The sequence below is a fragment of the Ochotona princeps genome, chromosome 27 (genome assembly GCF_030435755.1).
Source record: "Ochotona princeps isolate mOchPri1 chromosome 27, mOchPri1.hap1, whole genome shotgun sequence".
In the NCBI taxonomy this organism is placed as follows: domain Eukaryota; kingdom Metazoa; phylum Chordata; class Mammalia; order Lagomorpha; family Ochotonidae; genus Ochotona; species Ochotona princeps.
In genome coordinates, this window is record NC_080858.1 from 27,158,232 (window position 1) to 27,269,038 (window position 110,807).

Consider the following 110,807-nt stretch of genomic DNA (forward strand, 5'->3'; position numbering starts at 1 on the left):
CTCCCCGCATCCAGGCCCCCTCTCTCCCGCATCCAGCAGCAGTCTACCCGCCTTCCTTGCCAGGTCACCCCCTGCACTCGTGGGTCGAGACAACTGTTTCCATCAGCTGTGCACATGGAACACAGTCAAGTCTGAATCTACCTGCTATTATGCATGATACTGTAATTCAATGTCTTGTGCTCCCTTGAGACAGAACTGACTGCAGGGAAGGCTGGTACCCAGACTAAACACATCCCTGCCCCTGCCCGGCTCTCAGCGTGATCATGAAAGAAGAGGAAAACAATAAGTATCAACTTTGTTTCTCAATATAAACTACACCAACTTCAAGGGGCTTTTAAAAGCCATTTCATTCATCTCCAAAGTCAAAGTCCTGCGTGTTTAACCAGATTGTAGCAATTTTCTTTACGTATTTTTTTTTTTTGAGAATTCATTTTATTTTTATTGGAAAGTCAGATACACAGAGAGAAGATCTCCCATCCTGATTTACTCCCCAAGTGGCCACAATGCCTAGAGCTGAGCTGAACCAAAGTCAGGAGCCAGAAGCCACTTTCGGGTCTCCAATGTGGGGTAGGGTCCCAAGGATTTGGGCCATCCTCTACTGCTTTCCCAGGCCAAAGCAGGTAGCTGGATGGGAACCGACACCCTTATGGGATCCTGGCATCTGTAAGGTGAGTGCTTTAGCCACTAGGCTACCGCACTGGGCCCTTCCTTACATTATTAACTGAAGATTAATTAATGTTCTTCAGAGATATTTTAAGGTCCGGGAACATAGCAGAAGCCAGGAGGTGGTAAACCTGGACTGCAGGTGGACATTTAATAACTCCCCTAGAAGCTCTTATAAAACCACCGTGAACGGACAGGAGCACTGTGGGAAAGTGGCTTTAGTCGTGTCCTGCCAAAGCTTTGGTTGGTCCTCTCAAAACGCTTTCCAAATAAGCAGATGCTACTGGTCTTCAACTTTCAACAAAGTCAACAAGCAACAAAGCTTGAGCGTGACTCCTCCCACCTGAATGGTTGCCATGAGCTCGGGTCCACGTTCCTTGGGCCCCTTCAGCCACGAGCCCGATACAGGCTGGGGGAGCGCTGTGGATGGCCACTACAGTGGTCAAGTTCACAGAGGCCCAGGCCAGCTCTCAGAACAGCAGGATGTGCCAGGAGGAGGGGACGCCACCAAGTGGGGGGGGTGGGACACATGCATATGCCCTTACCAGGTCACTCAAGAATGATGCTTAAAGCCCAATTCTCAAAGCCTGCTTTTAATTACCACAAGGGTTCACCCACACACTATGAACAGAGAAGGAAAAAAATCCTCTTGGATTCAGCCTGGTTAAGCATCTATTGCACAGTTCTTTAGAAATAGGTTTTTGGCTTACTGCAATTACTTTAAGTTGATGAACCAAAGCAGCACACTTGCTTTGGTTCGTTTAGAAAATACAGCCTTTTAAGATACCCACGCCCTTAGAGATGCTCTCTTTAGAAAAGCGCCTTGCTTCCCAGGGCTCATGGACTCCCTACACGGTCAAGTAGACCCCAAGTGGACTCTTCGTCTTGCAGGAATGTCCTGTCACTTATTTTAAGTCAACATTCTCACATGTTGCTATAAAGGAAAAGCTGTATAACTTTCATGAAACCCAGTTATCACACAGCTTTGCTCTTCAGCTTAATTCCTATTTTATTGTTTTGCCAACAAGACTGACAATTTTTTAAACTTTACAGCTAGTGAAGAAGTAAGTTTGCATTAAATATGGACTTAATTTGTCTTTGGGGTTTAATTTTTAAAAAATTAATAGGAAAGTGCAGTATCAAGTACAGTCAATGTACCAAAAAATTGAAACAGAAAATAAAAATTCATTAAAATAATTTCTATTTGTTTGCTTAGTAGTGTATTTTTTGCATTCACTGAACATTCCCTTGCCTTTCCCATAATTAAAATGTTAATTATTGGAATCTTATTTTTATGGACCTGAGTTTTCAAGGACTGAGTTAGGAGTTTGTCTTCTGACGCCACAGCACTGTGAGCGACGCTAAGCTAGCCCTTCCCGCCAACGGGACTCCTCCGTGTCTCACCGGATCTTCAAGCTGGGTATCTTGCTTACGTATTACAAATCAAAAACCTTACTGCCTGAATGTTCGGTCAACACAGCACCCTTTAAGAGGTACAGGCAGAGCATCACTCCCTTGCAGCAGCCTGTGGCTTAGGGCGGGCACTGAGGGCATGCTCAGTGATGCGGGAACCCACCTAACAGACGGTTCGTGAGTCGCTGTCCACGCTTTCTTACAGCTCTGACAAGTCCTTACACACCATAAGTATTAGAAACTGTGCAAAATGTGCAGCTTGGGTACGTCTCAGTGATCACACAGATGAGTAAGGACCCACACACGTAGTATGTTAGACCAGTAACTTTTTTTTTTTTTAAAGGTTTACTTTATTTTTATTGCAAAGTCAGATATACTGAGAGGAGGAGAGATAGAGAGGAAGTGGAGCTGCCGGGATTAGAACCAGCGGCCATATGGGATCAAGGCGAGGACCTTAGCCACTAGGCCACGCTGCCGAGCCCAGACCAGTAACAGTTTTAAAAAGGATGAGATAAGCAACCTAAACAAATGACGCCATTGTCAAAAGCACATTTGGAATGGCTTCTCCAAGAATTATTATAATTGCTTAAAGCTTAGTTTCAGTTATTAATCTTGCAAAGAAGTCCTTTAATGGAAAATGATCACCTTCTAAAAATAAACCACACTGGGTTGATCCTAACTTTAATATCTAGGAACAAGACACTTTCAAAAAGATCCACCAAACCCTATCCTTTTGGGCCAAACTATTTAGAAGTTTCTCCATTTCAGAGAACACTACCTTCATCTGCAGTGCAATGTAGACCACTCCCTCACAGCTCACATCCCACCTGGACGGAAAGGCTTCATGCTCAAACAGCACAGCAGGGGATGCAGGCCTGCCAGACCCTGTTCTTTGCTAACAAAAAACAGGTCACCTTCTCCTCCATGTGTAACATCACCTTTCTTAACATCATCTTTCAAGAACTATCAATTCAGTTTCCACAGCTTGTTCACCCAAGCAAATCAGAGGAACGGAAAATCCAACCATTTCTCCGGAAGTTGATGTATCAGTTCCTCAATTAAGATATTTTCAGCTGTTGTTAAGGCACACACCTGCCACGTTTACTTGAGTGAGGGGATTTTTAAATTTACTGCTACTTCTCGACTACAAAGTTTTCAAACTGAGAAAACGCATATCCACGTAGAAGGCTCTAGTGGCAGTGTGCAGCCTTCCGGCTACTCCGGAACCACGTGGCACGTTTTCCCACAGGGAAGGCTTGCCCTAACTTCTCACAGACCAGCAAACTGTACACATTGAATTTTGACCATTTTCATCGTTACTGCTAATTTTGTGGAAACAGTCTCCATTAGTGCTTGAAAACTTTCCATCACACCATTAGTACAGTGAAGCTGTGAGCAGTGGGCTGATCCTCCTGCTCTTTGCTGCCCACTAAAGGAAAAGCTGCACGTTCCCAAGAAAAACTCCGACCTAGGGCTACTTCAGCATAATCCCACAGAGCCTGTTCACCGTCACCCCAGCATCAGCTACCTGCATCATGTATATTTGTTTCCTGTTTCCCTTAGGCCATTCAATAGCCCACATGCAAATGCTGTTACCAGCTCACTTTTGTCTCACATTTTTCTAACCAAGGCGCAGCTGAACCCTGCAGTGATGCGGAAAACACCAATGATGTTACTGCTTGTGCTATGACAATCGCATAGCCAAAGTATTACGAAATTTCATCCTTCAGACATATGTGATGATACAGTCCACAGAAAAATATTTAAGTTCAATTTCACATCTTCTATTTTTTAAAGAGGCTTTAAAATGTTGGTTTCAATTCCAACCTTTTGCTTTGACACTTGCAGAGCAAAGCACTCCAATACATCCAAGTAGTCCCCTCCTTGCTCTGTCCACACAGTGTCCACAGATGTAGACCTGACCTTGCACATGAACCCACCCACACAACACGGACCTCCACGGATGAAGAGCACACACACGCACAGACCTGATCCTGCACACGAACTAAGACACACAACATGGAACTCCATGCACGGTGGGTACACACACACACACACACGCACAGACCTGATCCTGCACACGAACTAAGACACACAACATGGAACTCCATGCACGGTGGGTACACACACACACACACACGCACAGACCTGATCCTGCACACGAACTAAGACACACAGCATGGAACTCCATGCACGGTGGGTACACACACACACACACACACACGCACAGACCTGATCCTGCACACGAACTAAGACACACAACATGGAACTCCATGCACGGTGGGTACACACACACACACACACACACGCACAGACCTGATCCTGCACACGAACTAAGACACACAACATGGAACTCCATGCACGGTGGGTACACACACACACACACACACACGCACAGACCTGATCCTGCACACGAACTAAGACACACAGCATGGAACTCCATGCACGGTGGGTACACACACACACACACACACACACACGCACAGACCTGATCCTGCACACGAACTAAGACACACAGCATGGAACTCCATGCACGGTGGGTACACACACACACACACACACACGCACAGACCTGATCCTGCACACGAACTAAGACACACAGCATGGAACTCCATGCACGGTGGGTACACACACACACACACACACACACGCACAGACCTGATCCTGCACACGAACTAAGACACACAACATGGAACTCCATGCACGGTGGGTACACACACACACACACAGACCTGACCCTGCACATGAACCCAGACACACAGCATGGCACTCCATGCATGGCGGGCATATACATACAGCTCTGACCCCACGCATGAACCCAGACACACACCATACAGTCCACACACACTGTGCATGCATGTTGGGTATACGCACACTTGGTCAGGAATGCTGGGTCCCGACACATGGACACACACACACACACACACACACTTCTGTCTACGCATCTTCGCCTTTCCCTCCGCACACACTGGCAGACAGCAGGTGCGTGCCTCAGCTCACCCGAGACGCCGCCGAGCACCGCCTGTCCAGCGCCGCCGCGACCCCTCCTCCGCCCACCCTCTGGCCGCGCGGCCCCAGCCCGTTCCTCGAAGCCCCGAACCGTCCCGTCCGAGCTGCGCCAAGGCCGGCGCGGAGAAGCCGGCGGATGCGGCGACGAGCCTCGCACCACTCGGGGCGGCGCCGCCTCCGCTCCTTCCAGAAGGGCGAGCGCGAGGAGCTCTGGAAGAGCCAGACGCCGTCGACTCGACCCGCCCGGCCTGCCGAGGAGCTCCGCGGGGACGGCCCTCTGGCCACCCACAAGATGGGCCGAGGCGGCGGCGGCGGCGGCGGCCGAGGCGGGCTCCGCGCGGGCCGCCATTTTGTGAGGCCGGCGCCGGGCGCGTGTAATGGTCGCAGGGACAGACCCCGCCTCCCTCCCCCAGGGAATCCCCGGCGCCGACGGTTACGTAAGGGGCCGTGCGCAAGTGCGGCGCCCAGGGAACCCGCACCTCTGCGGCCCAGCTCGCCACCGCCCCTGGGCGGCCGCCCGGGCCCGCCGGCCCGCGCGCGCTCCGTGGGCCTCCGTGGGCCGCGCGTGGCCGGAGCCTCCCCGCCTCGGCCGGGCCCCGGCAGCCGCCGGCCTCACCGGGGAGCACGAGTCCGGGCCCGCATGACGTAATCCCCACGCCGCCCGGGGCCCCGTGTGCGCGGGGCCGGCCCGCGGGTCCGTCCGCGCAGGTCCCGCGGGCCCCGAGGCCGAGGCCGAGGCGGGCGCGGCCCCGGGCTCGCGGCCGCCCAGCAGGCCGCCGCCTCCGCCCCTGCGCCCGGGACGGCCGGTAGCGGCCGTTTCTCCGCGCCGCCCCCCTTCCGCCGGCTTTGTGTGCGCGCGAAGCGTGCGGCACATTGCAGATGAACCCTAAGCCCGGCGAGCCGAGCCTATTGTTCCCCGCGAGCAGCCGCCGGCCGAGCGAGGCGGGCGCAGCGCCGCGGCCGGCCCTCGGGGGGCGCTGTGCGCGCCGAGCCGCGGCCCAGGGAGGCCGGCGCGAGCGGGCGGCGGGCGGCGCGCAGCGGCTCGGCCGGCCGCCGGTGCCAGAGCCCGGCCGCCGGTGCCTGAGCCCGGGGACGCCCCGGCCGCGCGGCCCAGGCGGCGCGTGAATGTGTGCGGGGGGCCCCGCGCGGCGGCGGCCGGAACGCACGCGGTGCCCCCGCTCTCCACGAACCACCACACAGCCCTCCCCTCCCCGCCCCGGCCCCGCCTGCCCCGCCGCCGCCGCCGCCGCCGCCGCCTCGGTGGCCGCCCCGACTCGCGGGCCTCGGGCCGCCCGGCCGTCCCCCCGCGCCCCCGGCCGCCCCTCGCCGCCCGCCGCCGCCCGCCCGCGCCCCGGCAGCAGCACCATGTTGGATCGCGCCCGCGGGCCGAGCCGGCGGCGCTGAGGCGGCCGAGAGCCGGGCCGCGGGGAGCCAGGCGGCCGAGGGCCGAGCGCCGGGGGCCGGGGGCCGCGCTCGCCCGCGCCCCGCGCCGCCCCGCCGCCCGCGGCCCCTCGGCGCGGCTCGCAGCGCCTCAAACTTTTTTAGCAAGCCCCCTCCCTCCCGCGGCGCGCTCCCCCGGCCGCCCGCGCCCTCCCTCCTCCTCCTCCTCCCCCTCCCGCCCGCCCTCCTGCGCCGCCGCCGCCGCCGGCCCATGACCGAGCCCCGCCGCCGCCGCCGAGGAATGGGCTCCGGGCCGCGGTAGGAGCGCGGGCAGCGGGGCCGCTTCGCCACAGCCATCGGGCTTCTGAGGGCCGCCCGGGGGGACGCCATGGCCGGCGCGACGGGGAAGGCGCCTCCGGACGAGCGGAGAAAGGGGCTGGCTTTCCTGGACGAGCTGCGGCAGTTCCACCACAGCCGGGGGTGAGCGCAGGACGGCCCGGGCGGCGGGCGGGCGGTGCGGGCGGTGCGGGCGGCTGACAAGTGCGGGCTCCCGTCCCCGCAGGTCGCCGTTTCGGAAGATCCCCGCGGTGGGCGGCAGGGAGCTGGACCTGCACAGCCTCTACACCAGAGTCACTACTTTAGGCGGCTTCGCGAAGGTGAGCGCAAGTTTTAATTCGTATTTCCCTCCCGCCGGCCGCCTCCGAAAAGTCTCCTCTGACCCCGGGTGGGCGCGGGGCGCCGGGGGGCGGCCGGGGGCAGGGCGCAGCGGGCGCGGCGGCGGCGGCGGCTGTTTTCGGCCTGCTGGCCCGCGCGGCCCGCGGCGGCCCGCGTCCGCTGCCCGGCGCCCGGTGTGCCCGGCGGGGCGGCGCGGGGCCGGGCGGCGCGGGCGGGGGGCGGGCGGCGCGGGGCGCGGGGCGCGGGCCCCTCCCTCGGCCGCCCGCACCGCCCGCCGCGCCCGCCGCCCGGCCCCGCGCAGCCCCGCGCCGCCCGGGCGGAGACGGACTCGGAGCAGTTGGTGCGACTCGCAGGGAGCGCGGGCGGGTTTGGCCTCGAGAATCGGCCGCGAGGGGGGCCCGGCGTCCAGGGCCCGGCGCGGCCCGCCGCCCGCGGCTCGCTCGGCTAACAAAAGAAAGCAGGACCTGTCTGCGAATAGCCATCTTGGGCTGGGAGGCGGGCGGCGGAGTAGGCCGCAGAGCGGGCCTAGGAGGCGGCGGGCCGCGGGAGCACGCCGCCCGCCCCCGGCCCGGCCCCGCGCGCCCCGGCCCCTTCCAACTTTTCTGTTTTCGTGGAAAGGGACCGCGGAGAGCTTTAAAAGGGGGCGACAGAGGGACTCGCGATTGGTTATTGTCCGGGCTTCAAAAACAAAACAAACCCACCGCCTCCCTCCCTCTCCCCCCCCCCCGCCCCGATCCCCAGTCCCCGCCACGAAACCGGCGTCGCGGGGGCTCCCGGAGCTCGCGGGGCGCTGCGGGCCGGCACCCCACCCCCGGCCCCCGGCGCCCCGCACCCCCACCGCCCCCACCTGCGGCAGGCACCGCCTGACGACCGCGCTGTGCCCCTAACAGGTTTCTGAGAAGAACCAGTGGGGAGAGATTGTGGAAGAGTTCAACTTTCCCAGAAGTTGCTCGAACGCTGCCTTTGCTTTAAAACAGTATTACTTGCGGTGAGTAGGAGCGCCTGTGCGCGGGGCTTGGAGGCCGTGTGGGCACCGCGTGCCGCCCGCGGCGGAGAAGCCCTGGCCTGCTGCTGGCCCTGCGTGGAGGGACCCTCACCTGTGCGCCCTGCGCTCTGACGTGGTGGCTGACCAGCCTGGGCGCCTCCGAGGGGGCCCAGGGGGATGCCCGGCAGAGGAGCTGGCTTAGGGAATGCAACTTTGTAACCTTTGCGAGCATTTCGAATGCTTGAAAACTTCCCTTCACCTTCTTAAACTCTGATTTTCAAAGTTGGGAAAAAAAGCAAAAGAAAACTGTTTGAAACTGTGTCGCCGGGTAGTTTCTCAGTGCAATTCTGTCTCCGAGGCAAAGTACGTTAGTCCCTTGGAGGGTCGGGATGTCCTGAGTTACCTTTGGTTGACTTTGCTCAACAATCTTTGGCTTTAGGAAAATGGGAATACTATGAAGCCGGATACTAGGATCTGCATTTCATCTGCCTCCCTTGGTCCTCTTCCCCCTCCTCCTCTGGGACTGCCTGCTTGGCACATTGCGTGTGAAGCAGTCACGTTAAGGTGTTCCTGATTTTGCCATTTTTCATCCTATTTACCTACCTCTAGAGGGACCCTAGGTGCTGGTCGTGCGACCTGGAATGCTCCTCACGTTGGGTGCTGGTGGTGGTGCTGTGGGAGGGCCGGCCGGCCGGCCGGCGCACAAGAGTGCCTGCGGAATCCCGCTGGCCTGGACGGCTGCTTCTGCGCCCTCCTTGGCCGCCCTGGGTTGCTCAGCCTCCTGAGGCAGAGGGCCAGGGCCTGCACAGTGTGCCTCGGCTGGCCTGGCTGGAAGAGTTGACAGAACCTTGTGGAAGCTGGAGCACATGAAGTGTGGTTGGTTGGTGTCTGTGCGCCTGCAGTGGCCTGTGTGTCAGGATACACTTAGAAAGCCCAAGTCAGTGCAGTGGTTTAGTGATGGGGTGAAAAACGGAGAGTTGGGGTGTTTACGCTGGTACTCATGTTCCCATTTCCAATTAAAATGATTGAGAGACATACATTCACGTTCTGAATCATTTGGGATTTGGATAAGTTTAAAATACATATTTTTTTAGTTATGGTAATATCTGTTAGATCTGTTGGTTGGTTGGTTGAAATTTAATACCCACAGAGTATCATGTGTGTATATGAATGGTTCATGAGGTACATATTTTTGTAAGAATTTACATGTAAGCAGACTAACATAGTCGTAGCAGTACCGATTCAATTTTTTTCTAGAAGTTAACCAGAAATAATGTTTTTCCGTTTGTCATTTGTATGCGTGGATCATACCAGCCATTAATCACAGGTACTATTTTTAACTGGTTGCATTGTTGTTTGTGTTTAGATTGTTCTCGGATCGATTTGGGCTTTATGCCCTTCTTAGAAGCTGCTTTTTCCTCCATGTGCCACTCTCTAGGTTTGTAGTTAGGCTACTGGGAAAAAAAGTTGAACCATTTGTTTTGGAAAACAAAACCATGTGAAGGTTTGGCATGGCTTGTAAAGAAATGGAAAAGAAATCTGCTGGCCAGGAGAGGGGTACTCCCCACCTAGACAGCCTTCTTGTCGGGGAGTCCTGCCCAGGTGGAGGAAGGGCGCTGTGCTCCAAAGCCCTCAGTGGCACACAGGATGCCACGCTCTTATGTCGGTTCTCTTACTTAACCAGAAGTGTGCCTTCTCTTAGAAAGAGGTAGTGATCAGAAGGCTTGATAAGTTACCGCTTGGCAACAACACGTTGAGCAAGGCTTGTTGGGAGCAGGTGGGGCTGTGTGCTGTGTAAGTCACAGGTGGACTAGCCCCTTCATCTGAACTGCGTTTGCATTTGACCTGTGGTGAGGCTGTCATTATATGTGTTGCTCTTCCTTTACTCGGCGAGTTGAATGTTTGCTTACGTTCCTGGTTAATCTTACCATTAATACGGTTAGCCTAGTATCTATGGTATAGCAAAGTAGTATGCTCCTTATTTTTTAACAATTTTTTAATTTGAAAAGCAGGGTGAGAGAGATTTTCTTTTTATCCACTGACTCACCCTCCAAAAGCCAGTATTGGGCCAGGCCAAAATCAAGAGCCTGAAATGCACACAGGCCTGACTGCTGGCACCACTTCTCCTGGTTGCCCAGGTGCGTCAGTGGGGCGCTGGGTCAGAAGTAGAACGAGCTATGCCCACGTAGGCTGCTAGTGGGTGTCCAGTGGGAGTCTCACGTGCTGGACTACAATGCTGGCCCATTTGCTGGTCTTTCTGTACATTCGTGTCAAGACTTGGTCTGTTGAAAGTTAACTTGACCTTATCCTGCAGACTATTTGTTTTAAGTTGTTAGACTGATCTACAAAATTTGTTTCAAAGTCTGAAATTGCAGTTGATTATTTTCTTTGACACTGATATTTAATTTTGAGAAATGCAGGTACTCACTGGGGATGTATGGAAGTGCTCCGTGTAAGAGCCTGGCGCCCCGACACCTGCGCCGCTCACTCTGTGTTCTTTAACTCCTTTCTCGGCACTCGCAACTCACTGGTTTCCAGAGATGTTTGTCCTTAGAATGTTCCTGTTAGCACTGTGGGGGAGGCTATAACTTCTCACATTTCATGGATGCAGAAATTAAAATGACCTAAGGGGGAATCATTAATTAGATTAAAAAATTGTTCATGATAAGTGTTGGGTAATATTTAACCAGTTGATTGTGAGTTGAGCTTATTTGTGATTTTTAAGAAATTAAAATATGATTAGAAATTACATATGGCTGTATTTATGCCCTAGGATATCTGTGTTTTCTGTGTTCTGCATTTACTTGGTGTTTTTTATTTTTTTCTGATTTGGCAATAGGTTAGGGGGACAGTTTGCTACTTTTTTTTACTTTATTGACATGAAGAATTTGAACTTTTAGAATGAAGATATAGGTAGATATTTCAGCTACTTAATGGAAAATGTTATTTTCCTTTGCTAACACCCATAGGACAACTGTATTCAAAGTTTATTGGATATTTCTTTTTTAAAACATGATGTTTTTGCAAGGGGGTGAAATGTCTCAGGCCCTTAAGATATGATGTGCGAAGATATGTGTTAGTGATTTTCTAGCACCGAAACTGGTAAAGGCTTAGTTTGTGTGTGTGTGCGTGTGTGAGCATGTGTGTGCATGTGTGTGCGTGTGTGCACGTGCGTGTGCGTGTGCGTGTGTGTGTGTGCGCACCTACCTATAGCATAGCCAGAAACCTGAAGGTTGAGCTGCGCTCATGGAGTGACTTTTCAGTTGCATGGTGGATTTACCTTGTTGTGCTCGCGGGTAAAGGCTTCCTTCACCCAGCACCAGCGCTGGGTGAGCAGCAGCACGAAGCCAGCTCCTGTGCTGTGTGGTCGGTGTCTGCCGTGGGAGTCAGCTGGTGCAAGACAGGGCTACCTGAGGTTGAATGAAAAGATTCTTCAGAACTGTGATTACTAAGTAAGTAGCACAATGAATGAATATGTTATTCAAACAGAACCAAATAGGAAAATAAATGTAAAATGAACAGGAGGGAAGAAGAAGTGTGTATGAATAGATCATTCAGATTATGTGTGTTTTGATTTTCATTTTATAAACGGTATCCCTTGGTTGAACAAAACCTGGTTTTGCTCTTTTCTGATACTGTTACATTTCCAGTGGGTAGTGGGAAGGACGTTAGCAGGTGATACTGAGAGCCTGGCCAGCTGCGGGTCTCCGAGCCTCGGTTTCTGCAGCTTCACCTTCTGAGTAGAAGGAAACCCGATGCTTTCTAGGAGCTTACTGGGCTCCTGAGGCCACAGAGAATTTACAGCTACCGAAATGGTTATATGCTTTTTTTGTAAAAAAAAAAAAAAAAAAAAAAAAAATTAAATTTTCTGCCTTAGTTGTCAGCTCATTTATCTGAATAGAAACACCCTTCAATAAATTCTGTTGAATTTTAAGAAATTAAAACATGATTAGAAGTTAAATATGGCTGAATTTATGCCCTAGGATATCTGTGTCCCATGTATTGTACATTTCCTCAGTGTCTGTTTCTTTTGATTCAGTAAGTTCTGAATCGGCGTGTTGTGGTAGTTGTGTGTGGAGTCCACTCCTGTGTTGGTGAGAAAGCGTGACTCTACTGTGGAGCTTTGTGTTCTGCTGAGGGAGAGGAGAGGCTGGGACAGGAAGGAGAAGCGTTTAAACTCCTAGGAATGTGTTAGAGTGCGTCAGGCGACGAGCAGGCCCTTGGTGCGCGTTTGTAGGTACAGTACTTAAGGATGGCTTTTATTATTATCATTATTGTTATTGTTGTTATTTTGAAGACTACTTAGGGAACACTTTCTGGACAGACAGCAGTTTGATGGTGACAGGACTTTGTTGGACCTCGGAGCTGGAGGCTGAGCCAACTGGGGGGGACAGTGTTCTCTCTGTCTCTGTTGCCTGGCTCTGTCCCTGTCCTGGTCATCCCACTCTGGGACTCGGAGTCAGTTAGATTAGAAATTCCCAGGTTGAAATTTCCAGCTTTTATGAAACGAGGGTTTTCTTGAAATGTTGATATGTTTCCTTGGAAAAGTCCAAATGAATTTGAGCAGTAAAGCCAAACTTGATCACTGTATTACAAGACTTGTTAGAGACTTTGTTAATGCGCTCTGTGGATCTGTAGATCATTTAGGAAGAAGTGATTTTGAAACCTCTCTTTGCACCCAGTAGTTCAGGTTTTCCCACCGAGTATACAATGTGAATGAGTCCATGTTCGAGAAGCACCTCCTGAATCTTGGGGGGACACGTTGGGAGATGGAGCTAGAAGTAAGGGTTAAACAAGAAAAAATTTAAATTCAAAAATAATGAAGAAAAAGAGAAGGGGGTAATTATGTACATATTTGTATAGCAACATATTAGATTTACATAATTTTTGTTGAGCTATTATTTGCATATCTTTGTTAACAACTACAAAATTATGTGGGTAATGCTTTTTAAACAGTTGTTTCAGCAGGGTGACATGAGGATTATGTGGTGTTGTCTGACAGCAGGTGGAGAAGGGCTGCCGTGTACCTGGTGGCCCAAGGAAGGAGGGCCTGAGACAGGCAAGAGCCTTCTCTGGCCAGCGTGGATCGAACAGCACCCTTTTCTCTTATTCCAGCTGTAATGTGGCAAGAGGCAAATGACAGAAAACATATGACCATGACAGAGATGAGTGAGTCTCAGGCAGCGGGTCATTTGTTCATATGATATTGTTTATCACAAAATAATTTACAGTTAATTTAGTTTGATGTTTAGTCTTTACACTTAATATTCTTACATGAAACGACAGCCTCACTCTGCTGTCCACTATGTTGAGTAGTTGTTTCTGGGGAAAAAAATTTCCAGTATTTGTACTTAAAAAACTTCGGTCTTAAAATTTATCTTAATCTCTCAGAAGAGTTTGGCAGAGTCATTTATTAGATTATGTTGTAAAATAGTAATTGCTATTATTGAAATATCATAGTTGTAAAAATTTGTGTTTATTTCACAAGATGAGAAGGCATATCATGAACTTTGGGCCTTTCGGTGGGGGGTGCCGTTTAGAGTGTAGATATTGGTGTAAGGAACACACTTTACTGGTGTTAAAATGGCATTAGAATGAAAAATTCTCTTCAGATAGCTTTATGATTGCACATTGTAAGCACAGATTTTATTTTTTTTAAAATATTTTATTTATTTATTTATTTATTTATTTTAAAGATTTATTCATTTTATTACAGCCAGATATATACAGAGGAGAGACAGAGAGGAAGATCTTCCATCTGATGATTCACTCCCCAAGTGAGCGCAACGGCCGGTGCTGTGCCGATCCGAAGCCAGGAACCTGGAATCTCCTCCAGGTCTCCCACGCGGGTGCAGGGTCCCAAGGCTTTGGGCCGTCCTCGACTGCTTTCCCAGGCCACAAGCAGGGAGCTGGATGGGAAGTGGAGCTGCCGGGATTAGAACTGGTGCCCATTTGGGATCCCGGCGCGTTCAGGGTGAGGACTTTAGCCGCTAGGCCACGCCGCCGGGCCCACAGATTTTATAAAAAGCAAAAGTTTTGGCTTTTTAACGTTTGACATTGTGAGTTCAGTGACTCAGAGCCAAAGAAATAGGCAGCTGCGTTTCTTCCCGATGCCCAGAGACGCCCACGTGGTGATCAGATGAGGTTGCTTGCCCTGCAGGGCTTTACTGCCTCTGGTAGAAGTACAGGTGTTGAGGCCCCCACGGTGCAGACTGGTGCAGGGCACATCCCCACTGCTTGTGGGTCACTCGGAGGGAGCTGGGAAGCAGCTCCGCTCTGCCGGGTCCCACTGGCTCGGGTGGCGTCTGCAGGACCTCTCAAGTCCCATCAGGCCCCTCTTCGCTTGCCCATCATGGCACTGCTTTGTCAAGTAACGGGATCATTTGCCATTTAGAATGTCCAGAATTCTGGTTCAGTTGGGCTCTTTCTTCTTGTGTTAATTAACTTGTTTTTCTATGCTTTGCGGTTTATTTCCTGAAAACTGATAGATCTAAAGGTTGATAATGTTCAGATTTGGTGTCTTAGGCATATTTTAGTGGGTGCTGAGCTTTTCATCGGGTCATGATACACGCGGTGTTGAGTCGTCTCCTCTCGGTGCTGCCTGGGTCCGTCGCTGGTTTTAGTTCCTCACAGTCTGAAGAATGCTGCAGGTGGGGAGTCCAGAGCAGCTGGAGAGCAGTTGATGTGGGAATGGGAGAAGGAGGGTGCTGACTGAAGTTAGCCTAACAGGAGTGAGTTGGCGAGGATGCCATGGGACTAGGAGTGTGCTGCGGGCTCCAGTGCAGTGTGTCATCCGGGCACGCCCTGGACTTTGTCTCTGGACACCACTCCAGAGAACAAAACAGGGGGTAAATGAATTACCAAATTCTCAACCCTCCTACGTGTGTGTTTGTACAATGTATATTTGAAAATTTTAATTTAAATTTTCTCTCATTTTATTCCTAATTGCTTAATTGGGGAGTTTAAAAAAATCTTTTACGCACATGCACACACACACACACACACAGGCTTTACAATATTCTTACCTAATGAGATGGTATTAAATTTTTTTTGAATACTTGTTCTCTCTTTTAAGTTTTATTTCTTTGAAAGGGCAGAGTTGAGGAGAGGGAGACAGGTTTTTACATCCACTGGTCCATTTTCCAGTTGGCTGTAATGACCGGAGTTGAGCTTCTTCCGACACTCGCATGTGGGTGCGTGGGTGGCAGTGTCAGAAGCACGTGGGCCTTCCTCCACCGCTGTTCCTGGTGCACTGGCAGAGAGCTGGGTCTGAAGGGAGGCGCCCAGAAGGGGGTCCGGCATTGCAGGAGCTGCCAGGCCTGGAGTACTTGTTCTCTTCGTGAAGATTGTGTTGGTGTATTTCAGCATTGCTTAGGATAATTGCCTTGGCTGAATTGTGCCTCAAAACTTAACAGTAATAATGTTATTTAGTTTGTTTAATGCCTATTAAACAGAATTATTAGTTTTATTTAATGTATACTAGGTTTCATTTTTCATAGCATTTAGCTCTTTTCCTGATATGAGGGATATGAGGTATCCCTTTTAAAGAAATGGCTCCAGGTTCATGTCCTGGCTGCCCTGCTTCCCATCCAGCTCCCTGCTTGTTTGCTGGGAAAGCAGCAGAAGCGGCCCAAAGCCCTGGGGCCCTGTACCCGCATGGGAGACCCAGAAGAAGTTCCTGGCTCCTGGCTTCGGATTGGCTCAGCTCTGGCCATTGCAGCCACTTGGGGAGTGAACCAGTGAATGGAAAGTCTTTCTGTCATTCCTTCTCTAAAATTGTCTTTCCAATAAAAATAAATAAATCTTGTCTTGTTTGTTTGTTTTTTAATGTGGTGTTAGATGGCAGCTGTGTCTCCCATGCAGGCATTGGGTGGATGGTGCACACGTTCTAGGCTGCACTTCCTCTCAGGACCTGCCCAGTCCTGCTTGACCTGACAAGGAACGCCAGATCACATTGCTAGGTATCTTTAAGCTCTAATCGATTCCAGGTGAGTTTAGCTTGTTTCTAACAGCAGTTTTTCCCCCACTACTGTATGATAGGGCTGAACTATAAGATCATTTTTTTATGACATAATGTGGTAGGTTATGATAATCTGTTGTCCGGATATGTGTACATCTCAGTGTTAAATAAGGCAAGTGTTTTGGAGGCTGACCTAGTGGCTTAGCAGGTTAATCATCTGCCCACAGCATCCCATGGGTGCCAGTTCATGTCCCGGCTGCTCCACTTCTGATCTCGCTCCCTGCTTGTGACCTGGGAAATCGGCAAAGGATGGCCTTAAGCCTTAGGATTCTGCACACATGTTGTGAGGCCAGGAAGAGGCTCCTGGCTCCCGGTTTTGGATTAGCTCAGCTCTGGCTATTGTGGCCATTTGGGGACTGAACCAGCAGATGGAAGAGCCCTTTCTCCCTCTCCATCTTTGTCTCTCCTTCCATCTGTAAATCTGCTTTCCAAATAAAAATAATTTTTTTTTAAAAAGGGCAGTGTTTAATTCTTGTCCTTTTTCCCAAGTACTGTGCCTGATAAATTCTTACAGTGTATAATGGTTAGCTATATACACAAAATATTATTTTTAAAAGATTTTATTTTTATTTTTATTGCAAACTCAGATAGACAGGAGGAGAGAAACAGAGGAAGATTTTCCGTCCGATGATTCACTCCCCAAGTGAGCACAACAGCTGGAGCTGAGCCAATCCGGAGCAGGGAACCAGGAGCCTCTTCCAGGTCTCCCACGCGGGTGCAGGGTCCCAAGGCTTTGGGCCGTCCTCGACTGCTTTCCCAGGCCACAGACAGGTAGCTGGATGGGAAGTGGAGCTGCTGGGATTAGAATCGGCGCCCATTTGGGATCCCGGTGTGGTGCATTCAAGGCAAGGACTTTGACTGCTAGGCAATCATGCTGGGCCCTATTATCTAATTATAACAAAGCTGTCTCATGCTGAAATGTTTTGGGGTGAAATTGTATTTTATTTCTCTGCTATCATAGTATTTGTCTATAAATTTGTAGAATATTTATGTAAACTTACACAGAGAAGGAATATTTTTCTTCAACATGGAGCAGTAGCTAAGCCCCTGTTCAGAAAATGCCTGATTTGTAATTGCAGATTGGGCTGAAGTTAAAATAGTCAGTGTTGGTACCCAGGCTGGCAATGCGTTGTGTGATGGTTTGTGGATAGCTTGGGCTTCACTCTGGAGCAGTGCTTCTGAGTCAATAGTCTGTGCTGGCATGCGTCTCCCTGGGTGGTGACTCAGTCAGACTTGTGGGTCTGGCACAGTAGCCTAGTGGCTGAAGTCCTCACCTGTACGCACCACGATCCCATATGGGCACCAGTTCTAATCCTGGCAGCCCCGCTTCCCATCCAGCTCCCTGCTTGTGGCCTGGGAAAGCACTCGAGGACGGCCCAAAGCCTTGGGACCCTGCACCCACATAGGAGACCTGGAGGAGGCTCCTGGCTTCGGATTGGCTCAGCTCTGGCCATTGCTGCCACTTGGGGTGTGAACCAGCTGATGGAAGACCTTTCTTTCTGTCTCCTCCCTGTATATCTGCTTTTCCAATAAAAATAAATATTCAAAAAGAATCAGACTTGAAGTTTTGATTGTTTTCCTAGCTAGCTCCACATTGGTACATAGTGCTCAACCTAGGTGTAGGAGAATAATGTGCCTTTGGGGAGGACCCAGTTGGGAGCAGAGTGATGGTGAGTTTTCTTTCCTTATTGTATTTTCTGCTAAACTGCGTTAGCTGCCTCTCTGTCTCTCTCTATAGGAACTTTTGTTTACACTTCATCTAGATCTGCCAATGGTTATTTCTTTATATATTATGGGGTGGGTCTGCCCACCTGTTATTACACTGTTTAGTCATTTAATGGAGCAAGCCCTTTCCTCTGTTTGTATGGCCAGCTTATGAACAAAAATACTGTCTGATGTAACAGTGCAGTTATGAATTCAGAAAGCGTAGATACAGTTGAATTATTTGGTGTACAGACTTTAAGTCAGATTTTACCAGTTATCCCAAAGTTACACTATGACTCCCTCCGTGGGCTTGCGTGGCATTTAGAATCGTGCCTTTTGTGTGTTACTGTTTTTGAGCAGTGAAGGCCAGATGTATATATTTTCAGGATTGGGTGTAGAGTCAGCAGTTTGACAGGAGGCGTGTGGTGTTGCTTTGTCCCCGCTACCGCTGTGCTGGCCGTGGTTGTCCCCACCCTGACAGCCTCGTGCTGGCAGGTGAGGGCTGAGCTTGGAGATCGTGTCACTCTGGTCATTGTGGAAATTTTGTCCAGCAGCTTTTCACGTTTTTACCTTGAATCAGTTATTCTGAACTGTACACTCATGCACACAGACGTATATATGTGTGAATATATATATATGTATTTATTTATATATATAGATGATATTTTATTGGCGGTCTACAGAGGGAGAGAAATATTTTTGTTTTATTTATTTCTTAGAGCTTTATGAATTAAAATGTGTTTTACACGTTTTGCTTAAATTTGGCCAGGGGATTCCTTCCAGACTCTCTTTTCTTTATTTATTTTTGGGGTATGTTTGCTTTATTTTGTACATTTGTGTTTAGATTATTTCTTTTCATTTGTTTGAAAGGCACCAAGAAAATATGTATATAGAGAGATCTTATGTCCCACGTTTTTCTCTTCAATTGGCTGTGTCAGCTGAGGCCAGAGGTCAGGAACTCTGTGGGGTCCCCCGAGGGTGGCAGGGACCCAAGTACTCAGCCTTCACCTGCTTCTTGACAGGGTGCCCCTCAGGCGGAAGCTGAGTCGGCGCTGTGCTGTGGGGGTGGGTGTCTCCAGCTGTCGCACGACACCGCTGCTTCATTGCTTTCCGACAGTGTGAGAGCTGCCAGGTCCAGCTATGGAGTCAGCTGATTCATCGAAGGGGTGCTGGCCTCTTGGGGAGGAGTGGCATATAGAACCAAGGTCTGGATGATAGGTGTGCGCATTGCTTATTGTGAATTTTCTTCTAGGTTCTTTCAAAAGAGAAGAGACCTAGGATATGTATTTATTTTTTGTGTAGATGTATGTACTTTGAAAGTCATGACGTAGTGTGTAATTACAGTCCACACAGGTTTCATCTTGCCTTCTTCCATTTGGTATCTGTTCAGCTCAGTGATGACCCTGGCTCCCTATAGTACTGTACTGACTCATCATTCTGGTTGGCAGTGCCTGGGAAGCGCTTCCCCAGTTACACCCACACGGCCACCACCAACAGGCCTGTTGGATGAAACTGCAGGGCGTTTAGACTGACAGTACCTGTTGAAGTAACAGGCTCCCAAGCAGGGACTGTAGGGTATTGCAATAAAGTCAGATTTACTTTTTTTCTTTTGTGTCCACTTTTGAGTTTACCCCATCCTTGTTCATTTAATATTATTTATGAATGTAAAACTAACAAGCAACATTGGAAAAAAAAGTATACTTAGAATCCCTGTCTGCTTCCTACCCCTTCCCTTTATAAAAATTAAAAAAAATTTTTTTTGAAAGACAAGGCAAAGAGAAGGGAGGAGAGAGAGTCTTCTGTGTGCTGGTTCACTCCCCAGCTGACCACATCGGCTGGGGCTGGGCCAGGCCGGAACTCGAACCTGTAATTTCTCTGGGTCTCCAACGTGGGTACAGAGATCCAAGAACTTGTGCTTTTTTTTTTTTTTTTTTTAAAGATTTACTTATTTATTAATTAGAAAGTCAGATATACAGAGAGGAGGAGAGACAGAGAGGAAGATCTTCATCCCCTGATTCACTCTCCAAGGGCAGAGCTAAACTGATCTGAAGCCAGGAGCCAGGAACCTCTTCCAGGTCTCCCACGCGGGTGCAGGGTCCCAAGGCTTTGGGCCATCCTCGACTGCTTTCCCAGGTCACAAGCAGGAGCTGGATGGGAAGTGGAGCTGCTGTGATTAGAACCGGCGCCCATATGGGATCCTGGCGTGTTCAAGGCGAGGACTTTAGCCGCTAGGCCACCATGCCCAGTCCAGACTTAGTGCCTTTTTCTTATGTTTGCTTAGGTACATTCACAAGGAACGGAGTCATAAAGTAGAGCAGCTGATACTTGAACTATTGACTACATGGCTTGCTGGCTTGGCAGGCAGCAACTTACCGCTGTATGCCACAAGACTGAGCCCTGCTCATCTATTCACTGCACTCTGTCCTGATCTCTATTGTTTAACCAATTTCCCTTGTTCCTAGTTATACTGCCTCTTTTTCTCTCTTTGTGGGTGTGTATGTGTGTACCTGTTCCCCAGACAGCCTTGTCATGTGTTGTCAAGCTCTTGTACGTTGTACCACTCTGAGGGGCTGAAAGATGGTGTCTAACTATATTGTAGTTACTGAGGTTTTATAAAGTGTGGTTTGATTTCAGTAGCGCTGTTCTGTCTCTGTTTGTGGGTATTTTTTGTGCTGTTTTTCTGTTTGAACTTTATCAGTTTTTTCTAGGTCCAGGAAAAGTTTGTTGGTCTTTTTTGGGGATTGCACTAAATCTGTAAGTTGGAGAACTTAAGTTAAGAATATTATCATTTTGTAGCTTTTATAAATGTACTCTTTTAAAAAAGATTTATTTATTTATTTGTTTGTTTATTTGTTTATTTATTGAAAAGATTTCCACAGAGGAGAAAGAGAAAGATCTTTTGTCTGGCATTTTACTCCCCAAGTGGCTACCATGGCCAGAGCTGAACTGATCTGAAGCCAGGAGCCAGGAGCATCTTCTGGGTCTCCCACACGGGTGCAGGGTCTCAAGGCTTTGGAATGTTCTCCAGTGCTTTCCCAGGCCACAGGCTGGGAGCTGGATGGGAAGTAGGGCAGCTGGGACATGAACCAGTGCCCACATAGGATCCTGGCACACGTAAGGTGAGGATTTTAGACACTAGGCCATTGCACTGGGCCCGTAAATTTACTTCTTTGCATCTTCAGGTTGCTTAGTTTTTAACCTGCTTGCTAACTGAGTTGTTTTAATGTTTCTCTTAATTTTGACCTTTTTTTGAATTCCCTGTATACGAGCATTTCAGCTGCAGATGAGGAGGAAGGATTGCTGAACTTCTTTTCTGATTTCTACACCTGCAGTTGCTTTCTGTTCTCGAATTGCCTTGACCGGTAGATTGTGCAACGTGCAGTGTAGGACGTGGAGGCGCGGTCTTCTTCCCTTTGTACTATCCTCAGTGTAATGGTTCTAGCATTTTCTCACTAAATAAGACAATGTCTGCTGTATATTTTTTTTTTAAGATTTATTTTATTTTCATTACAAAGTCAGATATACTGAGAGGAGGAGAGATAGAGAGGAAGTGGAGCTGCCGGGATTAGAACCAGCGGCCATATGGGATCAAGGCGAGGACCTTAGCCACTAGGCCACGCTGCCGAGCCCTGCTGTATATTTTTGATGAAGACTTAGCTGCCAACTTTATAAATATCGGGTGACACAGAAGCAAGTTCCTCTGTGTAATGAACAAACAATGCTGGTAGAAGTCAGACATGGTGGGAGCTTTTTTATGTCTGTAGAACTCGATTCAATTTTTTAAAGATTTATTCGTTTGGAAAGGCAGATTTACACATAAAGGATCTTGGCACTTGCAAGGTGAGGATTGAGCCGTCGAGCCATTTGCCACATCTCTCCTTGAGGGACTTTAATCATGAATATTAAATTTTAGAGTTGTCCTTTCTAGCTGTGTTGGAATGTTTCTCATGGTCTACAGCCTCAGGAAGTTGGTAACAGGTGAGAGCTTCAGTGCGGCTTGGTGACTTTGGGGGAAGCTGCTTTTCCTGGTGTGTGTGGCCAGTAAGAAGCTATTAGTGTTACTAAGTCATGGTGTGGAGCATCAATAAAGCAAAATATTTGTTCTCAAAAAAAAAAAAAGCTATTAGTGTCTAATTTTTGCTGGCCATTGTATCTGTATCACTTTTTATATAATAATATGGCAGTAATTTAAATCTTTGCCTGATTTTTATATTCTGAAGTGACTTTTTTAAACGATTATTGAAAGGCAGAGTTACAGAGAGAAGGGGAGAGAGAGCGTTAGATCCTTCGGATCACTCCCCTAATGACCGCCGGATGGGTCTCAGATCAGGAGCTAGGATCTTCGTGCAGGTCTCCCACGAGCTTGCGGTGGCCCAAGCAGGTGGGCTGTGCTCCACTGCTCTCCCAGGTCATTTGCTGGGCGCTGGATCAGAAGCAGAGCTGCCAGACTCCAGACGGGGCCCATGTGGGGTGCTGGCGCTGCAGACAGGCTGAGCTCACTCTGGCGTAGGCACGGGGCCAGTGTGGCTTTGAAGAGTCTACCATAAGAGGTCAGGCCTCTGCCTGTGGGACTGGCAGCCAGTGTAAGTGCCATTTCAAGTCCCTGCTGTTCCACTTCTGGTCCAGCTACCTGCTGACAAGCCTGGTAAAGCAGCAAAGGATGGCCCAGGTGCTTGGGTCCCTGCACACATGGGGGGACCTGGAAGAAGTTCCTGGCTCCTGACTTCTGACCAGCCCAGCTCCAGCTATTGGCAGCCCTTTTAGGAATGAACCAGCAGATGGAAGATCTCTTTGTCTCTTGTTTTCTGTCTGTTGTAACACTGCCTTTCAAATAAAAGGTAAATCTTTAAAGAAGATAGTTTTCTTGGGGCTGACAAGAGTTGTGGCCTGGTGGGTCATTCCACTATCGAGTAGCTTCCAGTATATATTTCAGTGTCTATTTCTGATTTTCAGAGTAAACAAGTAACAAACATTTTATTTAAAAAAAGCCTTTCTTATATGTTATCTATTTTTTGAGACGAAAAGCAAATTTCTAGTTAGAACAGAGTCAAAAATACTGTATGTTTGGGTGAGTCTGTTGAAATTAATCATCATGGAAGTAAATGTATGGGCCCAACACAATGGCTCAGTTGACTAATCTCCACCTCCAAATGCCAGGATCCCATATGGGCGCCAGTTCTAATCCCGGCAGTTCCATTTCCCATCCAGCTCCCTGCTTGTGGCCTGGGAAAGCAGTCGAGGATGGCCCAAATCCTTGGGACCCTGCACCCATGTGGGAGACCTGGAAGAAGAAGCTCCTGGCTCCTGTGTTTTCGATCAGCTCAGCTCTGACTTTTGTGGCCATTTGGGGAGTAAGCAGTGGTTGGCAGATCTCTCTGTCCTTCTTTCTGTAAATCTGCCTTTCCAATAAAATAAATAAATCTTTTTAAAAAGTAAAGGAGCCGTGAGCGGGTCTGGCTTGGCTCACAGGGTAGGTTCTTGATGCCCGTTAGCGGGTCTGGCTCTGGTCCCCTCCAGCCCAGCCAGCGTGAATCGGCGCATGGAAGAGCTTGTTTGCGCTCACTCGCTCTCTCCTTATAATTTTTTTTTTGTACAGTGACAAATTGTTGAAGATGACCAGACCAGAGATTATCTTTGCTCTGTAAAACGCGGCCTTTGCTTTGATGTTGAGCTCTTTCTGTTGACTTAAGGCCTTGGTTAGGGCTGGGGATTATACCTTGGCCAGCAGAGAGCCCAGTCCGCCTGCGGCTTAGCAGCCACCCTCCAGACCGTCTTCCGTAAGCTTGTCTCCTGTGCACATGACTGTGTGTGCAACACAGGATGCGTTACCAGCGAGCCTGTGCAAAACATTAACAATCAGCGGGAAAAATTGCATTTTAACTATTTAAATGTTTTGCAAAAAACCCTAAATTATATTTGATGAAGCTGACCCTCCCCCCCTTTTTAAATAATAACTCAGTATGGTAATTTAGGTTTTCAGTCTTGAACATTAATTTTTAGGTGGAGACCTCTACTGGAAATAGGAAGTAAAAGATGTATTCTGCTATGTATTGTAAAATCTCTGGATAAACTGCTAGGAAGGCATTTATTTAAAAATAGTTGATGTAGTAGGGTATCCTGGAGTCTTTCTGTGAGTGTCCTTCTTGGATTATCTCTTTTTCTTGGGTTTCTGATCCATGTTAGTGTTTTGTTTAAGTGTGGGATATTACGTTTATGTTCAGTTTTTAGCTGATGTTTATTGAGTTTGCCATGTGCCAGGCATTGCACTGAGTGGTTTACAGTAACTCAGCTCTGCTTCACCCCATGCTATATGGGCAGGAGGATGCAGGGTCTTAAGGGCACGGCCCAGGGTCACTCTGCAAGTGACTGGCTGACTGCTGTGCTCCAAGTGATCGTGAATGTAACTTCCTGTAGATGTTAATGAAGAAAAGAGCTTGAAGGAAATTAGGAAAAAGGACAACAGTTGAAATAGTGGATTATGACTTTTTATCTCTTAAAAATCCTTCCATGTGGGTTTATGTTTTTGTATATCAGATTAAGCCACCACTTTCCCATACTGGAATGCTGGATCAAATACTGGCTTCCCCCTCTTCCGGTTCAGCTTTCTGCCCACACACCTGGGAATGCAACAAAAGATGGCCCAAGTGTTTGGGCTGCTGCCACATGCGGGAGGTGCCAAGGTGGAGTTCCTGGCCACTATCTTCAGCTGATGGAACACCTGGTCCTTCTGTTCCAGCTCTCCCTTCCTCTCCCTTTCTTCTTTCTTCCCTCCCTCAGTTCAGATAAATTGCCAAAAAAGAAAGGAAAAATTGCTTAATGTGTCTGCAGTGTCTGCAGTAAAATTTGTATGTTGTAAAAATTTGTATTTGTATAGTATAGTTTATCTTTAGGGCTAAAAGTGTGCATGGATTTCAGCACTTCTTGCAGTAAATAAATTTGTTTTTTGTTTCTATTTTCCATTAACTTTTGAGCACCTATATTTTTACAACTCTGTAAGATATGTTTTGCACTATTTTACTGATCATGGAATAAAAGTCCATAAGTACCATGGTAACATAGGATCCGAATTCTGGTGAATTGCACTTTCTCCATTTGACTATTGAAAAAAGTCTTGGAGCCAAGAACTTTTTCTTCTTTAAGACTTTCATGGTGCTGGTGCAATGACCTGATTGGCTAATCCTCCACCTGGAACTACCAGCATCCTATATGGAGGCCAGTTCGTGTCCCTGCGACTCCACTTCCCATCCAGCTCCCTGCTTGTTCCCTAGGAAAGCAGTCGATGGTGACCTAAAGCCTTGGGACCCTGCACCCATGTGGGAGACCTGGAAGAATCTCCTGGCTCTTGGCTTTAGATCAGCTCAGCTCCACCCACTGTGGCCATTTGGGGAGTGAACCATCAGATGGAAGATCCACTGGGCAGCAAGTATGTTGTGGTTAAAGTGAATTAGGATCTCCTGCTACTTGGCAGATTTTTAGTCCTTTGAGTTTAGCCAGCTTCTTAGTAAAAGGAGGGTAATTTGGGACATTCTGAAAGATTGGGAAAAACTTTTTTTTTCTTGTTAAAATTTGTTTATTTTTTTATTGGGAAGTCAGCCTTACAGAGAAAAGGAGAAACAGAAATATCCGCTGATTCACTTCCCAGATGGCTGCAGTGGCCAGAGCTGAGCTGATCTGAAGCCAGGAGTTTCTTCCAGGTCTCCCATGCGGGGGCAGGGTCCCAGGGTTTTGGGCCGTCCTCGACGGCTTTCCCATCCAGCAGAGAGCTGGATGGGAAGCGGAACAGCTGGGACACAAACTGGCGGCCATAAGGGATTCCAGTGTATGCAAGGTGAGGACTTTGGCCACTAAAGCTACTGCACCGGGCCCAGGAAGACATGGTTAAATGCAGAAGTAGCATCTTCATTCTACTGATCTTGCCCTAACTTTAACCTTTTATGGCTTAATGAAGCAACTTAGTTCTAGTTTTAGAATGTAAATTGCCACTGTGACAAATACATTTTGTGCAGTGGTTAATTTTTTTTTCAGTAAAATTGAAAATGTCTATGAATTGTGGTATGAATATGGATTTGTGTATAGGGTAAGACTTGATGTAGGTTAATATTAACATTGATCCTAGCTTGTGAAGATCTGAAGTTTGCAAACTTTTTGAAAAAGAATGGGTGCTTGACTTGATGTGATAATTTGGTGCAAGCATTTTGGGAGTTAGACATGTGCATATTATCATTTTCACAGCAAGCGTCCGTTGAACATGTGTGTGTTGTACACTGTGTTTAGTTTGTGTAACCCTGGAAGGCAGGTGCCATCATTACCATAACAGGAAAGATGATGGAGGTTGAGCTCCGATTGGCTGGGCTGGAGCTTGATCCATTCCCTCTGCCTCCATTTGCAGAATGCAGACCTCCATCCATTCAGTGAGTAGTGACTGATCCTGTCTCACAGGTGTGTATGTGCATTGAACATCCATCAGTGACAGAAACAGAATCCTTCCTTTTAGCTAGGGAAAGGAGACTAATGGCAACAGCTAGGGCAAACAATATATTAGGTAATAGTGCCAAAAGGAAAATAAAGTGGATAAAGGGATATGGGTTTTCTGATGGGAAGAATGCTACATTGTTATATCGCTTGGACAGGAAGTCTTTACCAAAAAGGTGACCTTTGAGGGAAGACTCTGGCGTGACAAAGGAGCAAACCTAGTGGCTAGCAGAGCAGACTCCATCCTGGGTTTTGTTTGTGTGGGCATAGGGCGCTGTGGGAGCCACTGGGGCCAGTGTAACAGGGAGCGAGAGAAACGAGGCATGGCCAGGCTCCGAGTCTCCAGCTCCTTGCTCTGTAGATAAGTAGGCTTTTCAGGGCAGAAGTAGAGACATGCTAAAGGAGCAGTAGAGAAGTCTAGGTGAAAAACGATGGTAGTTTGTGCAAGGTTCATCTTTCCTGAGGCAGTAAAAGTGATCATAGTTAGGATATACTTACAAAGTTACAAATCTGAAACCTTTATACTCCGGATACCTTTTTTGTTTGTTTTTATTTTTGATGATGTTTATGTAGTTGATCAGGGTGGGAAGGATGGAGGGTTAGGGGAAAGTGGATGAGAATATTGTTTCCAAATTGCCTTTTGCTTCCTTCTGTGTCTGAGGGGAGGGGAGAAAGACAAGGGGAGAAGCTGCACCTTGTCTCGCAGCCTCCTCAGTACCCAGGATTGGGGGAACAGCCACCCAGCATCATCCCAGGGTCCTTGATGGGGAGCATGCTCCGAGGGTTCTGCCCAGGTGGTTTCGATAGTTCTGAAATGCTGTCAGTCTCGCCAATGCCAGGATGAGGAAGTCCTTCCAAGGTCCATTGGCTGACACCGTCCACTTAGAGTTGCCATTCGCCCAGATATTTTCTGTCAGTGCTTGACTGGGGTAGTTGTCAAATTTGTTCTGCCCTTCTTCCTCTGCTGTGGTGCTGATGTCCTCTGCAGGCCCCAGCGGACTGCCATGTCCTCCATGTGCACCAGGGCCTGCCGTCCACTGCTCCATCTGATTCACTGAGGAGGCCAGTTCTGACACTTGCGTTTTACGGTCAGTCCACTGATCCTACAATTCTCCCCATAGTTGGAGTTCTAAATCCAATGGTTCAGTTGGGGGACCCCCAAATAAAAGCCTCATCTGAAGTGACCCTAGACCTGACTTCTGCATGCTTGCCAGTACAGGGTCCTGCTCCATCCGTCACCCTCATCAACCTACACTCACGTTAGTAGTTGTAATTTCTGGATCAGTTCTGTTTCCATCCCTTTCTGTTATGTAAACCAATTGGAAACTGTGACCCAGCCCTACCCTGCCCACTGCACACTTGGCCTTCACGCGCAGCAGCGGGAGCTGCAGCCTAGTTGGAGCGATCCCCAATGTACTCCTCTAGACCCGCCTCCAGCCCTGGTTCCTATGTCTGTCAGTACGTACAGCAGACTGATCCAGTCTATCCCACATCCCATTCAGCTTTCGTACACTTCAGTGGACTTTGAAACCTAGCTCAACCCAGCCAACCCACTATGCGGCCCACACTCATGCCAGCGAGTACCACCACCTGTGAGCCAGACCTGCCCCCAACCCTCATTCTCATGCTCGCCAATGGGAGTTGCAACCCATCTGAGAGGTGCCCACCGTTCCCCTACTGGGCCCACTCCCAGATGTTGCATTCTCCAGGTGGTTCTCCTGTCAAATCTTGACAGGATTTGCTGCCAGTCCCTGCAGTTACCAGCCGCTGAGGCAAAGCCCAGCCAGCCTGCACTTACAGTCATAAAAACTGGTCCTGTAATAAGGCCTAATGGGTGCCCTGAGGTGGACCATGGGGGTTGTAGCTTATTTACAGAGAATTGGAACACAGAACCCTTAACTCCCAAATCTCATCTGATTCATCTGAGTAGATCCCTGTTCAGAAAGCCATGTCAGAGGAACAAGCAGAAGACTTGCAGTGGGCATACAATCGTCTACAAAAAGTGAAATCAGATCTAGCACAATTTAGGTCTTTGGTTTTAAAATTTTGGTGATAATCGGTGTTGAAGTAAATGGGCATGTGGTGTGCCGGGTTAAGCAGACACCTGCAGTGCTGGCATGTTGTGCAGGTACTAGTTGCTGTTCCAGCTCACCTACTTCTGTTGAACTCCCTGCTATGGCCTGGGAAAAACAGTGAACGCTGGCCTGATGTTTAGGCCCCTCTTTCCGTGTGAGAAGTCCAGAAGAAGGTTCTGCGTGCTGACTTTGGCCTGGCCCAGCTCAGGTTGTTGTGGCCATTTTGGGGAGTGAACCAGCAAGTGGAAGATCTTCTCTTTCCCTTTGTCTGTCTCCTTTTGTGACTTTAACTTTCAAATTTTTAGAAGAAATAATAGGTGCAGTCACTTACATAGAGGAAAACATTTTCAGATAAAAGCATGTTTATACATTACAAATTTCTGTATAGAAACAGATAACATGTGAATAAATTTCAGTAAGTATGACAACTTATACTGAATCCTAACTAAAATAATTGCATTGAGGAAGCAGTTTAAAATTATATTTGGGAAGCTTCACAATTTAACAAATACCTTTTCAAGGTTGTATTATTTGGTAGAATTCTAATTTTATTTTTGATGATTGCTATTTTCTGATAAATACTTTCAAATAAGCTTCTCTTTCTGATCTTGGCTACATTTCTCATAGATATAGGTAGATAATATATAATGTATCTATATATAATATATAATATAAATATATGTATCCAAAACAACACACACACAAAAGGCAGAATGACTGAGTGCCCCTTGAATCTATCTGCTGCCCCTCGAATGGCTGGGACAGCTGGGACCAGACCAGGCAGAGCCAAAAGCTTAGCCCTCCATCTGGGTCTTCATGTGGATGGCTGAAGCCCTCACACTTGGCTCTCTGCTGCTTTCCTAGGCGTGTTAGCACCGGGTGGACTGGAAATGGAGCAGCTGGGACTCCACCTGGTGGTCCAGCATGGGATTTAGGTGCTGTTTGCTGTGCCTTGAACGTGAACTTAAACTTACTGAGCCACAACACTTTTTAGTCCCCATTTCATATTTTAAGTTTTTTTTTTTTTTACCATGAAAGAATGTTGTATTTTTAAAAGATTTATTTATTTTTATGGGAAAGTCAGATATACAGAGAGGAGGAGAGACAGAGAGGAAGATCTTCTGTCCGATGATTCACTGCCCAAGTGAGCCGCAACGGCCGGTGCTGCGCCAATCCAAGGCCAGGAGCCAGGAGCTCCTCTGGGTCTCCCACGCGGGTGCAGGGTCCCAAAGCTTTGGGCCGTCCTTAACTGCTTTCCCAGGCCACTAGCAGGGAGCTGGATGGGAAGCAGGGTCACAGGGTTTAGAACCGGTGACTGTGGGATCCTAGTGCGTGCAAGGCGAGGACTTTAACCACTACGCTGTCGTGCAGGGCTCCATTTCACATGTTTTGACTGAATTTCTTGGTCACTTATTTCTATGTCTAAGATTTCCAGATTATGTAATTATAATTTTTATAGTTCTTTAATTATTGATTTTAATTGTATTGCTAAATTCTGTCTACACAGACAGTTGTACTGTTAATTTCTGTAACTGCTAAAGCTCAGAAGTACCGTCTGTTTGTGCTCTGTTGTCATGTATACAAGTTTCCAAAGCAGTGTTTTGAAATACATATATATTTTAACTTCATTTTCCAGTGAATGCTTAAAACGTAGAAATGGTTGACATTGCTTTTGCAAAAAACCGTTCAGTTGCTGCTGATGAACATTACTTTGTACGTGTACACACTCCTTTACTCTTTGCCAGTATAGAAAGGCCTAATTTGTCTCTTGCTGCCCGCTTTTGAAGTTTAATTCTTTTGGATTACAGTAGCTTTCCTTGTGTTTTCATGTTTTGTAGTATCTTTCTTGTGCTTTTCAGTTTTACTGACTCTGGGTTTTACATTTAATTTTTTAAAAATATTTATTTTTATTGAAAAGTCAGATATACAGAGAGGAGGAGAGATAGAGAGAAAGATCTTCTGGCCACTGATTCACTCCCCAAGTGACCACAACGGCTGGAGCTGAGCCGAACAGGAGCCAGGAGCTTCTTCCAGGTCTCCCACACGGGTGCAGGGTCCCAAGCCTTTGGGCCGTCCTCGACTGCTTTCCCAGGCCACAAGCAGGGAGCTGGATGGGAAGTGGAGCTGCCGGGATTAGAACCGGTGCCCACATGGGATCCCGGCATGTGTAAGGTGAGAATTTCAGCCATAAGGCTACCACGCGGGGCCCACCTGGATTCATTTTTAAATGTTTCTAAATTATGCCTAAATCTGTTCTTTTGGTTATCCAAACCATTTTAAAATTATTTTAATGATTTTAAATGTATATATTTTGTAGTCTGGTTGTTTTTAACTGCATATTCCTGTGTCATTGATTATAGTGTTTACCCATATCCCTATGTTATTTATTCTGAGTGTAAATTTTTGGTTTTTTGCATTAGTGTTGCTTCTTTAGTTCGGTTATGTGCATGTGTGTTTACCTTCATATTTTTCTCAAGTCTGGACTTTTTTCCATTTGTAGTGTGACATGGACACGTTGGGAACACAGTTGTACCCGGCCTGTTCCCCGTCTCTTTCCTGTAGGCACTGCCCACATCAGAGGGACAGCTCCCTGCCCTCTGCTAGTCCTTCTGGCTGTCACTGCCCATTCTTTGCTGTAGTAACACAGGCAGTAATAACCTGCATACACAGTAGAATCCTTCACCCAGTTAGTTGAGTGTCTGTCTCTGCTCTGTGGCTTTCCTGTGCCGCTTCCTGCCTGCACAGCCCCTGCTGTTGTCGGGGTTCGCCAGCGGAGCGAGCGCTCAATTCCGTAATGCAGCCTTGTTTCTGCGACCTGACTGCCCGTCTGGGAAGTAGGATTTAAAGGAAAGATTTGTCCACCAGCAGATGGTGCTGGTCTTTTAATCTTTGCTGGAACCTGTATCCCTGTCTGTCACAAACAGGCTGTAGCTTATGATTAAATGTTTTGAAAGAGAAACTTACAGATTGTTAATATTAGGGATACTAAGACCTCGAGCGTTTGTTCCTTTAACATAGTTCATGTTTACTTCCTTTTGGTTCTTGGGATTCTATTTGAGATGATTATGTAGAGCTGTTTTGGTTATGGTTCATGTTTATAGTTAATTGCAAATAGAATGCATTGCTGAGATTTTGTTTGTTGTGTATTTTACAGTCAGAGGTGAAACACAGAAAATAAAATCATTCTGGCTTCCTAAAGTGGTTTGTGCTAATTTTGAATTTCGGATTAGTATACTTAAGGGCTGACATTGAGTTGAGGTAATAACCTTTAGGCCCAGCCTTTACATGAAGCCAGCTTTGTGCCCTCTTGTTTCCAGATTGTAGTTACGCTTGCTGATGGAACACAGAACAGCAACACTGACACACGAAAGGACATCGATTAGAAAGTCGTTGGCTGCGTGTGGATCTGGCTGTCTTGTTTGGCATTATCCAAGCAGCTAAACTATTTCTTTGCTCTTCAGCTTATTTGTATTTTATTTGAAATGCAGAGAGAGGGAAACAGACAAACATCATCCCTCTGCTAGTTCACTCTGCAAATGCCTGTAGCAGTTGGGTTGGCCCAGGCTGGAGGCTTGGCTGGCAGGGACCCACACCCTGTCTCTGACCCTTAGGTGCCCCCTCGTGGCTGTGGGAGGGGACGAAGAGCTGTGGTTGGAACCAGGTACTTCCATGTAGAAGGCGGACCTGCCGGCTGCCGTCTGGACTGCTGTGCTCAGCACCTGCCTCCCCCAGTTTTCTGTTAAGTATCATTCACCTGCACATAGAAACGTTGGCTTGTTTTAATACTGCTTTTTGACAGATATGAGCTAGGTGTTAAGTACCTTTAGAAATAAGGTGTAGAACAGTTTCAACACCGCCAACGTCCCGTTTCCTGGTAAGCAACCAAAGTCTGCATCTGTGTCTTCTTTATCCCTGTGTACTTTGCCCTTTCCAGAAGGTCATTTAAATGGTCGTATTGTATGTAGCCTTTTGGTCCACTGGATCAGAGATTGGTACATATTTCCTGTACCTGAGTCCATCCCTTTATATTGCTTAGTAGTATCGCATTGTGTGGATATACAAGGGCACCGTAAAAAAAAATTTCGTGGAAAATAAAAGACAAGATAATTTATATGCAAAAATATTTTGAATTTCCCTTTGTTCTTTTCCCTGACCCCAGATACAGGGTAAAATCATATTGATGTGGAAACAATGGTATTACCCACTTTCACCCTGTAGCCCTTGACCCTTTGTTCCCTAATCAACTAAGATTATTAAAAAATAATTTAAAAAAATCAAATTTCAAAAATATTGATAAATAAAAGTAACTAATATTTAAAAAAAAAAAACAAAAAATATTTTGAAATAAATGCATGTAAGGATCCACAAAAAGTTCATGGAAATTTGCGTATGAAAAAAACTATCCAAGGATTTCAATTGCTTTTTTGACACCAAAAAGCTTATCTTGTAATCCCATTTTTCATGAATTTTTAAGTAGTATGTTCCTTTGCAGGTGGTCCGTTTCTACTTTAGCAGCGTTTGGGTTGTTGTTTCTTGTTCTTGGTAGTTTTTCTGTGTGAACAGACGTTTTCATTTATGAGTGAAACTGCTGGGTCATACCCTGAGTGTTTATTTAACTGTGTAAGAAACTGCTAAGCTGTTTTTGAAAATGCCTAAATCATTTTGTATTTCCATCAGCAATGCTTGAGTTTCAGTTGTTTCTCTGTCTTGTTAGCATTTACGGATTTTTGAACTTGAACCATTTTAAAAGATGAGTAGTAATGGCTCTTCCTTCTAATTTGCATTTCCTCAGATGACTAGTGTGGCTGAGTATTTTTTTTTCACCCTTATCTTTGGTGACATTGGTTCAGATCTTTCTGCTAACTTCCTTATTGTACTCACCTCTCCCTGGGATGGTGCTGGGTGCTCGCCTCTCCCTGGGGTGGTGCTGAGCGCTCACCCTGTGCTTAGCTGCAGCTGGGCTGCTTTTTGGTGAAAGGTCTGTGCACATTTTTCATGTACCTTTTAGGTTGGCTTGTTTTTCCTCTGTTCAGTTTTGGGTGTATATTTTGAATATTTTCAGATAGATGATTCATAATTATTTCCAGTTAATGCAGAACTTGTAATTTTTGTTCTAAAGTTGAATTTCACTTTAGTTGAATTTCACTTTTGTTGTACAATGTAGAGTTGCAGATATTTCCCCTTTATCTTCTAGGCATTTTGTAACTTTGACATTCTTGTGCAGGGTGTGAGCCATCATCAGTTGATTTTTGTGTGTGAGGTTAGTTGTGGATTGTCTAGTGGATTGTCTAATACCATCAGTCTGTTCTAAGTTACACCTGAGTGACAGTCACACATTTTGAAAAGCTAAATTTTTTGTTTTAATTTAAGATCTATGTAGTTTTTGATTTTTCCCTTGGAGTTCTCTGACTCTCGGGTTATCTAGCAGTGTGTTACTCACTTTCCAAATATTTGGAAATTTTTCCAGATAGCCTTAAATTGTTGATTGCTTGATTGGCATCCTTTGTGGAAAGAGAACATGCTTTTTAAATTTTTTCTATTTTATTTTAAACATTGTTTACATAGTTGAGAGGGATGCGTACCCATGTAGGTCTCTGAATAAGGTGGGGAGGATGGAGGGGTGGAAGAAGGTGTCTAGGAGAAATGTTTAAACTTTTTTTGTTTGTTTGCAGAGGTTTAAGGGGAGGGAGCTACTCCTTGCTGTCAGCCTAGAAGAGCACCCAGAGATGGGGCAGGAGTGTTCCAGGGCTGTTGCTTGCATGGTTGTGATAGTTTTAAGACGTTGGACTCGTTGCACCAGGATTGAGAAACTATTTCCAGGGTCTGTTGGGTGACCAGGTCCAGCCTAGTGCACCCCTAGGCCTGGAAACGTGCTGCAAAGTGTGGCCAGCAGGACCAAGTTGTTCTGTTTTCCATCCTCTGATGAGGCAGTTGATGTGCCCTGCTAGCCTAGATGACCTGGCTGTCATGTCCCCTTTTTGCAGCTAGGCATGTAGTCCACTGTACGGGCATCGATCACTAAGGAGGCCCAGCCCTGGCCCTCATGCTCACCAGGTGGAGCTGCAGCCCAGCAAGGGAGTGCCGACAGTCCCCTGCCAGACGCATTCCCAGCCCCAGATCTTGGCACCTGACATGACTTGCATCCAACACTTGCCAGGTGGTGCTGCAGCCTAGCCTGGCCGGCTCTCATGCATTGCCAGCGGGTATGACAACCTAGCCCAGCCAGGCCTGCCTCCATTCTTCCCCGCCCACCAGTCCTAGCTCTCATACTGTACTCACCAGTGGAAGCAGCAGCCCAGCAAGGGAGGCCCCAACGTTCATCTACTAGGCCTGCTGCCAGCCATGGGTCTTGTGTGTGCCAGCAGGTGTGGCCCAGTCTGAGATGGCCTGCCCCCAGTCTCAGCATTTACCAGCAGGTCCTACAGCCCGGTTCGTCCTACTCCCTCCTGGCCCATCTCCAACCCTCATGTGAATGGTGGGTATTGTGGATCAACCTGGCCTGCACCTTGTCAGGGCTCTCACTCATGTCACTGTGTGTTGTGGACTGCCCAGCCCAGCCTGGCCTTGTCTGTGCCAGGCCCTGGCTCTCAGTCATCAGCAGGAGCTGTAGCCAGCAAGACTGCTCCCCAAGTTCCCTACCAGACCTCATATGTGCTGCAAGGTGCTGCGGCCTAGCCCGATATGGCCTGCCCCTAGTCCTGGCAGTCACCAGCAGGTACTGTGGCCTAGCCTAACTGGCCTGCACGCGTTCCAGCCTTCACTGATGGGTGCTACAGCCTATCCTAGCCTGACTCACCCCCAGATCTGGCTCTTACGTAAACCGGCAGGTGCCGTGGTGTAACCCAATCTTTCACACTCATTCTGGCTTTCCCAAGTGCCAGTGGGTGCTGGGGCCCACATGATCTGGCCTGCCTTCAGACCGTACCCGTATCCTTGCTGGCGGGTACTACAATCTTGTTCAGTCTAGTCCCCCCCGGCACCATGTCTCACATTCATGAGCGGGAGCTGCAGCTTAGCATTGGAGTTCCCTGAGTACCCTTGCCACGTGTGCTTCCAGTCCCAGATACCACACGTGCTATTTGGTGCTGTGGCCCTGCTTGGCTTGACGTGCCATCCTCAGTGCTGGACCTTGTAGGTGCTGCCGCCTCGCTCATCTTGGCCCCCCCTCCCATCCCTGGCTCCCACTCGTGTCAGGTTAGTTCTGTGGTCCATCCTGGCTCAGCCCATCACCACCCCCAGCTCTCTGTGTAAGCCAGCAGATGCTGCAGTCTCACAGAGGTGAACCCAGAAGTCCCCTATAGAATCTGCCCCAGGTCTTGTTCTCTGACATTCTGGTGGGTGCTGCGTCCCAGCCTGACGTAGCCCACCCTCTGCTTCGACACTCACGGGTAGGTACTTTGGCCTAACCCCGCCCAGCCTGCCCCCCCCCCCGCCCCCGCCTCAGCTTTTGTGTGCACCACCAGGCAGCAGGCAATGCTATTTAGCTCAGCCCAGGTCTCTCACGTTGTGGATGCCTTGGCCTAATCCAGGCATACCCTCTCAATTCTGTAATTAAAGATGGCTTTGGTATGTCTCTGGTGTATGGCTCTCAACACCCTCTAATATAAAATGCTGTGTCTCTGTTCCCTCACCCACCTGCGAGTGCAGTGGCCTGGTCTGTGGAAGACCCCATAAATCATTCCATCCCTGTTGAACATGCCCTCAGCTGCTCCTACTCCAGTGTGTCCCCACTTGGGAGGCAGGTGTTGCAGCCCTGGATTCCCTGCCTTCCCAGCAGCGGTTATGCTTACTCTGCTGGGGCTGGCACTGATTTGGCATTAACCAGGCCCAGAGTCCCTGCCTGCTCGTGGCTGCTGTTCTACCACAGTGTGACTTGCCTAGGTCTAAGGTGGCCTGGGCAGTTGCCCTCAGCTGAGGGAGAACATGCTTTGAATGCCTTGAATTTGTTTTTGTTTCTTGAGTTTGTTTATGGCCTGGTATGGTCCATCCTGGTCAGTGTCCAGTGCTCACTGTGTGTGTTGCCACTGGGCATATGGGAGCCTAAGCAGCTCCATACCAGGAGGGTATGTGAGGCTGAGAGAGGTAGACCAGTAATATTGTATTTTTTTTTTTTTTTTGTAAAAAGTGTAGCTAATCATGTTAGACAAAAGAACCAGCATCAGAAATTATATTGGCAGACCTTTACTTGGAATTGATAATTATTTGCCATTTTCCAAGAAAGTAAATTTTATGCATTCTCTGATTTTTGATGAACTAGTTGTCTGTTACAGAAACCCAGCAATTTGGGATTAGAAACCAGAATACAGAGGAGTTAATAGAACCAAATGGAGTTTCTTTGGAAAATTTAGTAAAATGGAAGATTTACCAGCAAGTCTATCCTAGTAACAAAGGTAGGAAGCACAAATATATAGGATTTGGGATCAGAAGATGATGTAACTAGAAATTTGGATAAGGTTTAAAAGTTGAGACGTCTACAAAGTAAAACTTACAATTTTATCTAAATTGAAATGGACTTTTTAAGGTGCTAACATTTAATTCGGGGAAAGAGCTAACCTTTTTTGTTTATTAGGGGTTAAGTAGCTTGTGTGAGGTCACATCTACTAACAAGTGTCAGCAAAGTCGGTAGGCCAAGCTGTGGTCTCTGCTGACTCTGTGATACAGAAGTGGAAAGCCTGGAAATGAAAAAAAAAATGCTAAGTAGGTTAAAGGTGATTGATACTCTGAAAAGAAATGTTCTACAGCTTACAAAAACATAGAAACGAGTATGATTTATCTGGTAACAAAGATTATGCCAAGATTTAAATCTAGGTTAGACTCAGTTGTGAATATAAGTACAAAATTAGCAAATCTATTCTACAGTGCAGCAGAGTATGTATTTTAATATGTCAGGGGCTTTCTTGAAAAGTAGGAGACAACAAGTCTTCTGTGATTCATTTCAGCCCATGGTGAAAAGAAATGGATCAGTCATTCCCAGTTTATAAGAGAGTAGTATGCTAGAGGTTGAAGAAACGTTTCCTAATGTATTTTATTGTAAGACGAGATTGAGCAATGTGGCACAGTGAATTAAGCTCCTGCCTACAACTTGTTCATCCCTTTGTGGAATGTTTTTCATCCCTGTTCCTCTCCTGATCCAGCTTCCTGCTAATGGGCCGGTGAGGGAGGTCATGGCCCAGACACATGGGTTGCTGCCGCCCTGTGCGGGAGATCCTGGCTCCTGGTTTTGGCTTGGCCTAGCACCTTCTGTTACACACAGTTGGGTTTGAAGATACTCCCTCTCTTTGTCAATGTCTGTATTTTTCTGTGTAAGCACGTGTGACTCCACCTTTCGAGTCAATAACATAAATTTAAATCCAAAAAAAGCAAATATTTTGCTCTGTGGTGAATTTCTAGAGTCCTTCCCACTACTGACTGAAGAAATGAAATGAGGTTTTTTTTTTTTATTGTTAAAGATTTATTCATTTTATTACAGCCAGACATACACAGAGGAGGAGAGACAGAGAGAGAGGAAGATCTTCCCTCCAATGATTCACTCCCCAAGTGAGCCGCAACGGGCCAGTGCGTGCCGATCCGAAACCGGGAACCAGGAACCTCTTCCAGGTCTCCCACACGGGTGCAGGGTCCCAAATCTTTGGGCCGTCCTGCTTTCCCAGGCCACAAGCAGGGAGCTGGATGGGAAGTGGAGCTGCCGGGATTAGAACCGGCGGCCATATGGGATCCTGGGGCTTTCAAGGCGAGGACTTTAGCCGCTAGGCCACCATGCCGCCGGGCCCGAAATGAGGTTTTGAAACATGTTCTAGAAATTTCATACATTGATTGGAGAGCAGGACTGTCAGCACATGCAGTTGCTCTGTTCTTCAGATTTCCAGAAGAACGTGGCCTTACTGGGCCCTGTCCAAAACCAGCACTTGAGAATATTACCCAGGTCTCACAAGAATAGGAAGAATTGAATGGCTTGAAGCAGCACTGCTGACTTCCCAGGGTTTGTGTTGCCAGGAAACTGGAGAAAGGACTGGAAACCAGTTACTCACACGCCCTGATGTAGGGTGTGGGGCCTTAACCACTGGGCCGGTCTTTTTTTTTTTTAATTCAATTTAAAAATTTCTAAATCTAATTTTCGATGTTTATTACAGAGGTGAGGAGATTACAAATGTATATGGACTGCTGGTGGGATAGGAGGGCGAGAAACATTCCTTCCTCCTATGTGCGTGACAGGGGCTGGGGGAAGATGTCAAATACATCACGTTTCCTTGGTGGTCGTGATTGTTCCGAGTTGTTGGTCCCACCCTACCCGAGGTGAGAGATTGCCTCCAAGCCTGGTGGCCTCAGGTGGTGTCAGCTTGCTTTGCTTCCCACTCTTTGCTGAGCTGCTTGAGCTCTTCTCTTGAGTTAGAGGAGCCGCTGTCCTTCCTGTGCGTCCGGCTGTGTTCCTTAGCCCTGCGTGGCAGTCAGCAGAGGAGGTGGCCAGGGTGGCAGCATACGCTGCAAGGCTGGACTTGATGACCCGTGATGTTCCTTGAGGGCAGGTGTTGCTTGTGGCAAGCCTGGTTGGGGAGACCCCCCAGAACCCCTGCCAGGCCTGCCCTCCTTTGCATCAAACTCCTTGTAAATGTCCCTGCAAAGCAGCTGGTGCTGCCGGTTCCTGCATTCAGCCATGTATGTTCCTTGCTCATGGAGTCTGAGCTCGCCTCAGCTGTGGCAGTCATCTGGGGAGTAAAACAGCAAGTGGGAGAAACACCCCTCCCCCATGACCCACCATCTCTCTTGGTCTGTGTGTCATTCTGCCTTTACAATAATTAGATCTTCAAATTTGTCTTTAAGAAACAAAGAGTGCCTTCCATGTAGTTGGCATAACATGAATGGCTTTTTAAATTAATCAAGGAAATTTAATTCTGAAAGAAATCACAAGAAATGCACGCTAAGATGTGAGTGTGTATATACATATTTATAGTATTTTAGTGTATATGATCAAAATACTGTCAGTGACTTGGTTGTCTATTAAAAGGTAACTTAAAATACTGTATTAAAGAATGATGAGCTGTAATTTATGTATAGTATCAACATGTAAGGAACTTGTGTCTGGGTGGGTGTGAATATTGAATATGAGAGTAGAAGAGCTAGAACTTTTTTTTCCCTCTACATTGTTTATTTATTTGAAAGGTGGAATAAGAGGAGGAGGAAGATCTTCTGTCTGCTGGTTTACTCTGCAAATGGTCCTGAAGGTCAAGGCTGGGCCAAGCTGAAACAAGAAGCTTGGCACATTACCAGAAAGCTGGACTGGCAGTGGAACAGTTGGTACTTGAACCCTAAGCCTTTAGGGGATGGTGGTGTCACTGGCAGCGAATTAACCCGCCGTGCCATAGCCCTCACCTAAGGGGAGTGGGTTTTTCTAATACAAGACTAATGATAGCTTTGCCTTGAGTTTCATTGCCATTGCTTTGTTAGATAATCAGCATTTTCTGTTTGTCTGCTTTTAAGATTTTTCTTTTTCTGATTTCCTGAAATTTTACTGTAATACATGTAATGTATATTTCTTAGTCTGCTGGATTTGTGTGTTCTGTATTATGTAGGTCTGTAATCACTTCTGGAATATTCATCACTATCTCCTTAAATCTCTTACTATGTTCTACTGATCGGGACTTAGCAAACGTGTAGTAAACATAGCTCAGAAACCATTAATATTCCTTCCTTAGCATCAGGCCCAATTTTCTGCCTCCATGCTTTATGCCTTTGCTGCATTTGGTGTCTGATGGATTTACTGTGTTTGGTCATTTATTTCCATATGTGTTCACCAGTCTTTGCTTGATGTCCTCCTGATCATCATCATTGTTTTGTCTTACTGTTCAGCAAGCCGGGGAACCTACATTGAGACTTTGTTCAGGAAGAACATGTGTTGGCTTTGGAGAACTTTGGGGTTATGTTGACCTGAGATTCTTGAGCTGTCTTCTGGGGTTCCTACAACAGTGAAACTCCTGGGGAAAGCTTACTTCCACATTAAAGATCACAGTATTTCTACCTTGAAGCAGTTCCTAGACGATTAAAATATATTACATGTTTTAATTTAGCCCAGCAAACAAACAAACAAAAAAAAGATGGAAACTTTAGAATTATGGATAAAACAAAATGGTTAGTGTTTCCACTTACTGTAAGTTGGCATTTGGAATTAAATAGGAAAATTGTCTAAAAGATAACTCAGTTTTCAAATTTTGAGGACGAAAGGAGGAGGGCTCTAGCAATTAGTGATTTGTGTGCAGCAATACTCAGCTTGGACTTCTTTTAAAAAGTTAGATTGTTATTTTTAACTAGATAAATGTATTACCTTTTTTTAAAAAGACTTATTTATTTTTATTACAAAGTCAGATATACAGAGAGGAGAGACAGAGAGGAAGATGTTCTGTCCGATGATTCACTCCCTACGCGGGTGCAGGGTCCCAAATCATTGGGCCGTCCTCAACTGCTTGCCCAGGCCACAAGCAGGGAGCCGGATGGGAAGTGGAGCTGCCAGGATTAGAACCGGCACCCATATGGGATCCCGGGGTGTTCAAGGCAAGGACTTTGGCCACTAGACCACGCCGCCGGGCCCGATAAATGTATTACCTTAAATAAATACAGTATTAAATAATATGTGAAATCACAAATCATTTTTACCCACTACTTGTGAAATTAAGAAGCCACTTGTATGGCTATGTGTTTCCCTTTGACGATCATTTTAATATATTAAAATGAATAAAAGCGATTTATTTAGGCAGTGGTGAGAGGACATGTGTTTAGTGGTCACAGTTGATCAGATATGCTTTTCTTATTGGTTTCTTCAATAGTGATTTCGGACAAAGCAGCGTATTGTAGGGTGGGATTTGATCCTGCCCCCTAGGTTAGAAGGGGTTTCTCGCTTCCTATTACTGCAGAGCACTAGAAGCAGTGATGATGGGCCCAGTCACTGGGTTCCTGGTCTGGCCCAACCTGGCTGAACTTTAGGGGAATACAAGTTTGGGGAGATTTCTCTCTCTCTCTCTTAAACAATAAATAACTTCAAGGAGTGTACTCATTCTACAAAGTGGATGGACCTGAACAGCATGCTGAAAGGAAAGGTACTGGGATCCAGTGCTGCCAGACAAGCCCTCAGCCATGGCTTGTGTGTGTGCTGGCGTGTGGTGGTCAGCCATGTTCCATGCTAACAAGCCCAACCCGGGACTTTCATGTGGCTGGTGCATCGTCTGACCCAGAAATATCTTCAGGCCTCTCCCCTCCAGACCACCAGGTCTCAGTCCTCTCCCTTACCTGCAGGTACAGTGGCCCTGTCGTTGGGTGTCCCTCAGGATTCATTCCTCACCTACATGGTGGCCTCATCCATGGATGTCCCTAGGCAATAATTGAATACCCCTCAAACCCCACAGTTTGCCTCCAGGTGGCAGCAGGCGAAGCCTGGCACTGGTTGGCCCTCTGGCCGCCCACAGCCCAAGGACTCTCCCTCTGTCTAGCAGCGTGGATGGGGAGCTAGGATCCCCAGCAGGAAGCCTCGGCTGGCACGTGACTGGGGGACCCAGTCACCCCTGCTGCGGTTCCGGCTTACCTAGGCTGCGCCCCTGGTTTAGGAACTTTGAGTGCTTTAGTTACTGCAGAGCTTGTTGCCCTGTGGATTCTTGGGCCTTCATTTCCTTTATTGAGTAAAGATGTTCATGAGTTAAATGTGTATTGTAGAGATTTTCCTCTTTATTGTAGACGTTCAGTGTGACGTTGAATGTTTCTCCGTGGTGGAAGCTCTGTCGGCATTGGCGAGGTTTAGTCCTTTGAGTGCTGTGGCAAGGTTGCTGGCTCTGGCTCAAGTGTTCCTGTTGCCAAAAGGCTTTCTTTTCATTGTGAAGAGTGAAAAAAAAAAAGCCCCAGTCTTTCCTAACCTGTGCTTGCAATGATACCATGCTCCACAGAAAATACTGAATTAGAGCAACAGCTTTATTTCACCACTTACCAGGATTTTAGTTCCTAGACTTGTTAATATGGAGACTGTGCTGCTTTTCATTGGTGAATGTCCACTGACCTTTGGTTCTCTGTGTAGACCTAGCAGGACCCACAAGAACAGAGATCCCATGAAATCAGTCTGTCAGTGCCTAGAGCATTCTAGCAAACCTGTGGCTTTGACAGAGGTAGCTGCAGTTGAAGCACGTATAAGTAGCTTTGGAAACCATTGTTTATGTAGTAGAACACATTATCAGGAATCAACTTAGAGTGTCTCCAAGACAGAGCTCCCAAATCGTCAGCCAGGAATGCTGCAGCGGACCTTAGCTGGGGGGAGTGCGGGCTTGCTGCAGGGTGTGCCAGGAGCTGTCACAGACCCTTTCAACAAGGGTCTCGGGCCAGGAGGGGTCCTGCCGCCCCTCATGAGAGCTGGGGACGGGCCTGCAACCCTGAGATGACTCGGGAGTGTACAAGCACTGCTGTAGGGCTTTTTAGACAGCATGGCAGCAGGGGACTCCCAGACTGGGTTTCTCAGGTCAACCTCTTTGCAGGAAGCTGCATATGTTTTTCAGGGAGCCCAGCACTTCAGTAAAAGCAAATCCTAGAATATTTAAATGGAAGTAGTCAACTTGCAGAGGAGTTTGTTTCTACTGCTTACACCTAGACCAGCAGCAGTTTCTAAAGCTGTTTATTTGTGTTTGTTTCCGTTGTAGACTTTCTTAAAGCCACAGTGGTTTTTTTAGGAATGCTCAAGTCGTTGAAATCAACATTGACTTTACAGTGCCTTGTTTGTGAATCTTTCTTGTGTATACTAAAAGGGACGACCGAAATGACCAGTTGTTTCTGAAATCCTCTGCTGCTGTTGGTTATCCCTGTATCTTGGTTTACAGGGGTCATGAAGTGGGATGTGTGCTGTCAGTTTATTACAGATCAGAAAAGAGGGAGAAACAGCTAAAGCTGTACAGGGCTTCCTCCCGCTGCCCCGGAAAGGTTCATTCTAAGGGGCGCTTAGGGTCACCATGGAGTTTGTGGTTATTCAGGTGCTGCTTATGTTCATTGGAGAATGTGTTAGTACTGCTGTGCTTTTTTTTTTTTAAAGATTTTATTATTATTGGAAAGCCGGATATACAGAGAGGAGGAGAGACAGACAGGAAGATCTTCCATCCGATGTTTCACTCCCCAAGTGAGCCGCAGCGGGCTGGTACGCGCCGATCCGAAACCGGGAACCAGGAACCTCTTCCGGGTCTCCCACGCGGGTGCAGTGTCCCAAAGCTTTGGGCCATCCTCGACTGCTTTCCCAGGCCACAAGCAGGGAGCTGGATGGGAAGTGGAGCTGCCGGGATTAGAACCAGCGCCCATATGGGATCCCGGGGCTTTCAAGGCGAGGACTTTAGCCGCTAGGCCACGCCGCCGGGCCCACTGCTGTGCTTTTGTATTTAAGATTTATCTATTTTTATTGCAAAGTCAGATTTACAGAGAGAAGGAGAGACAGAAACATCTTCCATCCACTGGCTCACTCGCCAAGTGGCTGCAACAGCTAGAGCTGAGCTGATCCGAAGCCAGGAGCCAGGAGCTTCTTCTTGGTCTCCCATGTGGGTGCAGGGTCTCTAGGATTTGGGCCGTTCTCGACTGCTTTCCCAGGCCACAAGCAGGGAGCTGGATGGGAAGTTCAGAAGCTAGGACAGGAACCAGCACCCATACAGGATATCAGCTTATGCAAGGGAAGGACTTTAGCCGCTAGGCTATGGTGCCGGGTCCTGGCATATCATTTTCTACACAAATTATTGGAAAATGTAAGAAGACATCTTGCATAAACAGCATAAAATGGAACTCTTTTCTCTGTATTTTCTGAAATAGTTATATTCTGAAGGAAAGCATGCATACACAGGTGTTCTTGTCTGAAGTAGGAGCTCTGAGGATGCAGGCACCAGAAGGTACAGCAGCAGTAGCCTGGGATTCCTTGCTGGAACCCTCGCCTTTGGTGCTGGTGCAGCACCAGGGAGAGCTCCCGGTGCGCTTCCTTCCCAGTCTAGCCAGAACCTTGGGTTGCAGTGCCTGAGAAAGCAAATGCAACTGTGAAGCAGAAAGGCGGTTTGTATGTGAGTTGGTAGACCTGAGGTGTTCCCACAGCGCTGTGTCTCCTGAGCTGTTGTTGCTTGATCTGAAATGGAATTCCATGATATTCCACCTCCTTAGCTGTTACGTGTGTCTTGAATAACCCCACAGGGTAATGTTTAGCCCTCTACTCTTAACACTCTCCAGCAAGTGCCATTTTTCTCCCATTTTAACTTACTAACTATCCTGTAGTTTTATTCTTTAAAATTTGATTGATTTTATTGGACACGCAGATTTACACAGAGGAGAGATAGAAAGAACTTGCGCCAGCAGATCTACTCCCTAAATGGCCACAACACCAGAACTGACCTGATCTGGAGCCAGGAGCCAGGAGCTTCTTCTGGTCTCCCACACGGGTGCGGGGTTCCCAAGGCTTTGGGCTGTCCTACTTCTGTGCTTTTCCAGGCCACAAGTGGAGCAGTTGGGATAGGAACCAGCACCCAAATGGTATGCTAGTCCTTGAACGTAGAGGATTAGCCAGCTGAGCCACATTGCCAGACCAATTCTGGTTAATTTTAAGGAAAGAACTTCCAGGATACCTAAAGATCCGGAAGTTAACCCACTAACTCTGACTTCATGGCTTTTATTAACCTGTATTTGGTTCGGTCATGGGGTTGGGGCAAAAGCAGCTGCCTGTAGTGTGGCGGCTGTGGGGGGTGCCCCAGCCAGGCCAGACCCAATGCTGGAGTCTCAGGCCAAATTCACTGCCAAAAGGCAGTGACCGAGTCCTAGGCTTTGGACTCTGCCTGCTGGCAAGATCTGGGGTTTTTAGGATATGAAATTGTTGCCTAGGGACATCCATGGATAAGGCCAGTGTGAGTGTAGGTGAGGGATGAATTCTGGGTGATTGCAAACAACGGGGTCATGGAAGTTTCTGGCAAGTGTGGGGACTAAGACCTGGTGGTTTGGAGGGGAGAGTCCATAGATCTATTTGGGCCAAACTGATTCACCAGCCCAAATGGGACTCCTGAGATGGGGTGTTAGCGTAGAGCATCACTTACTACCACACACAAGTCCACACAAAATCTATGAATGGGGACCTGTCTGGCAGGACTAGGTACCAGTACCTGACTGGTGGAACAGTGGAGGGGGTCACACTTGGCAGGGTCAAGACACTAACCAGCATGCAAGAACCAGGTCCGGGGGTAGATTCTGTGGGGGGAAGTGTGGCCCGAACCCTGTAGAAATAACAAGTCCCACTGATTAGCTCACGAGCTAGGGTGGTGATAGGCTGAGCTAGGTGTGACCATGGAACCTGCTATCACTTATGGGTAAAGGAACCGACAAGAGTCTGGGCAGGTCAAGGCAGCAGCACCCGGATGAGCATCCTAAAGTAGGATGTGGGGTGGGCCGAGCTGCAACTGGAAGGGGGCGGACTGGGCAGGACTGAGTAAACCTCAACTCACTAGGAAGAACAGAAATCAGATGGAGCACAGGTCATGCCTAACTAGGCTCTTGCACCGACTGGTCTGCATGAGCCAGGGATACTAGGCCACAGCATCGAAGGCAAAGACTGAGATTGGTGAGGGGCTAAGCCAACTGGGTCAGATCAACCAGTGGCACATGTGTAATCTAGGGCTGGGAATAGGCTCAGTTGGGGAACTGTGAGAGTACACCCTTGCTGGGTTGGGGTTCCCACAAGAGAGTGTGGGGGCCAGAGTAGGGGCTGCGTTCTGGTCTGGATATGACTGCAATCTCCCTTGGCACAAGTGTGAACTGGGGCTGGGTGCACCTTATCAGACTAGACACCAGCACCATCTGGTGCTCTGGAGAACCTGGGTAAATGTAAGACAGACTAGGCTGGGTCTCTGTCCCTACTGAGCCATGTGTGAGCAGTGTCTGGGTATGGACGAGCCTTGGCTGGGCTGAAACATCCTACAGTCAGAACCGGAATGGATTGAAGGCCAGCAAGGAGGGCTGACCCATGGTCCCAATGCCAAGATCTGGCATTGGGAGAGGTTCTGATGGAGGAGCTTGGGAAACTCCTCTGTCGGGACACAGTCCCTGCAGGTGAACGCAAGGACCACGATAGGGAGTAACCCGGACCAGGCCAGAGAAAGATACCCACTGGCATACATTTGGCATAGGTTGGGGTGAACCCTAGGCTGAACCAGTTGACATCACCTGCTAGCGAATCTGAGCACCAGAATAGAGTGTGAGTTGAGCCAGGTTCGGTCACGATACAAACCAGTGCACATTATGGAATGCCAAGGTGAGGTAAGCCATACCAGATGTGGCTGCAGCGCCCAAACAGCACATGAGAGAACCAGGGAGGGAGGGGGCAAAGCCGCAGGGGGAATGTGGGTTCCCCTGCTGGGCAACCACTCCCACTGGAGAGCGTGAGCTGGGATGGGGGCAGACCAGACCAGGCAGACTACAACACCTGTGGGCCTCATGTGAGCTAGGTCAGGGTAAGGGCCAGATTGGGCTGACTGTTCCGACTGGTGCAAGCATAAATCAGAGTGGGTGAGGGTTGATTGGGCTTTGCTGCAACATCAGCTGGCAGAGGCTGGCACTGGGGGCCAAGTCTGTCAAGTTAAACTCCAGAACCACCTGGAGAGTGCATAATCCGGGAGTGGGAGTGGCCTAGTAGGGAAATAGTGGGCTCCTCTCTTTTGGGTTGCCACTCCCACTGGAGAGCACGGAAGCCAGGACAGGGGCAGGGGTGCCTAGACAGAAAGGCACCTACCAGTATGTGTGTGGGCTGGAGAGTAGGGCTGGTTGGGTTGAACTAGATTTCAGTGCCCATTGACATGTATGAGAGCTAAATGAGATGTGGGACAGACTGTACAAGCCTGTGGTACGTAGTGGCAAGCATGGGAACCAGGGTAGGAGACCAGCCTGGTGGGGGTTATGGGGAGTCGCCCCAACTAGGCTGCAGCTTCCACTGGTTTGCGTGAGGGCCAAGTATGAAGTAGGCAGGATTGGGCTGGACTACAACACCCATCGGTGCAAGTGGAAGACACAGCTGGAAACAGAACTGACCTATCAATTGCAATTGCATGTGCATAAGCTGATTGGGGTGACAGACTGTGCCAGACCCTGGACTGGCAAGCACACACAAGAATCAGGCCTGGGATCACCTTAGACGAAGTTTCTTTGGAGATCCCACCAACTGAACTGTTGATCTCAGAACCCCAACCATGAAGAGACTGTCAGCCAGTGGATTCTGAATAGATTTCATCGTGCTTGGAACGGTGAGACTGGCAGCATTTCAGACCTGTTGAACTATCAAAACTGCTTGAGCAGGACCCTCGGGGCGTGCCTCACATTGGAGACCTGGGATGGGTGGGAGGCTGGGTGGGGTTTCTCCCTTTGTTTCTCCCCTGAGCCCAGATAGAGGGGGAAAAAGTGATGATATTAGTGTGGAAACAATGGTCTTACCCACTTTCCTGTAGCCCTTGACCCTTTGTACTCTAATCAACTATGTAAGATTGTAAAAACATTTTTTTAAAAACCTGTATTTTATTATCCCCTAAAATTCGAAGTTGCACACAAGGGGGTCCATGCAGGTATGAATCGGCTGTATGCCCATGTTACAGCTGCCTGTTATGTAGGCGTTTAGTCTCTTGACATTTTCCGTGTGAGGTCTGATTGTACTTCTCTTGGCTTGGGGAGTTTCCCTGGATGGTAGTTAGCTGAGTCCTGGGTGTCAGCAAACGGTACTGTCCTCAGCTGGGGCTGCTGTGTCTGTTTACAGCCCATCTTCTCATACTGGGACTTCAAGCAAGCAGCACCAGCCTCTTGAGCCCTCAGTTATACTGACATAAAAAAAAATAAATGAAAATGAGGAGCGAGTTGATTTTGGTGCAAGAAACTTTTGTCACAAGAACCTTTTTATGAATAGTATATGAGAAAGATGTGCTCTGAAAAAATAGTACATGCATTTGAGGTTTTTCTGGGTACCAAAATGAATATATTTTAAAATTTCGTTCTGTATCTCTTCCTCCTCATGAGAAATCTTGCCCCACGTGGATGTTTTCCTAGTTTGTTTACTAAGTATTCTAAACATGTAAAACAATGCCTGCTTAATAATCATTTGTTGGATGCTACGTTAATGATGGCAGCAGACATCAGCTTCTTAAAGACATTCTCCAGCCCGGCGTGGTGGCCCAATGGCTAAAGTCCTCGCCTTGAATCCGCCAGGATCCCATATGGGCGCCGGTTCTAATCCCGGCAGCTCCACTTCCCATCCAGCTCCCTGCTTGTGGCCTGGGAAAGCAGTCGAGGATGGCCAAAAGCCTTGGGACCCTGCACCCATGTGGGAGACCCAGAAGAGCCCCAGCTCCTGGCTTCGGATCAGTTTAGCTCTGGCCGTTGCAGTTACTTGGGGAGTGAATCATTAGGTGGAAAGCCTTCCTCTCTGTCTCTCCTTCTCTCTGTAAATCTGACTTTGCAATAAAAATAAATAAATATTAAAAAAAAAAACCTCCAAGGAGTGACAGACTTTTCTGCTGTTTCACTGCCTAGATAGCTGTATCACCCAGGGCTGGGCCAGACAAAGCCAGGAGCTCTGTCCAGCTCTCTTGCAAGGCTGGCAGGGACTCAGGTACTTAGCTGTCCCCCACTGGCTTCCAGTGTGCACTGGAGCAGCAGCTGGAGCTCAGGCAGAGCATTGGCACTGTGCGGGTTGATCTGAAGCCCAGTATAGCACAGTCCCCATTACTAGCCATTCAGTTCCTAGGACTTTGTTTTAACTTCGGGTTAATCAATCTAGTCACAGCACACAGTGACCCGGGCTTTACTCCTGCGTGTATTTGGACACGGGAGAGCCATGTGTGAATGGGCCTGGCTCATGTGCCTGCCTCATTGTTGTACTTAGGAACTCGGAGCCTCTGCTGGAGCCTCTGTCCCCACGCAGAGTTTTTGGCTGCAGTTAATTTAATGCTTTCCCATTTTGCCTGTCAACTTTTCTCGCTAAATTTGGTGCAATGGAATATGTAAATGTTGTGCGTTTTTACATTTATAGGTTTCATGGAACAGTAAAGGAAAATAGCTTAATAATTGCAAAAGCAGTTGTTGAGAGAAGATACCATTGAGTGTTGACAGCAAATAGCAAAACCATAACAGAATGGGATTAAGATATTGCAGATACCTCAGTGGGGAGGTAACCAGTGAACAGAAATGTGAACTATGCCAAGCCCCAGAAGACATAAAAAAGAACGAACAGATACAATTTCTAGTCAAACTTGGTTTTCATGCTGAAGATAAAATTACAGATAGTTCATGAATCAGTAAATAAGACAACATTTAAAGGATTTGGCAAAATTAAGTGGAATAAAAACAAAAACAAATAAACCTGTATTTCAAATAATAAGCCAATGATTAAAAGAAAAGATATATAAGACACTTAGCGTAGAATTGAGCACATTTACACTTTTGTGCAGTGACGTCAGCTGGGTTTCCTGCTGCTAAAGACACCTGTACCTTGTCAGCGCTCCTGCCCTGAGCCCCAGACACTCGGTGCTTCCATAGAAGCTTCTGAGATGCCTGGGAGGTGCCAGGTGGTGTGGCCCCAGAGCGTGGACTCCTGCCCCCCTGTGCAGGATTTCTGAATGGAATTTGTTTCATGGCTGTGGGTGGTTTAGTAACAGCTGTTGTGTGCACTTGGGGGTGAACCAGTAGCAGGAAGACACACCCATCTGTACCTTTCTGTCTTTCTAACTCTGATGGATGCATTTTGAAATGGCGAGATACTGCCGAGCACCAGTTCCTGCTACGCTGCCCTGCCTGCACGTGTTCCGTCTTGGGCTGTAGTCGGCCTTCTTGCCCTGTTTGTCTCCTGGACCCCTTTCCCTCTGCTATCACGTTTTCACTTTCCTAGTCTAAGCAGCTGTTTTTATTGTATCTTTAAGTAAGCTTAATGCGTTTTTTTCCTAAACAAAATAAACAAAAAATTTTATTGTAAGACTGCATCTTCTCTGATCCAGCTTCTTTTCAGTGACTCACCAGAAGGTAGTTCTTCATGAATCTCACTTTGGAAACAAAACCTTGGAAATTTCATAAACTCAGGGGGAAATGAGCTGTTTAGGCCCCTCTCTACAGTGCATTTGCTTTAATTGTTATTTCTTCAGCTGTTCAGTAGTGGTTTCTTACTATTTTCTAACAGTGTTTGCTTTGTTGCTGTATCTTCTGGATTTATTGGGAGAAAAAGTTAAAAAGTTGTACATTTCTTCAATGTCACGAGCATTTGAATTATGATATTCTTACATATGTGTTGTATGCTATGTGCTGTTTATTTTGAGCACGTAGCATTGTGTTTTCAATTCACCCTGCAATAACTGTGACACCTTTTGAGTGCTCTGGGAGGGAAAAAATTCTGTTTATTGTCTTTCATAATTTTCTCTCTCAACTGTAATGAAAAGTATACACATTTTATACCTGTTGTGCCTAATTGTGAACAACAAATTAATATATACTTATTTTAAAGTGTATCTTAAGCATATTTAGTTGTGAGATTCTAAATGTTCTGTGTTTTAATAATCGGGTTACTTCATGAAGGTGACTTTTGGTCTAATACTACAGTAAGGTCAATCAATTTTTTAAAAATTTATTTAGCATTTTTAAAATAATGATTACACGGTTGATCAGGTTGGGAAAGATTGAGGTTTAGGGAAAATTGGGTGAATTCATTGGGTCAGTCAGTTCTTAGACTACTGTAAAATACATTTACCAGTGCTCTGTACAAGTGATGCTGATCTTCATCTTCCTCTATTTGCATAAGTTAGATCAGTTTTGCTAGCTGAATTTCCATTATATTCTGTTTTTTTAATATTTTATTTTTATTTTAAAGATTGATTTGTTGGGGCTTACACAGTGGCTCAGCTGGCTGATTATCCAAGTGCTGGGTTCCCGTATGGGTGCCAGTCCATGTCCCAGCTACTGCTCTTCTGATCCAACTCTCTGCTTCTGGCCTGGGTTGTGGTTGTCTTGATCAGGTGTAGGTTATACCTCCCAGGTTTAGTATGGGTTCACGGAGTTGTACAACCATTTCTAATCTATTAGAGCATGTTTAATCACCACATAAAGAAACTATATTCTCTGAGTCACTTCCATCCTCAGTTCTAGGCAGCCCCTAATCTTCTCTGACTCGGGGTTTTTGTCAATATTGTGCACATAATATAAAAACCGGGGGGCACACACAGGGGTGGATGCTTTGTGTGCAAGTTTAAATTCTTTTTGGAATGCCTGAATTCAGGTCTGTTCCAGCACCTGCTGGGATGCATTGCAGGCCTGCTTACTTATCTGTTGAGGTCCATTGTGGGTTTATTCTAGAAAGGAAGTGTGTCATCCTTTCGCTTCGTTGCTTGCTTGAGGTTGTAGGAGGTGGGTGCAGTGGGTGTGGCTGCATGCGTTGGTTGTGCAGGACGCTTTGTCCACACCTCTGGGTCCTGGAGTGTGCTGCTGGCAGCGAAAGGGAAGTGTTGACCACCTTGCTAGCCATCTTCCTTCTGGGACAAGGACCCTGCTAATAGAGAGGACTGAAGAAGAATGGGAAAAATACAGCTTTTTAAATTTTTCCAGACTCAAGGACTTTAATTATTAGGATTTGTCAAGCAGGAATGGGAAAATGAGAAATGACAATTTTCTGTGCTGTTAGCTTTTATGTTTATAAAATTACAGCTTTCATTCATTTCACCTTGAAAATTAGGCTTTAAGTACTGAAAATAAAGTAATACTAAGATATTTGCCATCTCAGTTGTCTAAAAAGCAAAGTGTGGGATATTTGCAGAACTTTTAACAGAACTGCTAGTGGATTTTGAACCTTCTTGAGTCAGGTATGGTAGAGAAGATAGGTAGAATGGTCAATAGAAAAATAATTGTGGTAAATTTAAGTTGGTGTGTTAATATTCGCTTACCTGCATATTTATATGGTACAACAAAAGCATATTAGGAAATGGTGTTAACATATTTGACATGGTTGATCAGTGTTTCCCTATCTTAAAATCTTGACTTTCATTGTAAGCAATGGATGATTAGAGATTGTGAATCTGAAACTTAATTCTGACAAAGACTAACATAACTCATACCTTATTATTGGAAACATTTCAGAATCTGTCGAAATTTATTGGACACTACTTTAAGCATACTGGGACTGGTGTTATGACCCGTTGAATTGTGTAGTTACCTGTTATGCTGGCATCCCATATGGGCACTGGGTCAAGTCTCACCTACTCCACTTCAGATCTAGCTGGCTAAGATGGCCCAGGTTTTTTGGACCCCTGCGATGATTTGAGACACTGGAAGCAGTTCTTGGCTGCTGGCTCTGGGCTGCCACAGTCCTGGTGGTTGCAGCCATCTGGGAAGGAAACCAGACGCTAGATCTTTCCGTCCCTCCCTCTCTCTGGCACTCTGATTTTCAAATAAATAGACAAATTTTTCAGCTATTGACAAATGTAAATTATTTTAAAGATTTTTATTGGAAAGGCAGATTGAAAGAGAGGAGAGACAAATAGAAAGATCTTTCATCTGCTGGTTCACTCCCCACTGGATCTGAGCTGAACCGAAGCCAGGAGCCCAGAGCTTCTTCTAGGTCTGCAGTAAGGGTGCAGAGTTCCAAGCTTTGGCCCGTCCTCTGTCAGTAACATCAGATACTACATGTAATTGTTCAGAAAGGAAGTACAGTATGTACTAACTACTCAGACCTCTGTATTATTGAATTAAAATATTAACAAAGTTTATGAAGTACTACTGCATGAACATGTCATCACCTCTGACTTCAATGAGGAGTTGGGAAATGTTCTCATGTTCACTTGGTTTTTACAGTTACCATGTAAAACTTGGAAAAACAGTCAGTGTCTTGCTTTTATTTACTTGTAATTACTGTTTGGTATTCTGTAATTCTACATTTTTGTTTTATTACTGGTGTGGTCTTTGGAATACGTTAAATAAACACTTTTAGAACCATTGCATTGAGTTCATCTGCATCGTTATTTATAAACTGAGGTCATGATTTCCATTGGCTAATAGCAACAGTTTATAGTGTCCTTTTTGTTTTTTGTTTCGTTTTAGCTATATGATATCTAGTAAAGAAAAATAGTAAATGTTTTTTAGAAAAATAAGACAAATCTATTTTAAAATCTGTGCTATTTTTCTGTTTCAGTTATCTAGAAAAATATGAGAAAGTTCATCATTTTGGGGAGGATGATGATGAGGTACCACCAGGCAATCCAAAGCCACAACTTCCTATTGGTGCAATTCCATCTTCCTACAATTACCAGCAACACAGCGTGTCAGGTAACTATCATTGTAAGTTCTCAGCATAGGTCCGCAGCTTTGAATTAGGAAAATCAACAACATCCAATGCATTTCCCGTCTTTGGCACTGAGAGCACTCAGAGTTAACACCCAGCTGAAATCAGGGCCCTTGCTCTCACAGGCATGAGATTTTGACACTGACTGCTTTCACTGAAGATCATTATTTCTACATAATGATTCAAATGGGGAGAGAAAGGTCAATTTAGAATTAAAGAAGCCAGTAATTTTCATACACAACCTCCTGTATTTTCTGGAATTCCTGGAATTCCTCTTGCTTTAGACCTCAGAAATTTTCCAGATTATGATCTTATTTTCCTACTGTGGTACTAAGAAGTTTACTTTCCAGTGTAGTCATTTTTGTAAAGTTATAGAAGACGGCATAGCTGAAAAAGTATTGGACACAGATAGTTTTGGAATCCTGTTGAGAATCTGATCAATGTTAAGTAGGGCAAGCAAGGTCCTGGTTTTTAGTGGCTGTGTGGCTTGGAAGTGTAATGGCTAGGAAATGCCCATCTTTGTTTCATTAAGCAGCAACATTTGACCTGAAAGGGGAGATACTTCTTTTTAAACATGATATTCTTATCAAAGTTAGAATTGCTCTAAATTCTCATTCATTACTGGTGTCAGTCAAAAAAAGATTATATACATTTAAGCTATCTCATTTGCCCTAGTATTACTGATTTTCACAATTTATTTTAACATCATTTTTAAAGCTTTTTTTCTGTTGAATTTGATTTGATGCTTCTTCCTTCGTCAGCCTGGAAAGGCAGCGTCTGCTCTTAGGATGTGTACTGCGTTGTCCAGGGCTTTTGCTAGTGCTGTGCTATCACTGGGTGTGGGGGAGCAGTGAGATTAGCACCTGCAGAGGCTACTCCTAAAGGAAAGTGTATTTTGGCTTGCCTTCCAAAATCAGGCAGGTCTGGCGTCTGACGAAGACAGTGTACTGTAAAATACGTGCACAGGAGGAGTGCTCTGGCCAGCCATGGGCACAGCCTACCTCTGCAGCCCATTTCCATGTAGTCGCTTTCCGGAGTGCCCACTCTCAGGCACCAGTGTGAGCTGAGCTGACACACCTGTAGCACATGCGCCATTTTGGGGCAACTAAGCTAACATCCCCAAGTGCAGCAGACAGTCAGCTAAGGCCAGCAGCAAGTCGGTGTGGAGAAGAGCCTGCCTCGCCACATTCCTCAGCAGAGCCGGTGCCCACCGTGGCACTCAGGAGTGTTCCCATGGGCCTTCATCCGCTCAGTGATGGCAGCGTGCTGGTGGCCTTTCAGGCTGTCGGCAGCTTTTCCCGCCACGTGGCTCGGGGCTTGGTGCTTGCTGCTAGAGTTTCCTCAAACCTGAAACGCTTCTGTGTTAGCTCTTTAAGATGGATTTTTTTCTGGAATTTTTAGAAATGTTTATACTGTTTCCTATTCAAAACTGGTTCACTTTAAGAAAGAAGATGGGAAATATTTTTAGTATTTCGGAAGCTTTTGCTCATCAGTAGAGCTGCGCAAATTAAAGAAGTGGTAGCTCTGTTTAGCTTGGTGTTACAACAATTGCTTTCTGATATGCTGTTGGTGTTTCTGCTTGTTTGAAGGGGAATCTGAACAGTTATGTAATATAGCATGTTTCACGAAAGCAAAATCTGGACAACATTTGAATTCAGAGGTGTTCTGTGTTTTTCTAGTAAGAACCATGACAGCGTCATGGTGGTATTCGAAGAATTTGTGTCATTACCAATGTATGAAGCAGTCAGGGGTAGAAGTTCCTGTGCCAGGAAGGAGAGTGCAGTACGCCTCGCAGCCTCTTGGCTTTCAGTGTGTGTGCTCAGTAATCACCAAATTTAGAACCTTGAAAAATATTGTGTCTACACTTTTGATCACACAGACTTTCTGCTACTCCTCAGAGGCTTGTATAAATATATTGAGATAACAAGTATTTTCCTAGAGATAATTATCTTGTTGATATTAAGAAAAGCGCTCCCCATAAGATGGTAGCATAACATTGTAATGGGAGCAGCTCCAGGTTGTCGCGACGGAGCGACCCCCTGTCGTTGGTAGGACGCAGGCTTCCATCTTCCTGGGCACTTGGTCTAAAAAACTGGCAAAAATGTAGTGAGCACTTGTGGGTTGAACTTTACTTTTATTGAATAGAATACTAGCATTGATACATACTTGTTTTGTGATTCCATATGATATTTTCTTTGTGTACTTTTGCCATAAATGCCAAACCCTTCATGGCTGTTTTGCGGTTTCTTATTTTTTTGTTTGTTTGTTTGTATTTCCATAAACACCAAATCCTTTGGTTTCCTTCCCTTTTTTTTTTAAGATTTATTCTATTTTTATTGGAAAGGCGGATATACAGAGAGGAGAGACAGAGAGAGAGGAAGATCTTCCGTCCAATGGTTCACTCCCCTAGCAGCTGCAACGGCTGGAGCTGTGCCAATCTGAAGCCAGGAGCCTCTTCCAGGTCTCCCACGCAGGTGCAGGGTCCCAAAGCTTTGGGCTCTCCTTGACTGCTTTCCCAGGCCACAGACAGGGAACTGGATGGGAAGCGGGGCTGCCGGGATTAGAACCGGCGCCCATATGGGATCCCAGCACATGCAAGGCGAGGACCTTAACCACTACACCATCCCACCAGGCCCCCTTCTTCTTCTTCTTCTTCTTCTTTTTTTTTTAACTTATTTATTTTTATTGGAAAGTCAGATATACAGAGAGGAGGAGAGATGGAGAGGAAGGTCGTCTGTCCAATGATTCACTCCCCAAGTGGCCACAACGGCTAGAGCTGAGCCAGTCCGAAGCCAGGAGCCAGGAGTTTCCTTCTGGTCTCCCACGCGGGCACAGGGCCCAAAGCAGGGCTCATGGGATTAGAGCTGGTGCCCATATGGGATCCTGGGCGTGCAAGGCGAGGACTTTAACCACTACACTATCGCACCAGGCCCTGGTTTCCTTCCTTCTGTGATTCTCTCTTGATGCTAATCTGTGTGGTACAATTTCTGCGGAAATACTAGATGGACTATTAAGGATGTTTTTGCTCAGTAAGTTTTTAAAAATGTGCAATATCTATAGAAAAATAAACACAAAATAAGTAAATGGCAATGCATTACATTGAATCAAGTTATAGGATTTTAGTGATAATTTAAGCCGGCCCATTCCTTTTCTCAGGAGACCCAAGGACCTTTCCGTTACCACTTTGGGTGCTTTGGAAAAAATTTGTTCAGGAAGATTTTTTTTTAAATATTATCAGTATATTGGGCTAAAGATGTTCTGTGTCTTAACACATTTGACTAACAGTCACTGTCATTTTTTTAAAGATTTATTTGCTTTTACTGGAAAGTCATATTCACAGAGAGAATGATAGAAAGATCTTCCATCTGCTGGTTCACTCACCAAGTAGCTGCAACGGCTGGAGCTGAGCTGATCCAAGGCCAGGAGCCAGGAGCTTCTTCCTGGTCTCCCACCTGGGTAGAGGGTCCCAAGGCTTTGGGCTATTCTCGACTGCTTTCCCAGGCCACAAGCAGGGAGCTGGATGGGAAGTGGAGTAGCAGGACATGAACCAGCACCTGTATGAGATCCTGGCTCATATAAGGCGAGGACTTTCTCTGCTATTGACTCTCTTGTGAACATAAAGGATGTGTTATCCAGTCCCCACTTCAGTCACAGTGTTCCCTCTCCCCTGAAAATACGGAGACGTCATTATATCACATCAAGGTTGTCAACAAGGATTCCTTTTTTTTTTTTTTTTAATGAATGTTTCTTTTTTTTTTTTTAAATACATTTATTTATTCTTATTACAAAGTCAGATATACAGAGAGGAGAGACAGAGAGGAATATCTTCGGTCCGATGATTCACTCCCCAAGTGAGCGCAACGGCCAGCCTGCGCCGATCCGAAGCTCGGCACCTGAAACCTCTTCCAGGTCTCCCACGTGGATGCAAGGTCCCAAAGCTTTGGGCCATCCTCGACTGCTTTCCCAGGCCACAAGCAGGGAGCAGGATGGGAAATGGAGCTGCTGGGATTAGAACCGGCGTCCATATGGGATCCCGAGGCGTTCAAGGCGAGGACTTTAGCCGCTAGGCCACGCCGCCGGGCCCTGTTTTATTATTTTTTAATGACGTTTATTTTGGGAGTTTCGAAAAACAGTCTTGCAATTTAGTTAGTTTAAAAAACTGTTGCCAAATTTTTAAAAAATTTTGCTTCTTTGTTATTATTATTATTATAGACCCTAGGATTTCCCTTACCCCCTCTTCAATCCCTTCTCTCCTCACTGAATTCCCATATATTACTACTATAGTATAGTTCTTCATACATAGTCATGTGTCCATCATTGTGCGCATCAACAATGGCAGAGAGTCTAGCATCCTATTGTCAAGATATAGTTGACAGTTTTATTGGGAGTCCATCTTTGGAAGGAGAGATGCATACTGCATCCTTACATCTGGATATGATAGTCTCCATTACACAGTTACTGTACATCCCCTTAAATGAAAAGCCAAAATACAAAATCAACAACAGGAAAAAAGAAGCTAAAAACACCCTGAAGTGAAATAACATGCTACTGAATGACTAATGTGTTGCTGAAGAAATGAAAAAGAAAATCAAGAACCTTCTTGAAGAAAATGATGCTATTGTATGATCTGAGTCATTGAATTATTTAATGAGAAAAAAAGTGTTTGAAGAGATGAAACTTAAAAAAAATCAAAATCCATGAGATATAAATTCTGCTGATCATTGTTGGTGAGATATGTCTCCTGTAGGCAACAAGAAGATGGGTTATGTGTTTTTCATCATGTCTACTAATCTATGACATTTAATTGATGAGTTTAAGCAATTTACATTCAGGGTTAATATGAATGGGTGCTAATATGGCCCTGTCATTTTGGCAATGGGTTGTTCATTGATTTAGTCTTCTGTTGTTATTTTACTGGCACGTTGTTCAGATTTGCCTTTGGTTTTGTTGAGTGCTATTCCTCTTCTCTGTCAAGAGAACATCTTTAAGTATCATTTGTAGGGCAGGTTTGGAAGAAGCATATTTTCTTTACTGTGGAAGAATTTTATTTCATTTTCAAAGACAAAGGAAAGTTTTGCTGGGTACGTTATCCTGGGCCAACAACATTTTGCTTTTAGGATCTGGAATATGTCGCACAATTCTCTTTGGCCTGTAGAATTTCTTGTAAGAGATCTGCTGTGAGTTTAATTGGCTTTCCTTTATATGTCAATTTATTTTTTTCACGTGTACATTTAAGGATCTTTTCCTTATGTCCTATAGAAGAGAGCTTGATTATCATGTGTCATGGTGAAGATCACTTTTGGTCAACCCTGTTGGGCGTTCTGTGCCCCTCCTGGGTGTTGTTTCCCAATTCTTTCTGTAGATTAGGGAAAATTTCCCTTATTATTTCACTGAATACATTTTGAATTCCAGTTTCTCTTTCTGCATCTTCTGGGACTCTCGTAGCTCATATATTTGGCCTTTTTATTGTGTCGTTCAGTTCTTGGATACTTCTTTTAGCCTGGTCCAGCTCTGCTTCCAGCTTGTTTGTTTCCTCCTGGTGACAGGAAATATCTTCCAATTCTGAGATCTTTCTTCTGCTTCCTTCATTCCATTTTGGAGACTCTCTACTGTACTTTTAATTTGCTGCACTGTATTCTTCACTTCTGATATGTCAGCTTTCATTTGATTCATTTCCTGTGTGACATTCCTTAAATTGCTTGAATTCCTGTATTAAGTTGTTGATAAGAAGCTTTATAACTAGTGTTTTGAATTCTCTATCCCCCGTTTTTTCGATGTCTTCCTCAGTTAACTCTAAGTTTGGCAAAGGGCTTTTCTCCTTTGCAGAGGAGTCTTCAGTAATATTCATTGTTTCTCTGTCTCTTCTTTTGCTCTTGGTCATTGTACTTCTGGTTATCAGATTCTTCTCCTTGGGGCAGGTTTCTAAGCTCTGTCACCCACAGGTCTATAGTTCAATTTTACTTATTGCGGTTGGTACATGGCTCTTTGTTTGCAGTCACGTGTGCCACTCCCTCTAGCGAGTTCCAGGTCTGGGCTCATACATTAAATTTCCACCATGGTCTCCATAGCCCCAGCTCCTGGCTCACTAGTCTCTACCTCCTGTGACACCATGCTGAGGCTGCACCATTGTCTGTGCAACCTTTCCCCCACTTGTGGTTGGAGCAGCTCAGGATTAGGGAGACACCAGGTGTGCTATATAGCTAGGTTGTTGTTGGTGATAATATTGCAGGAACTTGTTGGCCATTAGATCTAAGGGCCACATGGACCTATTTTGACCCATATGATGCCAAGGTCATATTATTTTCCTGTGGGACTAGTGCAATGCACTGAGCTCAGTGAGTTCTTGCCGAGCTCAGTGCATGTGCAGCTCACTGTTGACCCTGCAGTATTAAAACCTTTGCCACACTGTACAAAATGGCACCTGATATGCCACTACTGGAGTTCTTGATCTGCTGTCAGGTCTGAGGGCTGCCTGGACCTATCTTGGGTGGAACCTGTAGGATACCACATCGTTGCAGTTCACTGAGCTAGAAATGAGTTCACTCCCAGCTCAGAGCATGTGCAGTACTGTCCCTAGCCTTTGCCTCCCTATACAAATGGTGCCCAACACAGCTCTAGGGGTCAGACTGGGCTGTGGAATCCACCCTGTTCCCACACCACGCATCTGGGATCTGCCGCTCTTTCTCTGATCCTGGTCAAATCAAACAGACCAGCAGGACAGACAGTTCTTTGTCTGGGTTCAACTCCTGAGCTCCCAGTGAACATTCCTTCCCACCTTTTTGCTGGTCAAGTTCCAGCTGCCGGTGAAGCTGGGTTAGCAGTTACTGCATCCAACACCGCACCGTTGTGTCTGTTGTTTTCCTGTGTCTGTCAGTCTCCAGGTACCCCTCTGCTGTTGTTCTGTCCTCTCCTATTTTCTGGAATGTGCCCTCTCTGCTTCACCCTGGCTGTTGTTTCTCCATCTGCTTAAACGTGTCCTTACCCTCTTCTGCCATGTTGATTCCCCTAACAGGGATTCTTTCTGTAAACTTTGCGTCAAAAATTTTCCAGATAATATTTCCAGTTCATTTCTGATTATGAAGTGATAACTGTTGATTCATATATCCTTGGTGATGGATAGAAAGGAACTTAAAATCTTGGAAGCATTGTGTCATATGCTTGCTTAGGAATCTTTACAAAGCCTGATGTAACTCAGGGCCTTTCATAATCAGATCTTTTTCACAGAATCATTGAGGTGTATTGAATGAATGAGTGTGAGAGTGTGTGTGTGTGTGTGAGTGTGTGTGTGAGTGTGTGAGTGAGTGTGAGTGTGTGAGTGTGTGAGTGTGTGTGTAATGGAATTTCTGAGATAATGCGGGAAGTGCCTCGTCTTAGTACAGATAGGCATTCTGTGCCGGTGCCACATTGTCACCCGGATCTCTGTGCTGCTCACCCTGGCGTCTTGTCTGAACAGCCGTCCAGGGAGCAGCGAGATCGGCCTTTTGTGTGTAGGTTACGATTCATGGGACATTTCATTTATCAGGATTGTTTAAAATAAACAATATATTCTTACAGTTCACCATAAAGAAGGTATTATAGTCATATATAGCTGTGAACAAGGTATCATGGTCATATTTATCTGTATTCTAGCACTTTTCCAGCACTACTTTATTGTAGGCATTACTGGGAGAGTTTAGGGGAAAAGGAAGAAGTGTATTACCTCCCCATGTTGTCACAGTAGGGTTACACTTGCATTCCATTTCAAGATTTAGCTTTTTAAAACCCAGATTTTTATTTTTAATATTCTGATGTTTAATTCAAATGTGCTGTAATATTTGTTTTTTTGGCTCTTCACCTTCGTGTAGCTTTGGCTTTATTTATTATTTGTTATTTGCCTCAGGACATAGTTGTAAAAGCTTAAACTGCCCTGTGAAAATTAACATTTTAAAAAATTTTGCTTTTTCTTACATGTGTTGTGGTTTTATATAGTGCCTGTTTTATAAGTCCAGGTTTCTCTACCTTCAAAGTCCTGGCTTAAATTTCATGTAGAAAATCTTAGTTATTTTGGTTTTAAAACAATTTCTTAGGACATGAAACTACAAACTTTCAAAATAACCATTTATAAATCAGACATCATTAAACTTAAGATTTCTTTTTGGGCCTGGTGCTATAGCCTAGTGGCTAAGTCTTCACCTTACATCCATTGGCATCCGAAGTGGGCGCCAGTTCATATCCCGGCAGCCCTACTTCCATCTAGCTCTCTGCTTGTGGCCTGGGAAAGCAGTTGAGGATAGCCCAGATCCCTGAGACCCTGCACCCACATGGGAGACCAGGAAGAAGCTCCTTGCTCCTGGCTTTGGATTGGGTCAGCTTTGGCCATCATGGCCATTTGGGTAGTGAACCCTAGGATGCAAGATCTTTTTGTCTCCTTCTGTCTGTATATCTGACTTTCCAATAAAAAGAGCTTTTTTTTTTAAAACGTTGCTTTTCAGAATACTTAAAAAATGTAACCACAACTGCATTCCAGAAGAAAATATTTACCAAGCAAATTAGATACATCAGTTGTATCGAGAATATTCAAGGTTATTAAAAACTAGCAAGGACAAGGAGCAGCAGGCACTGTGTCTGTATTGCTGAAAGTTATACAGGTTATTAATGGCTGCTTTCAAAAAAGTTTTACTTTTTCCTAAAAAGTTCAAGCATATACTTGCACGTGATAGAGCAATCCCACTTTTAGATATTTAGCCAAAAGAAACACATGACGGTCTCAGCAGAGTCTTGGCAGTTGGCGTCTAGCAGTTGTGCTGATGCAAACCCACGAAGGAGGAGAGAGTACATCAGCCTGGGTGTGTATCTACAAAGCATCTTCCTAAATGAGAGAAACTAGACACAGAAACCAAGAGATTATGAAAAAATAGAACTTAGAGAATGGTTATTTCTTTCTGTGAAAACTTTTGAAATCTTTCTTTGTTGTAATTGGTATCCAGAGTCAGTAAGAGTTCTTCATGCCCAGGTTCATTCCGCAGACGGCCACAGTGGCCAAGGCTGTGCGGCACCTGTAGGTGCTGGGGGCCCGTGGATTTCCGCCATCTGCTGCTACTTTTTCCAGGTCATGAGCAGCAAACCAGAGCTGAGCAGCTACATCACTTGTTAATTTTTGATGCAGACTGGTGGGATATGTTCTGTATGTATGCCCACTTATTCTGGCCCAGATTCCGAAATCTCTTCCTGTCCCATCTAATGGCTCCCTCTCATCAACTCGGTGTCAGTGGAATGTCCACATGGACCTCAGTACCTAACCCCTGCCAGAAAGTCCCAAGACTGGATCCCAGTCCCTGTCCAAGCCAGGCCAGCTGCAGTGGCGGGGCCAGCGAGAGCCCTGCCCTCCCTCCAGTGCTCTTGGCCCCAGGCCCTGTCCCAGCTGTGGCTGTGGCCATGGGAACAGGTTTTCATAACATGCGTTTTCCGTAAAATTCTTGTAGTTCCCTCAACGTACCCATAAGATTCCATTTATTTTTAATTTTTTAAAAGAATTTGTTTTTATTGGAAAGGCAGATCAGATTTATAGAGAGAAGGAGAAATAGAGGTCTTTCACCTGCTGGTTTACTCCCCCAGTGGCCGCAGTGGCTGTGGCTGAGCCGATCCAGTGCCCAGAGCCTAGAGCTTTTTCCAGGTCTCCCCTGTGGGTGCAGGGTCCCAAGGCTTTGGGCCGTCCTTTGCTGCCTTCCCAGGACCTAAGCAGAGCACTGGATGGGAAGTGGAGAAGCAGGGATGCCAAATGATGCCCATATGGGATCCCTGCTTTTACAGGGTAAGAAGTTAGTCATTGAGCTGTGCCCCATTTATTTGTAAATTTTAAGAAGATTTCTTATTGTTTGATTTGATTATTTGAAAGCAGAGCTACATAAAGATAACTTCCGGCTGCTGCTTCACTCCCCACAATTCCAAATGACCGCAAGAAGTAGGTCTGGCGAGGCTGGGGCCAGGAGCTCCATCTGGATCTCCTCCACTCATGCAGAGGCCCAGAGACCTGGCTCGTCCTCCACTGATGTCCATGTGCGTTGGCTGTTACTGGCATTGCAGGAGGCTGCATATCCTACTATACCGCAATGGCGGGGCCACTGTTTGTGCAGTCGGAATAAAGTGACAGGAACCAGAAGTAGAGTTGGTGGTGCAGAGGAGTCCGGGTTAACTGCAAGAGGCAGAAGCAGCTTTCTGGAGTGATGAACATCGCGACTGATTGTCATGTCAAGGGCTTCATACTAAAATTTGTCAGAACTCACAGAATTCCAGAACCAAGAAGCATGGTTTTTATGATGTTCCTCTTATCTTAGTGCATCAGAAATTTACTCATGAAATATGTAAGCAAAATGCATAATAATTAAGTTAAAATAATGATACAGTGTTATTTTGACGCTGATGTTCAAACAAACAGGTAAGTGCACTTTCATATTTTTCAAAGAGTATAGTTTTATCAATCAGTGAGTAAACCTAAGAAGTTTAGATTTAGAAGTCCAGAAATGAACTCTATTAAGCTGAGAACTTATTTCTTGTTTATATTAACTAGTTGGTTTTGAAGCATCGGGAGTTACTAGCCGTGAGGGCATGCTGTGTTTGATACATGCTTATGGCCCTTTGGTTTTGTTTTTCTTAGATTATTTGCGGCAAAGTTATGGGTTATCTATGGACTTTAATTCACCAAAGGATTATAACAAGTTGGTGCTCTCACTGCTCTCTGGCCTCCCGAATGAAGTGGATTTCGCTATCAATGTGTGCACTCTCCTGTCAAATGAGAGCAAGCACGCCATGCAGCTGGAGAAAGACCCTAAGATCATCACTCTGTTGCTTGCTAACGCAGGGGTGTTTGATGACAGTAAGTTTGAAGTTGAAGCTATATGGTTATTCCAGTCATGGTAGAGTTGTATACTTTGCTTTTTTAGGGTTTTTAATGAGAAAGTTGTTGGCTTTTTTTTACAGTTCATTGTAATGCCATTCTTTGTTTGGTTTTATTCAATGTGTTGTTTAAAAACATACATGTTGGCGGTTTATAAATATTGTATTCATTTGAGAGAGAGAGTACGTGTCTCACCGTGCGCTCCTGACTGGCGACCCCCTCCCTGCAGGACCCTGTGGAGTATGGCTGGGCTTATGGAGCCATTGCTACTGCCCTCTGGTGTTCAGCAGTAGGAAGTTAGGGTCAGAAGCCAGAGCTAACCATGATGCTCTCCTTGGAGGATGTGGGCACACCAGCTGGCCTCCTAACTGCTAGTTCAAATGTTTATTGTTTGTTTGTCTGCTTTCAGGTTTATTTGTTTATTTGAGAGAGTTACAGAGAGAGGCAGAGAGGGAATGGAGAGAAACAGAAAAAGAAGTCTTAAATCCCCTGGTTCACTCTGCAAGTGGTCACAATAGGCAGAGCCGAGCTAGGCCAAAGCCAGAGCAGTCAGGGCCGCCTGCCTGGTGGCTGGGTGTGGAGCACTTGCTTTTCTCAGGCCCTTAGCAGGGAGCCGGATTGCAGGTTGGAGGCTTTGGGAGCCCAGGGACTCCAGCCCCACAGGTGCTTGCTTTACCTGCTGTGCCGCAGCACTGCCCTGCCCCACTCTTTTTTGGCAGCATTTGATCTTTAAGTACTAGAATGGCAAAAATCTAGTATTTTTGCCTCCTTTGTGTTTTTTAAGTAAAACCCCCTTTTTGCTTGTTTCATCTTGGAACAATAGATGCATTTCTTGACTTGAGCAATTCAGTTGTTAAAGAATTCTGATAAAGAAAAGCTCTTGGAGCCATTGGTCTCTGAAGTCTGCTACCCCTGCTGATGTCTGGCTGCAGTGTCGCTGAAAGACCTGGGCTCAGGGCATCTGTGAAGTTACCCTTAGAATAGCCCGAATAAGGTTATCAAATATTTTATATTCATTTTTACTTTACACTTTGCTGTCTTTACCTTTCTATATATCAAATTTACCTTCTCTGAAGCTCCCTCTGATTAAGCTGAAATTACTCTTCAGAGTAATTGCTTGCTTTTCTAATTATAGAGGGCTAGAGGTTTAGAAAATATGTTTTGAAACCTTTTTCTCCCTTTGTAAAATCTGGTAGCTGGATGTAGTTGATATGCACTTATTGTTTGCTTTCCAACATTCCTCATTCAAGTTGCAGTGTGACCATTTTCCTTCCCTGGAGTACATCCTCTTAAAACCAAAGTTGCTGATAAATATTGAATTTAATTCTTACAACAGAACATAGGCTGTGAGAGAATTTGTTTTTAGAGTTTATATCTTTTTGATTTTTTAATCTTTATATAGCAAACTTTTTGCTGTTAAATTCACTTTCTCTGCAACTTTAATTACCCAGCTTGCTTTTCAAATTTGGTGTGTTTTCGTGATAGGGTTCTTTGAAACGTACCATGAATGTACTTTGTATAAAAACTATCTTCATATCAGTTTAAACAAAGATAAAAATAAGTTTCTTTCCCTGCCTGAAACTATTCTTGGTACTAGGAAGATTTTTAAAAAAAAAAAATCACTGTTTGGGGGGCCCGGCATGATAGCCTACTGGCTGGATCCTCACCTTGCACCCGCCTGGATCCCGTGTGGCACTGGTTCATGTCCTGGCTACTCCACTTCCCGTCCAGCTCCCTGTTTGTGGCCTGGAAGGGCAGCGGAAGAGAGACTAAAGGCCTTGGGACCCTGCACCCATGTGGGAGACCTGGAAGAAGCTCCTGACTTCGGATTGGCTCAGTTCCAGCCATTGTGGCCACTTGTGGTATTGGCTAGCTGAATGAAGATGTTTCTCTCTGTTTCTCCTTCTTTCTGTATATCTGCCTTTCCAGTACATAAATTGATTTTTTTTTAATCGCTCTGTTTCAGTTTATAACTGAGGATTTAGGTTAGTTGGGTTTCTATCTCACTTTTAGATTCCGTATTCCTTATATTTTATTTTGCTCTTTGAAATATAGCTTTCCACCTGTGTTTTTTTCCAAATAAGATGGAGTTGGAATTGTTCCCCAGTTTTTAAAAAGTCTTAAAGGAAAGATGTTGGAAAGATGATTTATTCTGCAATCCCAGCAGTTTTACTGAAATCTTGGCCTGCGCACAGCCGAGTCTTGTGCTGTAAATAACCAGTTCGGGTCCCCTAGGGCGTCACATTTTCAAACACAGTTTAGCTTTAAGCACTGCATAGGTAGTTTTTGTTTTCTTTTTAAGGAATAAGTAATTATGCTGTACACTAATCCATATCACTAAAATTAAGTGCTACTGGCAGAATGTAGTTCTGTTTTCCAGCAGACTTAAACGAAGTTTAGATGTCTCAGAGTACGTATGGACTCATGGCGACCCGACTAAAACGCAGGGTTTACATCATGAATGTCTCTCAGCGGGGGGTGAGGTGTGGGCTTTTGAGAGGTTTTCATTTATTTGTGGGCATGGTTTTTTTTTTTTTTTTTTTTTTTTTTTTTTTTTGTATCTTAGGAGGTTTATTCCAACGGAGCAGGAACAGCAAGAAAGAGAGGGAGAGAGGAGAGGGGGATAAGAGATAAGAGCAGGATAAGAGCGGGCATGGGGTTTTAACTAGAAAGAAGTTGTAGTTGTCACTTCCTTTGCAAAATATGGAGCGTTTGCATGTTTGTTGTGCTTGAAATATAATACAGATTTCCGTGTGACAAAATAATAAACTGTTTTGCCCAGGGAAATTTGTTTGTTTTTTAAATGTAAAATATTTTTCAGGACAAACAAAACTTTGACTATTTAGTAGTGCATGGGTTTCGTTTTTCTGGCTGAACCTGCCATTTACATGTAGGCTTTGTATTTTATGAGGTGCCCTTTCTGGTCAGTGTAAATGGTTTTGGTATCAAGTTTTCACATGTTTTCTTCCTATCATTTCCTCCCAACCCCATATCAGCACTGAAATGGTCAGTAAATGTATAAAATGCTTCTGTTCCTTGGCCTTGAACATTTTCTTCCAATAAAAATTTTCATTCTAATTTAAGTACTTTGGAAACTGTTTTACTCAGTGTCAAGAAAATATTAGGTCCATATTTAAAGGTGGCTAGTATCACATCCCTTTCAGCTGGGCTGTGGTTGGCTCTGGCCTAAAGGCATGCAGGGGACAAGAATGCCAACCATGCGTCCCTCTCTGGTGGGGATGGCGGGCCACCTGTGGGGCGGGAGAGACCGGCACCAAGGAAACCCTCTGGAACAGACCGCTAGGCTTCAGAAGGTATCCATGTTGTCTTGTCAGCAACCTTGTCAAGAGAACGCTTTTAAACTTGGGAATTTCCCTCAAGGTCACATTAGGCATTAGACATGTGAGTTGCACAATTATCTGCAAACTTTGTGTATAACAGCAGTTTGAATTTTAATATTCTGTAGTTATTATTTTAGCAATTTTTGTTTCCTAATGCTCCATGTGACTATTGTACTTGTGGTTTGTGGAGGCATGCATTTTGTTTAAGTGCTATAATTTTAAGAAGAGTACTTCAAAAGTGATTACCATGTCTTTGTCATTTACTGTAAAACAATCTCCAGTACACAAGCTGTATTAAAATGTTGGTTTTACTGTTACATATTAGTAAGTTATTTGAAAGAATGAATTAAGTGTTACTGAACACACTTTGTATTCTTCTAGCTTTAGGATCCTTTTCCACTGTGTTTGGAGAAGAATGGAAAGAGAAGACGGATAGAGATTTTGTGAAGGTAACTCACATAAGATGTGGAGCTGCTGAAGTTGTATGTAGCTGAGCCACCAGTCCCTTCCTGCCCATGGTGCCTACACATGCAGTTAGCGTTAGCGTAATATGTAAAGTACCTATTTACAAGTTGTCAGGAATTTGAGTAAAATGTCTTCTAGAAGGTCTGATGAACTCTGTTCTAATTTCTGACTTTGATAAATCTATATTAGTAGCAGTAAATAATGAGATGCTCTGTTACTAACTCAAGGTCTTGATAGTGGACTTCAGGAGGATTCTGTTTGTTTAAAAACATTGTCAACTGTGCAGCGAAGAAAGGAGTGTGAGTTCGCATCCGTTCTCAGCCCACACAGAGCCTCTGGCTGTGAGAGACCAGTGTGTGTGATCAGAGGACAGCTATTTGTGGATATGTTTTTGAAATATGTGAAGAAGCTTCAAAATAACACAAAGAGGGTATTTCATACCTTCCTCTTGGCCAATTTTTTTAGCTTTTAAATAACTGCAGGGAACGTTACTATTGCAGGATGTGGTCTGTTATTAGTCGTAGAACATAAATACCAAGCCTCGTTCTGTGAAAATGATGATACCGGAGTGACACTGAAGTTCTGTTTAACAGTAGTTACCAAAACACCTCTTCCGGGTCCTCCACGCGGGTGCAGGGTCCCAAAACTTTGGGCCGTCCTTGACTGCTTTCCCAAAACACCACATGTTAGATACGTTACAAATTTGTATTAAAAGAGACTAGTTTCAAGAAATTGTATATATCAACTAATAGTAAATTTTTTCCGGTGGCCTTTTGCTTACAGATACATGAAATTAGGATTTATGCCATATTAGTTTAATATAGATTAAATTGTAAACTTTTGAAAATATAAAGTTGCCTTCAGTGAATTGTACTGTAGTCAAGAAGCTAAAATGATGTCTTAAACGTTACTGGTCTATAGGTTTAACTGCTAATGATAAAATTCTGGTAATAAAAGGATTTCAGCTGCTATAAAATTGTCTTAAGGAGTGAAACAGGAAATTTTAGTACCTTTACTATAAATTAGAATGATTTGTTCAATTCTTTTCTGTTTCCTCCTTTTTAAAACTTTATTTAAATTTAATTTTGTAATGTTCTTCACACAGGTGACGGGATGGGGATTTCGGACCCTGTGGGCCACCTGCAGGGTGGGAGAGGGCTGGGAGAGTGTGGGCCTTGGAGGGGAAGCCTGTTCTGGGGAGTGTTCCTGGAGTGGTAGGTGGGTGACACCCACAGAGCATGGGCCATGGCCCTAAGCTGGCCGTGTGCTGGACGCCGCTCCGAGCTTCCCCAGTGAATCTTACTGCTTACTGCTGGCTGCAGGTTCTCCCGTGCACGGCTCTAAGTCACATGCTGTTACAAGGATCAGATGTTTGAATGCTTAGAAAACCCTTGTATACTTGGTTCCTGATACTCTTTCACTGAGAAATTTTTCTTTACTGAAAAAGAAATGAGATTATAGTTTGACATTCAACATCATTGGCTTCTATAAAAATAATTTTATATGATATACTATGTAATTTTGGTCACATTCTATCATGTAAAGTTTTATTTCTATCCCCTAAAAGAATTAAGAGTTAATATGAACTAGATATTAAACACATTGCTTTGTTGTCCTCACCATTTTTCTTTGTACAGAAGAAACTGCTTATTGTACTACACTTGATCTTAGCCAAAAGGCCGAGAAGCGATTGAAACTGCTTATTGTAAAGTAGTTGAACCATGTAGAAATCTAAAATGTCTCATTCAGGGATGTCTACATTTATTTTATTTTGTTAAACTGTTTAAATGACTAGGTAGACTGTTCAGAAAGAGAAAGAAAAAGAATTTCATCATTTTATAAAACTAACGCATATCGATTTTACAAAAGCCAAGAATTAGAAGCACTAGCAGTCGCATTCTTGCGTAAGTAAGGAGTGAATGTCCTGGTGTGCTTCGCTCTGTGCTGTGTGTGTGTGAGTTAATGGGAACGCATGTGTTCCAGCTGCTGTGCAACCTGCCCCTTACACCTCCTGTGATTGTGAGCTTTGCTTCTCAGATTTCATATTATAGGTATCCTATTATTAATGTAAACACACATAATCAGAAATTTGATCTCTTTCTATTTATCATTTTTATAAACCATGCTGAGATAAGTAGAATCAAGGCTACAGGAATAAAATTTGTTTCTCCTTAGGATAAATTTCAAGATGTTAATTTTTAGAGTTCAAGTATATTAAATTTTTAAGATAAGTTTGCCGTCTTAACTAAGTTTTCCAATGTTGTTTTTCATGTTATGTGTATTGAAAATTTCACTCAAAAATGGCTAGGTCTAATGCTGTGTAAAGCATAGCAGCAATTTTTATGATATTTACCTGATGAGTATTAGCTGTCTTATAGAGCTGGGCTGGAGTTCTAGTTCCACTCCCTCCTCTGGTGGGCACCCTGGGAGGCAGGTGGCAGTCAGCTCATCAGCCACCTTCCACCCACATGCCAGTTCCCGCTGAGTTCAGGTTAGCTTTAGGGATATAAACTGCAAGAGGAGAATATTCTTCCCCTCTCTCTTCTTGCATAAATAAAAGTAGAAATTTAAAAATAATTTGCTTAATAGCCTTAAGTCATTTAAATTTCTTTCTTTCTTTCTTTTCTTTCTTTTCTTTCTTTCTTTCTTTTCTTTTCTTTCTTTTCTTTCTTTCCTTTCTTTTTTTCTTTCCTTTCTTTCTTGCTTGCTTGCTTTTTCTTTCTTTCTTTCTTTTCTTTCTGTCTGTCTTGTCTTTTCTTCCTTCCTTCCTTCCTTCCTTCCTTCCTTCCTTCCTTCCTTCCTTCCTTTCTTCCTTTCCTTTCCTTTCCTTTCCTTTCCTTCCTTTCCTTCCTTTCCTTTCTTTCCTTTCTTTCCTTTCTTTCCTTTCTTTCCTTTCTTTCCTTTCTTTCCTTTCTTTCCTTTCTTGACCTTTCATCCATGGCTGATGTCTCTTGTTATGCACATTAATGCTTCGATAACAAATCATTTATTGAGTATTTTCTGTGTGCTGATATACCAGACACTGAGCAAACAAGATCCCCACTTTGAGTGAATTTCTGTTCTTGGGTAACAAGACAGAAAATAAAACATCTTGAGAACTGAGATGATGCATTGGCAGTGGGACGTGTGCCGCCTGTGCTTCCATTGGTTCGAACACACAGGCCTTCCACCACATCGGATGGTCTGGTTTTGCTAGATCTGTGTAATAAGAGGGGACCTTTCTTGCAAAGCAAGGGCTTTTGGGCACAGAAAGTAGCAAATGGAAATGCTCTGAGGTAAACACAGATTTGTGGTGTAGAATGTGTGCTTGTGTGGCAGAATTGTGGAAAGTAGGAAGAGAGAAGTGAGGTGCAGTGGGCAGAAAATTCTGATCGGTGCAAAGAGATATGCTCATGTTATTGTATGTATAAACTGTAAGCTTCAAATTATTAACTGCTGTGACTCACTTAAGTAAATTCTATATTAAATATTAATACATATTTAAGCAAGTAGACGTAGTGTAGAGTTGAATGATTAATTGTAAAGTCAGCGTATCTGGTTACCCAGGTGTGGAAGAGCTTTCCCGCTTCAGTACCCCATCCTTACCGACTCACCCCTTCCTGGGTGTAAACTGTGTGTTGGTAGTGCTTGAACTTCATTCATTCCTACTGCCGTGGACTGTTTCAGGCACTGCAAAAAACATGGGATTTTGTTCTTTCTACTTTAGTTACAGAAAACAGTAGAGATTGTGTTATTCATAGCTTGAAAACCAGCAGCTTTAGTATTAAGCATTTTATGTTTCTATTTTGATATATATATGCACATTTTTCAGTTATATAAAAGATCTACAACTGTAAGTGCTAAGTTGTAGTGTGAATGTGTATGTACACATTTGTGCTGTATTCAGCTTTTGAAAGATTTTTTATTTTTCACAAAGAATTGCAGAGAGAGAAGGAGAGACGAGAGATAGGATCTGTCCACTGATGGACTTCGGGTGGCAGGAGCAGCTGGAGCCAGGAGCCATCTGGGTTTCCACTTGGGTGCTTTTCGCAGGCTGTGGAGCAGCTGGGACTCAGGTGAACACCCATGTGGGATGCTAGGATCACGAGTGGCAGTTTGACCCACTCGGCCACTGTATCAGCCCCATGCATTTAGGTTCAGGAAGTGCCAGAAAACAAATGTTCAGGTGGTGGCATGCTTCTCTCTGTGCAGCAGTCTCACAGTCCCCCACTGTGTGGTATGCATGTGCCTAAGAACATACTGCAGCAGTGAGGGCATTAGCTGAAAACGTACAAAAATACAAAATTAGAATATTCATAGTAACAAAAGTAAAATGCACGAAGATGAGTCGATTGCACACAGTGCTGTTAGCACCTGGGAGAAAGTAGGACCCAAGGTGCAGATATTCAAGGGAGCAAAGATGTCAAATCACACTGTCACCAGATGGGGCGGGGATGAACCTAGTGGATCTGTAGCTGTTAACTTGAAGCACCTGTTTTGCTGGTCATCACAGCCCAATACCTGGAACGGGTCCCAACACCCTGTTCCACAATTAGGCTACACGGAAGCAAGAGTTGGGAAACTCATCCCTACTTCTGAGAGATGCCCTCCTCCATAGAATGCAGGGACTTGAATGGTGTGTTCATCTGGTCATCCTTCCTGCAGGGGAAGACACTTCCCCATGCAGACTATTGTCCCAGCTGCTAATGGTGCGCGTGAGCCGCTTAGGAACCCATAGGGCCACCCACACAGCCTGTTTTTGGTAGAGCCTGGTTGCAATTCTTCTGCCTCACTCCTTCCTGCTGACAAGAAGGGGAAAGGGCTGATGCTGTGAAACCAATTTGTTCTTTTTAGATCTCTGCTTTTTATTTTAATTTTTTAAAAGAGATTTATTTATTTGTTTTGAAGATTTATTTATTTTTATTACAAACTCAGATATACAAAGAGGAGAAGAGATAGAGAGGAAGATCTTCCGTCCAATGATTCACTCCCCAAGTGAGCGCAACGGCTGGTGCTGCGCCAATCCAGGGCCAGGAGCCGGGACCCTGCTCCCAATCTCCCACATGGGTGCAGGGTCCCAAAGCTTTGGGCCGTCCTCGACTGCTTTCCCAGGCCACTAGCAGGGAGCGGGATGGGAAGTGGAGCTGCCGTGATTAGAACCGGCTCCCATATGGGATCCTGGCGCATTCAAGGCGAGGACTTTAGCCGCTAGGCCACGGCGCCGGGCCCAAGAGATTCATTTTTTTAAGAGAGAGAAATATTCTGTCCTTTGGTTTGCCTGCCCAGATGATTTTCCACTGATGACCAGGGCTGAGCCAGGCCAAAGCCAGGTGCCAGAAACTTAACCTGTGTCTCCCGCATGGATCCTTGGTTTGTGAGCTTTCTTCTCGAATGACAGTATACTATAAACTTTTGTTCATTAAACTGCTGTAGGTATAACCCAGAAATTTTGTCATACAGAATTTTCTTCAGGGTATTTTCCAGTTTTCCTTCTGATTCTCCACCTGATTTATGAGTTACATAGAAAGATGCCATGGGTAGGGCCTGGCTCAGTAGCCTCACAACTGAAGTTCTTGCCCTGCATCTGCTGGGATCCCGTATGGGTGCTGGTTTTAGTGATTAAAACCATTTTCAGTTTATGAAATTAATGTTATGTTTGAGTTTATGCCTTCAGCTTTTATTCTTCCTGAATTTTATTTTGGCTTTTTTTTTTTAGATTTATTTTATTTTTATTTTTAAAGTCCTTTAACATTTAATAATTGCTCTTTAAGTTTTATTTCTGTGCAGTTTTTATTTCAGTAACTAGTTTGGTTGAAACCGATTTTGCTCTAGATTGTGGTTTCTAATTATTTTTTATTAAAGTAATTATTTGCTAGATGTTAGTGTTTTCAGAATTGTTGGATTTTGTTCTAACACAAATCCATGCACAGTTTCCGATAGGTGTTGATCAAAGCTCCCCTCTCCGCCTCCCTGCTGCAGCCCGCACTCGGCACACGTGTGCTTCCTTTCATAGGCCTCGTAGAATTCTGTGGCTCCCAGGTGAAGAGCCCTTACTATTTCTGTGTCTTGCCCTCTAGAAAACCAATTATTTATGTCAGATAATTAAATTCATTAGTGTAACAATATTTATGTAAAACAAAAGTAAAAATTATCCTTTTATATGTCTCTGTTCTTAAAGTAACAAGATCATTGTTTTAGTTCATCAGGATCCAATGTGATAATTTCTCATTTCAGTTTTGGAAAGATATTGTTGATGATAACGAAGTACGTGACCTCATTTCGGACAGAAACAAGTCTCATGGTGAGTCACTGCAAGCAAAATTCTTAGATAATTTGGAAGTACCAATAAAATCGTAAAAATACCAATTCACGTACCATTGGGCTTTTCCTTGCAGAAGGCCCACCGGGGGACTGGATTTGGGAGTCCTTGTTCCACCCGCCCCGGAAGCTGGGCATTAACGACATCGAAGGCCAGCGGGTCCTCCAGATCGCAGTGATCCTGCGCAATCTTTCCTTTGAGGAGGGCAACGTGAAGCTCTTGGCAGCTAACCGTACCTGTCTGCGTTTCCTGTTACTCTCAGCACACAGTCATTTTATTTCTTTAAGGCAGTTAGGCCTTGACACATTAGGAAATATTGCAGCTGAGGTAAGCATGTCCGAGTACCTTAAAAATCATCTTTAGATTTGATGATTTCACTTACTTAAAAAATGTTAGAAAATGGCATTTTGCGGTTAATGTATTTACAAAACGTTGTGTAAAAGAATCACACTTTTGTAGAAGAAATATTTACAGTGGTGGCTGTTCTCACAATAAATGCATGTTGTAAAGTTGCAAGACCTTGTCCATTATGGTTAAGGTTGAACTATGCAACTCTGGAGAAGCATGCCTCAATTGTAGTGTTCTTTTTTTACAGCTTTTATTGGACCCTGTTGATTTCAAAACTACTCATCTAATGTTTCATACTGTTACAAAATGCCTGATGTCAAGGGATAGGTTTCTGAAGATGAGGGGTGAGTGCTCCTTGAAGTTTCCCCTTGTCTAAAGTGATCAGCTTCTCCTTTGCTGACAGATCCATCTGTGTGTTTTCAGGCATGGAAATTCTGGGAAATCTTTGCAAAGCAGAGGACAACGGCGTTCTAATCTGTGAATATGTTGATCAAGATTCCTATCGCGAGATCATTTGTCATCTCACTCTGCCAGATGTGCTGCTTGTAATCTCAACACTTGAGGTGCTATACATGCTCACCGAAATGGGAGATGTTGCTTGCACAAAAATCGCAAAAGTAGAAAAGAGTATAGGTAAGACTAGACCAAAAGTAATTTCCTTGTGTTTTTGAGGAAAAGCACTAAAAGTGGACTGTACTATTACCCTAGTTGAGTTTTCTCTTAGTTTGCTCAAACACACTTGCTTGTGTTCTGCCTTGTGCCCGTTTCAGATGAGCGACTCTGGCTGCCTGCCATCCTGTTCATGTGCATAATATTTGATGTTGAGATACTATGAAATTTCACTGCTGTGACACCAGCTTTCTTCTCAGGGCGTTACTGACTACTGCTAAGTAATAAAGCCAAGTTAAATTTGATTTTCTGGAAGTTGCTGGTTGTAGTTCTGCCCTGAAATCATTGAACTTCTACAGGGTTACCACTTTTAAATATCATTAAGCACAGGAGATTAATACTTTTTTCTTGGAGTTTAAATATGACATCTTTCCTGGGAAAAAGTTACTAATATCAGAGTTAATAAAGATTTAGCTTTTAAACTGCTAATGTTGAAAAATTAAGATTTTTTTTTTGCTGTTGTTCATGGTTTCTAAATCTGGCTATCAGTCATAATCACTTGGAAGCTTTTTTTTTTTTTTTTTAAGATTTATTTCGTTTTTATTTGAAAGGCAGATTTATGCAGAAAGAAGGAGAGGCAGAGAGTTCTTCCACCCACTGGTTCACTCCCCAATGGCTTGAGCTGAGCTGGTCCCAAGCCAGGAGTGAGAGTTTCTTACAGGTCTTCCACGTGGCCGCAGGGTCCCTAGGAATTGAGCCAAGCTTTGTTGCTTCCCCAAACTGTAAGCAGTGAGCTGGAGCAGAAGTAAAGCTGCAAGGACACAGACCAGCACCCAAATGGGATGTTGGCACTCCAGGCAGAACCGTAGCGTGCTACACTGGCCATGTAGAGGCTTTGGTTTTTTTTGTTTGTTCATCTGTTTTAATTTATTTTTGTTGAAAGGAAGATTTACAGAAAGAAACATTCCATCCACTGGTTTATATTCCAGGTGGCCGCAGGCCGGAGTCAAGCCAATCCAAAACCAGGAGCCAGGAGTTTCCTCCAGGTCTCCCACGCAGATGCAGGATCGCAAGGCCTTTGGCCATCCTCCACTGTTTCCCAGGCCACAAGGAGGCAGCTGGATGGGAAGTAGAGTCGTCAGGACAGGAACTGGTGCCCATTTGGGATCCCAGTGTATGCCAGGCGAGGACTTCTAAGCTACTGTGCTGGGCCCTACTGATACCTAGCTCTCCTCTGAGCTTTGAAGTCAGTCTTCAGAGTTTAAGTCACAAAATCCTTTTTAAAGATCTGCAGGTAGTTCAGATTTATAATGATTCATGGATTGTTATTTGAGAAGCAATATTCTGTACAACACGTGTTCAGCAGAGAGCAAGAGAGAAAGTGTGTGTGTGTGTGTGTTTTAAGATTTATTTATTTTTGTTGGAAAGGAAGACTTTCAGAGAGGAGAGAGACAGAAAATTCTTCTTTCTGCTGGTTCACTCCCCAAGTAGCTGCAACTGCTGGAACTGAGCCGATCAAGAGCCAGAGATTCCTTCAGATCTCCCAGACAAGTGCAGGTTTACAAGGCTTAGGGCCGTTCTCTGCTGCTTTCCCAGACCACAGGCAGGAATCTTGATGGAAATGGAGAGTGGGGACACAAAAGCAGCACCCGTGTGGGATCCCAGTATGTGCAAGGCGAGGATTTAGCCGCTGAGCCATCGCTCCAGGCCCGTTGGCATTTTTTCTTATACTATTGACTAATGACTATTAATGTTTAAATTTATTTCAGACATGTTAGTGTGTCTGGTTTCTATGGATATTCAGATGTTTGGCCCTGATGCTTTAGCTGCAGTAAAACTCGTAGAACATCCAAGTTCCAGCCATCAAGTTTTGTCTGAAATCAGGCCACAGGCTGCGGAGCACATCCCAACCTCAGCGCCCATCGCTTCTGCCTCCGGTTAGTATTCTGCATTCGCTCTTTGAGTTTGGTTATGGGTGTGGATTAACTGAAATAGTATTTGAGGAAATTGATGGTTTGCAGTAGAATTGGTGAGGAGAGTTCTGAATATGTGCTAGTTTCCTAGACACTTGACAGTCCAGGAACAGGAAGGCAAAATGAGCACAAAGGAAAGGAGTGGGAGGATTAGTTACTCACAATTATAACAAGAAAAGTGCCCCCTGAGGTTTTTATTTGTGACTTTTCTCTCAGAAAATTGACATCTGACTTATGCCAGCTTAGAATTCTTAGCGCGACTAGCAGAGTGCATGTGGATGACATTCTTGGCACCCTCCAATCTCGGACCCAACACCGGAACATCAGGGGTTCAGAGCAGGGACGTGTGCACACAGCCTAGTGTGTGTACCTGCCCCCGTGGGTCCTGTCGGGGCTCCCATGGCCAGAGGTCATTGAACTAAAGTGTCCTATTACAGTACAGACCTTGTGTTGCCCAGACTTTACCTCAGCCCTTTGGCTTCTGTCTCTTAACTCAGAAGTCAGCATTTCTATGTTTAGCACGTGCAGCCTTGTTATGGGGTGTGTTCTCTGCCTTCACTTGGCCCCTCTGCAGCAATCCATCTTGCACTTCCTGGCCCTTGCACTTCTCTCCCACCTCTTGTGGACTCCAGCGTTCTCTTATGGAAAGCTGCTTTTTTCCTCCCCTCTCACTTTGTGGTTCATATAGAGGCTGTGTGGAATGAGTTTCAACTTCCTGCCCTTCACTGGGAGAGCTGCTGTCTGAATTCCTTCCTCTTTCCCTCAACAGAGACGCCTTCTATATCAGTGTTTCCCATCTCCTTGATGGCGTATCATTACACCTCTCTGGATTACTTCAACTAGAACTGAATGTATTCACGTCTTTCTATTCTTCTTACTTACCCCGAAACTCCAACAATCTCATCATTACTCTTTGTCACATCCATCTGCTCACAAAACTTTGCTTCATCTTTCCAAACCCGTGGCTTCTTCAGTTGACACTGCTTGTGATTCAGTTGCAATTCCCTTCGTCTTCACATTCAGTCATGTTCCCCAAATCAGGGACTCTCACCAAGGGTGTGTACTGCAACATGTGTTGATTTCCATGTCGTCCTCAAAGAGTGGGTGGAATAATAGTGTATGTGTATGTAACTTACTTACAGACCTGGATACATGATAATAGGCAAAGCTAGATAAATTTAATTGACAGCCTACTCAGTCAGCTTTCACCTGCAGATAAAAGTGAATGGATATTGGTGAATATTTAGTCAGAATAATAGCTGTTTCTCCACCTTTGCAAAGATATGAAACAGATCGTATGAAACAGATGCCAGCCAAGTAGGTAGTGGGCTTTTTTCCTCAAAAAAGTTCCCAGAGGGCGGTGGAGGAACTGTTAACAGAGTTAGAACATGCAGTAAGTTGTCGGTGAATCTGCTGATTTGAAGAGTATCAGAGGCTGCTTGGGAAGAAGGCTGCTGCTCTTGCCTTGCAATGGCCTTTCACCTGAACAGTACTTCTAATCTCAAACACAGTGAGATTATCTGCCAGTCTAAGATTTGGTTTCATTTAGAGCATTGAGACTTGTGGCTTCTTCATCTGTGTGATGTCTCCTGACAAGCCAGCAAATAGGCTGCTTCGGGCATTGGAACGGCCATGGAGTGAGGAGTTAGGGTAGTGTCACTGGTGACCCTGCTGGTTCCGTGCTGCCCTCTAGGGAGTGGTTGCCAGTAGCCTCTGTTTCCTTGTCCCCTCACTGTCCCCTCATTCCTGTGGCACAGGGAAGTGTTAACACTGTTGTAGGTGGATCGCTAACCCTCCTCTTGATAGTTGAAATAATTGGAAAGGAGATCTTCCCTTGATGTGCAGTAGTTCGCTTCTTAAAATAATTGTGCTTTTTGTATGCAGTGAAGTCTTGGTACAGTCATTCATTTTATTTTTTTTTTTTAAAGAAAGAGGTCTTTTTTTTTTTTTTTAGATTTATTTTATTTTTAATTACAAAGTCAGATATACTGAGAGGAGGAGAGATAGAGAGGAAGTGGAGCTGCTGGGATTAGAACCAGCGGCCATATGGGATCAAGGCGAGGACCTTAGCCACTAGGCCACGTTGCCGAGCCCTAATCGTTCATTTTAAACACAAATTCTGCATCTCTCTTCTCTCTTGAGTTTATATCCCAGGATCCTCACACATTTTTACTGTAACATAAATAATTTGTGAGAGAGTCTTTTATTCATCATTATATCAATATTTTCCAAGTGTGAAGTAGATAATGTTTTAATTTTTTCAATTAATTCCTTAGTCTATACATTAAGTCTTTAAAAATTTTGTTTTTTGCTAAAGTTTTGATCATAAATTCCATTTTTTTAAAAAAACACTCTGGTGGAAGTTTTTAATAATTTTTAAGCAAAAAGTAAAAATTTGAAATGCATTTATTAATGGAATAGATGAAATTTCTCCCAACCCAGATTGTTTGGAAGCTGTTGGTCAGATTGTCTCTGACTGTACCTCATCACTAGAATGAAACTGAGATTAACATCAATTTTACCTGTTCTCTCTACGTATTTATGTAATTTGCAAAATATTGCTCATGCCAACAAATAGATAATTGTTTGCAGTTATTTAGAATTATCCAGAAAATGTTGAACTCATTTCTCTTTTTGGAAGACTTGCTTGTTGGAAAGGCAGGGACTGAGACAGGGAAAGCCCGAGACCCAGGGACTAGGTCCTGATCTCCCACAGAGCTGCCCGGAGCCCAGGTGCGTGGGTCATCTTCCAGCACCTTCCCAGGCCCTGCCAGAGGAGGGCCCGGGCTCGAGCTGCTGCTCCTCACCCCACACGGCCTTCCCTCCAGCTGACTGCTCTTGTTGGCTGGAATCTGGAGCTCATCTTTAGGAGTGTTTGTTGCTGGGTCTTGAGAGACTTGTTTTGTTTTTGGTCCTGGGAAACATGTATGTGAAGGATAGGAACAAGACATTATTATAACTTATCTTGCAGGGAAAATAATGTTGGTATTAAATGAATCATCATTTTATTGTTTAAACAATTCTGACTTGTACAAAAAAAGGTGCAGCATCTGACACAGTGCTTGGGTTAGCCTGTGTTTCCTATGTATTACTTCTTTTTCAACCTTGTGTATTTTCCTGTATTTACGCATCTTCCCCAGCAATAGGCATTTGTGAGTATTACTAGGCCTGCGTGAGGGGCTGTCAGCCACGTAGCTAATTTGCCTTTCCACTTCAGCTTCCAGAGCAGCTGCAACGCAGCATGTCGCTCCACCCCCGGGCATAGTGGAAATAGACAGCGACAAGTTTGCTTGCCAGTGGTAAGTACTGCATTTCTGTGGCGGCTTTGTCCCAGGGAGGTCATGCGGAGAGTTTTGTTATTCTGTATCTCTTTGTAGTTGGAATAGAACATCTTCTATACCTAAAATGGCTAATGTAAAATCCATCACCTATAGTTTAGAGTGATTTTAAAAATATTCATCATAATTAAGATAGCATGTGAGAATATCATTAAATTAAAGCATTTAATTTCTTCCTATAATAAAATTATTTTTTCTCTGTTTAAAAAAGTTTCAGATAACAAAATATTTTTTTTCCAAAATGAATGTTTTGTTAAAATTGAATTATACTGACTTTTAAGAAAATAAAGCCCAGGGTTTTTTTTGTTTATAGTTGACTTTTTCCTTTTTTGTGAGTAGTAAAAGGAAATTAACCAGGTAATGGAATGTTGTGTCTGTATTGCACTAAGTAACTTGACAGTTGTGTTCTGGTGGGAAGATGCAGTGCTTGCGTTGTAGCCGCTTTCTGAAGAACAAGTGCAGAATCGGTTTGATTTGGTTTGCTTCAGCAGTGTTAGTTAGGTCGGCCTTACATTCCTGTTCCTTTTTCCCCTCACTTCTTTTAGAAGAAATTAATAGGCTGAAGTGGAGCGTCACTTTGCAGTGATGGGTTGCCCTGTACCACCCCTTTCCTGGTCCCTCTCTCCCATCCTCTGAGGTCGCTGCCCACCCACCCCTTTCCTGGTCCCTCTCTCCCATCCTCTGAGGTCGCTGCCCACCCACCCCTTTCCCCTGTCACTGTTGCTGTGTACTTTCCAGCTTTCTTTATCCGTAGACTTTTCTACCTTAATTAGGTTTATGGTTGTAAGTATTCAACTAATTGTTTTCCTTTGCATCATATACATTGTTTTCTTACATGTAACGTGTAATATTTTGAAAATGTGTATATTCTGCATTGAAACTACGTTTGAAATCTCAGCAAAAGCACTCTGAAAATTGGAAAGCATATATGTCAAACCAGTGTAAGGTGTGTGTGTCACATAGGCTTGGTCTCACAGATCCCATTTGCACATTTCTGCCAGTTACTGAAGAGGGGGGAGAGCATCATTTTGTAATAATTTCATCACAATTACTTGATTCAGTTAATAAGAAACAGTTGTATGGCCTGTTACATACATATAGTGAGTTCTGGAAAAACTTACTCAAGAGTAATTCGGTCCTCATTCCTATCCTCAAAATGAAAGCTCCTTCAGGAAAGACAGGGGTGGGCATTTGTCTTCAGTGGTCAGTGACGTGTATGGCTGGCTCTATGGCCTTCTGTCCAGCTCCTGCTAGTGCTGGTCCTGGGGGCAGTGCTTGGGTTCCTGGCTTCTGTGTGCTCCGGTCCAGCTGCTGCAGACATCTGGAGAATGAACCTGTGGACGGAAGAGAATTCTTTCTGCTTTTCTGCTTTCTCCCACTTCTTTTTCTTCAACCCCCCCCCCAACAAAATTAAAATAATTGAATCAATAATTTTCTTGTTTTATTTTACATATATATATAGAGAGAGGAGACCACAGTGCTTTAAGAAAAGAAGGAAAGACTTAAGTTTGACATTGTAAAGCTGTAACAAATAGAAATGTTTTGAAATAGAGGAATGGTCATGTGTGCAGCATGGGAAGTGTGATTCTTTCAGGGGAGTAGTTTGAAGCTAGGGTGAAAGTTTCTAAAGGGCTTTGATCTAAGAGCTGAGGAAAGCTTAACCTTAGCTCGGTTTTTCACTGATATTCTTAGGACCAGTGCAGGTAGCTCATATTTAGAAGCTGCTTTTCCATTATGATGATTGTAAGATTTAAAACACAAATATTCACTAAATGAAATGACTTTTTATGCAGTACTTATGAACAATAGACCAAGCCTACTATGCTGGGAGGTGAATATAGTTTTTATGTTTGTTATTAGTGAGATCTTTAGTATGAAAAGAGGTATGGTTAAATAGTTAAATCTCTTGATGGAATCTGTTTGAAAGTTAGCATATAGTTTGCTAACAAATAAGGCAGTGAAATCTAGTTACTGTAAGAATTACTGATTGCTAACTCATTGTCTTCAGGTGGTTTTACTGTGTTTAAGTGTGCGCTTTCCCGTAGTATATCATGTAATGGCTTTATTCTTCTCCTTTTAGGCTAAATGCTCATTTCGAAGTAAATCTAGATTGTTCTGTTTCTCGGGCAGAAATGTATTCTGAGTACCTCTCAACTTGCAGTAAATTAGCTCGTGGCGGAATCTTAACATCAACTGGATTTTATAAATGTCTTAGGTAGGACGCATAGTTTTTAAATATTTCTGTTACATCATGTATTACATCTCTTGCTTTCTAGAGAAATACAAAATATTTATCTAGCATTAGCATTTTTGCTGCTTGAAATTTCATATGGCTGGTTGCATTCCGTGGCGATTTAAACAGAAGATGCTTTTTGAAATCACATCAGATATTTGCAATGGAATGTTAGGAAGCTTATTAAAGAAAGAAATTTAAGTTTGCTTATTTTCCTTTCTACTTTCCTACATGAACAATATAAATTTGAACTGTTTTGATCTTGAATGATAACCCATAATCAGTTCTCCGTAGAACTTTTGGTTTTCCTCTGCAGGAGCTGTTGATTTCAGAGTTCATGAAATAAATGTATTTTTTAATTAGAGATGAGGCAGGACTGTTTAAACCCCAAAACACTGTTACCAGGTAATGGTTTATAAAACCAGAGGATTAGTGTTGTGTTGTATTACCTTGCTTCCTGCTTCTGCACCATCTGCCTGGCAGAAGTCAGAGGGCTCTAGCTGGTGAGCTTGTTGCCCGCCCTGACTGTGCACGTCTGTGCCTTGCAGAACGGTCTTCCCGAATCACAGCGTGAAGAGAGTCGAGGACCCCAGCAGCAGCGGACAGGCCCACATTCACGTGGTGGGCGTCCGCCGGAGGGCCATCCCACTCCCCATTCAGATGTACTACCAGCAGCAGCCCGTGTCTACTCCTGTGGTCCGTGTTGATTCTCTCCCTGATGGGTCCACAGCTCCTACACCTGCAGGTATGGACATTTAACCTCTACACTTGTCCTTATTCTACTCGATTTATTCTGTCATAGGATTTAAAGTTCTTGCATATTAATTTTGTAAAACTCTTTCTCTTACACTAAGTAAAATAAGTCCTTAATTGCAGACTTTCATTCCATTTCATTTGAAATTTTGGCTTTTCTCCCCTTATTTTTAGGAATCCCTCATGGATCACAAACTGTAGGAAACCATTACCAGAGGACTCCTGTTACCAATCAGTCTTCAAATTTGACTGCAACACCAATGTCTTTTCCTGTACAAGGTGTTCATACTGTGGCACAGACTGTTTCAAGAATTCCACCAAATTCTTCAGTTCACACCCACCAGCAGCAAAATACTCCAGTGACTGTCCTTCAGAATAAAGTTCCAGTTCCTTGTGAAGTTGTTAAGGCTGCCGTGATCCAGAACTCCGTGCCCCAGACAGCAGTTCCTACACACCTTGCCCAGAGTTCGGTGGTACAGAATCACAGTGCAGGGCCCCCGCCTGTTCCAGTTGTGAATTCCCAGACGTTGCTTCACCACCCATCTGTAATCCCACAGCCGTCTCCATTGCACACCGTGGCACCAGGACAGATAGCTTCAGGCACCCCCGTTACGGTCATCCAGCAAGCGCTCCCACAGAGTCACATATTTGGCAGAGTACAGAATATACCAGCATGTGCTTCTGCAGTTTCACAGGGTCAGCAGTTGCTCACCACCTCACCCCAACCTGTGCAAACTTCATCCCAGCAGACATCAGTTGGTAGTCAGCCACAAGACACTGTTATCATAGCACCCCCACAGTATGTAACAACTTCCGCATCCAATATTGTCTCAGCAACTTCAGTGCAGAATTTTCAGGTAGCTACGGGACAAATGGTTACTATTGCTGGTGTCCCAAGTCCACAGCCCTCGAGGGTAGGGTTTCAGAACATTGCACCAAAACCTCTCCCTTCTCAGCAAGTTTCATCAACAGTGGTACAGCAGCCTATTCAACAACCACAGCAACCAGCCCAACAAAGTGTGGTGATTGTAAGCCAGCCAGCTCAACAAGGTCAAACGTATGCACCGGCCATTCACCAGATTGTTCTGGCTAATCCCGCAGCTCTTCCGGCTGGTCAGACAGTTCAGCTTACCGGACAACCGAACGTAACTCCATCTTCTTCACCATCACCTGTCCCAGCTACTAATACCCAAGTCCCTACTGCCCCGTCATCCTCCGCCCCTCAGCCACAGGGACCACCCCCTACTGTCAGTCAAATGCTGTCTGTAAAAAGGCAGCAGCAGCAGCAACACTCGCCTGCAGCACAGCAGGTCCAAGTTCAGCAGCCACAGCAAGTACAGGTGCAGGTTCAGCCTCAGCAAGCAAATGCTGGAGTTGGGCAGCCTGCTTCTGGGGAGTCGAGTCTGATAAAACAGCTGCTGCTTCCAAAGCGGGGCCCTTCGACTCCAGGTGGTAAGCTTATTCTCCCGGCCCCACAGATTCCTCCCCCCAACAATGCAAGAGCTCCCAGCCCTCAGGTGGTCTACCAGGTGGCCAACAACCAAGCAGCAGGCTTTGGAGTGCAGGGGCAGACTCCAGCTCAGCAACTGTTGGTTGGGCAGCAGAATGTGCAGCTGGTCCAAAGTGCAATGCCACCCACAGGGGGAGTGCAAACTGTGCCCATCTCGAACTTACAAATATTGCCAGGCCCACTGATCTCCAACAGCCCAGCGACCATTTTCCAAGGGACATCTGGCAACCAGGTAACCATTACAGTTGTGCCAAATACAAGTTTTGCTACTGCAACTGTGAGTCAGGGAAACGCATCTCAGCTCATGGCTCCAGCAGGACTTGCCGTGAGTGGTCCGCAGGCAGGAGTCGGGCTTCAGATGCAGACGCTCCCAGCCGCACAGGCAGCGCCTGCGGGACAACCCTCATGTGCTCCTGCTGCTCCCCCATTCAGAGGCGACAAGATCATTTGCCAGAAGGAGGAGGAAGCCAAGGAAGCAACAGGTTTACATGTTCATGAACGTAAAATTGAAATCATGGAAAACCCATCCTGCCGGCGAGGAAGCACCCACACCAGCAATGGGGATACACAGGAGAGTGAAATGCCAGTGGGAAGTCTGTTGAACGGGAAGAAGTACAGTGACTCAAGTCTACCTCCTTCAAACTCAGGGAAAACTCAGGGTGAGACTCATCAGGGCTCCCTGGTAAGCAATGGGCCATTGATCGATTTAGGTGAGAATGGAGCCTCTGGAAAACAGAACTCAGAGCAGATGGACATACAGGATGTCAAAAGTGATTTGAAAAAACCCATGGTTAATGGAATCTGTGATTTTGATAAAGGGGATGGTTCTCATTTAAGCAAAAACATTCCAAATCACAAAACTTCCAATCATGTAGGGAATGGTGAGATTTCTCCAGTGGAACCACAAGGGGCTTCAGATGGCACTCAGCGTGACAGCGCCAAAGGTGACCAGCTGGAAAGGATTTCCAATGGACCTGTGTTAACTTTGGGGGGGTCGCCATCTGCGAGCAGTTTGCAGGAGTCTTTGAATGTGGCAACACAGCAATCTGGTAGTACTGATTTGCCCAATGGACCTCTAGCTTCAAGTTTGAATTCAGATGTGCCTCAGCAACGCCCAAGTGTAGTTGTCTCACCGCATTCTACAACCTCTGTTATACAGGGGCATCAGATCGTAACAGTTCCCCACTCAGGACCGCGAGTGTCCCATTCTGCCCTGTCAGCTGACATTCGCTCTGCAAATGGCACAGCAGAGTGCAAAACTGCCAAGCGGCCAGCAGAAGACAGTGACAGGGAGACAGTCGCAGGAATTCCAAGTAAGGTCGGAGTTCGAATTGTTACAATCAGCGACCCCAACAACGCTGGCTGCAGTGCCACGATGGTTGCTGTGCCGGCAGGAGCAGATCCAAGCACTGTAGCTAAGGCAGCGATAGAAAGTGCTGCTCAGCAGAAGCAGCAGCATCCCCCGACACATGTACAGAATGTGGTCCCACAGGTAAGTCGTTCCATCCTCGTGTCGGGCTTCCCCCGTAGTTCTTGGGAACTGGGAGGCACGACTGTTATCTCTGCCTGCATCAGCCTTCATTGTCATCACAAACTATTTCCAACTGTTAACTGTATATAGCATGTTGGATCTTTCCCGTTTTGTTGTAGATCCAAATTAGAAATTTTAAATAGCAAACATCTACCATATTTTGGAGAATTTAGAACATCTGTCTTGGTCTCCTTTTTGAGCTTCCTGCAGGGCGCCCGAATGCACCCCCGGCAGTGTGCCGGGTGCATGTCTCTGTGTCTGAGCTGGACACAGAGGTGTTTTTTTGTCCCTTTTAATAGTACCCTTGTGAAAAAGATGAATTCATCGGAACTTCACAGACATGTTCTTGTTGTATTTATGTATTGAATTCATTTCCTTCCTTCTCAAAAAGTTATTACTTGTCGATTCAGTTTGTTTCCAGGTGTTGGGATATTCTTCTGTAATTGTTCAGCTCTTGCTCTGGCGTTGTTTCTGCTACTCCCTCTTTAATGCCTGCAACCTGTGTAAATACGTGACCTTTTAGAACCGAAGCTGCTGGAGAAGGTTCAGTTAGCGCGTGAGGATTTTAAGCCTGTTATCTGCTTTCCCAACGAAACTTGCTCCTCCCGAGGTCCATGGTCACATTTTCCTGCTCTGTCCTCCTCGGTTGCTACCGATTCAGACCCTGCCTGCTAGCACCCTTGGGGGGTGTGGGGAGTGGGGCAGTTGCAGCTTCAGCAGGGGCAGCACGGACGTGGAGAACAGGGGCAGGAAGAGAAGTCTCTTGCCCTGCTGCCCGTATTTCGTCCTGTGCCTGGGTGTGGTTGGACTTGGAGGCCCCATGGGATTTTAATTTATGTGTTGCGTTTCCTGTATCTTTCTCAGAGTAACTGAGTAAGTTCCGTGCGTTCTTTAGTGGATGCTGCATATGTAGTAATAATTAGTAAGTGAGCTATCGGTAGAAGATACTAAATCATTTTTACTCAAATTTCCCCAAGTTGGGTTTTCTACTTAAATACAATTTATTTTTCCATAGTTAAATGGTGTGTATCTATTAAACAGTTGAAACCTTGTTTTTTGTATTTTGCTTATATTTAATGGTTTCTTAGTTCACCTTAATTCTGTACGTGACAGTTCTTCCTCTTAGAGTCCCTCAGTACACTAATAGACCACCAGCTTGCTGTGATCCTGACAGGCCAAGCCACATCAGGGGGAAACTCGACCAGTGTGCCAACGTGGATATAATCAAGAATGAAACCTCAGTAGCAAAGTGTACGTGGCAGTGTTGGCTTCAACCTGTGGGCCTGAGCTGGGGCTTCACACTGAAGAGCTGTCTCATTTAATTCTCACCGCAGCTCTCTTCTGGTTAGGTTTGGTATCACCATTTTTAGAAATGGAGTCTCAAGGAGCTAACTCACCTGAGACTGCCGGCTGATTTGAGGGCTGAGATCAGAACTCATGCCTTTAACCCATTAAGTTCTCCACTGTTCTAAGTGAGCTCTCTAAAGTTTTGGAGGCATATTTTTAAATCTAACATTGATTATTTCAGTTGATGCATTATGGAATACTAGTACTATTAAATAATAGGCTTTTAAATGCAATCCTATAAAATAGCTTTAGTACTTTTTCTGCATGAATCATAGTTTCATGGTGTGTAATTTTGCACTACTGAGTGGTTTTCAGATTGGATTTTGGATTAAGGATGCTCGGCTGGTCGTTTAACTTGAAGCTGAAGCTGCTTTAGGAATTATCTTGGGCAGAACTCGTTTCTTAAGAGTTGAAGTGACAGGCTCACGCTCAAAAAAAAATCTTTGCTTTCCAGTTATTTCTATCACTGTCTTAATTCTGACCTCTAGATGTGTGCCTCCTTGCGATCACACTCAGAGTCGGTCCGGCATGGTCACCCCACAGACGCTCCCCTCCTGCTGGCCTCTGGCACGTTTTCCCACTGGGTCTTTGGCTTCAGTACTCGGTGTCCTGTTGACCTCAGGAAATGCCGTTCTGTAAATGGCCTGTTCAAACATGTAGCCGAATTGAACAGATTTTTCCATTATTTCGAGTGAAATAGATTATTACCTTAAAGCTCTTCTAGAAGTGATTGGAATGTTGTTCTTATTCAGAGGTTTTGAGGTTGAAAGTATACAAATGAAGGACTGAGAAGCCAGCCTGAACTGTCAGCAAGTTACTGTCCCAGATGTTTAGCTCTAACATGCTCTTGAAAAAGATGATAAAGGGAGACAAAATTATAATTCTCCTATTTTAACAAAAAGAACCCTTATTTTTAGCAAAAATAAATAACAGATTATTTTGTATCCTTTATGTAATTTTACATTTCTGATCACCCACTGAGGTTGCTGTGTCTTCTACACTTTTTAAAAAAATATTGTTGTCTGTTCCTCAGTGGATTGTAGCAGGGATACAGAAGACTCATCAAGAACTGTTCATTCCAGAAAACATGCCTGCTACATTTCCACGTTACGGTTAATGACGTGGCAATTCACGGTAAAGCTGTTAGCGGAAAGTAGGCTTTTTTTCCCTGAAAGAAATGATATTACATTCGCATATGGCAGGCTTAGTTTTTAGGATCATTCAGTTGGTGCTTTAGCAAGTACACAGTGTAAAGATCAGGCCATTTGGCCGTGTGTCCATCTCTGCGTTTCAGATCTCACCATCAGTGATCATCAACATTCTGTTTTTGTTTCCTGTCACTGTCAGTTTTACCTTATAGTACTTTATTAAAACAACTCCAAAATATTCTTTTGTTTGTATGCATCGGTATATATCCTTGGACTCTTAAGGAATTTTTGACAGATATATAAGATCACAGTATGAGACTACACCTGAAAGTTTTATTTTTATATATACATAATTATTTAATATATAATATCTAATTATAAATATTTGATTATATATAATTTGTGTGTGTGTGTGTATATATATACATATACACGCATTTGTTTATTGGAAAGACTTAGAGGGAAAGCAGGGGTGGGGGGTAGAGGGAGAGGGAGACATTCCATCTGCTCGTTGATTCCACAATTGGCCCCAACAGCTGCAGTCAGCCCGGTCCAGATTCAGGAGCCACGAGGTTTTTCTCAGTCTCCCCGGGGGTACAGAGGCCCAAGGATTCAGGCCATCCGCCACTGCTGCCCGTAGTGGGAGCCAGGACTGGACCAGTGCCCGTGTCGGATGCCGTCACTGCCAGAGGGGGCTCCACAGCTGCCCGTGTGTCACCCCCAGAAGTGTTTTCTCAGTATCACCTGATGGCCACTTTTGTTGTCCTCTGTCTCTAAAAACATTCTTGGACAGCTTCTTTGAATTAGAGTCCAAATGTTTTCTAGGTTTTGGAGTTGGTGAATGTGTCTTTTTTCCTCTGTTTTAATTTAGCTGCTGGTAGAAATTTTGGTTGTCCTTAGGTCCTACTTAGATTCCCTGTTGTTTTCTTTGCATAAGTTTGCAAGCACTTATAAATAAAACTAAGGTTACTTTACAAATATATGACAGTAATGAATGAAACACTTCTATGGTACTAGTGTTGGTGATCAGAAGATTGTTTTTTTTTTTTCAAGATTTATTTATTTTTATTACAAAGTCAGATATACAGAGAGGAGGAGAGACAGAGAGGAAGATCTTCGGTCCGATGATTCACTCCCCAAGTGAGCACAACAGCTGGTGCTGTCCCGATCCGAAGCCAGGAGCCTGGAACCTCTTCCAGGTCTCCCACGCAGGTGCAGGGTCCCAAGGCTTTAGGTCATTCTCCACTGCTTTCCCAGGCCACAAGCAGGGAGCTGGATGGGAAGTGGAGCTGCTGGGATTAGAACCGGCGCCCATATGGGATCCCGGGGCTTTCAAGGCGAGGACTTTAGCCGCTAGGCCACCACACCTGTCCCGGAAATCAGAAGATTATTTAAGTTTGGCACAATTAATTTGTAATTCTGGGATTTTCTGTTAGTTCTTACACTTTATAATTTGTGTTTGGCCAGAATCAGTCCTCCTGGTTACTACCAGTTCCTAGAAAATCCTAGATGTATAATAATAATAAATTTTCCTGTAAAGGAGTAATTTGACCAATGTGTTGATAGTTACAGTTATTCTCACTTTATTTTCCTTTCTTTTCTGTTTGACTTTCCTGTTTTCCCGTCTTAGATTTTAGAAACCCTCTCCTGATACCCACCCGGGGTGAGTCAGTACCTGGCCCACGTTGTAAACTCGCTGTCTCTCCTTCAACATCGATTTTCTGTACTAGACACCGCTCCCATAATAATAGCAACAATGGAAGTTTACTGAAAATTGTGTAGTTTCTCTGGTCTAGATTTTATGACTTAAACTTTGCAGATGAGAATGCTGAGGTAGGTTGCCAAAGTTTGTGGGGAAGTTGGTCCTGGTGTGTGAAGCTGCAAGACTCCCTGCCTGCCTGGGTGGAGCCTAGTACACACACAACTTCAAGTTCATGTTCATGTCCCACAGTGGGTTTTCACTCGAGATTTCAGAAATGAGTTCTTGTGGCTTCCCAATTCTGATACGAACTCTGTGTTTTAACATTTTATTGTCTTTTCATTTGTGCAAAAAGCCTTGCATGTTACAGCAGCCTTTCTGTCTTTGTTCTGTCATTGCAGAATGTCAGTGTGGAGTTTTAAGTAATTCACCCACTTACTGTTACTGCATAAAGAGAAAAGTATATTTCATATCTTCCCAAACTCTGAAAACAGTATCTTAAAAAGAATGTGTTTTTTAAAAAATACATTTTTTGACTTTGTAGTATTTCAAGAAATTGTCTTACTGTAATATTAGCTACATTATTAATTTTCCAGGAGGAAGAGATATAGAATAATAATTTAGCATATATTTCAAAGACTTTATGCCTGCAAATAAAATCCTTTCGGTAGTATTGTCTGTCAACAGCTATCGTGGAGCAACCTCAAAGACTAGAGCTGTACATTTAAACAGCTTACTGCAAATTAGTTGATATTTGCAATGTTTTTTTGGTTTTTTTTTAAAGATTTATTTATTTGATTACAAAGTCAGATATACAGAGAGGAGGAGAGACAGAGAGGAAGATCTTCCGTCCGATGATTCACTCCCCAAGTGAGCCACAACGGGCCAGTACGCGCCGATCCGAAGCCGGGAACCAGGAACCTCTTCCAGGTCTCCCACGCGGGTGCAGGGTCCCAATGCATTGGGCCGTCCTCGACTGCTTTCCCAGGCCACAAGCAGGGAGCTGGATGGGGAAGCGGACCTGCCGGGATTAGAACCGGCGCCCACATGGGATCCCGGGGCTTTCAAGGTGAGGACTTTAGCCGCTAGGCCACGCCGCCGGGCCCGATATTTGCAATGTTTTACTTACACGGTTGCATAATTAAATATAGCCTGCTGCTTTTTTGTTTTTCATATTCCTTATAAAATCTAAAATTAAGTTTTACAAAGCAGTAGTCATTTAGAGTTGACCTTTATTGGCAAGAACACTCACAGGCAACTTAAATGGATATGTTTCTCATTTAAGTCTGTTCGTACCCATAATTTTAATTTTAATAATAACTAGTAACAGCTGCCCCCCAGCTGTGGGGTTAGCCAAGCCGTGATCGTAACTGCCTGCGGAGCTTGCACTTGTGTTCTGAACACGCGCACATTTCTTGTCTTTCTCTACACAATGTGTAGGTGCCGTTTAGGTAGGTAGTGCATGTCACCTAAAGGTGGTCAGGTGTACAGATGTGCAGCATGTACTGCTGCCCCATTTTCTAGTAAGACTCAGACTGCGGTTTCTATAGAGCAGTGGGAAGAAGGGTCCTGGGACTACTGTGGGGTCCGTGGGTGCTGAGGGCCGCTGTGCATGGAGCGTGGTAACCACAGCGGTTTCATACTAAATACAAGGGTTGAAATTCTTACATGTTTTGTAAAAAAAAGTGTGTCTCGTATTTTTAAAGATAATCGTTAAAGCTGCAAAGTGTAAGTTTTAATGTTAGAAATGTTTGTGGATGTAATCAAACCTGTAAGACTGTGTTGTGAAAATGAATGTTTTCCAATGTTGTGCCACAAACGCTGTGTTTCTGCTTCTCCCCAGAGCACTCCCATGCCTCCTTCAGCAGCTGTTCCCGCTCAGGGCCAGCCTGGCAGTTGTCAGCCGCCTCCATCCGGCGCATCCGGGCAGCGCGGAGACGCCGTAGGAAAGCCTGGACAGAGCTTCATGTGTCTGTGGCAGTCTTGTAAAAAGTAAATGACTCTTTTATTTCATATACAAAAGTTTGCTTTGTTTTGGAATGCTCTTTTAAGTTTGTCATCTATAATTTTGTCAAATTTCCTTTTCAAGCTGCTAGCTTTTAGCAAAAACATTTTAAGAAAAAAAAATTTTTTTTAAATCCAGTAGTATTAAGCTACGACATTTATGTACATGGTGGGAAGAACGTGTTTATGTAATGGTTATTTGGGTCTGGGCTCTATACTGCTTTCTCTTTCCTTCATTCCTTTCCCCTTCCTGCCTTGTTGGAGAGATAGAGGCGGTGTTCCGCCATTGCCTGGTTCTTTCTGCAGGTCTCAGCACAGCTGGACTGGCTAGAATCGAAGCTGCGAGCAGACCTGGGGTCAGCCCAACACCCAGATGGGTGACTCAGGACCAAATGCCCACCCCAAAAACTGGACTTTTTCACCAAAGCTTTCTTACTCCTGAAGGAAAATGTCATTTTAAAAAATGTATTTTATCTGAAAGGCAAAATTAGATGAGAGATCTTCCATCAATTGGTTCGCTCCCCAGAGGCCATAGCGGGTAACTGGAGCAGGGCTAGGCAGAATCTAGGAGCCAGGAACGTCTCCTGAATCTCCTCTGTAGGAGCAGAGCCCAAGCACTTGGGTCATTTTCCACTGGTTTCCCAGGCCCGGTAGAATGAGTTGGGTTGGAAATGAAACAGCCAGGACACAAGACAGCACCCACAGAGGATAGGTGGTGGCTTTTGGCACTCAGTATACCCCACTGCCAGCCCTGAAGGAAAACTTTAGACAAATGTTGGGGACAGTAAAGATTAAAGTTCCTTTGTCAGTCAAAACATTTGTTTTGCCTTCAGAATAATTTTTTTTTCCTTTAGAGCTCCAGGATAAGAAACTTGTTTTAATAGAATACCCTTCATTTCTTAGATATCAAAGATTCCATTTCAGTCTTCTTAATTAATGACTGTGGTTTTAGATTCTATTTTACTCTCTCTGTCTTAGAGATGCTGCCCTCACTGGGAGCTGCGTCTGCAGGCTGTTCATGTGGCCTGTGGGTTAGGAAGGGCAGTCAGTGCATAAAGTTTTTGTTGGACAGTGTTTATGGAAAAACTGGGTGTCAGTGTGGTGTGAGAATCGGGAGTCATTCCGGTACATCCTGACGGTGAGTGAATGCACTGAATAAACCATGTCGAGTTCCATCATGTTAGTAACCCCTCATCTCTCAGCACAGTTTCGCCTCAGATGCCCACAGCTAAACCTCAGTTTAAATTGATGGATCTCTGCTAACATTGTAAGTGTTCAAAAGGAGATTGAAGGAGTGAAGCAAAATACTAAGATGTGATGACAGTGTAGACTTAACACATCAGTGAAGTGTCTTTGCAGGGAGAGCACCACATAGGACCTCCAAGTAGATTCAGGATTCCCTCTTTCCTCCTTTGCTTTTCCGTTTTCTTTTCCTTACCTTCCCTCCCTCCCTCTCTCTCTTTTCTTTATTCCTTTTATATACATTTCAAAGCAGAGAGAATCCATGCCGTCATTCACTGCCCAGCTGCCCGTCGCGACCAGGCCTGGGCAGGGCTGAAACCAAGGTCAGGAGCTCAATCTATGTGCCTGGCAGGCAGCACCCACTGTCACGTGTATGTGTGCTGACAGGAGCTGGAGTCGGGCCTCGGGTTCAGAGAATCCTGTATGGGAAGCAGGCATGTTACCCAAGTCAGCTGGAAGCCTGTTCTCCTATTGCATGTTTTCAAAGACGACACTTGAAATGGTACAAAAACTTTGCTTTAATTTCTTCACATGATCCTGTAGTGATGGTACTTAGGAAGTTCTGTTTGGTGATGGGAAGAGTGTTAGCAGATGACAAAAATAAAGGGCACCAGTGATTTTAGTCGGGTGGTTTTGCTCCTCAGTGCTGCATTGGGAAGCTGGAAAAGGGGAACCTGCACCTCGTAATGCTACCTGCTGATCTGCTTGAAGTAAGAAAGGAAAAAAAAAAAACGATTGAAGGGGAAATTGAGTGAGAAAATAGAAAATGCCCAATTATTTAGCGAATGTGTAGGAAACTGGCATTCTAAATTTCATTTGCTGTCATTGAAGATTGCTGGGGACTGAGATAAGTGTCATATGTAGTTATCAAAATATATGTTACACATTACACTTTATGTTGCTTTGCCAGATTTTGAGAAGTTGGAGCCTCCTATGTTTAAGAAAGTAGCTAGATCCAAGAAAAAGCATTAGTTTTCTTGTTGCTTGAAGTTAGAGGAGCACGTGCCTCCATGTGCACTGGGAGTGGAAATGGGAGAATGGTGACAGTTGTAACGCAGAAAGCTGTCCTGAGTCAGGTGGCAGATGAGGCCTGAGTGCCTTCTGTGTGGTGGGGGGGTGCCGGAGAACCCACATGGAGACGGAAGCTCAATTGTGCATCAAATTGGTCTTGGAGCCATTTCTTGGGGGGCACACTCAGGAGCAAAACTGGATGACATGGGCTTGGGGTGGTGGGCTGGACGGCAGGGGACGCCCAGAAGGCACAGTGCCATGCTGTGGGAAGAATCGGGGCTCCTGCTCCTCTCATGCTACTGTGTCCCCTGCTGAGGACACCAAGAACACTGTTTAGGGCTCTGGTTTACTGAATGGCTTTATGCAGACATTTCCCTCAAATTAACTCGCTTCACCCAGGAGATTTGATTCTCTGATGAAGACTGCTTTCTGCCTGGAGCTGACGCCTGTTTCTGTGCATAGCACACGGACACCACTCATGCCGTATGTGGGTGTGCGGTGACGCTGCCCGTCAGGTCGTGGCAGTCACAGGCCGGTCCTCTGGCTCTCCCCTGGTGTTTGCACGGGGCTTGCTGCGCATGCGCGTTCTACCCATCCAGGCTGAGCACAGTATGAAGACTCTGTGTTTACTCATACTTTAATTCTCTATTATTTAGAACGTTCTCAAAAACCCAGACTTTAGGAAACTCAGGGATTTGAGTCCCTTCACATGTGCTCATGTGGTCACTTGAGCCAGCTTCATCCGTGTAACAGAAGTTTACTTTACCAGCCCTTGTAACCCAGGTGGCTAAGCGGGCACAGACATAGGCTGTAAGTAGTCAGCTCTGACATGCAGGCATCCTGCTCGAAGGCTTGCTGGTGGGGAAAGAACCACTGCCACGTGTCATCTTTCCCTTCCTCCGTCTCAAATGGATTAATGGAAAAAATGTTTTTCATGTATGTACTTTTGACTTTAGCTTCAGAATAGCTTTTGGTATATATTCAGGCATATGAAATGCAATATAATCTGTAATGTTTTCCGACAGTGTCTTGCAATTCAGTATTTAACTACATTTTGATTTTTAAAATTTGAAATGCTGATCACTTCCCAGGGGAGTATGAATTGGAAATGTTTTTTTGCTGCACGTCGGAGCCCCGTTCATGGGGACAGACGTGTTTGTGTGGTGCACCGACAGCCCCGTCCGCGAGGACAGACATGTTTGTGTGGCAGCACCGACAGCCCCATCCGCAGGGTGCCCTCGCTGCCCTGCAGCACCTTCCTGAGCTCAGTTCTTCCTGCTGTCACCTGCTGCTGGCCCACCCAGATGGTGCACTGTCCAGCCCTGGCAGTAGGTAGCATGGACACTAGAGATATGAGAAATGTGGGTTCTCAAACATGAACCGGACATGCAAGTATGAACTTGAATAAGTCAAGTTGGTCACAAGGTGTAGAGTTTAAAGTGTTGGCTTAGAAATGCTGGAGTTGTACGTGTGCTATGAAGTCTACTAAATGCTCAGGCAGTTTACTACAAGAGTATGCTCTGTAGTTTTGGGTTTTTTTTAATGGTATATCATTTGCTTCCAAGAGATTCTTAGAGAGCCTTTATTGAACGTAGGAAATTAAGAGGATAGGATACTAAATTTAAGTTACCAGAAGGAATGGAATACAGGTGAATGACTCGGAACTTTACAAAGTTTAAAAACATACTCTAAATGAATTGGAGAACAGCTCCCCCTATTTTGTTGCTTCTGGACTACAATTCATGTTGTCAAAGGTAGGTTGTCTGAAACAGTCCACTGGCGCTCCTGCAGTGTGTCTGGATCCCGTGTGTCCTGGCTGCTGCCCGCCGTCCAGCTGCCTGCTGGTGCTCCGAGAGACTACCCTGAAGCTCCTGGCTTTGGGCTCGAGCCTTGTACAGTCCCAGCCCTGCAGCCCCCAGGGAGTGAACTAGCACATGGGAAATCTCCCCCGCTCTGCCTTTCAAATTAAAAAAGCATTTTTGTAAAGATACCTCCGGTTCTGTTTTGCAGGTGGTTTCAGACGCCCTCCCAGGTGTTCTACCACGCAGCTACTGAGCACGGGGGGAAAGACGTGTACCCAGGCCAGTGTCTATGGGAAGGCTGTGAGCCCTTCCAGCGGCAAAGGTTTTCTTTCATCACCCACTTACAGGTACCCCTCGCTCATACTGTGTGGTCGGTAACTGGTGTGGTGGCATTGAAGACCTTAAAGTATATTCTTTTACTTTTCTCAAATAGGATAAGCACTGTTCAAAGGATGCCCTGCTTGCAGGATTAAAACAGGATGAACCAGGACAAATGGGAAGTCAAAAATCTTCTACCAAGTAAGGAGAATGTTTCCTTCTGTTGAACAAATACTGGGAAGCCCGGCAAAACAGAGCCCCAGGGAGAGGCGGTTCAGCTTCTCGTCCAGCTGCCCAGCCCCAGTCATGCCGTGCCCTTCTTCACACACGCAGGGGGACCTGCAGGGTTCCCCGTGGCTCTGATGTCCCCAAATGTCCTGGCAGACGGCATGGGAGAAAAGCTTTGTGGCTGTCTTCATGGCCCCTCCAGTCTGTTTGGTAGAGAGCACTCAGGAGCTATGGAGAAAGGATAGAATGAAGTTATTAAGTAACAGCAAAAAACAGCTGCACCACAGGGGAGCAGTTCTGGCCGGCTGATGTCTCCTGCAGAATTAAGGACTCGGCTCCACAGGGGTCTGGCTGGACTAACCAGCCCCATTCTTCCAAAGCTGGACCTGAATGAGTCCACTGCTGTGGTTTACAACCCATGTGCGGAAAAAGACCTAAGACTTCTCTTCCTCGTACTGAGCATGAGCAGCAGTGCTGGGCAGTGGGACGCTTTGCTCGCTGTGCCCAGAACTGCAGGCTACCCCCAGTAGGTGGTCTGCAGGGTCAGGTTAACCATCCTGCTCTGCACCCCCAGGCAGCCAGCTGGAGGGGGCACAAGCTCTGCCCCACGAGCCCAGAAGGCCATTGTGAACCACCCCAGCGCCGCCCTCATGGCTCTGAGGAGGGGGTCCCGGAACCTCGTCTTTCGTGACTTCACAGTAAGCATGCCTTAACCTCCTCGGATCAGGTGGGAGCCGCCTGCGACTTAGATCTTTATTCTTTTCTTCTTTATGTCTTCCTTTCTCTTTAAGGATGAAAAAGAGGGACCAATAACTAAACACATCCGACTAACAGCTGCCTTAATCCTAAAAAATATCGGTAAACACTCAGAGTGTGGTCGCAGGTGAGTACTCTGCCTCCGTAACCATGGAGTTTATGTTCTCTGACTCTGACCGTAGCCACGTATGTCCTGTTAACTGCTGTCCCCATCACTTCGGTGAATGCGTCCAAAAGCTCATACCAAGGCAAAAGCATTGCCATCTCTCTTCTTAAAAGAGAGAGAGATTTACGTATGTTTATTGAGAAGGCAGATTTACAGAGAGGAGGAGAGTCAAAGAATTTGTCCCCAAATGGCTGCAACGGCCACAGCTGAGCTGACCTAAAACCAGAATCCAAGAGCCTCTTCTGGATGCCATGTGGGCACAGGGTCCCAAGAACTTGAGCCCACCTGATTTCCCTGCTGATTGGATGGGAGCTGGATGGAAGGCAGAGTAGCTGGGATTCGAACTGGCACCCATGTGGGATGCTGGCACTGCAAAGTGGAGAATTAGCTTGTTGAGCTATCACACTGGCCCCATTGTGATCTCTTAAAAGCTACAAATACACAGCAATTGAAATAATCAAAAGGTGATGTTTTACCTCTTTATTTTCATGGCTGATTTTGCTAAAAATTGTTTACTTGAAAGGCAGACATAGATCTTCCATCCACTAGTACATCTGCCAAATGGCCGCGCCAGCCAGTGCTGGGCCAGGCCAGTCAGGAACCCAGTAGTGCGGGCTGCCTTGCACTGCTTTCCCTGGTGCTGCCGAAGGGAGCTGGATGGGAAATGTAGCTTCTGGCACTCACATCAGTACTAGTATAAGACCAGTGCACTGGCCCCTTGCTTGACTGAATGAATTCTTACTGGCCGTAGAGCTTAGGTGGGAAGCACCAGTGCAGGGATGTGCTTCCCGGGAGGAAGGCTAAGTCCTGCACAGTGATAGGAAGCGCGGTTTGACAGCTGGGCTTGAATGAGCACATCAGAGTAGATCTGCCCGAGACTCCAAAATGTCCTTGAGCAGGACAAAACTGAGGATTCTGGAAGTGTCCTTGGGAAAGTTGGGGTCCCAGCTCTCCCCTCATCGGGCTACCTGGCTCCCTCCTCCCTGCAGAGTTGGCCTTGCCGTGGCTTGCGTTGCCCACGGCCACCGGTGCCCTGTGTCCTGTGAGACAGTCAGCCATCCCATACATCCAGCTGGAACCTCCTGACTGCCACGCCTACTCAGACCTAGCTTTAGATATTTTTTTTTGCCATAACCTCTAAACTATATTTTCTAAACATAAAAATAGTGGTTTTGATCATAAAAGAAAGTGAATTTGAGTCTGTCAACTTTGAAATTTATACGATGAAAGTAGAATTTGTAATCAAGATAACCATTTTAAGTTACCATTTTATTCAGTATTCTTTACAAGTCAATGAGGAAAATTCTTTTTTTCAGGAGATGTTATTTGTTTAGGAGTAGTGACCACACAGAGGCTGGTGGCTTCCTGGCTGCTTGCCACTTGGCTGACTTGGTCTTTCCGACTCTCCCAATTTTGCTGACCCACCTGTGAGCTTGGTGCTGGTGTCCGCAGGCCACAGCTCTGCCTGCAGCTCCCCACTCTCCCTGTGCCGCGCTGTCTGTTGGTTCTATTGGGTACACTGTCCCATCCCCCAACAGACTCCAGTGCAGGTGCCTGGACACTGCACGAGATACTCCGGCTACTGTCTTCCTCTCCCCCGCCTCTAGCTGGGGTCCAGCGGGTGTCACTGCCCGATGGTGAGCTCTGTGAAGGTGTGGCCTAAGCGTTCTCATCGTTAGTCTCTGGTGTAGAAGTGTTGATGGCTGTGTTCACCAAGTGTGACTGACAGGTGCAGGGAGCACCATGCAATAACCCCTTCACTTGTGCGGTTACGACTAGGTTTTTCCATGGAATAATTGCTAATTTGGTCATGACTATCTCGACATTCATAGTGCACATTTATAGAAGTCTCCGTGTAGGTTTACTAGGCTGCTGAACCAAATGAGTTCGTCATCCTATCTTCTCTCGGTTTTTCTTCAAATCATGCAGTACCTTCTGGCATGTTTGCTGCCTGGGACCTTGAATTAGAGGAACTGTAAGAACAAACAAGTCATTCAGTTCCTTGTGTCCGTTTGCCAGGGCTGGCCGCCATCTCTGGTCTACTGGTGGGGTGTGTGTGTGCACGTGTACGCCTGAGACAACACCCGCAGGTTCGGGAGAACGCAGGGGAAGGCGCCTTCCTTCTCACGCTGCAGTGTCCCAAGCACAGTGAGAAGTCATCCATTGGTCTGAAACAGTTCAGCAGTCTGGATCTTGTACAGTGTCGAAGTGCAGGCGCTCTGCCTTCTGCCTGAGTTCTGCAAAGTGGGACCCTTTCACCTCTCTGTGCAGACAGCTAGGTCAGCATTCAAGAAAACCAAGCAATGCTGCCCCACACACCAGGGCCCGAGGCAGGGGGCAGGCAGGAGTGAGTTACTGGCAGGCTGGCCCCCACACAGCAGCACGCAGAGCAGTCCTAGGCAGCAGGAGCCACTGGGGGCCTGCCGGGAGGGAGCTGCTGCTGGCTGTGTAGGTTTTATTCGTTTGAAAGGCAGAGTTGAGAGGTCTTCCACAGTTACTCATTCCCCGCATGTTCACAGAAACGAGGGCTGGGCCAGGCTGAGGCCCGGAGCCAGAAGCTTCTCCTGGCCGCCTCCACAGGTGCAGGGCCTTAAGGACTTGAGCCATCCTTCACCACTTTCCCCCTGAATTCTCTGGTCGTGTGCAGGCCCTGCTGTGGGGTCCGGGGAGCCGGGCCCCGCTGGCCTGGCTGGCTTCCCGGAGGCAGTGGTGTTGGCAGGGGCAGCGCTTAGCTCTCCCTCACGTGATGCTGGGTGGGGAAGAAATGGAGACAGACTTGTGCGTTTTCCTGGAAGTTTGCACCCAAAATTGGATTTTCTAATGCCACATATCAATTATCCTGCTGTTAAGAGGTTAATCTCATAAGTAAGGGAGGTTAGAGACAGTTTATCAGAAGATATTCAGAAAGAGTAGATGGAGCAGCTGTGCACACATGCTGTGCTGAGACAGGGCACCTGCAGTCCTCCTGTGCCCACCCCACCAGGCAGGCGGACTTGGTACTGCCAGTGGCATAGTATGAACATCCTGTTCCCATGGGCATACAGATGGGCTCCAGTTCTGTGTCAGAATGCTGGGTTTTGGCCCTATGTGGCTCATTTCACCCAGGCTGGTGACGTGCGGCTGTGTAGCTCTCATATATCTGCCCATGTGTGTACCTGTCATGACATAGCATTGACTCACAGCTCTCTCCTTGGCACCATCTGCTCAGCTCAACATATAGGACCAGGTACAACTGGACGTCCAGTTGGTCAAGAATGGAGGACGGGTGCGGTGTTTGACGCAATGGTTCACTTCCAGATGCCAGGAGCTGGGGCTCCCACGGTGGCAGCTGTCCTTTCCTGCGCTTTGCCAGCATGTCACACTGTGCTTTGGGTCTTTGTTCCACAAACTACTTTCTGCAGCGTTTCCCATTTATAATTTAGTCCTCGTCTCCTCTTCAGGCTGGTTATTCTAACACAGGCATAAAAGGTCCTAGGTCCTCTCACGGATTAGTTTTTTCAGAAACGGCATCCTAGCTCCACCTTCGCCCTAAGCTTGGTCAGGCTGTATGTTTACTGTTAGAAACGTCACACAGGAACCAGCCCAGCCTGAACCCGCTTCCGGCCACTCTTCCAGCTGTTCTCCATCCTGGGGTGCCAATGAGGACCGAGTGGGGCTAGGCCACTTTCCCTTACTTACAGGAGGGGAGTGTGGAGCAGAGACAGCAAGGCGCCCCAGCCTGCTTCGGAGTGATGCTCACGTTGCCTGGCTGGTGTTGGTCTTGAACTCGCAGAGTCCTGGAGGTGAAGTCCTCACTGTGACCTCGGGACTGACGACCCTGTGTTTTTTCCAGATTGCTAAAGAGACATGAAAACAACCTATCCGTGCTTGCTATAAGCAACATGGAAGCTTCCTCCACCCTTGCCAAATGCCTTTACGAACTCAACTTCACAGTGCAGAGCAAAGAGCAAGAACAAGACTCAGAAATGCTGCAGTGAAACCCCGCTGGGCCAGCGGGGACTCCGAGTCAGACACATTTCACACACTGGTAAGAAAGCACCACGTCTTAATGGAACAGAGAGCATGGAATGGATTATTCTCACTCCTGCCATGAGCTGAGAGGAAGTCCGTATTCTGATCTCTGAGTGAATCCCTTTGTTCTGTTTTTAAAAGTCCAAAAGGAGCAAAGAGCTGCAGTGGGGATTGTCAGGCAGCTCGTCTGCGGGACGCCCGGCACACCTGACGTCCTGAGGGAGCGGTGTGATCAGAACTCAGTACCATCCACATTGGAGCATACATGGAATCTTGTAAAACCTTTCACGAGCAGATGAAATAGAAGCATTAAATATTTTTATCTATATCCAAAAAGGAGCACATTTTTATATTTACAAAACCATTTAAGCTGGTTTGAATAATTAAAAAGTTTCAGCACAGTTCACCCCCAGTCTCAGAGGGGGCACCAGTATCTAGCTATGGATTGTGTGTTTTGTTTAGAAATCAGTAGCTTGGTTTTCTTACTTGAGCCAATATATTTTCACTTATTTATTATCATAAAAATTTACCAGTCGGAATAGATTCTGTAAATACTTGTGAATAGAAGAACTCCTTCCGTGGTGCCGCTGCAGCCACTGGAGCGTTGCCCGTGGTCCCTGTGCTGTGGCCTGTGCGCCGGCGGCTGCGCGCCAGAGCCTGTAAATACCCGCAAGGTACTCATGCTGTAAAGTCAGGCAGTTTGTGGGACTGTGATTTGGTTTTGTTTTTCCTGTTTTGTATTATACACCTTGTAGAACTCATTTTGCTGGCTGAAAGAGTATGGAATAATATATCTCATGTCATTTTTGTAGAAGAAGCTCTTTGGAGGTATTTTTTGGTTTTTCCCTAACATGTATCCATGGTAAGCGTCTGTCTTGTGCAAGCTCTGGGCTTGCGCAAAACTTTTTGTATTTGTAAATTGGTTTGAATACATGGGATTTTATACAGGCGCTCTGCTGTGCCGTCAGTGCGGTCTGTGCAGACCACTCTCTCCGCTCCTTTTCTATCTTCCTAGAGTGCGGGGGTTTAATTGTCTGGTTCTCCATTCTTGATACTGTACCACATTCCTGCTCCAGCCCTGCCCTTCCCTCAGCTCTCTCCCAGCGTGAAATGTACCATTCTAACTGCCTGTTGGATGAGCGTCCACACCCGTGGGCGGCCTCCCACCACCGTCCCTGCTGTGTCCTTAGGGTGCGCACTACGACACCTAGGCCTGACAGTTTCTGTTCTAGAATGGCTTTATTTACTTTGGTGACTGTTCATAGTTTTTAAATAAAAGACTGAACATTTTCTTGAGTCCTTCATTTCTGAGTATGCTTAAGATATCTTCAGAATAATACCAAGAATCCTAAACTGAAGGCAAGGCCCTACGGTCACCTACCTGTCGTCTGAGTGGTAGGGAACAGATGAGCGCCATCTCCCACCTGGCCTTCGCATGGAATCTGTGGGAGGCACACCTGCAAGTTTCTTAAGGATGCAGAGCAAACCCACGTGAGAGCAGGACTCATGCAGGTGGGCTCAGGCTGCGTTTCTCAGTTGTCACTGATGGTTGTAACTGTCGGATCCTGTGCATTGGCCTGAAATCAAATCTACAAACTGAATATGGAGGCAGAGTTTTTGAAAACATTAATTTTTTTTCTTCAAAATTTGGATAGAAGTAATACCAGTAGAAGACCTGGAGGGGGTTCCTGGCACTGCACTAGGCCAGTCCTCAAGTGGCGGCTTGGAGAATCTCACCCACCGTCAGCAAGGAGGCCCCAGGACTGTCGGACACCCACAGCTCACGTGATCGGCGTGCTGTAGCCCGGCCCAGCCCAGCACCAAGGTCTGTGGGGCCGAGGGCTCTGTTCACTACCCCTTAACTCTGGAATTTGTCTATAGTTAATTTGTATCCCATCAGTGTTTGTTTGCAAAATAAGAAACTGCGGTGGCAGTTAGCAGAGGAGAGGCAAGGCTCCAGGGGTAGAAAAAGCAATTTTCCAAATCCCCTTTCTCCACCTCAGACTGCACGCTGTAGCTCTGTGATGTGACGTGTCAATCACTGCGGTCCCTGGCAGCAAGCAGAGAACTCTCAGTGTGCCGGCCTCCTTCCTGGCCGTCTGCTCTCACGGCGCTGGAAACCCTGAGAGAACGCGGACCACTGGGCCGGCCGGTGTGCCCCCGTGCCCACGTGCGTGAAAAGGTGCTCCTCGTACCAGGACCCTGCTCATTTCCAGTGTTGTTACTTTTGTCTACAGTTCTGTAAATACAGGCTTTACTGTTACCTTGGAAAAAAAAATCTATGTAAATAATATACTCTACAACATAGAGGCTGTACAATTCTGTGTTATATATGTGCCTAGTGCTCTGTCGGCACTCAATAAATTTTAACTAACAAAATTGATAATCATATAGCAAAGGCATATTTTTCTTCCAGGCTTGAGACAGGATGTGACTATATGCTAATGAGACCCGGTATCCTAAGCCACACATGAAAACCCGTCTCATTACTCTATAGTCAGGCTGTGTATGTTTTTTTAACCATAAAATGACAATAATAAAAATTTTTTAAATGAGAGTGTTTTGGGTAGTGACTTCTGTCAGGCTCCTAGCACTCACCTCCACGCGGGGGCCAGAGGGAGCATGCAGTGCCGTGAGCACTCACAGCGGACACAGTGGCGGCATGGCCAGGTCCTCCCTGCCTGGTAGCACTTCCTGTTGAAGAGAAACAGTGACGCGGGCATTTCCTTCTGAAACAATCCATGATGGGTACGTTTATTCAAGAGGCTGCCTTTACGGGAGCAGTGGCGTGAAGCGCTGGGCCAGACAGGGAGCTGCAGACCCGGAGCCCTAACGCACTCAGCACGCACACTGGCCCTCGCAGCCGCTCCTCCAGCTCCTGACCCACCTCTGGTGCCCTGGCCACTGGGAGGGACTGACTGGGCTCCATGTGCCCTTCCACACTGTTTAGCAGCACTTGCTAAACACACCAGCTGGAGGTCCCAGCTGATGCGGAACTGCTGGACAGGCGGGGTGCCACGGGTCTGACGGGGTGGGGGTGGGCAGGAGCCCCCACCTGCTTCCTTCCTAGACTTGCCGCCTTGGCCTGCCACCCTTGTCAGGGTTCCCTCTAACTCCTCAGATCTGCCAACTACACCCATTCGGGTGGCATCTACTAAATTCCGGTCATGAAAACATGGGATTTGTTCTCTGAACGAGCACTTCATGGACAGTAAGCTACCGCCACTGTTTCCATATTCCAGCACACAGCTAGAACGGCCACCTGCTCCCTGGATAGTCATTCTCCCCGGGGCCCCACCCCAGGTTACAGCTCCCTGGATTCCTCCAACTCTCAGCACCCAGGCTGAGGGCCGTGGAGCACTGCCGGTTGCCTTGGCCAGCGAGGCGGCCAGCTTCGGAGTGCTCCCCGACACAGTATCCAAGATGCCCACACAGAGTGCCCGGGGCAAGTAGTGGTGCCAGTAGTGACTCACCCCATGAGCTGACCAGAGACCTCACCCCCGGGGACCACAGCTTGGTGGCCGATGCGGGTTCTCTGAGCAACTGCCCGACACAGCCGATTTGCAAGCTGCACACCGCCGAAAGGGCACTGTTCCTCGGGCTTTGGTAACTGGCGCAGTTGGTTACAAGAGCAGATGCGGTGTCCTCGCCCACTTGCTGTTTAAAAACTCTGACCTAGAATGCACACAGAGCTTTGCACCCCAACCATCAACTCCCCCCTCCATACCCAAGCTCCCACTTTCCAAGCTGCTGCTTACTAGGGTCGTACCTTTGCCCAGGGAGCTTCCCCCAGGCCTCTGGTTCGTTCATTAGCACCTGGCCAGGTTGGGAGTTCTGTGCTGGGACAAGGAGCAGCGATCCCTTTCACGGCCTGGTGCTGCCAAGGGGGCGAGCAGGGACAGTTTCTCAGCTCCCAGCAGTACATGGCCACAAGCTGTCCTCCGGGGATTAGGACGGGGACCCCACAGGGGCAGTGTGGGTGTCACTGCAAGTTCCTGGAGAGCCAAGAGTCGGGACCTCAGTGGATGTGAGGGAGGCAGCTGACACTGGGCCTCAGACTCGTCCCCAGGTCCAAAACAAGGTTGGTAAGAGGACCTACCTTTCAGATCACAAGAAACATGAAGACACAAGGCAAGCAGACGGCAGAGTCCACCAGCAGCCCAGTGCCAGCTGTGGCCCAGCAGAGCAGCCGGAACACAAGCAAGGACTTCAGGAAGAGACCAACATGTGGCAGTGCTGTGCTGGCTGCGCTGCTGCCCTCACCAGCTCACAGCTCACAGCTCCATGCGCAGGGTTCAGAAATCTGGAAGCAGTATGCCCCGGGAAGGGGCCGGTTCTGGGCCTGCTGCTACAGCCTCCTAGGACAGGCAGAGCCCACACGGTTTGAGCCAGCAGGGACGCTGCCATGGGGCCCGCAGTGTAGATCCGAAGCAGACACACGGCCTGCTCCTGAGCCATGTCCTTGGCCACAGTTGGGGGACCTGGTGTGGCCCAGCCCTGCAGCCATCACTCCAGCCTTCTCCAGACGGGGCAGGAATCACCAAGCACAACACTCGCCTCACAGTAGCCCGGGACACGCCAGGACACCAGGTGGGGCTCCCTGAGCTTCCAGACCCCTGGTGACCACCAGAAACCCAGCCCCTCTGTCCTCCCAGGATGAGGCCACGAGCCAGTGCTCAGGGCCCCGCCTCCGACCAAGCACAGAATCCTGCAATTCTGGAGTTCTGCACTCATCATCATTTTTCTAGGAAATTCAGGAGTCAAGAATCTCCCAGGAAAAACGCCCGTTACTCATGTGGGTTGGTAATCTGAGGCTTGGCCTCCCTTTGTGTGTGGCATGCTGTCCATCTGCACACGTTCAGCCAGTGCTCACGACGCCCTGCAGACCTCCAGGCCCGTCAGCAGGAGGCAGCAGTGCTTGGGCAGGGCCCTTCCATCAGTTTTCCACGTTAACAGCTGGAGGCCTGTTTCCAACACCTTTAATTGAGGCACTGGAAAATGCTGAGCAATCAAACACCTGCCTGGCAGTTCTGTGGCACATCTGTCCTAGCCACTGCTAGCTCGTGGCTGCTGCCAGACCAGGTGGGCCCCACTGAGGAGTGTCCGTGGGAGAACACGCACCTGCTTTCCCACATCCGGCTCCAGCGCTCCTGTATGCAGAGTCAACCACAGCGGTGCTCCGTGGAGTCTCCAGGCCACGCACAGGTGTGCACAACTCCACAGCTGAGCCCTGGGAGTACAGCTGGAGCCACACGGGCTGCCAAGGAAACCTTGGCACATGTGGCAGACAGAGGCCAAGCGAGAACAATAAACTTATTACAGACATAACCCCCGCCTGACAATTCCTGAAAATGAGCTTGCACCCTCTCTGCCCTAGGCCCGCGTCACTTCAGCGTCAAGCACAGCCAGGTGGGTGGGAGGCGCCCAGCCCCACAGCTGCATCAGCCGTGGTGATCCCTCAAGCTGGGCTAGGTGTAACATTAACCAGCAGCATGGCAACCATCACAGTGAGCCCAACATGCTGTCACCAGGGGACCATGACCTGAGGACCCCCAAAGGCCCCCCAAGTGAACGCACTGCTCGGACAACTCCACCTGCTGATGGAGGGCCATCAGACACCACGCATCACAAGCGAGAGCAGTCCCTGCTCCCTGCAGGTGCAACGCGCGCCAGCCTCAGGGGAGCACAGCTGGATAAACCCACACAGCGGCTGCTCTGCTCTGCCGGGAAGAGACCAATTCAACAGAGGGCTTCTGGACCACAGAGGGGCGCCTCAAATGGCTTCACTACTAAATGAAAAAATGACCAGTGGCTGACCAAGAGTCTGCTTTTAGGAATCAATGCCCCCACAGTATCCTGAATAAAGATCTCTACATCAATCTCATTTGTGCTCTTTTGTCAATTTTACATTCAAAATAAAACTTAATGTCCAAGAGCAGATGATGGTCTTGATGAGACACACACTGCACTGTCATTAAAAGCACGCTTTCCAAAACTTCTTAGGAAAATCAGGAAGCTCTCCGTCCGGGCTCTGGTCCCTTCTTGCTGCTGCGCTCCTGCACTAGGGGTGGGGGGGCGCAGCACTGGCCACAGCAGGGGCAAAACAATTTTATTACACAACAGGACACACTACGTTTGGCTGAAGAAAACTGTTCAGTAGACAGCACTCCAGCCCTGAGGCCCAAGCACCGCCTCTGGCCTGGGCCCCAGGTGTGCACACACCCCTTACAAGCACGCCCTCATGGCAGGGGGCAGCACTGCAAAGGTGGTCCTGGTGCAGCACTTCCGGAAGGGGAAACGGGGGGTGGGGAGCAGTCCCAGGGCTCTGGGCTCTCCACAGCTTCCTGTCAGTGCGACTAAGCTCAAGGCCGGCACGTCAGCGTGGAAGACACCAGGGAATCCTGACACACAACAAGTGAAATGTGTAGGCCTATAAAATGTTTTTTGGTAAACTTTGTGCACATGCAAACATTATTCAAAGTTTCTGGGAGGAAAACTGAATGGCAATGTCAAAGTAATGTTTGTTTCTTTTTTAAATAAAGCATGCTTCTTCTAATTCCTTCTTCAACATTTCAAAGTTTGAAAAGTTTGAGATATAATCCAGTTGCATGTGTCATTAGTCATTTTCAATGCAGTTGGAGAAACGCCCCAACTAGCTGTGCAACACACAAGGAATATGGAAATAACCGCAGGGGCCGTCCCTGGAGGCAGGAGGCTTTCTTCTGACCACTCCCTACGTTTGCAAAAGCTAAGTGGCATAAAGCAAGTTCTAAAACATCCCCAGCACTCAACTGTCAGAGGAAGAAACTGCGAAACAGTGCCAAGTGCTCACTGGCTCCGCTCCGGCACAGCCATCACTACAAAATCCTGCAAGTGTGAGCCAGTCGAGTTCACACAATCACCACGCCGACTGCTGAGGAGTGTGTACTGGTCCTTGAAACAATGTCTTAATGTTCCATTAGGAGAAATACACTTCCCCATCTTCTTTCTCCACCAAAATCAAAACACAAACTCTACTAAGAAGATCTATGTCAGTAGACCGCGGCAAGGGAAGGGCCAGCAGAAATAGCCTGGGCACCTGGACCAACAAAGCTACGGACGCACACAGCATGTCCAAACATCACACCTGTTAAAAGCCCACACACAACGGAGAAGCCGCTGCCCGATGCACCCCCAGCAACTAGGACCTCACCCGGGAGCTGAACCTGCTCGAGGTTTTACTGGAATCAACCTTTATCACGGAAACAATCTTTTTTTTTTTTCAATATGCCAATCAAAACATGGTGCTACACCACTTTAAACTTACCTTTTATAAGAATTAACCACATCGGGCCCGGCGGCGTGGCCTAGCAGCTAAAGTCCTGGCCTTGAACGTGCCAGCATCCCATTTGGGCGCCAGTTCTAATCCCGGCAGCTCCACTTCCCATCCAGCTCCCTGCTTGTGGCCTGGGAAAGCAGTCGAGGACGGCCCAAAGCTTTGGGACCCTGCACCCGCGTGGGAGACCCAGAAGAGGTTCCAGGTTCCAGGTTCCCGGCTTCGGATCGGCGCGCACCAGCCGTTGCGGCTCACTTGGGCAGTGAATCATCGGAAGGAAGATCTTCCTCTCTGTCTCTCCTCCTCTGTGTATATCTGGCTGTAATAAAAAAATAAATAAATCTTAAAAAAAAAAATTAACCACATCATCAGACCCTGAAAGCCTGTTTAATCTTCCTCTTTCCAAACACACATCCTGTTCTCTCGAGCTGGAGCGCACTGCGACTGCACCCGCTGCGCCATCCCAAGGTCTCTCCAGTGCCTCCCAGGCCGACCCGAGCCTCCGACGCCACTCGGCACCGATCCAGACATCTCGGACATGTCATTTCTACCCACACTTTCCCCAAACTGGTCTTCCAAATCGACAGACTTCGAACTGCCCACACCGCCAGCCAGCACAAATGCCTGCCCGTGGCAGAACCCAGCAGTCCAACGCTGCTCCTGCGCACGGGGAGCCAGGCCCAGCGGAAGCTCCCACAGCAGGGGCTGACTCACACTGTGACCGTGCCTGCTTCTACCACAGCCACTCACTCAGGTACGCTCTCCAAGAACACA

The 110,807-nt window shown here is 46.0% G+C and overlaps 1 protein-coding gene across 2 annotated transcripts; it reads left to right on the forward strand.

The window, feature by feature from the left end:
• Positions 1-6,699: 6,699 nt before the first annotated feature.
• Positions 6,700-102,858, forward strand: ARID2 (AT-rich interaction domain 2). 2 transcript variants are annotated; one of them, XM_058655888.1, is made up of 21 exons: positions 6,700-6,945; positions 7,028-7,121; positions 8,031-8,128; positions 53,565-53,698; positions 64,348-64,566; positions 68,310-68,377; positions 74,607-74,673; positions 74,768-75,018; positions 75,287-75,383; positions 75,463-75,672; positions 77,418-77,585; positions 80,839-80,920; positions 83,040-83,174; positions 83,741-83,937; positions 84,120-86,947; positions 93,024-93,172; positions 97,448-97,586; positions 97,673-97,758; positions 98,360-98,483; positions 98,577-98,668; positions 102,540-102,858. In XM_058655888.1, exons 1-21 carry the CDS (start codon positions 6,854-6,856, stop codon positions 102,682-102,684), a joined length of 5,475 nt encoding a protein of 1,824 aa, XP_058511871.1. In that variant the 5' UTR covers positions 6,700-6,853; the 3' UTR covers positions 102,685-102,858. The 2 variants fall into 2 exon arrangements, with proteins under 2 accessions (XP_058511871.1, XP_058511872.1); XM_058655889.1 differs by having other exon boundaries at positions 77,475-77,585.
• Positions 102,859-110,807: the final 7,949 nt, after the last annotated feature.

Coding starts and splice junctions, on each gene's coding strand:
- ARID2 (XM_058655888.1), top strand. CDS start 6,854: ATGGCCGGCGCGACGGGGAAGGCGCCTCCGGACGAGCGGAGAAAGGGG. Junction 6,946..7,027: donor CAGTTCCACCACAGCCGGGG/GTGAGCGCAGGA, acceptor CCGTCCCCGCAG/GTCGCCGTTTCGGAAGATCC. Junction 7,122..8,030: donor CTTTAGGCGGCTTCGCGAAG/GTGAGCGCAAGT, acceptor TGCCCCTAACAG/GTTTCTGAGAAGAACCAGTG.